At 31.6% G+C, this 139677-nt stretch overlaps 9 protein-coding genes and 3 long non-coding RNA genes across 14 annotated transcripts; 9 read left to right on the top strand and 3 right to left on the bottom strand.

Annotated features, from left to right (window-relative positions):
- Positions 1–20200: 20200 nt before the first annotated feature.
- LOC118056114 (uncharacterized) lies at positions 20201–25425 on the top strand. Its single transcript, XR_004688760.2, has 2 exons — positions 20201–21220; positions 24755–25425. It is a non-coding gene; the product is annotated as an uncharacterized lncRNA (long non-coding RNA).
- A 1877-nt stretch (positions 25426–27302) lies between these two features.
- On the bottom strand, positions 27303–31749 carry LOC118056160 (uncharacterized). Its single transcript, XR_012168153.1, has 2 exons — positions 31448–31749; positions 27303–31145 (listed from the first exon to the last, which is right to left on the bottom strand). It is a non-coding gene; the product is annotated as an uncharacterized lncRNA (long non-coding RNA).
- Positions 31750–37361: 5612 nt separating this feature from the next.
- Positions 37362–39913, top strand: LOC118056161 (protein LURP-one-related 10). Its single transcript, XM_035068283.1, has 3 exons — positions 37362–37640; positions 39298–39528; positions 39770–39913. The coding sequence occupies exons 1-3, from the start codon at positions 37362–37364 to the stop codon at positions 39911–39913; spliced, it is 654 nt and encodes a 217-aa protein (XP_034924174.1).
- A 5355-nt stretch (positions 39914–45268) lies between these two features.
- Positions 45269–48839, bottom strand: LOC118056127 (protein LURP-one-related 15). Its single transcript, XM_035068246.2, has 3 exons — positions 48388–48839; positions 48083–48307; positions 45269–45557 (listed from the first exon to the last, which is right to left on the bottom strand). Exons 1-3 carry the CDS (start codon positions 48664–48666, stop codon positions 45411–45413), a joined length of 651 nt encoding a protein of 216 aa, XP_034924137.1. The 5' UTR covers positions 48667–48839; the 3' UTR covers positions 45269–45410.
- A 5883-nt stretch (positions 48840–54722) lies between these two features.
- On the top strand, positions 54723–63855 carry LOC118056133 (uncharacterized). Its single transcript, XM_073405211.1, has 4 exons — positions 54723–55531; positions 62682–62938; positions 63217–63448; positions 63536–63855. Exons 1-3 carry the CDS (start codon positions 55276–55278, stop codon positions 63256–63258), a joined length of 555 nt encoding a protein of 184 aa, XP_073261312.1. The 5' UTR covers positions 54723–55275; the 3' UTR covers positions 63259–63448; positions 63536–63855.
- A 19162-nt stretch (positions 63856–83017) lies between these two features.
- On the top strand, positions 83018–83485 carry LOC140954700 (uncharacterized). Its single transcript, XM_073405199.1, has 2 exons — positions 83018–83245; positions 83329–83485. Exons 1-2 carry the CDS (start codon positions 83028–83030, stop codon positions 83483–83485), a joined length of 375 nt encoding a protein of 124 aa, XP_073261300.1. The 5' UTR covers positions 83018–83027.
- A 244-nt stretch (positions 83486–83729) lies between these two features.
- On the top strand, positions 83730–84683 carry LOC140954683 (uncharacterized). Its single transcript, XR_012168148.1, has 3 exons — positions 83730–83988; positions 84056–84175; positions 84264–84683. It is a non-coding gene; the product is annotated as an uncharacterized lncRNA (long non-coding RNA).
- Positions 84684–85895: 1212 nt separating this feature from the next.
- Positions 85896–87749, top strand: LOC118056162 (protein LURP-one-related 10-like). Its single transcript, XM_035068285.1, has 3 exons — positions 85896–86174; positions 87304–87393; positions 87606–87749. Exons 1-3 carry the CDS (start codon positions 85896–85898, stop codon positions 87747–87749), a joined length of 513 nt encoding a protein of 170 aa, XP_034924176.1.
- Positions 87750–92172: 4423 nt separating this feature from the next.
- On the bottom strand, positions 92173–95086 carry LOC118056125 (protein LURP-one-related 15). Of its 3 annotated transcripts, none has more exons than XR_012168124.1 (4): positions 94697–95085; positions 94392–94616; positions 93799–94008; positions 92173–92313 (listed from the first exon to the last, which is right to left on the bottom strand). XR_012168124.1 is itself a non-coding variant. In XM_073405098.1 (4 exons), exons 1-3 carry the CDS (start codon positions 94973–94975, stop codon positions 93856–93858), a joined length of 657 nt encoding a protein of 218 aa, XP_073261199.1. In that variant the 5' UTR covers positions 94976–95086; the 3' UTR covers positions 92174–92313; positions 93840–93855. The 3 variants fall into 3 exon arrangements, 2 of the variants coding, with proteins under 2 accessions (XP_073261199.1, XP_034924135.1); XM_073405098.1 differs by having other exon boundaries at positions 92174–92313; positions 93840–94008; positions 94697–95086; XM_035068244.2 differs by lacking the exon at positions 92173–92313 and having other exon boundaries at positions 93359–94008; positions 94697–95084.
- Positions 95087–103236: 8150 nt separating this feature from the next.
- On the top strand, positions 103237–104731 carry LOC140954666 (protein LURP-one-related 15-like). The gene is made up of 3 exons (XM_073405056.1): positions 103237–103826; positions 104105–104336; positions 104424–104731. The coding sequence occupies exons 1-2, from the start codon at positions 103548–103550 to the stop codon at positions 104144–104146; spliced, it is 321 nt and encodes a 106-aa protein (XP_073261157.1). The 5' UTR covers positions 103237–103547; the 3' UTR covers positions 104147–104336; positions 104424–104731.
- Positions 104732–108427: 3696 nt separating this feature from the next.
- Positions 108428–110809, top strand: LOC118056128 (protein LURP-one-related 15). The gene is made up of 3 exons (XM_035068247.2): positions 108428–108962; positions 109083–109307; positions 110523–110809. The coding sequence occupies exons 1-3, from the start codon at positions 108708–108710 to the stop codon at positions 110676–110678; spliced, it is 636 nt and encodes a 211-aa protein (XP_034924138.1). The 5' UTR covers positions 108428–108707; the 3' UTR covers positions 110679–110809.
- Positions 110810–114582: 3773 nt separating this feature from the next.
- Positions 114583–115967, top strand: LOC118056129 (protein LURP-one-related 15). Its single transcript, XM_035068250.2, has 3 exons — positions 114583–115011; positions 115132–115356; positions 115581–115967. Exons 1-3 carry the CDS (start codon positions 114733–114735, stop codon positions 115725–115727), a joined length of 651 nt encoding a protein of 216 aa, XP_034924141.1. The 5' UTR covers positions 114583–114732; the 3' UTR covers positions 115728–115967.
- The last annotated feature ends 23710 nt before the right edge of the window (positions 115968–139677 follow it).

The raw sequence follows: 139677 nt of genomic DNA on the forward strand, positions 1-139677 counted from the left end.
AATATAGAAATGTTCTGTTACCAAAAAGGTGTGAGAGAATCACAATGTTATTAGATAAAATTGAATTTAAAATGTTTTATTTTTTAAAAAGTATTTAAATTCATGATTTGTTTCTATATATTAGGTTGCGTGATTTCTAGTATAAGGCGTTTGAAAATCAAAGAAATATACCAAAAAAAGAGGTCTTTCAGGGAGGAAGACATGACTGTGTGGAGGAATTTCAAACCTCCACTCGTCTAAGAGGCTATATGAGAAGCTTATATCCAACACACGATGTTTGAGCCTTTTATATGACAGTCGCACTCCGATACAAAGAACTAGAATAGGGAGATTTATGATTCAATTACAATGCACATCGACAAATCCATTCCGTTCATTTTGCATATTAAGAGGATGTTAAGATTTTATTGTATTACATACTTTTTTTTGAAATTATTATTTTATATGAAAATATTTAACTAATAATAGCTTCTTTTTGCAAGATGGTTCTTGGACACAATCCAAGACCAATGAAGCTTTTCATTGAAACTTACATGCGAAATAAAGGCTGTTGGAAATGGGTGCAACAACTTGTGGATAACTAACCTTTGAAATTCATGGTAAGTAGGATTTCAATAATTATTTTCTTAAGTTATCATTATTATTTTTTAAATTTGTTGATTATTTTTTTTCTTTCATGAAACATATAACACCTGATTGCAAGAGAGATACAAGGATAATCCTTCGACCCATCCACAACTCGATCTGGATTAATTTGTAGTTGAAAGTTGGATCGTCTAGTGAACTTGATAGAAATTGGGTTTACGATATCTCAAATACTATGATCGAGGATATGTGGACAGACCATAGTGTATTGACCATTGGTTCCTTACAATCAGGTTCAAGCTCTTAATCATCGACTTAATGCTGAGATGACTCAACTTAGGTTTGAGACAATCGAACTTAGGCGATTATACGAGGATTTGTTGTCAACCCTCACTGGTACATTTGGTCTACCTCATCGCCCACATGATCTCGGTGACGATCTGCCTCCACTCCTCCAACTTTTGTCCACTAGATAAATCATATTCAATAATATTTTTTTAAAAATTAATAATAAAATTTGGTTATTTTATTTTATTTTTATTCTTAAAAAAATATTAAATACAATACTAACAGAATTATCGATGGAAATTTGAATCATAGACGGAAAGACTGAATGGACCAAGTCTCTCGGAAAAGTTCTAGAGAGTTGAAAAAAATTATAGGATTTTTCCACTTAAAATTATAGGTGGAATTATTGACAAACTTAATTTCTCTCAGAAAATTCTAGAGAGTTAAAAAAAATTACAAGACTTGCCATTGGCAATATATAAATCTCCTATGAGTTAATTTCATCAATAATATGAATTCAATCACTGATAGAATCACCAATAATTTATTTTGTCAGTAACATGCTATATTCACTGATGGAATTACCGATGCAATGATACCAACAATTATTTTTGGCATAATTTTTCCATCTTTAAATTCATTAATGATTATATTACTTATGGAATAACCAACACAATAGAAATAATTGACAACATGGTTTTTGATGACTAGTTATTGTTCATGATTCTATTGATAAATTTTTTTTTCCTAATAAAATCAATATTTAAAATTCTACAGAGTTGGAAAAAAATTATAGGATTTTTCCACTTAAAATTACAGGTGGAATTATCGACAGACTAAGTCTCTTAGAAAATTCTAGAGAGTTAAAAAAAAATTAAAAGACTTGCCACTAGCATTATATAAATCTCCTATGAGTTAATTTCATCAATAATATGAATTCAATCACTGATAGAATCATCAATAATTTATTTTGTGAGTAACATGCCATATTCACCGTTAAATTACCTATGCAATAATGCCAATAATTATTTTTAGCATGATTCTTCCATCTTTAGAAATTATTGACAATATGGTTTTTGATGACCAGCTACTGTTCATAATTCTGTTGATAAATTTTTTTCTAATAAAATTAATGTTTGAAAATATTAATAGAATTTTTTGTCGGTACTATACCTGTAATGGTTGTGTTTATAGCTAGTAGGACAACAATTCTGCTTGCTTGCCTAATTTGACCATCGTCACCTCACTAACGTGACCCATCAATGGGTAGATAAAGGAAAATCTTGATGTGGAAAGCTGAAGATCCTTGAGTGGGGGTGTTTTGGTCGTTAGTTTTGGAAACAATATATATGCATGGTTTCTTTCACCTTCTTTCAACTTCTAGTCTTGTTGATTTTAACCCTAGCTAGCTATCTCCTATATCTATCAAAACAATTTAGCTTCTAACGACTCAATTATTTGAAGTCTTGAAATAAAAAAGATCAGTATAAATAGTCAAGTTTTCCTCTGCGTGGATCTATACTTGGGAGTTCAATCCAAGGCATTTCTGGATAGAATTCATCTATAGAAGATAGAAGTGATGTGTGTGATGTCATTAATTAATCCATTTGTTATTTCCCTCCAATTGTTAAAGTTTATCCATTCTTTCAATAGGGAAAAAAAACTAATTTTTTGCTTTCTTTATTTTTTTTTTCCTCCAAAAATCCTTATGAGTTGGCCACCGTCGTTTTTCCATGTCTCTTCATTTTTTTTTTTTTTTTTTTTTTTTTTTTTTGTAGTGACTTGTTTCTTTGCTTTATTCATTTGATTTTTTTTTTAATGAATGGTTTCTTCATTGATCAAAATCAATTTAAGCAAATTGCTTATAAGGTTTGTACAATATGCAAACACTACAATACAAACAAAAACAAGAGACAAATCACTACAAATAAAAAAATGAAATTCTTTTTTTTTATAACAAATAAGATTAAAACATCGTTTGGAAACGCATGTTAACCAATGTTTCTAAAAAAATTAAATTTTTTTTTTATATTTTTTTAAAAAATAAAAAATTATTTAATGAAAAATATTTTAAAAAACAACCACATTAACTACATTTCCAAATATATTCTTAAATTTAATTTATAATACTATGATAGACTTTTTTTAATTTGATAGTCCTATAACTGCTCCTCGTTCTCATCTAAATCAATAATATAGCATCATTTTTTTGGAATAAAATATTTTAATAAAATTCAAGGTTTCGCATAATTATGGATATAGGGCAATAATTATACTATATAAACTTTCCTTTGAGCTTTTTGCGAGTCTTCAACCTTCCCTAATCTCATGTAAAGTTGAAATCGCAAAGCACAAATATTTAACTAGGCATGTCGAGGTATAATTATCACAAGAGCAAATTTACTTGTTGGATGAGAACAAAACTGTATTAATTTAGGCATATAAAACCAATACGGTCTTTTAAATCAACAAGAAAGTGCTTTCTGTTTCACTTAGTGGATCGAGCCAAGTGCACTACAACTAAGGGACTTTCCATCGAAAACCATTTAATTTCTAACAAAAGTTATGGTCATCTCAAGAGATATGATAGAAATATGAGAAAGTCTGAGCGCAATTGATAGAGTATTCAAAGGTGTTAACGTGACAAGGTGTGCTCATTATTCATGAATATCGATTGCCTCCAAGACTAGATAAACTTGATTATTTCTCATCAAGATTCGTTTCAAATTGAAACCAGTGATGGAATGGGATTTTAGAATTAAAAAAAGATTTATCCTTCGTTATGTAATTCAAATCTATTGGATCCTCCGATTATAAAAAAGGAAAAAAGAAGAAATTACGGGCAAAATGGTGAGGTCATTTGATTTGAAGACCTAGAACCTACATGAGGACAGAAGACAAAACATTCAAGTCTTGTGGTCTCCGGCTTTCCTGTAGATTCAAAACATGATAATTTGCTTGTCACTCACTTGACTGACAAGCTAATCTCAGCGCGCCAAACAGCCTACTAACCTAAACACAGTGTATTAGTCTTAGATTTCATGAGACCTAGACATTGCACTAGCATGACGGTGGCGACAATATATTTATATATAAGTGTTCTCGCCTTGAAAGCTGTTTGAATAAGTTAGGTGGACGCAAATTTTAGGGCAGACAAGACGTATCGTGTCTCCATTAGCTAGAATCCCCCCATTAATTAGATTAATCTAACAATAGATTTTCATGCTTGAAAAGTGACAATTAGGTTTTGTTTTTTTCTTCTTTTTTTTATATGTTTTGAAGTGTTAGGGTATCTATAAGGTGTGGATTGTACGTAGTATATCACACTAATTTCTAAATCGGGGAAAAAAAAGAAGAAAATACATCTAGTTCATAGAAAAATAAAAATCCACAAACTCCTATTACTCATGAGGCTTCAGGATATATGGAAATTATTACAACATTAGAAGACAAGATCTATTAGCTGTATAACAAGGGATCAAGATCTCCAAGAGTTGATTATGGGATAAAGTGTATCATTAGCATCTTAATCATTAAAATCTGAACTATGATAGTCAACAATCAACAATGGAAGCTCTAGTTTTCAACATGTGAGACAAAAATAAATAAAAATGTGCACACCATATTTGATTATGTAGACCTCACAAGACGTTAACTAAGCCACCCGTGCCCATTAATTATGCGTCTCCCTCCCTCCCTCCCTCGCTCCACTGTATAGGTAAATTAATTATATATAATGGAAACTTTACCTACTTCCATCCTTGTCTCCCTCTTTCCTATTAAAAACTCTTTAACTCAGGGAGAGCACCCACCACTTCGACGGCCACTAAGACCCCTTTATACTTCGTAGTTAGTAAATATATACTTCTTTTAGGGTGTGATGTCAAGTACATAGATTAGCGATTGACATCTCTAAATAAAAAACAAAAAATTCATCTTGTAAAGGTAATTTGATACAATAAAAATATTTTTTATGCATATTTGTGCTGGCTTTTTCAGTCATATCTCTATCAAGTGTTTGAGTGGGAGTGGAATGCCAGGTCAATGGGCTGCATCGCACAAAAGAACAAGGCCATCCAGCCATAAAGTAGAGGATGTGGTTGGTCCAAAATAATAATAAAATCACCATAAGATGTCAATCTTCTTAGATTTGATATGACTATTTGCGAATTTTGCCCTAATATTATTACACTTGATAATCCTTCAGTCTCTCTGGCATTCCTTGTTTGGTTCAACATTACAAGCTCTACTATGTCTTTCTTGCAATGCCATAATTGAAGTAATTAGAATTTATAATTAATAGGAGATATTGGATATAATTCGAGTGGTAAATATTCCCACGACAAAACTAGGGAAGGAAAGGTTTTTTTTTTTTTTTTTTCTTAAAAATATATTTGTGGATTTCTGTAGGTTCGTGCACAAAGCTAATTAATGTATAAAAAGATCCATAGACAAATGGGTTCTAATTAAATAAAGACAAATCAGTCTCAATGACAAACATTATTGCATCTGGCAGCTCATTTCAAGGAGGTTCAAAGTAATATATTCTTTAAGAAATAATAATAATTAAAAAGCAATAATTCCTCAATTTTCTTTTATAGCCTCTCTTGATGTAGACACATCTAAAAAATCGCTTTTCACTTTGGCTATGAGAGTGTACATCATAAAATTATTTAGATCAAAGAAGCACCGAAGAATCAGACAAATATAAATTTGGGTCCTCGTGAAAGTGAACACCAAGAAGTTAATTTCAATTTCAACATGCCTAGTACATTTAATTACCTTAGTGCATTATATTTTTTCAGTATCTAAATTAATTAATTATATATCCTTGTTATTGATTTCTTATAGGCTGCTGGAGATATCCACAATCCTCTTGAAGGGAAAATGGATGTCTACTCAATGCTGTCCATATTTATCTCTTCTCTCTCTCTCTCGTAATCGCCATACAAATGATAGCTCCTGCAGGTCCCAGATGCCATTTCAATTTTTTTGAGGTATTTTCAGGGGACAACAAAGAGTATTTGTTTAACATGTGACACATTGTGTCTCTAACATGACAAATACAATTTGAATTCATGGTTAGGCTAGGAATAATGAATATTAACATGGGTTACATGTGTATGAATACGATTTAGATAAGAAAAATCTTAAAGAGTTAAGATGTGATGCGTGGGAAATATATTCCTATAATATAAAGAAATTTTAATTTTTGTGGATAGTAGATAAAAAAAATTAAAAATCTAAGATATAATAATATATACCCAATTAAATATAAGAATATATGAAACTGTAAAATTAAAAATAAATCATTTTAATTATTTATTATATCTGCTTTGTAATTATAAATAAATTTAGATATTTGAAAAGTAAATTACGTTGATAATTAGTATGATGACTATGAAAGGATCAATATGATAATTTCCGATTTTCCTTTTAAAAGTTCATTTATCGATGCTTACCTCCCTTTTTTAATTTGGTAGTTGTAAAAAAAAAATATTTAATTTGATGATAACATTATCACGTCATAAAAAAATTTCGAAAAAAATAAGATTGTTATATTTACACTTTTTTTTTATTATTCAAAGCACTTCTCATATAAATAAAACAAAAATGTTTTCTATTTTTATCTATTTAAAAAAAAATATTTTCAATTTAATCCAAACAAATGCTATGTACCCCACATTTCTTGCTGCTTGTTTTGCCTATCTAAATTTAACAAATAATTTTATGATGCTCAAAAAATAATTAATAATATTTTATTAGTTACCTTCCAAAGCTAACTTTTAAAAAATAAAAAGATAAAATTAAAAAAAGAACGAAATTCTAAATAGATATATTCTTATTATTTTTTTATGAATTATAAATTTTATATTATCTCTCTTTTTTTTTCTATCTATTTCTTCAAAGTAGACTACAGGAAGTAACTAATAAAATATAGTTAATATTTGTATTTCCTTGCAACATATTTATATTGCATATCCCATTTGGATTTTAAAGTTTTTTTTTTTTTTTAATCTTTTAAGTAATTGTATTTTTTAAAGGACGGAATTATACTCATGAAATGCGTGCAAACTCATATTAGCTAGCACTAGATTACTAGCTCATGTTATGATGTGGGTTAAGATTTTTTTTAATCATAAAAATATTCCAAGCATTGATACCGTATTTCTAAAGGAATAAAACTAATTTAATCAAAAATATAAAATCTGATACATATTTGATGACATATATTTTAATATCAAGACATTAACATATTTAATAGTGTTTTTTAAAATATTGAGGTGATAACATATTAGATCAATCAGCCAAATATGCAACCTAGATCATGAGACAATGATAACTCATAAAAAAAATAAATTGAAAGAAATAATGATGCTCAATTCCCATGCAACCCAATGTTCAAAGACTAAATTCAAAATTCAAACATTCAATTAAAAAAGGTAAAAAAAAAAAAAACTTGAAAGAACCTGAGTCAACCTATTAAACTCACATTTTGAGTCATGTACCCTACTGAATTTAATAACTTTTCTCATTTAGAATCCGTTTAGGAACTGCAAACCACATTCTCTCAAATTTTGAATTTTTTTTGCTAATTTTTTTTTTTATGTTTTCATATTATTTAGATATGTTGATCTCAAAAATAATTTTTTTAAAATAAAAAAAATATTATTTTGATGCATTTCTAAGCAAAAATCACTTTGAACCACAACCACCACCACAATTCAAAATAGACCTTTAGTCACAAGAAAACCAGAAGAGCGAGACTCTTTTTGTATCAAATAAAAAAAATAAAAAGAACAAACATGACAAATGAGTGAGATTGAAAATAAAAAAGAAAAAAAAAACTTTTTTTTTTAAAAGTCAAATAACAATAAGAAACCATTAGATAACAACAAATAATTTTTTTCTTTGCTTGAAGGGATTAGACATGCATAATTTTTTTTTTTAAAAAAATTAACTATTAGGTCAGGCGCATGGGCCAACCCATGCTCCTAGCCTGTCAAAAGAGGTTTGACCTCCTTTTCCTCAATATATCATCCACCTTTTATTTTTTAAAAAGAAAACGATGCAAGTGATGCGCTGTTTGTATTACTAGAATCCAACAATTAGAGAATAATTGAAAAATCAGGGCAAAGTTATTTCTTGCCTTAAAATTTATTTTTCAACCCATTTTGATCCAAAACATCTAAAAACCATCCTAGAGATCTTGATAAAACCTTTTATGGCCTTAAACCAATCCAAAACCTAAAATCAACCCATATTCAAAAAACTATCAGGGCTCAGATCTACCCTTTCAGATGATGGGAAAGCTAAAGAACATCACAATGAAACTCCTTCATTCAATAGAAATTAGTGACAAATATCGACCTTTTTAATGACTAAAATTGATGTTAACAAATATTTTCTCTTTTAACAACGAGATTTGGTGACTTTCTCTCTCCTCTCTAAAATCAAGAACTAAAAAAATAAAAAAAAATAAAGTTTTGGATTATAATTAATTTTTGAAAAACTAAAGGGACTAAGAAATGATCATTTGGAAAGGATGAGGACGATAATGATTTTTTTCTATAATTTTAAAACAACCATCTATCTTCTTTATTTTTTTTTACTTTGATCCTCTATATTTTAATATTCCCTTTTATTAAAAATTTAAGCAACTAGACATCAATTTCACAATAAAAGAACTCAATCAAAGAGAAAAAAAAGGTTCTGGATAAAAAAAAAAAATCACTACTTCAATCATGCATGATGATTGGAGCTAGAATATTTTCCCCCCTCAACTTAATTTCTTTTAATTTTATTGTCTCTTATTTGTGATATAATTTTTTTTTATATATATATATAGAAACAGGAAAGAAGTCTCATTTAGTTGTCTAGTTTTTTAGACATGAGAAGCATCTATGATTTGTGATGCAAACAGAAAAGAAGTCTCATTTTCTTGTCATGTTTTTGAGACATGAGAAGCATCTATGACTTTGATGATGGAAAGTGGACTTGGGGCCATATTGGGAGAGGTGGGTCTTATAAAAAGACAATAATTACAATCATAATGTTTTTAATCAATTTATTTGATATTGTTTGTATTTTTATGCAGAGTTGCTTTAGACTATATAAATATTGTTTGATGAAGGTATATCTTGCTTTTAGTAGAAAATGCATAAAGTTACAATAAGTACAACCATCAAGTTCAAATTTATAACAAAACAGTTTATTACAAGATCCACTTTTTTTTTTTAATAAAATAAAATAAAAATACAATACTCTTAAAAGTATAATAGTTAATTACTAAACAGTAATTCTACTATTAATCTTTTTAACTTTATAACATAACATAATAGTTGAAGTATAACACATCATCCCACTTTAGAAAATTCATGTAATTTCTTCAAACGCTAAAATAAGAATTAATTTATAAAAAAGTAAAGAATAATAATAAATAAAACCCATGATTCTACCTGTAGCCGTCTCCTCGCTAGCTTTATAATGAATTTCCCAAATCTCTTTGAGGAGCTATTCACATTACAAAAAATGGAGAAGCTAAAGGGTAAGGTAAAATCATTGTAGCCACCTACAAAATATTATTTATCAAAATAGTATTTTGTGTGTGTGTTTTGTTTTTAGTTTTTGTTTTTGTGAACATCAATTAATATTAGATTATTTGGAGAATTATGCTAAGTATTTTTTTTAATTTTATTTTTGTTGGGTTATATACCGATTTCATGGATTTAATTTTTTTTTTTTTATATTTCAACTTTTAACATTAGATTTAATAAAAATAGGGTTTTATTTTTATTTTATTATTTTCTATGAATTTAACTTGATCTCATGATCCAAGTTGCAAGTTTAATAAGTTAATCTGGGTTGCTTGGGTTATTTTTCTTCAACCACTTTTATAATTGATTTTCTTTTCGATTTCATCTTTCAATATTTGGTTGGTTGGAAATTGAGCTTCTTAATTTTTTTTATTTCTTTTTACGGGGTTATCCTAGTATCATGACCCAGGTTGCAGGTTAACAATATATATATTTTTTTATCCTTTTAAATTGAGTTTTTTTTTTTTAAATCGGGCTTCATAATGTTTTCTCAATAAACTCTCTATAGGGTTATCTTGATTTTATGACTTGAGTCGTGGGTTAGGAATTGGCCTTCATAATTTTTTTTATTTGTTTTTATAGGATTATCATGGTCTAATGATCAAGGTCAAACATGTGGTAGGTTAACCCAAGTCGATCTAATATATCATTGTTTCAATATTCAAAAACAAATGTCATCTAATATGTCATCGCATTAATATTTTTATGAAAAATATCATCTAATATGCATTTTATTTTAAGTTTATGATTATTATTTTTAGTTATAAAACATATTAACAATACTTAAATAGTTTTTTATGTTAAAAAAACTAATCCGACCCTCAACATAGCGCGTGTCAATAATTGTATTCTAAAGTTTTTAAGTGCAACATATGAGATTTTTAAAAATAAAAGAAGATAGTCATTTAATAATGTGTTGTCTTTTCTATTGTTTAGTTTCTCTATAAAGCTTACCGGTCTTGGTTCCTGCGCTTCGCTATGGGCTCATATTATTATTTTTATACATAAAATGATGTTTAGGTATTGAAATGAGGTTAAAAAATAACATAAAAAACTAGTTATGACAAATATGTAACAACGCAAATTAGGGTTAAATTAACATAAGGTAACAAATGTTTAATTATTATTATTGTTATCATCATCATCATTAACAAACCATTATTATTACTATTACTATTACAATTGTTGTTGTTGTTGTTGTTGTTGTTGTTGTTATGTTACTATCATTATTATTACTATTATCATCAATAATATTATTATTTTCATTACTATTTTTATTTTTATTACCACCACCACTGTTATCATCATCATCGTTACTATTTTCATAAATAACATTACTATTATTTTTTTATTATTATTATTGAAACAATAAAAACCATGAACTTGATTTAAAGGACATAATTGAAAACTATAAAAACTTTGACAAAAAGCCAAGGAAAACAATAAGAAAAAAAAAAGAGGGACCAAACTAAAATCACTATTATTATTATTGAAAAAACCAAAATCATAAACTTGATTTGAAGGATAAAATTGAAATTTATGAAAACTTTGTTAAAAGGGAAAAAAAATACAAAATTAAAAGCAGAAAAACCAAATAAAAAATAATTATATATACAAATTAGAAACCAAGGGTCAAATTAAAAACATATAAAACTTTAATAAAAGGGAAAATGAAAAAAAAATACAAATAAAAACTAAAAGGACTGAATCTGGAATACCAATAATACCGAGGACCAAAATGTATTTATCATGGGTAGGAGAGAGAAATGAATGGAAAAAAAGAAAGGGTCACCAACAATAAACTAGAAATATTTGGACTATACCCGCCACCTAGGATGAAAAAGGAGTCGACAGGGAATCATACTATAAAGAGAAATTCCATTTTTGACCACCGGGAGACACCACATGTGTCACCTAAAAGACATGTCGTCTTCCATTTTTTGGCATGTGCACAACACACACCAACGATGTTTTCTAATTAAAAATATTATTTTAATGATAAATTATGACACGTCCCATGCAAATCAACAATTAACAAAAAAAAATAGAGACAAAAGAGCATGATACCCTGGCCTCAATGCATTAAATTTCTTGGATCCAAGGGTATATTTGTAATTCAACTATATAAAAAAACTGAAAATACCAATATATCATTACCTGAAATATTATTTTTTTGTACTCTTAGGGGGTATTTTTGTTATTTTATTATTTTAAAAAAAATATTGTATAGACAAATACTCTCACACTAACCAATAATGACAAATGACTAGTGTGAAAAATATCAAAATACCTTTTATCAAAGGTATACAATTTCTTTTGCTAAGGCCATAGACATCACTCCACTATACTATTATTGTGAATAATAAAGTGAATATAGAACCACAATGATTCTTCCATGTATTTTAGTATATTTATTATATGTATATAACAAGAGTAATGAATAATTGATTTAATAACAAAGTAGCGATTCTCTAAAACCTCGTGTTATACCTAAAGTTTTTAGATTTTAGATTGAGTCATTCTTTTACAATGTTTAATCACATACCAATAAATTTCTATGGTTGAAATTATTTTTAATAGCCATATAGTTATAATAACCTATGAGAATATGGATATTTAATATTCCTTTCAAAATAACAAGATAACTTGATATGTCTAGAGAATAACAACAAAAAATTTAGAGGATAAAAGAACATATAATCAAAGGAGATGGTGTCTTATCTTATGCATCAAGTTATAACTTCATACATTCTTTTATATATATATAACCGATGGACTCATGGATGATAACAGTCACAAAACTTAACATATATAAATCATAAATTTATACAACAAATTTGTATGAGAAAAAACTATAAAATAAGTAAGCACCCAAACAAAATAGATCAGTTTTGATACCCAAAAGCCTAGGAGCTAGCCTACAAAGCTAAGCAAGCCTAACTTCAACCAAAATTAGATTAAATTGCTTGTTTGAATGCTATAAGTTCATCCAATACCCTACTGCATATGATGACTTACAAAGCTTGCACATGCTATTTTTAGGTCAAAACCAACCTCTAAGATCCACTTCCAAGCCACTGTGAGGTGTTTTGCAATTTTAGTTTTTACTGGATTATTGACATGAGACATGACCCAAGCAGAAAAAATTCAAAACTCGAGTCATTAATTTAATTAGATTTAATTTGATGGGATTTAATAAGATCAGGTAGTTTAAGAATTTGATTTAAATTATAAATAATAATAATACACGAGCCATAAAAACAATATCTGGCAACGATCAACAAAAAAAAATAAAAATGAGCCACCAATATTATGCCTAGAAGAAAAAGAAAAAGAAAAAGAAAAAAAGAATGTTGGAAACCCACTTTCACTCCATTATGAACATCACTCATCACAAAAAGAGCTTGTTGAGACAGTTCAAACCCGACAGCAACATTTTGGATGATGACATAAGAAGAAGTTGTTGCTAGAGTAACGTCCCAGAAAAGTAAATCAAACAAAACAAAATGAATTGAGCATCCGTTTATATTCAATAAATCAATTCTATTTAATTCAAAATAAAATTTATTTTAAAAAATAAATTTAACAAACAATAAAAAATAAAAGACTTGAGGTAACCTACTTAAATAAAAAAAAAATGATAAAACCATAGTCATAGAAAGCATGGAAAAACAAAAATAGAGTTCAATATCTAATTAAATAAATATTAAAGGATGAAATCCAAAAAACATCAGCTTGAAAAATGATTAAAAAGCCTAAGCAATCTTAGAAAAAACTCATGAAGTAGGTTTATTTTTCAAAGCTTGCAACCCGTGAAATTTTAGACATGTGCTTAACTAAAAAGCTTAAATCCAAACCAATTAAATGTTGAAGAGTTAAATCGAGTAAAAAAGATACCGATTTTGAAAATTTTACAAAGCAAAAGAAAATAAAAATACAACACTCAAAATAATGAGCATGAAATATATTAGGAATAATATTTACGAAGGGTGGAATTGCAAAAAAAAAATAAAAATACAACTCCAAAAATTATCTTAGACTAAAAAAAAAAATAATAATTAAAAAAATGGGGACCAAATTTGACAAGGTAAAAAAAATGAATGAGAATAAAATCAAAACAAAATATAATTCAATGAATTTTTTTTTTTTTTAAATCATATCCAAAAGAATATGGCTAAATAAAAAAGAAATAGAAGTTTAGGGGCTAGCTTGAAAAATCAGGTGGTAGGGCGCAAAGACTGAAGAATACAGAGGAAATAAAAAAAAATGATCATCATCGACAAACCAATGTTCTTATTAGTGCACAAACCACATATCCATAAAGGAGACGCCGAGATAAAGCTGAAGCAATCCTGAAATAGCCTTTTCGGTTGTTGGAATCAATTGTACACGTGGTCCAAAGATGGTGGAGCGATTAATGCACTTAGCCATTCTCAACATGCATTAGTCTTTTTTTATTATTTATTTTGATTTCTTAAGAGACTAGATGCCCCTGCCCCACCTAAAAAACAACAAAAAAACCCTACTTACAAAATAAGTAAAATACTCTTTGACCTTAGGCTTTAAAAATAAGTTCAAAGGGTAAGTTGGTCTTAACTGTACTCATAAAAATAAAAAAACAAAAGAAGCCCCTACTGTTAGTTAACTTTTTTCCTAACTCCAAGGATAATATGATAATTTAATTGTACACAATAAAAAAAAAGGATAAAAATATCCCTTCATAGCAAACAAACAAATTCTCTCTTCTAAAGTGAATTCACTATCCTCTTTAGTTTTATTGTATAAATTCATTGTTATCGTCCATAATAAACTGCGTTTAGGTAAACAGTGAATTCACCATCCTTTTTATTTATTTATTTTTTTAATTTCATCCATTTTATTTATTAACACACATTGATTATAGTAATTTTATGTCCTATACTGCATGTCAAATTATTATTTTTTAATGTTAAAAACATAATGCATATTGGATGATATATTTTTTTTAAAAAAATTGAAATGGTAACACACCGAACAACATTTAAAAAAAAACACTAAGAGTACAACATACTAAATTGATTTGAATTAACCCAAACAATTCTGTTAAACTAATTATTTGGATCATAAGATCATGATAAGCTCATAAAAAGCAAACTAAAATAAATTATGAAATCCAATTCTCAATCAATATAATATGGATGTAATAAATTGGAAAACATATGAAATTAAAGAAAGAATGAAAGAAAAGAACAGAGTGAACCTGAGTTCATTTAGCAAACCCGCAACCTAGGTCATACACCTCATCAGTTTAATAACTTTTGATTTTTGATTTTTTTTTCAATTATATGAAAATATGCATTTCCCTCCTTTCAATTCAAATAAAAATATTTTATTTGTTTTTTTTTTTTTAAAAAAAAAACAAACCAAGATTACATCTGGAAATGTTCTCACCCTCAACAATGTACTACATGTTGTTGGCATTAGAAAGAACTTAGTATTTGGTTCATTGTTCTGCAAAAATGATTTTAAAATGATTTTTTAGATTGATAAACCTATACTCATCAAGAGTGATATGTTTATAGGAAAATAGTATTTCTGTGATGACCTTTTTAATTAAAATAAATGTAATGATCTTTTTAAAATAAATGCAATGAGCATTTTAACTACAAATAATAATAATAAAAGGAAGTAGAAGATTGTTTTTTTTCTTATTTGCTTGAATTTTATGATGAGTGGCATGACAAGTTAGGTTGATGTGAATTATAATATTAATATAAAAGTTAATAGATCATAAAATATTATTAAGTATAGATTTTTTAAAAAAATTATAAATGCATGGTTCCTGGATAATTAAAATTCACGTAACATGAAAAACATCTTAATTTAGTAAGGTACGCAATCTAGCTTTAATTCTATAAACATAATGCAACACATGAATAAAAAAGCATACTTGGTATTAAAATTCAGTTTTCCATGGAATTCCAAGCACTTCTCCCTCTAGTAATTTTTTTAGAAACGAATTTGCCTCAAGATTTAAGACAAATACATCATTTTCAAGTTAATTATGACACATGAATGAATGGCATGTTCTGTGGCGAGCAGCCATGGAGGAATATGCTCACGATAGAAACAAGTCTAGATGACCTTGTGGCAAGGATAAGTCCACTCACTGCGATTTAAACGGTCCATTTATTCTTGGTGAGGGCATTCAGTATGTTCCCTTTTCAAGGAATATTTCCTTGGTCGATACACAAACTGTAATTCATGTTATATTAAATTTTTTTTCACCAAAAAAACTTTTAAGTTCGAGCCTCTACTTGAAAAAATAAAATAAAAAACTTTAAACTTTTTTGGCCAATTATTGATACAATTATGCTAGAGTCTTTTGATTAATTTTTTTTTTATGCAATCTAATATTAAATAATAAAATTAAAAAAAAAATAAAAATTGAATCGTGATACAATCATGTATTTAGTTGAAATTCTCCTTTATGCATGTATCCAACACATTTCTACTCGTGTATATATCTATGTATGAAGAAAATGAAATGTCATTTGCATTGTAAACACTTCCATATTCTTCCAACGAGTCACTGTTCCAATTTAAATAGAAGATCATGGTAGGACAAACAGGATCTCTGAACTGAACGTGACTTAAGGTTTGGTTTTATGTCCACATCCAACTAAAGGGATGGGTACTAAAGGGATGGGGTCGGGGTTGAGAGACTGAAGTAGGGCCTGCATTGACAATTCATTATGGAACAAGATGCCTGTGATGAGCTCGGATTTCTTGCCAGCCAGTTATGATATTCGTTGTCCATGGACGATTGGGAGTTCAAATAATGAATATGCAGTCATAAATGGATCCATGGGAGCCATAACTTGACCATTCTACCAACCGATGCTCAATTTAAGTAGCATTTTGAAGAAAACTAATTAAAAGAATATAATTTTATTCTTAATATGTTAGAATTGCAATTAATTACATGTGCAGAATACAAATTTTAAACACAGAGGATATTAACAATCTTACTCCTAGAATCTTGCCATGTCGATTCTTATCCTTATCATATCAACGATCATCACTATCACAGTCTTTATATTTATTGATAAAATTTTCTATTGGTATTTATATTATTATTCCATTAATAATTAATTTACCAATAAAATTACTGATGGAAAAGCTTCGTTAGTGAATTCTTCATCGGTAAGTCCATTGATAATAAAAAATTATTTTACTGATGGAAAAAGCATGCAAAAAAAATTATCCGCTTCATTCTGTTGATATTTTTCTCTGTAAGTCCATATGTAATTCCATCGGTGATTATTTAAAAATATATATTTTTTTAAAAAAATCTATTTTACAAAACTATAAAATAATTAAATTAATATAAATCAACACTCTATAATACTCAAAACACTTGAAAAAAAAAAAAAAAAAAATCAACTTAAACAAATTTGCAACAAAGAAATAAGAAGAAAAAAAAATTCAACCAAACAAATTCATATGAGTTGCAATTACTAAAAATTTTAAAATCCTATAAATAAATCAACTAAAAATTGATCTCATATAGAAAAAAAAAAAAAAACTTCCTACAACAACATTCATACAATTATTAAGAACAAAAAAAAAAAAAAAACAAAATAAAAAAACAAATATAGTGAAAACAAAAACACGAAAAAGAAAAAAATTACCTTAATGTAGTTACAAGTGAAGCTAAGAAGAGAAAAAAAAATCATAAAGTATATTAATTAAAAAAAACTAAGAAGAAAAAAGGAGAAAAATACATACTTGAGAATGAAGGAGAAGAGAAAGAGTTGAGGAGAGAAGAGAAAGAAATGAATATTAATGTTTTTTTACATATGGGGAAGAAGAAGAAGAAGAAGAAGAAGAAGAAAGGAACCTTGTTTGTTGTGAAATTGAGGATTTCATACTTTTTATTGGGGTGTTTTACCGACGAATAACTAAATATTACTACTTCAAGTGGTCAGGATTTTTAATAGGAAATTGGTGTTGCAAATTGGAGTTGAGATGAGAAATGGAATCAATATTATTTCTTGTAATTATAAGATCATCAACATAGATAAGAACCACCAATGTGTCATTGGGTCAAGATGAACAAATAAAGATGAGTCGACATTACTCCTTTTAAAATCAATTTCTTCAAGAACAACACTTAACCTATAAATTGATTTATGAAGCTGACACACTAAGATAGGATCTAAGCTTTGAGGATGACTAGGGGTAATTTCATATAGAGCTTTTCCTCAAGATTCTTATGCAAGAAGGCATTTTTTATAACCATTTGACACATTAACCACTCATTGTTCACAACAATTAATAATAGAACACAAACGATGTTTAGTTTAGCAACAAGAGCAAATGTTTCCTTGTAGTTTACTCGAAACGTTTGAATAAATCCCTAAGGCACAAGATGCACCTTGTGTCTGTTAGTAGATCCATCAGAATAAAACTTTTTTTTTTTATATATATATATACCTATTGACTGCCAACAACTTGTTTTCCTTTGGGAAGTTTGCAATATTCTAGGTTTGATTCTAAACAAGAGCTAGAAGCTCATCATTTATAACATGTTTTTATACATCTTGAGAATTAGGTTCTTGAAAATTTCATGGCCCATAAACACTAGGAATAACATTATAAGCATATGAGAGGTGATGATATATAAGGGAAGTAGAGATAAGATGTTTGGTTGTATAAACACTAGGAATGATAGTAAGAAAAGCATCTTAATTGAAAGAGCATGATTATTAACTAGATTCCTACAAGGTTATTGTAGAGGAATATTATGAGCATCAAATTCAGAATGTCTATAAAACATACTACGCTTATAATCAGCTATAATAGAACTAACATCAAATTTAGTATGTCCATGACTACCATCGGCAATAATAAGACAAAAGGTCCCTTCACTAGTTGATATATTTGTAGTTGATGAAGGGGCATTGCTAATAGTAGGAGGTAAAGCTGAGGGAAAAGCTATGTCTGTAGGAGTTAGACATGGTAGAGGAAAGAAATTTTTGAAGGATGCCTGCTAACTTGAGTTATCATAGTATGGAGTTCTTCAAACCAAACATCTCTTCATATAAAAGATTTTCTAGAATAAGGATGATAACATTTATATCCCTTTTTTTACTAATGAATATCCTAAGAAAATATACTTAACAACCTTTAGATCAAGCTTATAATAATTTAAAGTTTATACATGCACAAAATAAGTGCAACTAAACACTCTTAAATGAGATAAGTTAAGTGATTACTAAATATTTGCATTATCAAGCTTCATAGGTTTGTGACGAAGGATCAACATGTTTAGTGACAGTTTGGGAGTGTGGTTGCGGTTGCTTTTCAAAATTCTTTTCATTCAGAAATATATAAATATATATATATATATATATATATATATATATTATTTTTTAAAAATTATTTTTGATATCAGCTTATCAAAATAATCTAAAAACACCACAAATATATTAATTTAAGTAAAGAAAAAAAATAAAAAAGTTTAAATTTTTTCAAAAATGCTTTTGAAACATAGCCAAGTTTGGACCTTCCACCAATAGCAATTGTCACAACCCTTGACCAAAGAAGATAGTTAAGTTCATTCAACAATATAGAGTCCATACACTAACTAGAATTTGGTTCTCCTTCTAAAATGTTAAAAGGTTTGTTTCCAGCATCAACATCGTTAGATTTAGAAGTTTCTTTAATAAGAATCTTAAACAAAAAATAGAACAATAAGAACCTACTCCAATACCATGAAGATTTTTAGTCTATCACCATCATAATTAATTACATGTACATAATACAAGTTTTAAATAGAAAGGATACTAAAAATCTTATTCCTACAATCTTGGTATATCAATTCATATTCTTATCATATCTACAATCATGTGAATCCATAACAATTAATTTACATATGACACATCACCATATTATAACTATATAAGGTTTCCTTTTCTTTTATTATAGATGGAGATTGACCTAGAAGTTCTACTTTCTTAATCTCTCTTAAATATCATTAATTAAGTGTAGGTTTATTATGTATAAATAGTTATTGTCGCTAGAGAAATTATTACGCGTGATCTTGGATCAGATCATGACTAGATTAGGTTTAATAACTTTAGTATAAAGTTTTTAAAATGACTTTTTTTTTTTCTAAATCCCTCCTAAAAATCCAAACTTAATTATCTAATTCAAACTTCTAGATGATTCAAAACTTTTTAGGTGGGATAAACAAGGTGAGTAAGACATAGTGTTTATTTTCACTTTTTGTTCTCTATGTAGACGAGAGATGGTGATACATTTCTATCTAAATTTATCAATACATAAAAAGTTGAATCATTTAAAATTGCTTAGCATGTGAGCACTAGTGAAGCCGATCACATTGGACTCCTAATGAGTATGGGATCTAAAGCTTATGAATTGATAATATCTTGACAAATTTGTTTAAGTGTGGTGGCCGCTTTCTTGCCTCGGAGGCCAAACAAAGTATAAACTTTAAGATTAGAACATTTGAATAAACAATAGTGACATGCCATTTTGAAATGCACTTCGAACTGTTGTTCAGGTGCCACCAACAAAATAATTGGATTAATCTTTTTAGTTGTCTTGAATAATTAAGAATTGCAAGCCATAGCTAGGGCATTGAAGTAAATCTATTTTACGCTAGTGATGCTGTGGTCCAATGCTATTCATGATTGTTGTGACAAGCTGTGCTTCGAGGTCAATTGGCTTGCAAAGTCACTAGGTCCCACACCCAACTAAGCCTTTTCATTTCTTGCCTCACAACCACCTTGGAACACACATTCATTTACCTCTTCTGTTATAAATTAGTGGACACCGCGTCCTGAAAATTGCAGATAGGTGTCCCAAATTCACCATTTTAAGAAAACTCCACTCCGCCTCTCCCACCCCCTCTCTTTCTCACTCATTTTCTTATGTGAGAGAGGAGGTAGCTAGGTTGAGCTTCTAGCTGAGCTGTATCAGCGATGTGAAGAGAAGGTGTGTGTGAGCAAGATGGAGAAGCAGGGCACGTGCATTACTAACTCATGCACACAGAGTGAGAGAGACATTTCTTGCTCGAGTTATGACTCTTACCTCCTATAGATTTTGTTGGCCTCAGTGAGTTAGTTCTTCATGTGCCTGTCTTCCCCATCATGATCACTACCGCACCTATATTATTAGCTCGTCTGGGCACTTCATATAGGACCGAGAAACTCCTCTTCAGGGACGGAATTCATGCATGTAGGTGAGTCATCTTTAAACCCATGTTAGGTAATTAGCATAATTCTTGTTCTGTGTTTTTGTGGAGAGAGGTTATGGCTCCATAGGCATTGCATACCTAACCATTTCTCCTTTTGTTCTCTTGTGGTCAAAACACTATGCGTAAAAAGCACTCCTCGTATATATCATATGTTTAACGAAGATACACATACAAACAAAAAGAAAATAAGTGGGTGTATAATTAAATATAATATTTGTGAAGATCAAGAAAAACAATTCTTTGAATGTGAGAATAAAGATCAGGAAAAGATCTATCCTCTACGTCTTGTTTTATTGGATATATTGTCATATTGCGAGTTGAAAGTCAGTGAGCGATATATTTCTTCAAAATCGTCATGGTGGATAAAGATAAGCTTTGACTCAATTATTAGTATCATGATCAGAGTTGATTCAAGCTTATTATGATGCCGACAGTTGATTTCCATATCCAGCTGTGAAGAAGTTTGAGCTATCCATCGACAGAGGTAACTCTACAATCAGGATTGATGTTATTTCACAGCCAAAAAATAAAATAAAATAAAATAAAAAATAGATCACAAAAGTATCTGGCACTATCAGCAATTAAGTTAATCCCATGTTTTAAAAGTTATAATTTGTTCCTAATCTATTCTTCTCAATTTTTTTTTCTAGCAACATTTATTCTCTGTATCTTCTCACTTTGCTAGCTCAGTTGTCTTGATCCATGTTATTTACAAGGGATAAAAAATAATAATAATAAGAGCAGTAGGACCAATTAATGGGCCTATATTAGTCTTATGACTGCAAAAATGTCTTTACAAGCCCTTATTGTCAAATTTTCTCCCGAATTTCGTGATGATATTGGTCTTTGAATGCTCTCTTGTTGCGAAACCAACATTTGGGAAAACTAAAAACGAGAAATAATATATCCTATATTTTAGAAGCAAAAATGTCTTTATAAGCCATGCCATCCACTATTATTGCTTAATTTTGTATTGAAATTTTTTTTTTTGTATAATTATAGTGATTTAGAGCAGACAACTTTATGTCATAGACAATAGTTTTTGCTTAATAATTAGTTAATAATATTGTTTTGATATTTTTTAAAAAAATTATTTTTTTCCATGTTTAGAAGAATTAGGGTTTTCTTAATCCATTAGTTATATGACAGAGCAGCTTATCCTTGACTAACAAAACCATTGAATTTGAGGTTTTCTTTTCCAAAGGCTCCACACATTTTTCGTTCGGTCTAATCATTGAATTGACATATTTATTATCTGTTTTTGTTCTATATCACACACGTAAATGCTGATAGGCTTCGTACCTCTCTTTTGTAAATTTTGGAAAAAAAAAAAAAAAAAAAGTCAAGAAAAAAGGCTCGTTGAATTTGAGCCCAAAGTGGTGAAGGAAAAAAAAAACGAGTTAATTACTAGCAAGTTCAACCTAAACTTCCAATGTATTATTGTTTACGAACAGTAGAACCAATCAATGAGCCTTCTTAGTCCCATAATTTGAGTGTTTATGATTATAATTATAATCTTTTATTTCTTATGAAATAACATCTCACCTATTTCTCTCCTTCTGTCTAATAAATCCGGCAAGGAAAACATTTATAATAATTATCTTTCATTGGATTCTATAATTGAATGTAAAAATCATAAATCAATCAATCAAGTAGATTTTTTCTTTACGTGCACTTCTCATAATGTTTCAAAATCTAATATGAAGGTTTTTTTTAGTACTGAGATAAAGAATGAATCGTAGATGATAAAAGATTTGATACTTAGAAAACATATTTTTTTTCATGGGATTAATAAAATCTGTAACTTTTAATAAGGGATTGTAATAAATAAAAAAATATTTTTTTTAATTCCAAGAACAAAAGTGTTTGTTTTTAATTGTGTATAATAAATACTTTGAAAATAAATATAAGTGCTTAGAGAATATAAAACAAATATGAATTATTTACCTAGATGGTTCACAAGGTATATAAATAGTCTATGAACTTTGTCATGTTGCTTGAATAAAGGTGTTGGAATGTCATCTCCTCTTATTAATATTAATAACATAAATATTTTTTACACAATATTAATGAGAGATATATATTTCTTACACAATGTTAATATTGATGGAAATACAATAGGATATTATAAGACTTTTATGTATCCAAAAATGCAGAGAGGTGATCATTATTGACTTTTAATATTTTATTGACATAAGAATAAAAAAACAAATCTTCATGACCTAAGATGGGGCTTAAAAAAATTATCAACACCATATGTATTTGGAGTTGGAAAAATTCCAAGCACAATGGTGTTGTGTCTAATATTTCTCCAGACTTACATGCACTTGAGCTCAATATGTAATTGAACTAAAGGATATTGGGTCTAACATTTTGTCAAACCCACATGTAATTGGGCTCAACATCTAGTTAAATCCAAATGTGTTAAGTCTGGTATTTTGTCAAATGCACATAGACTTAAGCTTCGCACATAATTGAACCGAAAATGTTGAGTCTGGTATTTTTCTAGACCCACATGTATTTTGGTTTAGGTATGCCCGATTAATATCTTATCTCTAACTTTTTTAATCATGGATTTTTAAACAAATATATGTAATGCCTGATACATCAACTTTATATTGATGGATGTGGAATTAAATAATAATAATGTTATGATCTTTTTTTTTTAAATATTTATTTAATGTTTGGAAGGATTAGTGTTGTCTTATTCCATTATTTTATGAACACAATTGTATAACGATAAAAACAAATCATCCTTGGTTATTAAAGTGATTAAATAAAAGGCTTTTGTTCCAAATACTTAACATATTTACCCTTCAGTCTACATGTATTATTATATGTTTTTATTCTATATCATATATACAAAAATGGTGATAGGGGTTCGTACCTCTTTTTGGTAATCCAAACAAAATAAAAAAAGAGTTAAGAAAAAGGGCTTGTTGAATTAGAACCCAAAGTGGTGAAGAAAAAAAAAAGAGATGTTAATTAGAAGAAAAACCAACCTCAAGTAAAATATTATTATTTATCCATCTCATGAATAATTTTAAATAATAAAAACTTTATTTATTTATAATTGACCTTTGTAATTTAGCAAAAATAATTAAATTAGTCTATAAGAAAAGAAAATCCATTTAGTTTAATTTTCTCCATGCATTTAATTTTGTAATTATTTTTTATTTTAATAAATAGAAAGGTAAAAAACATTAGATTGGATGGAAAGTTGATGAGAAAAGAAAGCTTTTTTTTTTTTCTTTCAAAAACATACATTTAAATTAAGCATGGTTAAATGATTATTTAATTATTGTTGATCCTACAAGGAGTAATTAGTTTTTTATATAAACTATAAGGACTAAATTATATTTAACTCTAAAAATTTAGGGTAAATTTTAGTATGCTTTAGATGGTGTCTCAAATTCATCTCAAAAGTTTGGTTTGTATAATTCAATCTCTTGGTTGTGATAATAAGTAGTTTCAGCTTCCCTCAATTTATTTTGTCCATTTCTGTTTGTGGTAACAAGGGATCATAAATTTAAATTTTATTCTTAAAATTTAAAAAATATTCTCATTATCATCTAAAAAATATTATAAACTAAATAAATAATTGAATTAAGATAAAAAATCAATAAAAAAATTGTTTTTTCAGAAAAAAAAAAATGATATCTAAAACTTGAGCTAATAATTAGTTGTTTCTCAAGTAATCTCCATACCCTACCAACTTCAATTTTCATTCACTGATAACAATATCATCCTTTTTTCTTAATTTGTCAATACTAAATGTTAAATGAAAATAAAGATTTAAATGAATCTACGTCTATTTTGTTTTGTTTTCTTTCAGTATATTTTGAGTTATATCGAGGTATAATTTCATCATAAATCCTAGGAGAAAAAAAATAAAATTCACACATATTTTCTAGTATAAAATTGAGGCATTCCTACGAGGAGAAATTAAAATTTACTCTTAAAATTTATTCCACGGAATTTCAATGGTGTGCATGCCATGATGCTTTCTGTTTTCTAGAAAATATGAAGTGGGCCGGGGTGTTGTCTTCCATGATGCTTCCAGCTGAGACTTCATATACAGAAAAGTAGAGAAACAGTACAGTATGAATAATGGGAAAAAAGGTGGTGTCTCTTCTCCACCGAGTCTTGCCGGAAATCATGTGATCGCAGATATACAGGCAAGTAGCCTGGCAACTAAAAGACGTGAGATTTCTTGCTGATCATCAGTTTTCTTCTTTATCTCTGCTCCTTCCATTAACAGGTAGTGGGTGTCTATCAATGTTGCTCTCAGTCTTCACCAATATAAAACCGATTAGAGATGAGTGGAGCAAAGCCATCGAGGCCTGAGTTCCCAAGAAAAGTGGTGTCTTATTATCATGGATATGTAGCATTTTGGTGCCACCATCCAGGGGACAGTGCAAGATAGCAACGGCCACCGCAGATATTGCCTCTAATCCATCCAATTTAGCTCTTTTTTTCCCCTCTCAACCACGTTTGAAAGACAGCGAAATGCCGTTCACAGCATCTTGCCTTCTTATCAAGTTTTTAGAGTGATCGAGATTGCAAGCAACCTTAGAAAATGATGGCTTTTACATGTAAATCTTTCGTTTTCTTCAAGTTGCTTGAGTTATCTTCTTTCCCTCCTTGTTAATGATGGATTTTTATATCTAAAGCAACTCTTTCATTTTATTTTTTGCTGCATATATTACCGTTTTATATTATTTAGAAAGAAAGCTCGGCTACCATACATGGCAGCATTATCATGCTTAAAATATTAATTTGGTCTCTCGGATCGGATTTGAAATGGATCTAATATGAATTTACTCAGTTTTTCCTCACAACGGATAGAAAATTTGGGAACCGTGTATCCGACTAAAGACAGGCTTCAAGCTTTGGAGGCCTGGCTTCACCTTGGTGAAAACAGAAAAAATTGACAATTATGTAATCGTAGCAAGAACACTTGCTCAACGTGGATCAGATTCAAGAAATTAAAATAAGCTTTTTAAGTATATTCCAGCATTTACATGGATATTTATCCGGTGGCTGGATGAACTTCCGTTGAGAGATTACAGAGTGCTAGGGTGGATTCGATCTCTTGGATGGATATATCACCATCATTGAAGGTAGCATTGGTAGCAGTGGAAATAGTTATTAACTAGATTTTTTACTTAGCTATTCAGGTTGAATTAATTTCTTTAAAAAAATATATATATTCAGTTTTGTTAGCACATTTTTAAAAAGAAAAAAAATAAATGAGGTAGAAATTCATCCAATAAAACCTGATTAACTTAACAAATTCAAAGATAGTATGAAATAACCAGGAAAAAAGAAGAAGCATAGTTCGACTAAAAATATTTCAAGACAACATATTTTTAAAAAAATATTGAGATAGCAATATATTAAATTAACTCAAATCAATTCAGATTAACATTTAAAATCCACAACATAATTTATCAAACCGTAATAACCTCATAGAAAATAAATCAAAAAACATATTAAATGTCAATTCTCAATCAACTCAATATTCAAAATTAAAAAAAAAAAAACAAAAAACAAAACTCGAGTAAATCTAGATTAATCTGCAAGCCTTGATCATGTGATTGAGATAAACCAATAAAAAATAAATCAAAACAAATTAAAAAGTTTAATTTTCAATTAATTCAATATTAAAAAATAAAATTAAAAAAAAATCAATTAAAAAAAAAAGATCCAAGTCAATATAGTTTAACCTGTCAAACTCTTAACTTGAATCATGCGATTGTAATAATATCATATAAAACAAACTAATCATGAAACTTAATTTTCAATAAACCTAAATAATAAAGGATGAAATTGAAAAAAAAAATTATTAAAAAAAAACTAGAGCCCATCTAATTAACCCAAAAAAGTCATGAATTCAAATAATAAGATTAAAATAATCTTAAAAAAAACAAACCAAAATAAATATAAAGCTTAATATCAATAAATAGAAGAATAAAATTAAAATTAAAATTAAAAAACATATTGCTCCAATAAACAGTAATTCGTGAATAGAGGAATAGAGATTTCCCCTACTCAATTAGTTCTCATTAATAATACTAGTTGTTATTATTATTACTTTGTTTAAAATCTCATTCTTATGTATTCTCATTTCTTGATCAAACACCTACGCAACAAGAAAACAAAAAATCATTCTCGTTTCCAGTATTCTTTCATTATCACCAAGCGACACCTCAAATTCCTCAATACATAAAGGACGCTAATTTGCTAACTTTACATATTCTTAAGAATCATCATTTCTTAAATCTCTCTCTCTCTCTCTCTCTCTCTCTCTCACACACACACACACACACACACCCATCATCCACCTTCTACTCCAAACAAAAAAAGAAAAGAAAAGAAAAGGTTGATAGAAACACCATTTGTGCTGTGTTGCATCTTTCAGAAATGGACATCGAGCTTTCGCCCATTGACGGAGAGGTCCTTATAACGCCTACAGTCCATTTCAAGAAAGGCAATCCAGAATTGACACATAACGCTCATAGGCACTCCAACGATTTCACCAAGAAAGTAGAAAGTGAATCAACTATTTTTATTTTTAATTTATTCATGGCGGTGGCTTGCATGTACCTCTCCAACCGGAGATGAAAGCTACTGAACTGCTAAACTATTCTTTGCCAAATACATAAATGGAGTTTAAACTTGAGACCCTGCTTTGTGGATCAATGCTTCTCTACCAGCTCATGAGGGAAGTCTTTCTTGCTTGAAATTTATAGTCTGAGCCACAGAAGATCTTGATGGCATGAGTGGAAAACAGAGGGGGCAATAGGGAAGTCTTTCTTCTTCTTCTTCTTCTAGAGTAAATAATTTTAATAAATTTGGTTAACTATCTGTAAACAAAAACACTATCGATATCCATTCATAATATAGTCAAATAAATTGTTTCAACACGATACTAAAAGCCTATTTGATCCCTGATGTGATGAATTGATGTATTATTGGTAAAATCACTTAAATTAAAATTATCGTTTGAAGATATAGCTTAAATTAAACAATTTATTTAATAAATTAAAACATTTTCTTTTAAAAAAATAATGAATTACTTTAAAAAATTGTTTTCTTTGAAAAACATACAAATATCATAAAAAAGCAGAAGCAAAAATAAAAATAAAACAATAATCAAAATATTACTTAGTGTTTTTAGTAAATAGAACTACTAAGTAATTTAATTAAGATGAGATCAATACGAGCTAAGATCTAATATACTTAATATAAACTAATTGATATTGGTTAATTTTAAAACATTTAAGGTTATTAACTATGTAATTGAATATTAGTTAATTATCATGTATAAAACAAAAACAATTAAAGTTATTTAATTTAAAGATATTTAAAGTTATCTTTGATTTTTAAATAAAATAAGCAGCCATTCATCTCAAAAAAATCACTTCCCGCACTTTTTAAAATTAAAGCTATTACACCTTTAAACTATTTTTATAAAAATCACATTTCACTCTCAAAAATCAATGCTCTTATAAAAAATTAGAGTTTCTGATATAATGGCAAAATTGTAATTATAAAGTGTCATTATATATACTGTATAGATATAACATGTATGTGTTTCGGATCGGGTATGGTTTATAAAATATATATTTCTGGATTTTATCCAAATACTAACCAAAACCAATTTTTGCCAAAAAAAAAAAAAAAAACCTGCCTTGTACCATTGCCATCTCTAACTACACCACTATAATTCGAAACACAGAATAATGGCTTTCTATGAGATTGAGTGTACTGGTAAAGCTAACATGAAATATGATAATTTTGTTGCTGACAGTATTTCAGGTGCCAGATTACTAGATTGTCCTTGATCACTGTTCATCTACTACAATGCAACTCTACAAGCTTGGAAAGAAATGGAGCAAATTTTCGTTTCATTTAGACTCTTCCCTGCAACTATGGCAGACTTGCAAGAGATTTGTGAACAATAAACAGATGGTAGAGATGACAGAGTCTGACCCCAGTTGCTTGATATGTTCTTCTATCTTGGAGATCCTCTAATCAAATTCTAGTGCGATGACAGTACAAGAGTTTTGGCCACTTTCAGAAAAAATGGAAAAGCAGCCGTTGTAGGGTTATAGACTTGTTTAAATTCACAATATTTGATGAAGAGAGTACACAAGGAGTGGACGCTGGAAGGATCTATATAGTCTATAATCCAAATGAAAATTCAATCAATGAAAACCAGGAGTTTGGCATGCATTCACTATCCAGATTCAGCAAGTAAATTTAATAATAACAAATGCCTTGTAAACCAAAACCATAAAAGACTTAGATTTGATCATGCAAAATACCCCAATGAAGAATATTGCAGGCACTGGGTGCTGGTTTACCAATTACTCTAGCAAATCATTCGCAGGCCTGCCGTTGGAAACGATGACATGTAAAGAAATGAGATAATAACAAAAGCACGCATCCATAATTGTGTCATTTCATCACCATTAATCAAATCATGGCGTTAATTCCATGGAAAAGAGGATTAGAAAGACGCATTTCAAAAGAAACAGCCTTTTTGGTTTCTAGGATGAACTCATACCTTGGTCTGATCAACCTTGTAGATCGGAAAGGATCCCACTTTTAAGGCTACAATTTCTATTGTAAACGAGTGTTGATGAAGTGTGGCATTGCACAAATTCTGGAGCTAAAAAAGTTGTACAGGTAAAAGAAGCTGATCCAACCAAAAACTGTTGATCCAAACCAGTTGGAACTATTCCAATTTTTAGAATCATGACATGATACAAATAACAAAAAGTCACGTACTGAGTTACCGCCAACAGCTCTCTGCTAAGCTTCTGAGCAACTCAACTCAAGCATTTTGTTGGAGTTATATATTCTATCTATTAAAAGTTATTGTCTCCAATAATTCACCTTAAAGACAAATGTACACGGTGGTGCTGCAAGGGATGAATCAAAAGAAATCAACGAACACATTGTGAGAACAGACCATAGGGTTGAATTTGAAAATTAATAATCAACATTAGTGAAAAAATAGAAAACAAAACACAAAGTATAGAAGCAAGCTGTTGCTTGTTTTAAAGTAGTTGGCCAATCAATGCCAGTGACTCAAGTACTTAGGTTCCATTCAGAACAGTGAAGTTATCGAGAAAAAAAAGGCAAAACAGACTTGGCCAGAACACACCACAATAGTATGAACATACCCATCTTATGCAATGAACACATAAATTGAGAGAATACCTGGAGTTGGATGTTATTCCTTTAACATTTGGTGCATTTCTTGTAATTTCTAAAACCAGGCAAGGGCCAGGAAAGCATACTGGGTAGGCATGATTTTGTGTTCAGAACAGACTAGTTGCATGTTCCCCCACTGAAGGAGACAATGCCTCATTGGTGCTCAAAATACAGATGCCTCCATCCACTACACCAACTTAGCTTCTAAATAGAAACAATGAAGTTGCAACTTGATGCTTCAATCCATACCATGTCATTTGTATTTTTAATTTGTTTGAGAATTCATAATCAGCTAGCTAGTTGAAAGTTATTAGCATCGCGGCACTCCACTGAGGCAACATTACTGAAAATTCAACAAATACAAACTTTATTCTTGGATCCACCGCCCAAGAAGATAAACTCTCCTTAGCCTCAAAATTTTATTCATGAGTTCATCACTGACTTCAACCATTTCTGGGGGAAACAACAGTTCAAGAGGTTTAATCACTCAACAGCAACATTCTCAATGCTTAACTAAATTCGAATAGTGTCTACCATCAACAGCAACATTCTCACAACTTAACTGAGTTTGAATTGTGTCTACCAAACTAAACAATGTAGTCTCTATAAAACCAAGTTTGAATCCAGAGTCAAGGAGAAGCGCTTTCCAATCTCTAACACCCGGAGACATTCTTACTAACCATTTTCTCAAGCAATTCAAGTGTTTTACAACTGAGGTCTCTATGGCATAAACCACAAATTATCTCATCAAATGTGAAACTCTGAGTGCATAAACCCTTATCCAAGCTTAATTTTATCTTATTTCATCTGATTCACAACATGCAAAGCATCCAAACCCATTTTTCCTTTCACTAAAAACCTAATAACATTACTATAATCCACCATTCCAGGACAAAATCCTAACTTTCTCAATTCCTCTAAAAACGCCAAAACCTCGAATTTGGTTGCTTCTTTCTGTTCACAAATACATGACAATAACATAGAACATATCTCTGCATTTACAATAAACCCACCATTCACCATACAACTCAAGATCTCAATAGCAAAACCCGCCCTTCTAATCCTACAGAGAGCAGCAATAAATACCTGAAAAGTCGATTCTTCCATTCGTGTATTCATAACTTGACTGCTCAACAAAATTTCAGGCACCAAGTTTAGACCTTTACTGCTTCTACAAAGAACTGGCATCAAAGTATTGAGTGAGTAAACAGAAGGAACACATCTAAACTTTGGAATTCTACAGAACAACTCAATTGCTTCTTGTTTTTTATCAGTAATTCCATAAAATTCTATAAGATAATCAAAAATAGATTCAGGTGGTTCAAAGTTTTCAACTTTTTCAAGATGTCAAGAACTGAAGAAATGTGATGGAATTTGAGAGGTTTAAAAGAGGTTTTGATAATAAAGTCATAGACTTTAGGGGTTGGTTCAACATTATAGATGCTAAAGGAGTAATTAAGAGAAGAAGGAAGATGGGATTTACAGGGATTTTCTAGCAATGGTGGTATTGTAGCTGACTGTTTAAGAGATTGCATGGCCTGGTGTTGGTTGAAAGCTCTTTGCCATCTTGCCTTGAAAGGTGTGTATGGTCATTTCCTGTGTTTTCTTCGGAAGAAACTAGTACTCATTTTAGAAGTGTATCTGCCATTCTTATTGGGATTCTGAAAGAAGATCATCAGTTTGGGAGATGTGGTTACAGATTTTTTGTTTATGGTATGGTATGGTCACTTCATATTTGTTGAAGTACTTCAGTTCAGTCAGATTCGAGGCTGCTTTCTCGGTGGAAAATCCATTACAGCAAGGTGAAAGAAGGAAATGGGCCATGACACATAGCCCGGTTCATTTCCACGAAAAAAGTCTGGAGGTTGGTTAAAACTATATTTTATTTTAATTATATTTTAAAAACATTGATTAATATATATATATATATATATATATATATATAATTTTACATCAATCCCATTAAAAACATTTTCTTGAAACTTTAATCATAAAAATATATGACTAAATGACCCAATTTATCCGCTACTTTGAATTAACAGTAGACCCGATAATGGAGTTGTGCTTTAATGTTTAAGTAGTATTTAAGAGTGGGGTAGTGGTTATTTTTTAAGTGTTTTTTATTTAGAAATATATTAAAATAATATTTTTTTTATTTTTAAAAAAATATTTTTGATATTAATATATCAAAATAATTTTAAAAATAAAAAAAATTAAATAAAAAAAATTCAAATTTTAATAAAACATTGTTTCAAACATACCAAATATGGACCTGTTTGAGATTGTAATAGCGGTTCAAAGAGTTTTTTCGCTTGGAAATGCATCGATTTTTTTTTTAATTTTTAAAAATTATTTTTGAGATTAACATATCAAAATAATCTAAAAACATAAAAAACAATAATTTTTAATATAAAAATTTTAAATTTTAAATACAGTTTCAATTGTTTTTTTCAAATAAATACTATTGGAATTGATAGAATGACTAAAAATCAAATTCATCATGTGGTTATAATTTCGATTTGAGCTTAGGATTTTTTTCTTTTATGATATTTTGGTATGGTTTGAAATTTAAACTTTCTTCATCTTATTTCTTATTTTAAATCAAACAATTCAATTTAGATCAAAAACATTCAAATGAACTAAAAAGCAAACCAAATTCATTAAGCACTATTCTCTAGTCATGAGATAAGAAAAACCTAATAAAAAACAAACCGAAAAAAAAATATAAAGTCTAATCATCAATCAAACACAATATTAAATGATAAAATTAAAAAAAAAAAATTGAATCAATTAGGTTAACCTGCTTAATCCATGAACCAGGTCATGAGATGTGGACAATCCAATAAAAAAACACTCAATGTTAAAGGACTTGTGACCCGAATCATGAGATTGAGATAACTTCTTATATAAAAAAATAAAAATAGCTTGATTTAACCTAGATTAAAATGTGAAAACTCACGACTCTAATTATAAGACCAAGATATTACTATGAAAAGTAAGTCAAAATAGATTATAAAGCTTAATTTTTAATCTCATAAAAAGAAAAGCAGGGAAAAAGTTTGAAGATCAATTTCTAATAAATCAAATAAGAATACGATAACTCCATAGAAGATAAAATTAAAAGAAAAGTTGGAGCTCAATTTCTAGCAAATAAAATGTTTAAGGATGAAAATTAAGAAAAAAATAATTAAAAAAAGGTAAAAAAAACTCGATACAAACCCACTTGGATCAAGATGCAAAATCTCAAACCTAGTCGTGACACGAGGGTAACCACGTCTGAAAGCAAACTGAATAAAATCATGAAGCTCAATTATTGAACAGTCCAATATTGAAGGACGAAAATGAAAAATATTTAATTAAAAAAACAATAAAAATAAATATAAGTCAACTCAGATGAACTCGTTAACCCTGTGATTAGGGGCACAAGATCAAGATAACCCAATAGAAAGAGAAAAAAACAAGCATACACTAGTGAATCTCCTAAACTTAGTCTAATATCTAAGTCTCACAACTTATGAAATAATTTGCTGAGGTTCAATTGAGAAGCTTAATTCCCAACTAATTTAATTTTAAATGATGAAATCATGAAAAAAAAAATATCAATTTAAAAAACTTGCCAAAGCAAAAAAGATAGCAGTAAAAAGAATACGGATCAAATTTGATAGGAAAAAAAAAACCCAACGAGGATGAAACTATACAAAAATCTAAAAAATAATCTCAAACAAAACAAATAGCAATCAAAAGAATATGAACTAAATTTGAAAGAATAAAAATAAAAGGGGGTGGAATTAAAAAAAAACAATTGTTATTTCATAGATTATTCAAAATAAAAAATAGTAATCAAACTAACATGGACCAAATGTGAAAGGAAAATAAAATTGAAGGGGATGATCTAAAAGTTTAAATGGTGTAGCATGGAATTTGAGGAGAATAGCGAGAAGAATAAAAAAAACGGTGATCAACACTAAATCAGGAGAGTGTTAGGCGCACGCACCGTCCCATCACGAAGGGGTTGTTAAGACCTTTCAAATGTAACCATAACCAATAGTGTTTGGTGACCTAACAAACTCGCACATACTGCATGAATGACGTAGGGGTAGTATGCTCAATGGCTCGTGTTACTCACATGCTAACAAGTTTTTTAATAATATTTATTGTATGGTAAAATATAATAATGCCCTTGAGTAACTTTCACATTAGCAATAAAATCAATATAAAATGACAAAAAAACCTTTGTGAAAGAGTTATATTGATTTTGTCTTTCCGGAAAACAAAATAATTTTACTATTTAAAAAAAGTAAAAGACCATAATGCCCTTAATTGAAAGACATTCTATTTTTTTATTTTAGGGTTAAATTAGTAATTTCTCTATACAAAGATAAAATAAAATTACTAACCCAACCTTGCACAAATTGTTAAAGACAATTACATCACAATGAAAATATTTTCTTGCCCCCAATGCCTATTTTAAAGGTTTTTTGGGCTATGGGCAATTTTATCAAATTACTATTCTAATGAATAGTGATATGGGGTATAGTAAAACATTTTTTTTAAATTTAATTTAATGAGATATTGATATGTATATGCTTGAAACCTCTAATGAAGTGTCTTTGGTATTGTAGTGCAAGATGTTTTTCAATTGAAAATACATAAAAGAAAATAATGTATTTTTTTTTATTTTTTTTTATATATATTTGATATCATCACATCAAAATAATCCAAAAACACCTTAAAAACATTAATTTAACGCCTTTTCAAGCAAAAAATAATTTGTAAAGTAAGTTATAATGCAATAACAAATATTTTCTTCTAACCCTTATGTTTTTATTTGTAAAAAAATACATAATATCAAGAAAAACCAAAAAATAAAAAATATAGTTGAAATCTTATACTTAGATGAACGACATTTAGACTTAAAATAAATAAAATACTAAATGAAGAAAATAAAAAAAAATCAATTAAAGAATCAAGTGAAAAGAAAATCAATGTAATAAATATAATTTAACAAACATATCTAGTTAATTATAATTTAAAAAAGAAAAATAAAAAATTGGTAGACTTCTAGGTATTCTCATGTGACCACAAAGATGCCTCGTAGAAAAAGTAGTTTGGACATTACAGAAAAAACCTAATTCAAAGTAAAAGTGTCTTAGTTAATTTCATAGGTATTAAACCCATTTAGAGGTTGACTTAAAGAAGCCAGGTCCCAGATTATACAGGTCGATTCGGATCAACATGAAAAAATAGAAAAAAAAATACATATGGATATAGGCTATAAGAAAATATAAAACATGAAATGCAATATAGTTATTGCATATCCAAAAGTTAAGAAATAATCCATATAAATATAGACTATATATAGTTATTTCATATCAAAAAATTAAAAAACAGTTCAAGAGTATTGTTTTACAGCGCCCCCAAAGATTCAAACATTTTTATGGTTAGCTGTGCAAAATAGATTATGTACAAGATCCTTTCTTTTTAGCCTACGAGTACTTCTAGTTGATCAATCTTGTAGTTCTTTTGTGTGGATAATCAAAGAAACTTCAGACCATTTGTTAATTTAATGCAAGTTTATTTGGAATTTTTTGTTAAAATTCATTTCTTTGTTGGGGTATCTCTTTACATGTCCTGAAAACTTTCAATGAGCTATTTTTTCAAAGGCATACAATGAGCAAGTGCAAATTTAAAAGGAAAACATGGAAGGTGTTAGGAGTATTTGGCTAACTAGGAATAATTTGGTTTTCAAGGAAATTTAACTAGATTATAAAGCGTGTTTTACTTTAACATTGCATTGATTGTTGGTCTAGTTGTATTGATTACCAAAAGTTCAGATAGTATCCAGAGTTGGACGAACAACAATAGTTAGTGGATAGGAGTTCTACATATTGACAATATTTAGATTCTTAGTGGCTGACCATTTGTATTGATTACCAGAAGTTCAGACAGTATCCAGAGTTGGACGAACAACAATAATTAGTGGATAGGAGTTCTACATATTGACAATATTTAGATTCTTAGTGGCTGACCATTTAACAATTACTTGAGTATTTTTTATTTTTTTTTTTTCAACTTTTACATTGTTTTTAGCAATCTTTATGTTCTTTAACAATAACTTCTTGTTGTTCTACTTTGGCCATCCTCTAAATGGCTATTTTAATATATTCCTCGATTATCAAAAAATAACCTGGGTTTTGGGTTGACTCAGCGGGTCATCTAGATTTGACCAAGCCAATTGTATCTTTAGGTTTTTTGTGGTTTAAGACTAGGCCAAAATCCTGGGTCGTCGAGGACTTATATTAATCTATCAGGTTGGGTCAAGTTTCATAATTATATTTAATTTGATGTTTTAATTTTAATAAAAGAACTGATTTAAGACTAAGGATGCATTTAGCATTAGATTATATATATAAAACGTTAAAGGGATGATATTTAAAGAAGAAGTTTTAAGGTTGTAAAAAGTCTTAAGAATTAAATTGTTGAAGATGTTCGGTGATAGTTAAGAAAACTATGGATTATAATGAGAACCCACTTCGTAATTTAGATTTATAAAAAATACTAATGAGTCTCTCACTTTAAAATGGATAAATTAAAAATTAAGAATACAATAATAAATGATGAAAGATGGTCTCATGCTTAGATAAATAATAATAAAAAAGTGAGATCCCTATTGCATTTAATTGGAGGGTAAGTTTTACCTCCAATCACAATTTAATATTTCTAATCAATTCATAGTTTTCTTGTTTAGAATTTATCGTAAACACTTAAGAAAACATCACCATATAAAATAAAAATTATTTGTTGTATTTATTTAATATTCTTTATTTTTATTTGAATATTTAACTTTTTTTTTTTTTTACACAACTGAAAAATAAATGATCAAGTCTAATAAAAGTATTAAGATTAAGCTTATCTAGCATTTTCCCGTAAACTATATTATAAAACATTTTTGTTATAGAGAAAATATATAAAACTTTTAATGCATTGTATAACCAGCAATTTCAATAAATTTATAGCATTGAAATGGTAAAGTGTAACAGTTATGATACACTGACCATAACAATAAATTAAGTTAAGGAGTTTATCATTTTCTATCAAAATTAACGCACTAAATAGAAAAATCACAGCAAGACCCAATTTGGGTAAAAAGAAAAAAGGGATATATATATTCATCAATACTTAGAAAACTTTTTTTTGTATATTTAGGAAGGAACAGCACCTGTTACCAGCTGTGATACAAATATATTTTGTTGTCAATCCCTCCCTATAAGACCTTGTCCACCACATTTATATATAGGCATCCATAAGTATATATCTCCTAATTTACACACTCTATAAATATAAAATACCACACGATTCACCATACTGCTTATACCACCTTGTTTGAGTGCATGATCATGGCTACCGGGCAACATCCCGAGCCAGCTCCAGGGGAAATGGCAGCTAATGCGGCACTTGAGAGCCCAGTGATGGTGATAGGGCAAGAGTTCGTGACGCAGCACCCCGTAGACCTAGAAATGATGCAGAAAACATTCAGTCTTGGAATGAATGATTGTAAGGTTACTGATGAAGATGGAAATCTCATTTTCCAAGTCAGAAGCAAGATCGCAACAGTTCGTGATATACGATATTTACAAGACGCATATGGTAACATTCTTGTTTCTCTTAAACATAAGGTAGGCTTGTTTGTTCTCTCGATCGGTTCTGCTATTTGATTTTTAGATTGTTTGTTGTTTTTGGGTGCTGAAATACACACACACACTGGGACTAAAACATAAATTAAAAAAGAGAGAAAATTTGGCTATATAAAGTATTTAAAATTAAAAAAATTGATTAAGACTTGGTATAATGAAATTATTAAGAAAATAATAGTCAATTAGGTGTTGGATTCTAATATGCATGCAGACATATGCACATTTAAAAAAAAAAATTAATTTTGAAATCTAATTAATACTCAACAAAGTATCTAAAATGTAAACAAAAGATTGAATGTTCATGTAACTAAAATATTTAATTAGTTTTATTAGTAATTAGAAATTATTATTAATAATTCGAATGCCATTCTTAATACAAAAATCCGTGTATCTTGCATAGAGACACTCTTTAAATCTAACTAATCAAAAGATTGAGAATTCGATAAACATTTTCTCGTAAATATTTTTAGGAATTTATTTAAAATAATAATGTACCAACACACACTTATGATGACTTTATTAACTAAAACCCCCTTTTAGATAGGTTATGTGGTCATGATAGTTTGTGTGAAAGAATTATTTTAATATAATAATTTAAAATAATAAGTGAAGTTTTAAAATATAATTTATATTATTTATTTAATAATTTGTATCCAAAGTCGTTTGAAAAAACTTATGAATATGGCATGTATATTCGAAGATCAATACCCATATATGTTGTAGAATAGTGTTTTTTTCTTTAATTGTTTTTTAAAAAATACCATATAATCTCGATAAATTAATATCCTCAAATAAATAATATTCTTTTACATGCATCAATTTTAAATTTAAATAATATTTTAATTAAATAATTTCTTGATTGTAATTTTTTTTATGGCCACAAGGGCATTAGTTTATAAAACATTATTTGTACAAAAAATATATAGTACATGAGTAAAGATATTTAGGGTATAAAATACTCCAAACTTAATTGGAGTTTTTTTTACATGTTTCTTTCTATTGCATCATCTGAAAATATTATGAATTTGTTCTTTTAGAATCTCTGTTAAAATATTATTAGTCACACTGTTGAATAATATGGTAAAGAAAACAAAAAAAAACAGGAATATAAATAAAAAAGAAAGCAAACAACATGGTATAGTATAGAAGTTTAATTAGGGATCCTCTCACACAAATCTATAATTAAACATAAATATTATTATAGCTAAATAAATAACTGATACTTTTTAAATTAAGCCTCTCTCGAGCTATTTAATGAATGCTTACAGCATTATTAAACTTGATTCAATTAATTTAATTTGAGTTTTATATTGAATTAAATAAAAATTGATTATTTAAATTCTAAATGAAACTTGTTTTGATTTTTAAAAAAATCAATAAAGACATTGTTGTTAATATTTTTTTTAAAAATAAATCTTAAATAAAATCATTTTGATTTAATTTGAATTAACTTAAACTGGTTAACTTTATAAGTTCATAAACTAGGTTAAGTTTTATAATTACATGCTAAATCTTCGGCATTCTACATAGGATGCGGGGTTTTCTCGTTCAATATTCTTTGTTTCCATTAATGTTATTGATAATTTCATTTACTATCCATATTAGGGGATTAATTATGCATTTCGTCTTATATTTCTAGCTAATGACTGCACATGGAAGGTGGGAGGTTTTCAGAGGAGAAAGCATAGAGCAGAAAGATTTACTTTTCTCAGTCAAGCAGTCATCACTATTCCAATTAGTTTCGAGCAAGTTACATGTATTCCTCCCTTCTAACACGACAGAAAGCGTTCCTGATTTTAGGATCGAGGGAGCTTTTATCGATAGTTCATGCACTATATATCTTGGAAATTCCAACACCATTGTTGCACAAGTAAGCTCGAAACCTGTTTTTATTTTGGAGCACTCAAGTGCTTTAATAATTATTCTTGAAATTCTTTAATAATAATTCTTATATTATTAGTCGACATGTAAACTGGTTGAATATTTATATCAATAAAAAAAATAAATTAAAAAAATATATTCTTGAAATGCTTTTCCCCACCCTCTCTTGTCAGAATGAGATAGGAAGATGTATTCGAAAATACTTCTAATGTGTTGCTTATTAAATTCAGATGCATCAGCAACACAATCTCAAATCCACGATAAGGTGGAAAGACGATTTTCAAGTAACGGTGAGCCCAAATGTTGATTATGCTTTTATAATAGTTCTTGTGGTAATTCTTGATGCGACCGAGGATAATGATGACAAAACTTAAATTCAAATTTCATTTTACATCAATTTTCTTATACAGGATGATGATAAGATGTTTTTGTTAATTTATTGCTCTAGAAACATTGATATATATGATTTTTTTTATTAGATGTTCTTTTAGGCGTGTCTTTCAATATTCTCGACTTAATTGATAATTTGAAATAAAGTTTTTGATATATAAAGCTATTTCAAAAAAAAAAAAAAAAAATTCTTAATCACTATAAACCATGTTATATATTAGCTAGCCATTTCTATATTACAAGAGAGTGGGTAAAAGTATAGTTTTGAAACCCGGGCCAGCTCGGCGGGCCAGCCAGGGACCCGGTCGATCAGGGGCTGAAACCGGACCGAGTTGAAGAAAAAATAGAAAAAATCATGAACCGGTTTGACTCGGCTGACTTGGCGGGTTGACCCGATAACCTGACAAAATCTGGTTGCACTCTATTAACTTTTTTATATACTAAAATGACGTCGTTTTAATTTTTTTTAATAGGGATTGACCTGGACGACCCAGTGACCCGATCAAAACCTGAAACTTAGACCAGGTTGAGTTTAAAAATTATGGGTAAAAAAGAAAAAAGTAAAAGAAAATATTCTTATTCCTATATGGAAGTGATAAAATCACGTTTAATTGATTGATTTGATTCCAAAATAATATTTCAATATATATATAGACACACACACAAAACATCAAAATAGTTTTAAAATTCTCAACTATAAAAATTAGAAGTACATATTGTTTATTTTTATTATTTTCAATTTAAGCAAGATAAGTTTTTTTTTCTATTTCAAAAAATTATATCTAATAAACATATTTAATTAATTTTTACTAAAAAATATATCATGAATAAATAAAAATGCTACAGATGGAAAAGTAGTTCATACAAACTTTGAGTTCCTGTCCGTACTTTCAAAACACAATCAATTAAGTATTTTTGTTAATACTTGTTAGTGGCATGGTTTTTTAAGTATATGTTTTGCATAAATAGATGTGGACTTTAGTCGGACACGTCATTAATTTTTTTTTTTTAAAGTTGTTATCTATAAAATAAATTTCAGTCTTGATTAGCATGTTAAAGTACTTTGAAGAAAGCTTCGTTTGTAACTTGACTAAAATTATATTTGTTAACCATTACGTTATTTCTTTCATATTTTATTAGAATTTGAACTAAGTATAAAATCTAATATTGCCAAGTTAGTAAAAAATTAATGAAAATTATATGTATTTAATATTTTTATTAAATTTAAATTGTCAAATGAACATAATTCAAAATATGTTAAAAAAGTGAAAAAGGCTTGCTATATTTTCTTACAACGTAATCCACGTCAACTTCAAATAAATATGGGATTAAATAGAAATATATATTGGGAATATATTTTAATTAAATAAATTATAGGTAAATAAAAAATTAATCTAAAACAATCCGTAGTTTTTCTACTAAAAAAACCCTTGATTTTTTTAGATATAATTCTTGATTTATGATGGCTAATTAAAGATTGATAATAATAAGAATTAATTCTTATTTAAGAGAAAAGTCAAAGCATAAAAAAGAGAAGAAAAACACTAAAAATAAAGTGAGAAATAATGTGTAAAATCTGAAAAATTCAAGTTAGAAATTCTTCCTTCACCCCCTCCCCTTATAGTAAATTTTAAAAGTTAAAAAGATCAAGAAACTCATAATCGGTATTATAGAAAGCTTTAAATAAAAAAATATAAAGTTAAAGATGCTGGTATGATGAAACTCATGGTCAGTAAATTTCTAGATTTCAAGATGGTTTATTCAAGAAACGTAATAAAACAAGATCAAAAGTTTTAGCTAATCTTACATGATATACATGTTGAATGTATGTCTTTAAACGAGTCTTTCTAAGTGGTTGCAACCATTGAAAAATTATCATCATCTTGAAAAGACTTCAAGAACTATATTAAGTATAAGCGTAATGAAATAAGAATTAAAGACTTCATTTTAAGGTTGGGGATAAAAGATGAAAATAAATTATCCAAAATGAGAATCAACTATTCTAGTACCCTAAAAGCAAATGTTGTAAAACAAGTAGTAAAATCCCACAACAAAAATCAAAAGAAGCTTGTTGTGAAAGGTAAAAGAATTGCCAAGAAGATCAATGACAAGTGCTTTATTTGCAACAAGATTGGGCATGGAACCAAATATTGTATAAATAAGGGTAAATAAGGAATCCCTACAAAAAGGATTGCTTAAGCCAATATCAATAAGGTTGATCACCTTACTAATAAAGTTTCAAAACTTAAATTATCTTGTGTTGTTTCCAAAGCCAACCTCATTAACAATTTTGAGTAGTGGTAGGTTGACACTAGTTCTACAAGATATGTATGTGGTGAGAAGAGAATGTTTTCCACTTACAAAAAAAGTGGATGGAGAAAACATATACATGAGAAACTCATCAACCTCTGAGGTACTGAGTGTTGGATAGGGTATACTAAAGTTGATCTCTGTAATGCTTCTCACCCTCAACAATGTATTGGATGTTGCTGGTATTAGAAAGATTTTAATGCATGGGTCATTATTATGCAAAAATGATTTTAAAATGGCTTTTTAGAGTTATAAATTTATACTTTTTAAAAGTAGTATGTTTGTAGAAAAGATTTTAATGTATTGCATGTTGCTGGTATTAGAAAGATTTTAATGCATGACTCATTATTATGCAAAAATGATTTTAAAATGGCTTTTTAGAGTTATAAATTTATACTTTTTAAGAGTGGTATGTTTGTAGAAAAGCAGTATATGTGGATATTTAAAAGAAAGATGAAAGTTTATTGCACTATTGATAAATATAAAGTTAGACTTGTTGTTAAATGTTTTAGAAAACAAGTAGATATGAATTATTTTGACACATTTTCACCCATGTCAAAAATAACTTTTATACGAATGTTAATAGCCATTGCAGTTATTAATAAGTTTGAAATACATCAAATAAATGTAAAAATAGCTTTTTTAAATGATGACCTAAAAGGTTTACATGGAATATAAGCCAAGAGTTTTGTCATCAATAAATATGAAAACAAAGTCTGTAAGCTTGTTAAATTATTATATGATTTGAATCAAGCATTTATACAATGTCAAGAAAAGTTTGACAATGTTATGTTATCAAATGAATTCAAAATCAATAAAGTAGATAAATGTGTTTATGTGAGAAACAGAAATAAAAGTTACGTTATTGTATGTCTATATGTGGATGATATGTTAGTTTTAGGCAGCAATGATCACATGATTAAGTATACTAGAAAAATGTTAACTAACAAGCTTGATATGAAAGATTTAAGTGTTGCAAATATCATATTAAGAATAAAAAGTTCTAAGAAATATAATGGATTTATATTGTCCCTATTTTATTATATTGAGAAAATTCTTAAGAAATTCTCTAAAGATTACAATAACACTATAAAAATATCAATTGATATAAGTGTACATCTGTCCAAAAATAGAAAAAAGAGAATAGACCAATTGAAATATTTTCAAATAATTAGAAATCTAATGTATGTTATGAATTGCATAATGTATGATATCACTTGCTTAATTAATAAATTGAGTAAATTTAATTTTTTATCCTTATTTCTTAAGGTTTTATGTTTGGATTCAAGATTCCATTTTGTTCACATTTCAGTTTTTAAGTTTGAAAAAACAGAGAAGGTCGCTAAAAAATAAGGGATGAGAGACGAAGCGGAACAATTGCCCATAATTCCACCACCCAAATAGCTATTACTGGTTTCTTGGTTTCCATTTACCATGATAAGTTCCATTATAGTGTTCTTAACCCTTTATCTTGGTAGAAAAATGTTGGTCAAGCCTCTAGAATGTTTCTTGTTTTTTTTTTTTCTTTTTCCTTTTTAGAAGATTAAAGGCTACTTTGAAGTTATTATTGAAGTTGCTAGAATGTTTTTTAGGTTTTTTTTTTTGGTAAGAAAATGACTGAAAATCAAGTTTTGTTTATGTTAGATGGGTCAAAGGTTGCCACAAGGCTTCACACGATGCTTATCTTATTGAATTCAGTCAAGTTCATGATCAAGACTTTGAATTTTTCTTGTTTCTAGAAAACACATTAACAATGCATAAACATTCTATTTTTTATTAAAAAAAAAATTATGTTGACCCAGAACCAACTTTCTATTTAACATAAACTAAAAAAGTGTAAATTCATTGTTCATCTTCTCTCAAAGCATTAAAATAGTAAAATAATGAATTAATAGTTTATTTTCAATATAATTTTATTAAAAATTAAATTTATAATTTATTTTGATTTATTTTATGTATAGATTATCATGTCTTAATAACAACACTCCAACCAAGCAACTCCAACCGAATAATGTTTTTAGCGCCCAAGCCAATTCAACAGCTAAAAAGTGTATTATGCATGCATTTAATTAATTGGTATATCATCAATATGTCTAAATACAAATAATAAGACTCGAACTTAACAACTCTTAAAATTCTCCTTCCTATCATCAAAATTAATCCAATAACTAAATAATATAAAACGTGGGAATGAATCTATATGGAAAGATTTCAAGAGTTTGAGGTATCTTTATAAAAGATAAGTTGAAAGCCAAAAAGAAAAGAAAAGGTAATAGCATAAAATAAGCTGATAAAGTTTATGCCAATATATGTTGAAGTGGAGAGTGGATTATTGAGACATATCATCAAACCAACACAGAATACAGCCATGCTAATTAAGAATAATCATTTTTGGTTTAGTTTGGTTTTTATTTTAAAAAAAAACTAAATCAATTTTTTTTTAAAAAAATCAAAATTGAACCACAACCGGTTCAAATCAACTAATTTCAGTTCTGTTTGGTTTTTTAGAAAAAAAACCGGTTCAAACCGGTTTGGCTTGGTTTTTTCGATTTGGCTCGATTTTGACTTGGTTTTTTTGGTTTGGCTCGGTTTTTTTGGTTTGGCTCAATTTGTTTTCTGTTTTTTTTTGTTTGGGTTCGATTCAGTTCAGTTTTTTTTAATTTTAGGCTTATAAAACTGAAATCGAACCGGTTGATTTTTTCAAAATTTTAATCGATTTTTTTTTACAATTCAGTTATTTTTTCCGGTTTAATCAATTTTTCAGTTTTTTTTCCTCACCCCTAATGCCAATATATCCTTGTGGGTCTCAATTTCTCTGCTTAGAAAGTTGTCTCTTCAAAAAAAAAAATAAAAAAAAAAATCATTAATTTCAAACTAATTAAGTTATTAATTATTGGGTTTTTCATATTGAGAATATTCCAAACAAATTTGAAGTTCATCGAAAGATCATTTATTTCAAATTTATCTACTAATTTTTGAGTTTGATTAGAATTCAAAATATATCCTATAAATGATTATAAAACCTAACAAACATAATATATTTTACACTTTATTTGATACACGACATACATTTTACATTAGAAAAAAGCCATAAGACATTATTGTCTTTATTTTAACAAACAAGAGCTATTAAACTTGGAAATTTCTCTCGTAATAAAATAAAAGTTGTATTTAATCTTCGCCACTGCGATCTGCATTGATCTCATCAAGAATCACCACAAGAGCTGTTATAAAGGCATAATCAACATTAGGATACACAGTCACTCCAAAACTGTCTGTATCCAAAATAGTACTTGCGAGAGAATGTTTTCTATGCATCTGCATTTACGTGAAAAAAACAATATTAGTATGAGCTCTTCTGAAGATAAATTTCATGATTAAAATAGGATATATTAACCAATTAGAAGCCTTTCAATTTGCAATAAATAAAGGGTAGGGCAACAAGTTCCAACTTAACCAAAATGTAAAACTCGAATATTTTAAGTGCGGGTGTGAATAAAAGAAATTCTCAAACAATATTATTGTTCTTAGTAATCGTTGAACTATGTTATGAAAGTACAAAAAGGTAAATTGAAAAACATAAAATAGTATATCTAATGTGAAGATATTTCAAAAAACTTGTAGGGTGCGCTTTTTTAAAACCTTACCCATCATGTTAGAATGTAATATGAGTCTAGGTCAGCATTCAATAAAAATAAAGGATAATTCATCTAGTATAATCTTTTTAAAAACTCAGATAACCCGTGACTCTGTTAATCAAAGTAAAACTCAATCATAACTAGTCGATCTTTTTCTTTTTTAGGTTTTTTTAAACTAATATCATTTTTATTTCTTTTATAAAACAAAAAAATTTAATTGATCTCAAGATCTATAAATTTGCCCGAGTCAAGTTTACTAAATTATAGCATCATAAATAAAATAACAATAATTGTAATTAAAAGTCTATTGGATGCAAACCACTATATTTAATGTTTCTTAGCAATGGTCTTTTGATACTATTTAAAGCTATAATTATTGAATTAACAAAAAATAATTCCCCTTAAAAAGTTACCAATCACTAAGACACAAAACACTATTCATCATATAGTATAAGTATAAAATTACCCTTGATTAAAAAAAAAAACATTGAGTTAAGCATTAAGAGTTATGTAGTCTTTTAATAGTGACACAATTATTTTTTTTATAAATTTTATGAAGTTAGACAGGTCATTTCTATTTTATGTACATTAAAATTATTAATTTAACGCTATAATAATAATAAAAAATATATAATGCTTATTATTAAAGGCTTTTTATCTTTTTAATTTTTTTAAAACAGTATAATTATTTTAATATCCTTGATAACAAAATTAACATATCTCTCTTATAAGGATGTTTTTATTTTTTTTTGTCATTTCACATTAGTTTTATTATAAATTCCAATGCTATTCAAGGGCATTGTTTTTATTTTAAACCTCTTTTTTTTAGAATTTTACTTTATTATTGTTTATGATATGCCTTCTATGAGATTAGTTTTAGGTTCATTACCAAAGTTACTAATTTAAAAGCTTAACTTGAGTTGATTTTTTTCTTCTAGATTCTTTTTTCAAATCAATATATTTCAATTTCATCCTTTAATATTTAATTTATTTGAAATTTATCTTTCTACCCTTTTTTGTTTCCTTTACTTTCACTGGTTATGTTGATCCTATTCATATGATCACGGGATTTTGGGGTTAACCCGGGTTAACTCATATAATTTTTTATTGCTATGAGGTTAGTCTCGAGTTCACAACTAGAGTCGTCAGTTTTAAAAGTTAACATGAATTAATGTTTTTTTGTCTATATTTTAAATTGGATTATTTTAATTTTATTGTTCAACATTTGATTTATTGAAAATTATTTTTCATAATTTCTTCCCTTTCCTTTGTATTAGGTTCTGATCATTTTTTGGGTTGTTTTTTTCTAAACAATTATCCTTCATGGTTTTTTTCCTATGAAATTCGATCATTATTTTATTTATTGCTATTTTTTTGACAAGTTTTTAAAATTGGTGTATTTTTCATGATTTCACCATTTAAAATTAAATTTGTTAGCAATTATGCTTTTTTTGGTTGAACTCGGTTAAAGGATTTTATGATTTTCATGATTGTGAGTTTATGGGTGAACTTGGGTTGCCTCATATTTGTTTTTCATTGTTTTGTTAAAATACTTTATTGATTTTCATTATTTAATATTAAATTGTTTGATAATTGAGTTTTACGATTTTATTTAATCTGTTTTGAACATGGTCACTCTAATATCACCACTAGGTTAAAGATCTTGCAACTTTATTTGGGTGGGCTCGAATAGTGTTTTTCCAACCTTTTCCAAAATTTAAATTTTTTGTAATTTTCATTTTTCATTATTTTCCTTATTAGATATTGAACTTCATCTGTTTCCTTTTTTTTTTTTTAGAGGTATGGAATTGATCTTTAATTTTTTTATATATATATATATTTTTATATAAGATTATCTCATCTCATGTGAATGTTCATAAAATTTAGAAGTTATTCCAGTTTAACTTATTATTTTTTTTTAATTTTATCTTTAGTATTCACTTCTTTTATCATCCAAGTTAGCTTAAAACTATTTTTCTTAACTTTTTTAATTATTATTTTTTTGTTTGTTTATTTATTATTGTTATATTTTTTAAAATTATTAATTTAACCAATAACTCGAATCTTAAATTTCTTTTCTTGTCATTATATTTTTTTTTTATAATTTGGTTTTGTTCCACCAGCCACAAATCTAGTTAAACAATAATTACCTATTAAATAGTTGTTGACTTAAGACTAAAAACTGAATGAGAGCGTCCAACTTACTTGTGCAAGCATGGTATTGGAATCTCCAAGAAGTATAGAGCAGGAACTCTCGCTGTAGCCTCCTTTGACCTTGAAATCAGGGACCTCTCCTTTGTTATTACCCAAGAATACGTCTAACTCGGTCTTGAATTGGAACAGCTTTGATTTCTTGGCTGTGAAAAGCAAGTCTTTCTCCTCCTTGCTTTCTCCTCTAAAAGCTTCCCACCTTCGATGCATGGTCATTATCTGGAGAAAAGGATAACACGCAGCAAGCCATATCATTGAAGAAGAAGAAGAAAACAAATGAAATGATCAATTAAGCATACCTTCTGCCTGAGATTGACAAGGGTGTTCCCAGCAGCATCTTTCAGAAAACGACGATCATGCAAGCTTAAGAGTTTACTCTTGACTTGGAAGATGAGGGTGCCGTTAATGTCAGACACCTTAAAATCATTTTCTCCAAGACTCCATAGCTTTGTGGAGACGGCAAGTTCAACAGGGTACTGTGCCAGGTACTGTGGCCCTATTACCACCACTGGATGCTCCACTGGCGGGTATGTTCTCATAGCAGGAACGGGGTTGCTTGGTGCTTGCCCAGTAGCCATAATCACAAAAACACAATATTACTTGAAGAATTAAACAGAGAAAAATAGTTAAATTTCTATATTATGCAGGTCTTGATGGTTTTAGAAGTAGTCTTTGAGGGGAATGGTGGATGTGTTTTATAGTGCCACTTAACATATGGCATGCCGTGTCTTTAAATAAAAAAAGGGGCAGTCTTTCTTTCAAAATTACAACAATAAGAAAGGCCTCTTCTTTTATAGCAGTGGAGCTGGCAGACACGGTTTTATGAGTTTTTTTCTTGTGAACAAATGATGGCACCTAGGACAGTTTGCTGTCTTCATCTCTATTTTGTGGTTTCTTACAATTTCAATCCTTAAATATTTCTTCATTTCTATTTCATCCTTTAATGCTTCAAATTGTCTTTTTAAATTTATTTTATAGGGGATTTTTTCGCTTTAAATTTATGTGCTTCGTCTCTCATATCCAGTTTTCTGGGAACTACAATTACATCCCACAAAATATTAAAAAGAAAGGACCAATATTACCGTGTGAAACAATGAAAGGATGAATTTAGATTTTATTTGACACGGAGATAAGGTAATCCCAAAAGCCAATATATCGTCGCCATGTGCAGAGATGGGGACAGAAAGTGGGGAGAGAACGAGTAGAAGACTTCAAAAAAACGAGGAGTAAAGAGGGGGGAAGAGTCATAGATTGAAAGGACGTGCATTAGCGAAAATGGTGTGGAGTGGACATTGGGTTTTCTGGGTGGAGCATTTAATGATCCTTCTCTTCTTGCTTTTCGATATTTCTTTTGTTTTGTTTTGTTTTTTGGAAAAATGAATTGTGCTCTTGAAATTCACTGAAAAAGATTACATCCCGTTCATGAACTCACCATCGGTGTTGAATTCGGAGCTCGCATGGTCACCATCCATGGCGTATGTACTTCCCTCTCTTTTTCTTTTTTCTTTTTTCATTCCCATACTCTCAGTTCTTGGAAATGTCCATGGATGCTTTTGTGCAAAACGTGGACTTTGAAAAAACAACGGACGTGAGGTATGCGTCAGAGGACAGTCATCGTGATTAATTAAAATTTACAATCAAGAATCAACTATTAAGTTTAAAATATACCTGAAAAAAACTTTAAAAAGTAAATATATTAAAATGATTATATTTTTATATATTTTTTTAATACCAGTATTTTAAGATTATTGAAAAATATTTAGAAAAATAAATTTAATATTTTTTCAAATTAAATATATTTTCCTTATATTAATTCCAAACGAGATTGTAGTAAAAATGTTTGAAAAAGCATCGTAACCATATTATCAAATACACAGTAACCAAATCTAAAATGTACATAGCTCAGTTGCCTTGTTTGAAACCGTTGACATTGGCTTCTAAATAAAAAATCCATCTCCTTCCTTGATTGTGTTTACGGGCCATATGCCTGTATATTTTAAAAGGTCAACACAAGAGAGAAAAAGGCGTGTAGAGAAATGAAAAAAAATTGTGATGATGTACTAAAATGTAAATAGCTCAGTTGCCTTGATTAAACCTTGTTTTTTGTTTTTTGTTTTTTTTTTAAAGTAAGGGGTAAGGTCTTTGTATATAAAATATGCCAGAACTTAATTTATCGAATGTGTTGTTGATTCTTTTTCTCGGATTAGAAGAAGGGTGGAAATCCCAGGATAATTAATCGAAGAACATGTATTTAGTAGTGTGAACCATACTGAAAAAGATTTCTAAGCATGTAAAGGAAACCATGAAGAAATTCATACTTAGAAAATACTAGGTGAAAGGAATCTATTGGAAGAATCCATGCAGAAGGAGCTCGTACTTTAAATGTTTTTCTAAGAGGCCAAGGAGAGTGAATCCATAGAAAAGGAACTTATACTTGAAAAAATTATGAGAGGCAAAAAAGGATTCTGTTAAGGAGAAGTCATATTTAGAAAACATTTTTATGTCCATGTTTAGAAAATTTTTTAAGGGATCGAGAGGAATCCATGAAGGAAAAGCCATGTTTAGAAAAATTTCTAAAAAAGTGAGGTTTCATGTTTATACTTGAAAAGATTTCTAAAAGGTTAGAAAAACTATGAAGGAGAAGCCATGCTTAGATGACAATTCTAAAAGGCCAGGGTTTCATGCTCAAACTTGAAAAAAATAAAATTCTAAGAGGCTAGGGGAACCATAATATAAGTCTATACTAAGAAATTAAGAGGTTGAGGGTAACTCTTGAGAGTTGTTTCATATAATATCTTAAATGATCGTTGTTTTTTTGAATGATGCAGCTAGTAACACCCTTGTCTATCTCAAGCAAAATGTATGTTTAATTGAAACTCTTTTTTCCTTATTTATATTTTTTGTTTTTTTTTTTATTAATAAAAATATATTTTTTTTATGAGAAACATAGATTTTTTTTTAAATAAGAAAATAATTTTAAAATAAAGTTTTAATAAAAAAAAAAATGAATCATAGTTTTTACACAAATGTGTCCAAAAAATATAAGAATAGTCAACCGGAAATGACTGTATTATCCCCCAACATCAACTCACCTCATTTTTCTTTAAAGAGCAAAATCATAATGTTACCATAGCTATGAATAGTTTTTTTGTGTTTGAGGCACGTTTTTAATGTAAATTATTTTGAAAGTAAATGGTCGGTTGCCTTGTTTGAAACTATAGACATTGGCTGCTAAATAGAAAAACCCATCTCCTTGGTCAGGTCACCATGGAAAAGGGATAGCTTAATAATTAATTAACACCATATTGCAACGGGAAGCCGTCCACCACTGCAACTGGAAGTGGATCAGACACGGTTTGCAATATACTGTCATTATCTTTCTTTATCCATTTTGAAATGCAAAAGTTGCTCCCAGTTGCCTTATTTACGAATAAAACAGTGTTGCCATTGTTGATTTGCTTCTTGAAATGATTTGCAGCTGACTGTTTTAGCAAAAAGAGAAAGTAGTTAAAAGCATAAGCTCGTACCAATAATTGTTGGGGGCAAAAGGTGACAAGTGGATATGTATATATGGTTATATTTTATATTCATTGCTCACATTCTGAAATGCAAAAGATGCTCCAAGTTGCATCATTTACGAATAAATTAAATTGTGTTGCCATTGTTGATTTGTTTCTTGAAATGATGCCCAGTTGACTGTTTTTTTTTTTTTTTTTAAAGACACGACATGCCATATAGGCTAACTAGCCTTGGTACCCGCGCTATGCCGCGGGTCTTTTTTTTTTTTATAAAAATATATAAAAAAAAAAACAAAAATTTAAAAAATCATAGGTTTTTTTGCAAGGCCATACCCAAGAATTTTGGGTTTGGCTGCAACGCCTGGCCTAAAAGTAATATTTAAAATATTAATAATAAAATTAAACTTGCATGACTCAAGTTTAAGTGAGCCTAATTGCAACACCGGACTCAAGAATTTTGGATGGGGGTCTGGCTATAAGGTCGTGTTATAAAAGTGTGATAATTAAATAGATTAATTAAAAAAACAAAGAAAAAAAAATCAACTGAAAGGAAAAAACTAATGAAGAAATAGAAAAAAAAATGAATTAATTGGGTTAACCCTTTAAAGGGTTAACCCAATTAATTTAATTTCTTTTTCTTTTTCTTCATTAGTTTTTCTCTTTCAGTTGATTTTTTTTCTTTGTTTTTTTAATTAATCTATTTAATTATCACACTTTTATGACACGACCTTATAGCCAGACCCGCATCCAATATTCCTGGGTCCGGTGTTACAGTGAGGCTCACTTAAACTTGGGTCATGCAAGTTTAATTTTATTATTAATATTATAAATATTACTCTTAGGTCAGGCGTTGCAGCCAAACCCAATATTCTTGAGTTTGGCTGCAACACCTGACCTAAAAAATAATATTTATAATATTAATAATAACATTAAACTTGCATGACCCAAGTTTAAGTGGGGGTGACTGCAATACCAGATCCAGTAGTCTTGCATGTAGGTCTGGCTGCAAGGTCGTGTCATATAAGTGTGATAATTAAATAGATTGATTAAAAAGAAAAAAAATAAAAAAAAGAACTAACAGGAAAAAAAAAACTAATGAAGAAAAAGAAAAAAAATGAATTAACTGGATTAACCCGTCAAATCTGGAATTCGCATCATGAAAGTTTGATAACTAAATAAATGAAAAAATTAACGGGTTTACCTAAAGTTAACTGGGTCAACCCATCAAATCAAGTTAACCCGTCAAGCCAGGATACATGTTATGAAAGTCTGATAATTAAATAGAAAAAATTTAATACCAACAAACTAAATAAAACAAAAAAAAATTCATTAAAAAAACAAAAAAAATTAAAAAAAAAATAAGACAGTTAAATAATATAATATAATAATAATAATATATTAATAATGAGTAAAGTGAGGCGTGAAAAAAAAAACACTTTCATTCACTGATGCTTAGGAATAATATAATATAATATAATATAATATTAATAATGAGTATAGTGAGGCGTGAAAAAAAAAATATAAAAAAAACACTTTCATTCATTGATGTATAGGGGGCGTGGGAAAGTTATAGTACTTTCCCCACGCGTTTTAGAGTTCTACAAGTTATATATAAAAAAACATATTCTAGTAAAAACAAAATTAATAAATAGTCTAGGCTAGATATAATTATTTTTGGTTTAGTTTAGTTTTTTAGAATAAAAATCTATTTAAATCGGTTTGACTCGTTTTTTTAATATGACTTGTTTTTTGCTATGTTTTTTCAGTTTGACTTGATTTAAAATAAAATATATTTTAAAAAATAATTACTATTACAATCTTAAATACTATAAATTTAAATGCTTTACTTTATGTTCCGAAATCCCTATAAATTATTCGATATATAGGTGTCATTTGAGCCACGAGACTCGGCTGGCATTCAAGTTGCAAGTGGATTAATCTTTAGTCTTTGGCTTTCGAATACAATTATAAGTACTTATAATCGTACTTCATGTTTGTAAACCAATACACAAAGTTAGCTTGTTGATCATTGTCTATTTAAAACACCAATTTTATCTTTAAGAACTTCAAATATTAAACGGTGCATTTTACGTCAATAATGAGAATATATTTTCTTATACTTCATGTTTTATATATCAATAGCAACTCACTTCAAAACTACTTTAAAACATTAATTTAATTTTCTTTAAGAACTTAAAATGTTAAAGGGTGCATTTGACGTCAATAATAATGTTTTATAAAGAATACAAAAACCCACTTCAAAATTATTTTAAAAAATATATTTTTTTCCAATCAAATACTAAACAAACACCATAGAATTCTCCAAGAACTAATATTATTTAGAAACACAAAGGTAACCCAGGGATTAAAGAATAATTTTCTAAAACCTAGGAAGTAATATATATAATATGATTGCCAAGAAGAAGAAGAACCGGTAGAATTGGCAGCAGAGGGAGTCGGGACTTTGCATGCTAACATGGATAACATCATTTTATATAATTAATAACACGTTAATCTAATAAGATTAAAACTAAGCAGTCAGACATTATTTTAATATTTTATTTTTGTTTATGCTGATATTTTACATTTTACTACACTAAAAAAACAGAAAAGTGGTTTAAGGCATGGCATTTCCATTGATCCCTTTCTGTTGGATAGTGACGGGTTAACTTGAGAAAGTGACGGGTTTGCCTCTTCATGATTATAAACGTAACGTAGTCATGAATTGCTTGAAAAGTGGGGAGCAAAAGGCAGACTCCAGTTTCCTTTCGAGCCTTTTGAATCATAAAAGTAAGAGGAACTGCCACCACTGCCATCAATCTCGCAAGATGGATCGCTAGTGCGTAGCCCCTACCAAGGAAAATGTTAAAAAGCCAGCAATCCATGCCGTGCTTTCTGTGGGCAAAAATGCTGATTTTCCTCTGCAAGTTGGCATTCTTCGGTCACTTTCTTGTGGCAACAGTCTACCACTGCCATCAATCTCGCAAGATGGATCGCTAGTGCCTAGTGCCTACCAAGAAAAATGTTAAAAAGCCAGCAATCCACACCGTGCTTTCTTGTGGCAAAAATGCTGATTTTCCAGGCAAGTTGGCATTCTTCGGTCACTTTCTTGTTGCAGCAGTTTCTAGCCCTCGCATATATATATACTTGCCATCCCATTTTCCTTTCAACAAATCAGCGACAATCTAAAAAAAAGAAGAAGTTGTTTTTCAATCTTGGAAGTCCAGCTTCTCATCACAGCAAATCATCAGTTTTCTCAAATGAGTCTCATCAAGAATCACAAACCTTGTCCAGTGATTGAAGTTGCATATTCCTCACCCTTTCTCTCCGCCTATTCCCTTCTCTCTGCGGCTTCTTTGTCATTGTCCTCCACATCTCCACCATCAAATGGCATGCAGCTCACATGATCAGCACCTCTCTAACAACAATATTTCATGCATCAGTTTACGGATTCCTACTCTTCCACTCTCGTTCCTCTTCCTACAGGTGCGGGCAGCATGCTATTATAAGGGATCCTCCCACTGCACTGGAAACTTAAAGAGATATTTAGCACTGGTGTTGTGCTTGGAGGTTACTTGGCCCTGATGACAGTATTGTTCTTCTGGATTATGAAAGACACAGACTTCTTCTCAGCTTGTGTTTCCCTTTATTCAGATTTTATATATTTATATGATTTTCGTAAGACAGGATAAGTTTTATGCAAGATCACTGAGAGATAGCAAATATGAAATGATGGCGGCCTTGCACTTGCAAGTGAGTATTGTGAGCCAGGCCCTCATTTTCGTCAGACGATCCCGCAGCTGGTCTTTCGTTGAACGTCCTGGACTTCTTCTTGTCAGTGCGTTTGTAGTCGCTCAGCTGGTAAAGATTCATTTTATCCGCCAATCGCTACTCCATTCCATCCTTTACAAAGTACAGGTCCCAGGTTTGCGCTTTCCTTTGAACATGAGCTCTTAGATAGATATCAGCATAGCTTCGTAATTAAACTCCTCGCACATCTTCTCTGAAAGCGAGAGCCTGAGATGCATTGCTTGCGTCTTCATTGGGTCTTACGTACTTAAAAACAAAAAATGGAATGACCAACATACTGTAATGGTCTAGTTTCATCGCCCAACGACCAATATTTTCTGAGCAATATTTGTATACCATAACAGCTACCTTCTTCATTATACAAACATATATAATTACAAAGACGATATGTTATCTTATATTGCGGCATGCAATGAAAAAACATATCTGCAAACTTTATAAAAAAACAACAAAAGAAGTTCACAAAGCATGGCAAAAGCATAAGATTTGGTATGTAGAAATACAATTGGCGCGATGCTATTTTTTGCAAAACTAATTATCATGCACAGCTATCAGACAAAGAAACACACAGAACCCAGAATGTGGTGCAGAATATCAAATCATATGCGTTAGGACTTGATGAAACAAAGATAGTATGCAGAATCACACAAAGCAGAAAGAAAAAAGAAAAGAGAGAAGCCACTCTTTTGAACAACATGGCAACTAAGAGGAAAATATTCTAACCTTGAAGTCCAAACTCTCTCCTGAAAGAAGACGATATGATAAAGGGAACAACGAACTGCAAAGGAAAGCATAACAAATCATGGCCCCCGCATACTGAACAAACAAAAGTTGCAGGGAACAAACAAAAGTTGCAGGAAAACATACCTTCAAATATTATGAGAGAGGCGGGAGCTGAGAGAACTGGCTCGCTAGAAACACCATTTCAAAAGAGCATCATCCCATGCAATCAAACAATTAGAAAGCAGACTAACCAGAATAGAAATGCCAATGAAAACTGAACAGGAAATAATGAAAACGGAGGCAAGAATACGTGTATAATGATGCCAACGCCACATCCATTTAATGCACCATCAAAGAAGATCAAACAGCTTGACTTTATTCTAAATGAAGCCTGAAAGCATTTAATGCACCATTAAAAAAACACCGGCTGATTTGACATTGTCCAAATGAAACCTGAAGACGTAAGTTAATTATTCTAAAGGTGATCAATTTTTCAAAGCATTTAAGACACTGGTATTATGATCTAACGTTTTTTCAAACTTCTGCAGCAACAATATATGCCTTGACAGGGCAAAAGCATAAGATTTGGTATGTAGAAATACAATTGGCGCGAAGCTATTTTTTGCAAAACTAATTATCATGCACAGCTGTCAGACAAAGAAACACACAGAACCCAGAATGTGGTGTAGAATATCAAATCATATGCGTTAGGACTTGATGAAACGAAGATAGTATGCAGAATCACACAAAGCAGAAAGAAAAAAGAAAAGAGAGAAGCCACTCTTTTGAACAACATGGCAACGAAGAGGAAAATATTCTAACCTTGAAGTCCAAATTCTCTCCTGAAAGAAGACGATATGATAAAGGGAACAACGAACTGCAAAGGAAAGCATAACAAATCATGGCCCCCGCATACTGAACAAACAAAAGTTGCAGGGAACAAACAAAAGTTGCAGGAAAACATACCTTCAAATATTATGAGAGAGGCGGGAGCTGAGAGAACTGGCTCGCTAGAAACACCATTTCAAAAGAGCATCATCCCATGCAATCAAACAATTAGAAAGCAGACTAACCAGAATAGAAATGCCAATGAAAACTGAACAGGAAATAATGAAAACGGAGGCAAGAATACGTGTATAATGATGCCAACGCCACATCCATTTAATGCACCATCAAAGAAGATCAAACAGCTTGACTTTATTCTAAATGAAGCCTGAAAGCATTTAATGCACCATTAAAAAAACACCGGCTGATTTGACATTGTCCAAATGAAACCTGAAGACGTAAGTTAATTATTCTAAAGGTGATCAATTTTTCAAAGCATTTAAGACACTGGTATTATGATCTAACGTTTTTTCAAACTTCTGCAGCAACAATATATGCCTTGACAGGGCAAAAGCATAAGATTTGGTATGTAGAAATACAATTGGCGCGATGCTATTTTTTGCAAAACTAATTATCATGCACAGCTGTCAGACAAAGAAACACACAGAACCCAGAATGTGGTGTAGAATATCAAATCATATGCGTTAGGACTTGATGAAACGAAGATAGTATGCAGAATCACACAAAGCAGAAAGAAAAAAGAAAAGAGAGAAGCCACTCTTTTGAACAACATGGCAACGAAGAGGAAAATATTCTAACCTTGAAGTCCAAATTCTCTCCTGAAAGAAGACGATATGATAAAGGGAACAACGAACTGCAAAGGAAAGCATAACAAATCATGGCCCCCGCATACTGAACAAACAAAAGTTGCAGGGAACAAACAAAAGTTGCAGGAAAAACATACCTTCAAATATTATGAGAGAGGCGGGAGCTGAGAGAACTGGCTCGCTAGAAACACCATTTCAAAAGAGCATCATCCCATGCAATCAAACAATTAGAAAGCAGACTAACCAGAATAGAAATGCCAATGAAAAACTGAACAGGAAATAATGAAAACGGAGGCAAGAATACGTGTATAATGATGCCAACGCCACATCCATTTAATGCACCATCAAAGAAGATCAAACAGCTTGACTTTATTCTAAATGAAGCCTGAAAGCATTTAATGCACCATTAAAAAAACACCGGCTGATTTGACATTGTCCAAATGAAACCTGAAGACGTAAGTTAATTATTCTAAAGGTGATCAATTTTTCAAAGCATTTAAGACACTGGTATTATGATCTAACGTTTTTTCAAACTTCTGCAGCAACAATATATGCCTTGACAGGGCAAAAGCATAAGATTTGGTATGTAGAAATACAATTGGCGCGAAGCTATTTTTTGCAAAACTAATTATCATGCACAGCTGTCAGACAAAGAAACACACAGAACCCAGAATGTGGTGCAGAATATCAAATCATATGCGTTAGGACTTGATGAAACGAAGATAGTATGCAGAATCACACAAAGCAGAAAGAAAAAAGAAAAGAGAGAAGCCACTCTTTTGAACAACATGGCAACGAAGAGGAAAATATTCTAACCTTGAAGTCCAAACTCTCTCCTGAAAGAAGACGATATGATAAAGGGAACAACGAACTGCAAAGGAAAGCATAACAAATCATGGCCCCCGCATACTGAACAAACAAAAGTTGCAGGGAACAAACAAAAGTTGCAGGAAAACATACCTTCAAATATTATGAGAGAGGCGGGAGCTGAGAGAACTGGCTCGCTAGAAACACCATTTCAAAAGAGCATCATCCCATGCAATCAAACAATTAGAAAGCAGACTAACCAGAATAGAAATGCCAATGAAAACTGAACAGGAAATAATGAAAACGGAGGCAAGAATACGTGTATAATGATGCCAACGCCACATCCATTTAATGCACCATCAAAGAAGATCAAACAGCTTGACTTTATTCTAAATGAAGCCTGAAAGCATTTAATGCACCATTAAAAAAACACCGGCTGATTTGACATTGTCCAAATGAAACCTGAAGACGTAAGTTAATTATTCTAAAGGTGATCAATTTTTCAAAGCATTTAAGACACTGGTATTATGATCTAACGTTTTTTCAAACTTCTGCAGCAACAATATATGCCTTGACAGGGCAAAAGCATAAGATTTGGTATGTAGAAATACAATTGGCGCGAAGCTATTTTTTTGCAAAACTAATTATCATGCACAGCTGTCAGACAAAGAAACACACAGAACCCAGAATGTGGTGCAGAATATCAAATCATATGCGTTAGGACTTGATGAAACGAAGATAGTATGCAGAATCACACAAAGCAGAAAGAAAAAAGAAAAGAGAGAAGCCACTCTTTTGAACAACATGGCAACTAAGAGGAAAATATTCTAACCTTGAAGTCCAAACTCTCTCCTGAAAGAAGACGATATGATAAAGGGAACAACGAACTGCAAAGGAAAGCATAACAAATCATGGCCCCCGCATACTGAACAAACAAAAGTTGCAGGGAACAAACAAAAGTTGCAGGAAAACATACCTTCAAATATTATGAGAGAGGCGGGAGCTGAGAGAACTGGCTCGCTAGAAACACCATTTCAAAAGAGCATCATCCCATGCAATCAAACAATTAGAAAGCAGACTAACCAGAATAGAAATGCCAATGAAAACTGAACAGGAAATAATGAAAACGGAGGCAAGAATACGTGTATAATGATGCCAACGCCACATCCATTTAATGCACCATCAAAGAAGATCAAACAGCTTGACTTTATTCTAAATGAAGCCTGAAAGCATTTAATGCACCATTAAAAAAACACCGGCTGATTTGACATTGTCCAAATGAAACCTGAAGACGTAAGTTAATTATTCTAAAGGTGATCAATTTTTCAAAGCATTTAAGACACTGGTATTATGATCTAATGTTTTTTCAAACTTCTGCAGCAACAATATATGCCTTGACAGGGCAAAAGCATAAGATTTGGTATGTAGAAATACAATTGGCGCGATGCTATTTTTTGCAAAACTAATTATCATGCACAGCTGTCAGACAAAGAAACACACAGAACCCAGAATGTGGTGCAGAATATCAAATCATATGCGTTAGGACTTGATGAAACGAAGATAGTATGCAGAATCACACAAAGCAGAAAGAAAAAAGAAAAGAGAGAAGCCACTCTTTTGAACAACATGGCAACTAAGAGGAAAATATTCTAACCTTGAAGTCCAAACTCTCTCCTGAAAGAAGACGATATGATAAAGGGAACAACGAACTGCAAAGGAAAGCATAACAAATCATGGCCCCCGCATACTGAACAAACAAAAGTTGCAGGGAACAAACAAAAGTTGCAGGAAAACATACCTTCAAATATTATGAGAGAGGCGCGAGCTGAGAGAACTGGCTCGCTAGAAACACCATTTCAAAAGAGCATCATCCCATGCAATCAAACAATTAGAAAGCAGACTAACCAGAATAGAAATGCCAATGAAAACTGAACAGGAAATAATGAAAACGGAGGCAAGAATACGTGTATAATGATGCCAACGCCACATCCATTTAATGCACCATCAAAGAAGATCAAACAGCTTGACTTTATTCTAAATGAAGCCTGAAAGCATTTAATGCACCATTAAAAAAACACCGGCTGATTTGACATTGTCCAAATGAAACCTGAAGACGTAAGTTAATTATTCTAAAGGTGATCAATTTTTCAAAGCATTTAAGACACTGGTATTATGATCTAACGTTTTTTCAAAACTTCTGCAGCAACAATATATGCCTTGACAGGGCAAAAGCATAAGATTTGGTATGTAGAAATACAATTGGCGCGAAGCTATTTTTTGCAAAACTAATTATCATGCACAGCTGTCAGACAAAAGAAACACACAGAACCCAGAATGTGGTGCAGAATATCAAATCATATGCGTTAGGACTTGATGAAACGAAGATAGTATGCAGAATCACACAAAGCAGAAAGAAAAAAAGAAAAGAGAGAAGCCACTCTTTTGAACAACATGGCAACGAAGAGGAAAATATTCTAACCTTGAAGTCCAAACTCTCTCCTGAAAGAAGACGATATGATAAAGGGAACAACGAACTGCAAAGGAAAGCATAACAAATCATGGCCCCCGCATACTGAACAAACAAAAGTTGCAGGGAACAAACAAAAGTTGCAGGAAAACATACCTTCAAATATTATGAGAGAGGCGGGAGCTGAGAGAACTGGCTCGCTAGAAACACCATTTCAAAAGAGCATCATCCCATGCAATCAAACAATTAGAAAGCAGACTAACCAGAATAGAAATGCCAATGAAAACTGAACAGGAAATAATGAAAACGGAGGCAAGAATACGTGTATAATGATGCCAACGCCACATCCATTTAATGCACCATCAAAGAAGATCAAACAGCTTGACTTTATTCTAAATGAAGCCTGAAAGCATTTAATGCACCATTAAAAAAAACACCGGCTGATTTGACATTGTCCAAATGAAACCTGAAGACGTAAGTTAATTATTCTAAAGGTGATCAATTTTTCAAAAGCATTTAAGACACTGGTATTATGATCTAATGTTTTTTCAAAACTTCTGCAGCAACAATATATGCCTTGACAGGGCAAAAGCATAAGATTTGGTATGTAGAAATACAATTGGCGCGATGCTATTTTTTGCAAAACTAATTATCATGCACAGCTGTCAGACAAAGAAACACACAGAACCCAGAATGTGGTGCAGAATATCAAATCATATGCGTTAGGACTTGATGAAACGAAGATAGTATGCAGAATCACACAAAGCAGAAAGAAAAAAGAAAAGAGAGAAGCCACTCTTTTGAACAACATGGCAACTAAGAGGAAAATATTCTAACCTTGAAGTCCAAACTCTCTCCTGAAAGAAGACGATATGATAAAGGGAACAACGAACTGCAAAGGAAAGCATAACAAATCATGGCCCCCGCATACTGAACAAACAAAAGTTGCAGGGAACAAACAAAAGTTGCAGGAAAACATACCTTCAAATATTATGAGAGAGGCGGGAGCTGAGAGAACTGGCTCGCTAGAAACACCATTTCAAAAGAGCATCATCCCATGCAATCAAACAATTAGAAAGCAGACTAACCAGAATAGAAATGCCAATGAAAACTGAACAGGAAATAATGAAAACGGAGGCAAGAATACGTGTATAATGATGCCAACGCCACATCCATTTAATGCACCATCAAAGAAGATCAAACAGCTTGACTTTATTCTAAATGAAGCCTGAAAGCATTTAATGCACCATTAAAAAAACACCGGCTGATTTGACATTGTCCAAATGAAACCTGAAGACGTAAGTTAATTATTCTAAAGGTGATCAATTTTTCAAAGCATTTAAGACACTGGTATTATGATCTAACGTTTTTTCAAACTTCTGCAGCAACAATATATGCCTTGACAGGGAAAACTGTGGGGAAAGCTACAGTTCTTTCCCCACGCGTTTTAGAGTTCTTTAATTGGCACTATAAAATACATCCACCATTCCTCTCAAACACTACTTCTAGAACCACCATCAAGACCTGCATAATATAGAGATTAGCTGTATCTCTTTCTGTTTATTTCTTCGAGTAATATTTTGTTTCTGTGATTATGGCTGCTGGGCAAGCACCAGGCAACCCCCTTCCCGCTGTGAGAACATACCCGCCGGTGGAGCATCCAGTGGTGGTAATAGGGCCACAGTACCTGGCACAGTACCCTGTTGAACTCGGCGTCTCTACAAAGCTATGGACTCTTGGAGAGAATGATTTTAAGGTGTCTGACATTAATGGCACCCTCATCTTCCAAGTCAAGAGTAAACTCTTAAGCTTGCATGATCGTCGTTTTCTGAAAGATGCAGCCGGTAACACCCTTGTCAATCTCAGGCAGAAGGTATGTTTAACTGCTCTTTGTCATTTGCTTCCTTCTTTTTCAATCTAACCATCACAACAATGATAAATTCTAAATTTGGTTGCCTTTTACACGAGATTAGATATGATTCATTTAATATAAACATCGAGGATTATTATTATTTTTTAAATGTAATTTAACTGGGAAGGACCACGCATAAAATAACAATGATGAAAGTTGAATACAGTCAAATGACGTTACTATCATTACTGTCCATATATCAATGAGATGGCTTACTGCGTGTTTACCATTTTCTCCAGATAAGGACCATGCATGATGCATCGGAGGTGGGAAGCTTTTAGAGGAGAAAGCAAGGAGGAGAAAGATTTGCTTTTCACAGCCAAGAAATCAAAGTTATTCCAATTCAAAACTGAGTTAGACATATTCTTGGCTAACAACAAAGGAGAGGTCCCTGATTTCAAGGTCAAGGGAGGGTACAGAGAGAGTTCCTGCTCTATACTTGTTGGAGATTCCAATACCATGCTTGCACAAGTAAGTTCGATGCTAGCTCTCATTCATTTTAGAGTCCTATCTTTGCAGGTTTTCGTACTAATATTTTTAAATCTTACATAAATGCAGATGCATAGATTACATTCTCTCACGACAATGATCTTGGATACAGATAGTTTTGGAGTGACTGTTTATCCTAATGTTGATTATGCCTTCATAGTAGCTCTTGTGGTGATTCTCGATGAGATCAATGCGGACCGTAGTGGCGAAGATTAAATACAGCTTTTGTTTTATTTCAAGAGATGTTTTCAAGTTTTATTGCTTTTTTATTGTAAGAATAAATACAATGCATTCTTTATTGCTTTTTCGTAATGTAAAGTGTATGCTTTGTGGATGACATAAAGTGTAAAATATATAATGTTTGTTAAGTTTTATAATCATTTATTTAATGTGTTTTGAATTCTGATCAAACTCAAAAACAAATAACACATAACTTGAGATAAATGATCATTATATAAACTTAGCTCTATAACTTTAGTAAAATTTATTTGTATAAATTTGTTTGGATCAGCGCTTGCAAAAGTTGGTGCTTGATTCGGTAAAAAGAATGCAATTTTGTTATTAAAGAAATATTGAAACTTCAAGGATCAAATATATAAACACATGAGGTGAAGATTTTAAAAATTTGATCCTCAAAGTTTCTTTATTTTTATTTCTTTTGTCCATTTAGAACTTTAGTTTTTTTATCCAAAACTTCATTTTGTTCATCTTTTAAAATTCTATGTTTAAGAGATAAAAGAGAATATCACCAAAAAAAGATTGACACTTTTTTTATAGCCCTTAGTGATTTTTTTCCCCTTGAATTTTATTTGGTGGCTTTCTGGCACAAGTCTATTTTTATTATTGTATGATTATAAAAAATAAATTTTGAAAAATAGAGTTATTAAACCCGTTTGAGTTCAAAACTCTAACTATGATTTTTACTGTTTAACCCAATTTGACTCAGGTCAATTCAAAACATTATTATTTCAATATTTTTTTTAAAAAAATAAAGTTGAAACAATGTTATCTTGAAATTTTTTTTTTTCAATCAAACTAGGTTTTTATTAGGTCGTAATTGGGTTCACCAAGTTGATTGGCAAGCAACAGTAGAACCAATCAATGAGCCTTCTTAGTCCCATAATTTCAGTGTTTATGATTATAATTATAATCTTTTATTTCTTATGAAATAACATCTCACCTATTTCTCTCCTTCTGTCAAATAAATCCGGCAAGGAAAACATTTATAATAATTATCTTTCATTGGATTCTATAATTGAATGTAAAAATCATAAATCAATCAATCAAGTAGATTTTTTCTTTACGTGAACTTCTCATAATGTTTCAAAATCTAATATGAAGGTTTTTTTTAGTACTGAGATAAAGAATGAATCGTAGATGATAAAAGATTTGATACTTGGAAAACATATTTTTTTCATGGGATTAATAAAATCTTAAACTTTTAATAAGGGATTGCAATAAATAAAAGAATAATTTTTTTAATTCCAAGAATAAAAGTGTTTGTTCTTAATTGTGTATAATAAATACTTTGAAAATAAATATAAGTGTTTAGAGAATATAAAACAAATATGAATTATTTACCTAGATGGTTCACAAGGTATACAGATAGTCTCTGAACATTGTCATGTTGCTTGAATAAAGGTGTTGGAATGTCATCTCCTCCTATTAGTATTAATAACATAAATATCTTTTACACAATATTAATGAGGGATATATATCTCTTACACAATGTTAATATTGATGGAAATACAATAGGATATTATAAGACTTTTATGTATCCAAAGATGCAAAGAGATAATCATTCTTGACTTTTAATATTTTATGTTAAAGGACATAAAAATAAAAAAACAAATCTTCATGACCCAAGATGAGGCTTAAAAAAATTATCAACACCATATTTATTTGGAGTTGGAAAAATTCCAAGCACAATGGTGTAGTGTCTAATATTTCTCCAGACTCACATGCACTTGGGTTCAATATGTAATTGAACCAAAGGATATTGGGTTTAATATTTTGTCAAACCTACATGTAATTGGGCTTGACATGTAGTTAAATCCAAATGTGTTAAGTTTGGCATTTTGTCAAATGCACATAGACTTAGGCTTCGCACATAACTGAACCGAAAATATTGAGTTTGGTATTTTTCTAGACCCACATGTATTTTGGCTTAGTACATAGTTAAAGTCAAGGATGTTGAATTTGGCACCTCGCTAGACCCACATGTTATTGAAATCAATTTGTAGTTGAATTCAAGAATATTAGGTTTGGCACCTCATCAAACCCATATGAAATTGAGCTCAGTATGTAGTTGAACCCAATAGTATTGGGTCTGATATCTCACCAGACACGCATGAACTTGGTCTCAACGCGTGGTTAAACTTAAAGATATTAGATCTGAAAGTATCCTAAATATATATTATCTGAGCTTGACATTCTGCTTAGTTTAGGTATGCCCGATTAATATCTTATCTCTAACTTTTTTAATCATGGATTTTTAAACAAATATATGTAATGTGTGATACATCAACTTTATATTGATGGATGTGGAATTAAATAATAATAATGTTACGATTTAAAAAAAAAAAAATGTTGTTTTAATGTTTGGAAGGATTAGTGTTGTCTTATTCCATTATTTATATGAACACAATTGTATAACGATAAAAACAAATCATCCTTGGTTATTAAAATAATTAAATAAAAGGCTTTTGTTCCAAATACTTAACATATTTACCCTTCAGTCTACATGTATTATTATATGTTTTTATTCTATATCATATATACAAAAATGGTGATAGGGGTTCGTACCTCTTTTTGGTAATCCAAACAAAATAAAAAAAGAGTTAAGAAAAAGGGCTTGTTGAATTAGAACCCAAAGTGGTGAAGAAAAAAAAAGAGAGATGTTAATTAGAAGAAAAACCAACCTCAAGTAAAATATTATTATTTATCCATATCATGAATAATTTTTAATAATAAAAACTTTATTTATTTATAATTGACCTTTGTAATTTAGCAAAAATAATTAAATTAGTCTATAAGAAAAAGAAAAGAAAATTCATTTAGTTTAATTTTCTCCATGCATTTAATTTTGTAATTATTTTTTATTTTAATAAATAGAAAGGTAAAAAAAAAACATTAGATTGGATGGGAAGTTGATGAGAAAAAGAAAGCTTTTTTTTTTTTTTTCAAAAAACATACATTTAAATTAAGGATGGTTAAATGATTATTTAATTATTGTTGATCCTACAAGGAGTAATTAGTTTTTTATATAAACTATAAGGACTAAATTATATTTTAACTCTAAAAATTTAGGGTAAATTTTAGTATGCTTTAGATGGTGTCTCAAATTCATCTCGAAAGTTTGGTTTGTATAATTCAATCTCCTTGGTTGTGATAATAAGTAGTTTCAGCTGCCCTCAATTTATTTTGTCCATTTCTGTTTGTGGTAACAAGGGATCATAAATTTAAATTTTATTCTTAAAATTTAAAAAATATTCTCATTATCATCTAAAAAATATTATAAACTAAATAAATAATTGAATTAAGATAAAAAAATCAATAAAAAAGTTGTTTTTTCAGAAAAACAAAAATGATATCTAAAACTTGAGCTAATAATTAGTTGTTTCTCAAGTAATCTCCATACCCTACCAACTTCAATTTTCATTCACTGATAACAATAGCATCCCTTTTTCTTAATTTGTCAATACTAAATGTTAAATGAAAATAAAGATTTAAATGAATCTATGTCTATTTTGTTTTGTTTTCTTTCAGTATATTTTGAGTTATATCGAGGTATAATTTCATCATAAATCCTAGGAGAAAAAATAAAATTCACACATATTTTCTAGTATAAATTTGAGACATTCCTACGAGGAGAAATTAAAATTTACTCTTAAAATGGTATGCATGCCATGATGCTTTCTGTTTTCTAGAAAATATGAAGTGGGACGGGGTGTTGTCTTCCATGATGCTTCCAGCTGATACTTCATATACAGAAAAGTAGAGAAACAGTACAGTATGAATAATGGGAAAAAAGGTGGTGTCTCTTCTCCACCGAGTCTTGCCGGAAATCATGTGATCGCAGATATACAGTCAAGTAGCCTGGCAACTAAAAGACGTGAGATTTCTTGCTGATCATCAGTTTTCTTCTTTATCTCTGCTCCTTCCATTAACAGGTAGTGGGTGTCTATCAATGTTGCTCTCAGTCTTCACCAATATAAAACCGATTAGAGATGAGTGGAGCAAAGCCATCGAGGCCTGAGTTCCCAAGAAAAGTGGTGTCTTATTATCATGGATATGTAGCATTTTGGTGCCACCATCCAGGGGACAGTGCAAGATAGCAACGGCCACCGCAGATATTGCCTCTAATCCATCCAATTTAGCTCCCCCCCAACCACAGTTATAATGCAATAACAAATATTTTCTTCTAACCCTTATGTTTTTTATTTATAAAAAAAATACATAATATCAAGAAAAACCAAAAAATAAAAAATATAGTTGAAATCTTATACTTAGATGAACGACATTTAGACTTGTTGTTACTCAATTTTGAACCCCACGTGCTGGATACGGTGTATACTTCTTTTGAACAGAGTGTAGGAGTTTTGCTCATATTCGCCAGAAGATTGACAAAAGCATAGAAAGAAATATTTTGTTTTTTTTGAAACCTTGTTTGAGCTGTTTTCTGCTCCTTTTTATCCTTCCCCTTTACTACCAAAATCATTAGGTTTTCTTAGGTTGATCAAGAGTCTTCATAATGCTAAATTCGTTCTTTTTTATCTGATCTTTAAGGTTGAATAAATCCCTCAGAATTTGCACTAAAAAATGGTTCTGTTGCTGTCGCAATTTTTTTGTTCCAAATTAGGCTCTGATTCTAACTCAGTTTCGTACGATATCTGACCATTCTAGGTATATTCTGTCACTCATTACATGTTGAAAAATTGACATACACCTTTATTAGGTCCTAGGGATCATTGTTCTTAGAGCAGATTCTCAGTCAGATTTGGATGCTCAGTATTGTCAGATCAAGAACCTTTTTGACCAACTAGATTACTACCAGTTTCTGTTACGTAAAAAGATTTTATCTCACTTTGACTCCTTCATCAAAGTTGTAGTCCTAGACGTGTAGATGAATTTGAGCTTTAGAATCACTTGATTTTGATATCAGAAGCTCAAGATATTCCCGTTTGAATATATAGTGTGAAAGTAGGGATTCCTGGTGCGAGAAGGATCCTGACCTGATTTTTGCACTGAAAACTCTATTTCCATCACAAATTATGATGATTTGTTCTTAGTTCATACTCTCAGTCATATCAGGATTCTCGACATTGTCAGTTTCTAAATCAGATCAGGAGACCCTTTTTGATCAACCAGATTACTGCCAAATTCTGTTCTTTAAAATGATTTTATCTCCCTTCAACTCCTTCATCAAAGTTGTAGTCCTGGATGCGTAGATAAATTTGGGCTTTTGAATCACTTGATTTCGATATCAGAAGCTCGAGATATCCTCATTTGAATATCTAGTGTGAAAGCAGGGATTCCTGTTGCAAGAATGATTTTTTTTGCCCAAGTTCGCGGGACTGATTCGAAGGATTTTTTTGACCAAGGACTGAATCGAAAAGTGCTAAAATGAGGGATTGAATTGAAGAAGGATATTGAAAGCTGGAGAGGGGGGTTGGATCATCATAAATGACAGAATTTTTTACCACACCGAATAAGGAAAATAAGACTTTACAGTATGCACCCTTACCCATCTAATTTTTTTCCTTTTTTCCTCTGTAAATTTCCTGCTGGTTTCCATGTTTGTCTTGCTGAATGGAGAGCTGCAGACCACATTTTTATTGATTCATTTTAAAGGAAATAGTTGGTGCCTCATGGTCCCAGCTATGGAAGGAAAGAAAGGAGTTGTACCACCCTTTGATCAATGGAAATTAAGTGCTAAAAATCAGAATAGGAATAAGAATATTTCAGTTTCCTTTTTGTGTTTTTTTACTGCACATCAGCAGGGATTTGCATCCTAGAATTAATGCATTGAATCTTTCCTAAATAGAGATATGTTAGACTATATATAAACCCCTCGAATGACCTAGCAAGGAGGGCGGCAGAAAGAGAGCAGAAAAATAGCAAAAAAAGGGAGCAGAAAAATAAGAGAAAAAGATAACGGGAGAGAGGATAGGAAAAGAAAGACAAGAAAAATGCAAGAGAGAGGCAGTAGAAAAAAAATGCAGAAAAATAGAGAGAGTTTCTTTCTTGCATTCTTGAGTTACTGTGAGGAAAGAGGAGAAAAAAAGACAAGACGGAGAGGGAGCTTTGCTGCTAAGCCTTGACAGCAACGTTCGTTTGGTTTATATTTAGCTGCTGCAGTAAAACATTTTAGTGAGACCTGCAGTGCTTTGAAAAAAGGAGAGGCGTGAGTCGGGTTTTGCTCTAAACTCTGTCAGCAACGTTCGTTTGGTTTATATTTCAGCTGCTGCAGTAAAACATTTTAGTGAGACCTGCAGGTACTTGTTTTTTATGTTTAAAAAACTGTTTTGTCTTCTGGCTTTGCACCTTCGTTTTCTATCTTAGCAACAAATTTGCATGCTTGCCCACTGTTCCTCCCATGTCTTTGAGTTAAGAATTTTTTTTATTTATGTTAGAGCTGTGTTTGTTTTGCTCTCTTATTGAGAGGAATTTTAAACTTTAAGGGTCTTCATTATTCCTTCATTTCTTTGTCCGAGTGCTCTCTGTTAGAACGTTGCATAGGAATAGTTGGCTTATAGGCGCAATTTGGGTTTTTAACATAGACAGAAAAATGAGTCAGGGGTTTTGCTATAGGATTGGGTTCAAAGGGTTGTTTTTTTTTTTTTTTTTTTTTTTTTTTTTTTCTGTCGAAAATAATAGGTCATGCTATGTTTAGGCTCCAAGTGATTTGATGGATCAAATTCTATTTGATGAGTTTTGGCTTTAGAGGGCTTTTCTTTTTTTTTATTTTTCTCCAGCTTTATTTTAACTGAAATGTTTAAGGCTTATGATTTTTTTTGAAATATTTGTGATGACTTGTTGTCTTTATTTGTGATTACCGTGATGCTTATGTTTCGATCAAATAAAAAATGTTTTCTTGTGTGTTGCATACGGCCAGTACCCTAACATGTTTTGAACGCTCTTTTTTATACAAAAAATATTGGAAGTTTCGAAAATATGTTTTCGCATGGATTTCTAAAACACAACAAAAATTATTTTCTTGCATTTCTGGATTTTACAACATGTTTGTAAGACTCCAAAGGGTATTGGCCAATATTCCAAAAAATATAAAAATCTTATTTTGGGGGGAATTCATCTATTATTCACCGCTAATGTTTGGATAAAGAAATCTTTAAAGGACGAATATCCAAAATATTTTTGGGAATAATTTGTTATTATTCACTGTTAATATTTGGATAAAGAAGCCCGGAGTGGTAAATATCCAAAATAAATTTCTAGGAATAATAAATCCGCACACATCTTTGAAAGAAGCCTTGATTATAATCGAGGACATTTCAATTTTTTACTCCACGGTTTACGAGCCGTGAAAGTTTAAAACACTAAGACAAAAGAAATAGATTTTTAAAGCACTCTAGATTCCTAAATTTTTGTCCCTCCTCCTTGTGATTTACGAGTCGCAAACTCTTGAAATACCAAGGGAAAAATGAGCTTGTAAAGCACATGGAATCTCCTTGGATTTCTATCTTAATAAATTTAGTTAGAATCAAACCGAGAAAAACTGATGGGATTAGAAAACACCAACACCATAGCAATTATAAAAGCAAACCAAACACCAAACAGCTTACCTTAGGTAGGGCGTATTAGGGGTGCTAATACCTTCCCTTTACGCAACCAGTCCCTTGCCTTAGAATCTCTGAAAGACCAGTTAGGTTTCCTAGTGACCATAATACTAGGTGGAAATTTAACTAGATTGTAAAGCGTGTTTTACTTTAACATTGCATTAATTGTCGGTCTGGTTGCATTGATTACCAGAAGTTCAGACGGTATCTGGAGTTGGACGAACAACAATAGTTAGTGGATAGGAGCTCTATAGATTGACAATATTTAGATTCTTAGTGGCTGACTATTTAACAATTACTTGAGTATTTTTTATGTTTTTTTTTCCCAACTTTTACATTGTTTTTAGCAATCTTTATGTTCTTTAACAATAACTTCTTGTTGCTCTACTTTGGCCATCCTCTAAATGGCTATTTTAATATATTCCTCGATTATCAAAAAATAACCTGGGTTTTGGGTTGACTCGGCGGGTCATCTAGATTTGACCAAGCCAATTGTATAGAAAGAATATGAAAATATTGTAGAAGACTGGCTCAACCTTTAACAATTGATTCTATGTATTTATAGTCATTACACAAAGCCTTGTAAATCTGCAATTAGTTATACAATAGCATATCACTTGCCTACTTTATAGCCTAAACGTTAGCTAAGAAATATATTCAAAATCCTTGATTATAGCTGTGCAATCTGTTACAATATCTATCAATATCTTGTATTCTATCATGCCCCCGCAAGTTGATGGGGAGGATGCCACAACAACTTGTCATGAAAGAAGCAAAATGTAGCCGAGGATAATCCTTTGGTAAAGAGATCAGCAAGTTGATTTATTGAGCGGACAAAGGAGATTTGAAGGAAACCAGTGGAGACATGTTCACGTATGAAATGATAAGAAAGCTCAACGTGTTTGGTGCGGGCATGGAAAACAGGATTATGGGCCAATTGAGTAGCACCCATGTTGTCAGAGTAGAGTGTGCAAGGCAAGGAAGTGTAAAAACCAATGTCCCGAAGAACATAATAAATCCACAAGAGATCTGCAGAAGCATGAGTAAGAGCTTTATATTCAGATTTTGTGCTAGAGAGTGCAACGATTAATTATTTCTTGGCATTCCAGGAGATTAAATGAGAGCCAAGAAAAACATAATGGCCCATGGTGGAGTGACGAGTATTAGGACATCCTACCCAATCGACATCAACAAAGCAGGATAAAGTGGGAGACGAGTTGGTGGAGAAGCAGATAGCAGAACCAATTGTACCTTTTAGGTATCGCAGAATTCGTTTAACAGCTTGGAGATGAGCATCACGTGGAGAATGCATGAATTGGCAGACTTGTTGAACATAATAAGATATATCCGGTCATGTAAATGTGAGGTATTGAAGAGCTCCCACAAGACGACGATATTCATGAGGATCAGATAATAAAAGGCCATCAGACATGGAAAGTTTGTGTCCAGAGACGACAGGAGTAGATTGAGGTTTACAGTCAAGCATGTTGACAGACTTAATTATAGACAACAGATACTTAGTTTGCGTGAGTCGAAGATGAGTGGGGGTACGATGAACTTCAAGACCAAGGAAATAATGAAGGTTACCAAGATCTTTCATATGGAAGCGTTGAGAGAGCTTAGTGACAAAGTGATTAATAAGAGAATCTATAGAACCTATAATAATAATATCGTCAACGTAGACAAGCAACAACACTATACCAGTAGATGAATGATACGTAAAAAGAGAATGAGCAGCCTTGCTAGATTTAAAGCCAAGAGAAATTAAGGCATTACTAAAACTTTGGAACCACACACGCGGTGCTTGACGTAAACCATAAATGGAGCGGTGAAGTTTGCAGACATGGTTAGGAAAAGAAGAGTGGATAAAACCAGGAGGTTGAGACATAAAAACCTCTTCAGTTAAAGCACCATGTAGAAAAGCGTTTTTAACGTCAAGCTGTCGAATACTCCATTGACAAGAGATACCAATTGAGAGAAGTAGACGAACTATTGTAGCTTTAGCAACTGGACTGAAAGTGTTTGTAAAATCAACACCCTGCTCTTGATGGAAGCCTTTAGTGACAAGACGCACTTTATAGCGTTCAATGGAACCATCAGCACGTTTTTTGATCTTGTAAACCCAACGGCAGCCGACAACATTCATAGAGGATGTACAAGGCACTAAAGACCACGTTTGATTATCAAGGAGTGCACGATACTCATCTGTCATTATAGAAATCCAATGTGAATCAAGGCTGGCAGCTTTGAAAGATGAAGGTTCACGAGGGATGGAGGAGATAAGTAGTGCAATATATGTTTGAGGCAAGGGATAATTACTGGCACAAAGAGCACGAGGCTTACTAATGCCAGACTTTGCACGAATAGTCATAGGATGTTGATTGGAAATTAGCGGAACTGGGGCAGAGGCAGGCAATGGAATTGCAGACTGATCCAGTGGAGCACAAATGGTGGAAGTAGTGAGGGGCAAAACAACAACAGGTGAGCAAGCTGGCGGTGCCATGTGGAATAGGAAGTAGCCTTAGTAGTGTGAGCAACAAAGGTTGCATTATTGCAGGAAAATGTGCGAAGAGAAGTTGAGAGTGCATGAGTTGGGATTGGATAGAGATTGTCTTTAACTGGCCCCTTCAAAAGTATCACCCCGGTTGCCAAATCCTTTATAACATAGCCCCATGGAAAACAAGCAAACACACAGTTGTTATCTTTTGTGAGTTTAGCGATGGAGACAAGATTTTCCTTTAATTATGGAACCACTAGTATATCATTCAAAGAAAGTGAATTGTTACCTAGATTGATTGAAGAGTTACCAATATGTGAAATACAGAGAGAGTCACCATTACCAACATACACACCTGAGGGGCCATTTAAAGGAAGAGGTTGTTGCACCAGGTCAGCATGAGATGCCATGTGATTTGTGGCACCTGTATCTCCAAGCCAGAGAGGCGATACATAATCAGGAGAATTCTTTGCTGGTGATGGAGAATCAGAGACATGAATACCAACAAATGGAGTAGATAAATTATCAGTGTTGTGTGAATCAGGACGAATATAACGATAAGTGCAATTGGATGCAGAATGACCCTCTTGTTTGCATATTTGACAGCGACCACGATAACGTGATCTGCTAAATTGAGAACGATTCCCAGCATTGTATCCAGTACTGAACCGAGGTTTACCATGATGCAAACTGTTACTGAAAGACTTGTTAGAGAAATCAACAGGGGGTGGAGAGGGATGAGTAGGATACTGACCAAGTATGCTTGCAGATGAACCGCCAAAATGTTGTGAAAAAGGACCTTGTTTTGGTCGATTTGGACGACGAAAATTACCATGATTAGTATTGCGGAAGGATTGATGATGCTGTTGGGCAGTCAAAGCATGATGTGAGAGTGAAGCCAACGGTGGAGTTGCATGTCCACGAATACGTTCAAGCTCTTGTTCATGAACAAGAAGTCATGCACGAAGCTCTGTGAAGGAGATTGGAGTATGGCGATTGGCTATGCCTTGAGCAAATGGCTGATATTCTAGTGTATGAGGAAGATCACGTAGGGTTCTTTTAACTAGCTCACTGTCCGGAACAGATTGATTGATAGCAGCAAGTTGATCTATTATACCTTTAATTTTGGCAAGATAAGCTTCAATGGACATATCATTTTTGTATGTATCAAGAAGAGTGTCATGCAAAATATCAGCCCGAGATAGAGTCTGCTGATGAAAGAGTGTTTCAAGTGTGTCCCAAACATCTTTCGCGACATTTTTACCTAGGACCTCCGCGCAAGTGGTTGAAGATAGCGTATTCTTAATACCTCCTACAACAAGCTGATCTATCTTGAACCAGCAAGCATATTCTGGATTTGGAGAGGCAGTGCCATCAATAAGGATGGTCTTTGAAGGAGGCGAGTCAATGCCATCAATATGACTATAGAGGTCATTGCAGATAAGGAGAGGAGTGATTTGGTCACGCCAAAGCAAATAATTATCAGCATTGAGATGAGTAGAAAAATTGTTTGTTAACACAGCAAGAGAGATGGGAAGATTGGAGGAGACAATAGAGACAGGGGAAGAAGATGTAGGAGTCATTGTTTGAGAAGAGAATTTGAATACGTAGTCTTGCTCTGATACCAAGAAAGAATACGAAAATATTGTAGAAGAATGGCTCAACCTTTAACAGTTGATTCTATGTATTTATAGTCATTATACAAAGCCCTGTAAATCTGCAATTAGTTATACAATAGCATATCACTTGCCTACTTTATAGCCTAAACGTTAGCTAAGAAATATATTCAAAAGCCTTGATTATAGTTATGCAATCTGTTACAATATCTTGTATTCTATCATGTATCTTTAGGTTTTTTATAGTTTAAGACCAGGCCAAAATCTTGGGTCGTCTGGGACCTATATTAATCTATCAGGTTAGGTCAAGTTTCATAATTATATTTAATTTGATGTTTTAATTTTAACAAAAAAATTGATTTAAGATTAAGGATGCATTTAGATTATATATATATATATATATATATATATATATATATAATATAAACGTTAAAGGGATAATATTTAAAGAAGTTTTAAGGTTGTAAAAAGTCTTAAGAATTAAATTGTTGAAGATGTTTAGTAATAGTTAAGAAAACTATGGATTATAATGAGAACCCACTTCGTAATTTAGATTTATAAAAAATACTAATGAGTCTCTCACTTTAAAATGGATAAATTAAAAATTAAGAATATAATAATAAATGATGAAAGATGGGCCTATGCTTAGATAAATAATAATAAAAAGTGAGATCCCTATTGCATTTAATTGGAGGGTAAGTTTTACCTCCAATCACAATTTAATATTTCTAATCAATTCATATTTTTCTTGTTTAGAATTTATCGTAAACACTTGAAAAAACATCACCATATAAGATAAAAATTATTTGTTGTATTTATTTAATATTCTTTATTTTGTATTTGAATATTTAACTTTTATTATTTTTTTAACACAACTCAACAATAAATGATCAAGTCTAATAAAGTTATTAAGATTAAGCTTATCCACTACTAGAAATTCGCTAAATACCAACGGAATCCCCGACAGAAATATTTCGTCGGTATTTTTCGGTTGAAATTACTGACGGAATATTTCCGTCCGTAATTCGGTCGGTAATTACCGATGGTTATATTCCGTCGGTAATTAACGACCGAATTACGGACGGAAATATTCCGAATTAATGAAAAAAGGGCGGGTACCTGTGGCGGGTGATTTTTCCGACAGAATCACCGACGGATTCAAACCCTAGGACCCGTACGGGTGACGCGACCGGTTCACCGTCAAAAATACTGACGGAATCACCGACGGATTTGAAAGCTAGATCCGTATGTGTGACATGACCGGTACACCGTCAAAAAATACCGACGGAATCACCGAGGGATTTGAAAGTGCGGTGACATGTCGATTCTCCGTGACAATTAGCAACGGATTCATCGACGGATCCACCAACGGTGTTATTCTGTCGGTGAGTCCGTCGGAAAAAGTGAATTTATGGCTCCCTGCCGACACTCTCCTCCCCCATTTCTCCTTCTTCTTCCTAATCCTAAGTCTCCCCATCAGCAAATAACCAGCCCCCCCGCCCCCAAACAAAAATCTTTCTCATCTCAGCAGTTGTATTTCTTGAAGTTTTGTGGTCACAGCATCTGTTTTCTGATTTACCGACGGATTTTATTAATTTTTGTAAGTAATTCTATCTTTTTAAATTTTAACATTTAAATGTCAATTTTATTGTTTTTTTTAGTATATGTATTTTTATTAGTAGATGTACATGTTTTATTGTTATTTCTCAAACAAACTTGTAGTTTATGAATGTATAATTTTATATCTGTTATGGTTTATTTTAGATTTTGTAAGATTGTATTTGTTTGTAAATTGTTAAAACTTTGTGGAATTACCGAATTACATGTTATGTTTTGAAATAATTAATAACTTGCTTAATGAGTCCTTTTTAAGTTTTATCGATGGTATTGTAGAGTGGTAATTTTTGTTAATATATATATTAATTTGTATGGACGTCGATAAATGATAATGAATATTTAATATTTATGAGAAGTTGTGATTGGTTTGTTGGATAATTTCGAGGTAAAGTAATATATTTACAAGTTTATTTACCTAACTCAGTTAATTAATATATACATGATGTCATCATAATTTTATAGAGGTTCGATAGAAGTCATGGATGATCGTTCATGGATGTATCTAGATTCACCTCAAGGATTGCGGAGGATGGATTATTGTAACGGGTTTCAGGGTTTTATTAATTTCGCAACATCTATTCCCAGAAATTTTACTGGAAGCGGTATTAGGTGTCCATGCAGGAAGTGTCAAAATAAAAAGTATCTGCATCCAGATGTTGTAATGATGCATCTTCTACACAAAGGGTTTGTGGAGGATTACCAGTGTTGGTATGCACATGAAGAGGTATTTGTTAGTAATAGGAGAATGAGAGAAATGGTTGTTGGGTCAACTTCTAGTGGTAGCAACTTGCATGAAGAGGCAAATGACAACACTAATCCTTACAGAAACATGGTTATGGATGCAATGAGAATGAATCAAGGTAATGTCAGTCAATGTCCAATCGTAGAAGAAGAACCTAATGCAGAGGCAACTAGGTTTTTTGATTTGTTGAAAGATTCTGACGAACCATTATAGGATGGCTGCACAAACCACAGTAAATTATCGGTCGTGGAACAAGTGTTTACCATCAAGTCAGATCACGGGTTGAGTGAGGCCGGGTATGATAAGATTATTGATTGGGCAAGAAGCATTTTACCTAAAGGGAACAGGCTCAAAGAGAACTTCTTTGCTGCGAAGTCCATGATGAAACCCCTCGGGTTAGGATACCAGAAAATTGACATGTGCCCTAACTTCTGCATGTTATACTAGCTTGAAAATGCTGAGATGACCGAGTGCATGACATGTGGGCATTCGCGTTACAAACCCAGAACTGGCAGGGGAAAGACTCTACTGGCGTATAAAAAACTTAGATATTTCCCGATCACACCTAGACTGCAAAGGTTATTCATGTCACGAAGGACTACTGAGCACATGACATGGCACCAAACACATGATGAGGTTGATGGTGTGATGGTGCATCCTTCAGACGGCGAAGCGTGGAAACGCTTTAACAGTGTGCATCCTGACTTTTCAGCTGAATCAAGGAATATGCGTCTTGGGTTGTGTACAGACGGATTCAACCCATTTGGGTCATTTGCTGCTCCTTATTTTTGTTGGCCAGTCATACTCACAGTTTATAACTTGCCACCGGGAATGTGTATGAGGCCGAAGTTCATGTTTTTATCTACTGTCATACCCGGTCCAAGTAGCCCGGGGCGAAATATAGATGTTTGTCTTCGACCATTAATTGATGAGCTGGCGCAGTTGTGGTCCTCCGGAGCTCTGACTTATGATATATCAAGGAAACAAAATTTTCTTATGAGGGCGGCTTTGATGTGGACTATCAATGATTTTCCAGCTTATGGAATGCTTTCTGGTTGGAGCACACATGGGAAGCTCGCATGTCCATATTGCATGGAAAACAACAAGGCATTCACGCTAGCAAACAGAGGTAAAGCTTTTTTTTTTTACTGTCACCGTCGCTTCTTGCCACTTAATCACAGATTCAGAAAGAACAGAAAAGATTTCTTTATTGGCAGAGTTGAAAAAGATGTTGCATCCCCGCGTCTTTCTGGTGAAGAATTGCATCATGTTGTATCAGAGTACGGTGACATTGTGTTTGGCCTTCAATTAGGTAAGCAAAAGTTAGGTAAAGCGAAGTATCTTTTGGGAGCTTCTTTATTGGAAGACCAATCTTCTCTGCCATAACCTTGACGTCATGCACATCGAAAAGAACATGTTTGAGAATATTTTCAACACTGTCATGGATGTGAAGGGGAAGACAAAGGACAACATCAAGACTAGATTGGATATAGCTTTATACTGTAACCGTAAAAATATGGAGTTGGTTTATGAGGAGTCACGGGTTGCAAAACCAAGGGCAAGCTTCGTGTTAGAAAAAAATGCACAGCTGCTAGTCTACAAATGGCTTAAGAGTCTGCGTTTTCCGGATGGACATGCATCGAACATATCAAGGCTTGTTAACTTGGAGGACTGCAAATTGTATGGAATGAAGAGTCATGATTGCCACGTGTTTATGCAAACACTCATCCCATTAGCTTTTCGTGATTTGTTGCCAAAGGGAATATGGGATGCACTGACGGAGATCAGTCATTTCTTCAGAGATATATGCTCCAGCAAGTTGAATGTTGAGCACATTGAGAGGCTTCAAACGAATATTATCGAGACACTATGCAAACTTGAGATGAAATTCCCTCTTTCATTTTTTGACTCAATAGAGCATCTCCCTATACATTTACCGTTCGAGGTAAAAGCTAGAGGACCGGTCCAGTATAGATGGATGTACCCATTCGAACGGTGAGATATTACAGTTGCAATGGAATTCATATCTAAAAGTTTTTTCTATGTTTTTCTTAATTAGAAATACTTGAATTGTAATTCAATGCAGGTACTTGTTTAATCTCAAGAAAAAGGTTAAGAACAAGGCGCATGTTGAGGCTTCGATATGTGAGGCCTATATTGTTGAAGAGATATCAACATTTATCTCGTACTATTTCAAACCTCATCTGAGAACAAGAATCAATCACGTTCCATGGCATGACGATGGCGGTGAAGTGCCTTCTAGTGGGAACTTGTCAATATTCTCCAAAACTGGACGACCCACACCTAAAAATGCTGTATGAGGAAGATATTTGTTGGAAATAGAATTCAAACAAGCACACAACTATGTTCTATTTAACTATGATGAGCTGAGACCATTTATCTAGTAAGTTTATATATGTGTTTTGTCAGTAAAATATTGGTAATTATATATTGTGAAATCATACACTCATTATCACTTGCAGGCAACATCGACAATATTTGCTCTCTAATAACTCGCAGCTGACCGACTCTCAAATCTTTCAATTACAAGATGAACAATTTGCCACATGGTTCAGAACACATGTAACCACTATCAAAAACTCATTCTAACTTGCAAAATTATTGTACGTATGCATGCCATTATGAGATTCTCGTTCATTTACCGTTTATTGATGTACATTACATGTATATATACAAGGTTTATCAAATGGGAAGAAGTGCATCTAAGTCATTGTCTTCACTAAGCCTCGGGCCTGAAAGAAAAGTTAAGTGCTACAACGGGTATTTTGTCAATGGATACGTTTTCCATATTGAAGAATACGGGCAAGGAAGAAAGACATACAACTGCGGTGTTTGTGTTAAAGGATCCACAAGTAGTGAGTTAGAAGTTGATTACTATGGTAGATTAGAAGAGGTGGTCGAACTACAATATCATAGCGAGCAGAATACAATATTTTTATTTAAATGCTATTGGTATGACACGATGGACAGAGGAATCAGAGTTGATCTACACCATGGTTTGGTCGAAATCAACTCAAAAGCTAGACTCCGCAACATAAACGATGTCTTTGTTTTCACAAAGCAATGTCAACAAGTTTATTACACATACACCCCTTCATTTAGAAAGGATCGATCAAGAGTTGATTGGTTGTCCGTTTTAAAAACGAAACCACGGGGTTGTGTCGAGGTTGTTCAGGATGAGAATGAAGAAACAAGTGTGCGGGATAAAGTCTTTCAAGTTAGTGAGTTGGTTGAACCATATCGAGTTGCTCCTTCGATTGAATTGGAAGAAAATTCAAATTTTTGTGTTTCCGATAATAGTCTTGTTGATGTTGACGTAGAGGAGCTGAACGTTGTTTTGAGCTCTAGCGAACAAGCAAATGTCGATGAAGAAGATGATATCCATATTGAAGATTGCGATGAAGGTGATGACTATTCAACTGATGACGAAGAAGAAGATAATTCTGACTAACTATCGAAACGAAGCCCTGTGTAAAACCCTTTTCTTCATGTAATTTACATTATGGATGGTATATTTTGTAACATGATATATATATATATATTGTTTAAGCACTGTTGCTATTGTTTTGTGCGATAGATAGTTTATCATTGATTTTTTTGCAGGAAGGTAAATAAAAAATACAAACACAACACCTTTGTACATTGCACATTCACCGACGGAAAGCCGTTCGTCGGCATCTTACAGAGAGTTCGAAAATAATTACACCAAAATGCCACAATCACCGACATCCATACCGACGGACTTCAGTCTGTCGGCATCTCACAGAGAGTTCGAAAATAATTACATCAAAATGCCACAATCACCGATGTCTATACTGACAGACTGAAGTCCGTCGGCATCTCACAGAGAGTTCAAAAATAATTACACCAAAATGCCATAATCACCGACGTCCATACCGACGGACTTCAATCCGTCGGCATCTCACAAAGAGTTCGAAAATAATTACACCAAAATGCCACAATCACCGACGTCCATACCGACGGACTTATCCGTCGGTAAGTTGTCGGTGGCAAATTTTACGGACAAAAATACCGATGGAATTCGCGAATTCCAAAGGGTGTGAATTAAATGCACCTCTGACCATGTCAAATTACCGACGGACTGCAAAAATTTTGGAGCACAATTAAAAAATTCGGTGCGAAATTCAAAAATTACCGACGGATTGTTTAACTGTTACCAACGGATTTAAAAAATTAATAATATTTTTTTAATATCAGTCGGTAAATCCGTCGGTAAATCTGCCAAATGACCTATAACTTCCAGCGCCCACCGCTTCCCCTCATTTTTTCTTCTCCTCCGTTTTTCTTCTCCTCCGCTGCGCTGTGATTTCCAGTTTTTTGCTCTCAATCCTTCACCTTGAATCTCTTGCAAGATTTGAATAAAGGTATGTGGTGTTTTCTATTTTATTTTATTTTCTTTTATTTTAGTTGTAGTTGTTTTTATTTTTGTTATTTTGTTGTTTTGTTGTATTTTTTTGTAAAGTAGATAAAGTTTTGAATTGGACATATTATTAAGGTATGTATATTTCGTTCCTTTTCTTGATGTAGGTTTTTTTTTGAATTTTTTGAATATTTTTTATTGTTGTGTTGTTATAATTGGTATAAGTTAATTTATTGGATGTTTGTTGTTAAAGTTGAATCTAACTTAGAATTAGTAATTGACTATGTTAGAATAATTAGTAATTTTACTCTATTATTGCATGATTTGTATTTAATTATTTCCATTGATTTTAATTGTTAGTCTATATTTTTTTTAATTTATTGAATATAATTTATTGTTGTATTGCCATATATAATTATTGATTAATTTGTTGAATTAATATTGTAAATGTTGAATTTACCTTAGAATAATTTTATTGTTGTATTGCCATAATGAATATTTAATAATTTGTTGAATTAATATTGTTAATGTTGAATTTATCTTAGATTTAGTAATTGAATATGTTGGAAGAATTATTAATTTAACTCTAACTTGATGATTTGTGTTTAATTGTTTCTATTTATTTTGAATTTATGTTTTGTTGTATTGACATAATTATTGAATAATTTGTTGAATTGTAATTGTTAATGTAGAATTTACCTTAGGATTAATAATTGAATATGTTGGAATAATTAGTATAGATTGGGTCAATTGGTTGTGGCTATTGTTAATATTTGCAGGTTTGTGGATTTGGGTAGTATCCAAGTATAGGGGAGGTGTTGCCGATTTTTTTTTAACATTTCAATTGAATTATATAATTATTTATATAAAATTGGTTAGATGTAGAGAATGAAAACCAGAGCTTCTCATGCGGTCGCAGCTAGTTCATCTAGCAGCGACGAAGACATTTCCTTAGGTGCCTCTGAAGAAGAGGCACCTACACCACTTGCGTTGTCAGCTGATGCTGCCTCTTCCAGCGATGTTTCACGTCGCAGAAGCGGCGTGTCTTCGCTGCGGAATCGATGGACCCGCAAGTATGAGGCACAATGGAAGGACGATCTTTCAATGTAAGTTTGTTAAGGTTTTAATTTTTTAAAAAAAAAAAACAAATTTATGAAGTCACTATTTAATTAATTTCAATTCTTTTCAGGTTCACAAACATTAAGGCCGCCCGAGTAATATCATCGGCGTTTAAAGCGTCAATGGAGATTCCATTGTTTCAATGGAATCAGATATCCAGGCATCCTGAATGGATGCCTCAAATCAATGCATGGTTTTCCAGATTTGAGGTTCGTGTTAATATATAATTTTCAGCTTATTTCTAATAAATTCTTAATATAATTGTAAATAAATTATTAACATTTTTAAAAATTATTTTTTATACACAGAATTGATTCTGCTGGGACGAGGAACATAACAATGTTGTCAGGAGGGTGTGGGAAAATCACGCGGCAACTAGGTAACATCGAAAACAATACAACTTTTTTTTACAAAAAAATTATGTTTCGAAATGTAATTTTTTATTGCGTTAAGTAGGTTGTGTGATTTTTGGTACGAAGCCCAAAAAAAGGCAAAAAAAACTGTGAGGGATAGGGGGTTCCAAGGCTGGAACGATGTTGCGGTTTAGAGGGATTTCAAACCGATATACATCCCGGAGGATATATGGCCGCACTATCTTGAGCACGTGACGTCGGAACGGTTCACACGACGCTCACAGTCCAGTGCTGGGAACCGGAATCAGCCAATTCATGGCTCGGTCACAACGCACACCGACGGCTCCATTCCGTTTGCTGCTCATGCGAAACTGATGGTAAGATTAATTTAAATGAAATATATCGTTCAATTAATTTGTTGTTAATAAATTTTGTTCATTATAGGCTACGTCTCTTGGACGTGAGCCGAGCCCTATGGAGCTGTTTGTGGAGACGCACGTGCGGAGTCAAGATCGCCAAAAGGGGGTGCAACAGTTCGTTGATAGCCGCGCTCAACATTTTATGGTATGTTTATTCATCCATTTTATTTTGTAAGTTATTATTATGTTTATTGAATTGAATATGATGATTACTTTTTATTTTTTATTTTCAGGACACCTATAATAATCGGTTGAGGGAGACATACGGGGACGACCCTTCGACCCATCCGGAATTCGATCCGGATTTGTGGATGGAGGCTGGATCGTCAGGTGGACCCGATAAGAATCGGGTTTACGGGCTCTCCAACACTAGGGCCGACACCTTGTGGACGACCCGTACTGCTTCAACCGTCGGGAGCTCCCAATCAGTATCGAGCTCCAAATCTAAGGAGTTTGTGGCCTTGTAGCAAAGGTGCGACCACCTATCAGAGGCATACACACAAGTCAAACAACAATACACAACAGAATCTGCACAACAAAGAGCGGCCTATGAAGAGCTTCGTCAAATGGTCATAAACATGTCACAAGGTGGAACATGTGCACCCAATCCAAGTTGGCCGCATAACAGTCAGCCTCCTCCTCCTCCTGATCCTCCTCAACCTCCTTTATATTAATTTTTTATAAATATTATTTACATTTAAAATTTCATTTAATGTTTTTTTGAACAATTTCATTTTGTAATGAATATTATTTATCTTTCATTTTTTGTTTTTGATGCTTAATATAATTTTTATTTGCATAATTAGTTTTTATTACCATTAATTTATATCATTTTATATTATGTATTCTAAATAATTATTAAAAAAAAAATTATTACAAAGGGATTTATCGACGAAAAACATCTGTTGGCATTAGACAGTAGCAGTGACCATGACCGACAAATTTTCAGACGGAGAAATTCGGTCGGTGTTTTCATGACTCACTAACAGATTCACCGACGGATTAATTCCGTCGGTATTATAACTTACCGACGCATTTACAGACGGTACATTCTGTCGGTATTCCAACAATTCACCGACTACTTTACCGACGGAATGTAATCGTCGGTGAATTGTATATCACCGACGGAATAACAATCCGTCGGTATTTTTGAAGTGGGAACTTTTTTTTTTGGTGCGCAAATTCCGTCTGTAAAATTATCGGTAAATGGTTTTTTTGTTTTGTCGACCGATATAGTGACGGAATGGGGAATCACCGCCGAAAGGTAAGCCGACGGACTTATTCCGTCGGCAATTTATTCGGTAAAAGTTTTTCCGATGTACTCTCAATAATATACCGACGGAATATTTCCGTCGGTAAAACTGTGAATTCTAGTTGTGATCTAGCATTTTCTCGTAAACTATATTATAAAACATTTTTGTTATAGAGAAAATATATAAAACTTTTAATGCATTGTATAACCAGCAATTTCAATAAATTTATAGCATTGAAATGGTAAAGTGTAACAGTTATGATACGCTGACCATAACAATAAATTAAGTTAAGGAGTTTATCATTTTCTATCAAAATTAACACACTAAATACAAAAATCACAGCAAGACCCAATTTGGGTAAGAAGAAAAAAGGGATATATATATTCATCAATACTTAGAAAACTTTTTTTTGTATATTTAGGAAGGAACAGCACCTGTTACCAGCTGTGATACAAATATATTTTGTTGTCAATCCCTCACTATAAGAGCTTGTCCACCACATTTATATATAGGCATCCATAATTATATATCTCCTAATTTACACACACTATAAATATAAAATACCACACGATTCACCATACTACTTATACCACCTTGTTTGAGTGCCTGATCATGGCTACCGGGCAACATCCCGACCCAGCTCCAGGGGAAATGGCAGCTAATGCGGCACTTGAGAGCCCAGTGATGGTGATAGGGCAAGAGTTCGTGACGCAGCACCCCGTAGACCTAGAAATGATGCAGAAAACATTCAGTCTTGGAATGAATGATTGTAAGGTTACTGATGAAGATGGAAATCTCATTTTCCAAGTCAAAAGCAAGATCGCAACAGTTCGTGATATACGATACTTGCAAGACGCATATGGTAACATTTTTGTTTCTCTTAAACATAAGGTAGGCTTCTTTGTTCTCTCGATCGGTTCTGCTATTTGATTTTTAGATTGTTTGTTGTTTTTGGGTGCTGAAATATAAATAAAAAAAGAGCAAGTTTGGCTATAGACAATATTTTTTAAAAAAATTGATTAAGACTTGGTATAATGAAATTATTAAGAAAATAATAGTCAATTAGGTTTTGGATTCTAATATGCATGCAGACATATGCACATTTAAAAAAAAATTATTTGTACAAAATATATATAGTGCATGGGTAAAGATATTTAGGGTATAAAATATATACTCCAAACTTAATTGGAGTTTTTTGTTTTTTTCACATGTTTCTTTCTATTGCATCATCTGAAAATATTATGAATTTGGTCTTTTAGAATCTCTGTTAAAATATTATTAGTCACACTGTTGAATAATATGGTAAAGAAAACATAAAAACAGAAATATAAATAAAAAAGAAAGTAAACAGTATGGTGTAGTATAGAAGTTTAAGGGATCCTCTCACACAAATCTATAATTAAACATAAAGATTATTATAGCTAAATAAACCACTGATACTTTTGAAATTAAACCTCTCTCGAGCTATTTAATAAATGTTAACCAGCATTATTATTAAATTTAACTCAACTCAATTTGATTTGAGTTTTATACCAAACTAAATAAGAGTTAACCATTTAATACTTAAACAAGACTTGGTTTGATTTAAAAATAAATCTAAAAAGACATTGTTGTTAATATTTTTTTAAAATAAATCTTAAAATAAAATTATTTTAAATTAATTTGAATCAATTCAGGTTGATTAACTTAACCTGTAACTTAAATCTTGGACAAGTTCATTGATATGATTGAGTTTTATAACTAAATGATGAATCTGTCATTCTGTATAGGATGTGGAGTTTTCTCGTTCAATATTCTTTGTTTCCATTAATGTTGTTGATAATTTCATTTACTATCCAAATTAGGGAATTAATTATGCATTTCGTCTTATATTTCTAGCTAATGACTGCACATGGAAGGTGGGAGGTTTTCAGAGGAGAAAGCATAGAGCAGAAAGATTTACTTTTCTCAGTCAAGCAGTCATCAGTATTCCAATTAGTTTCGAGCAAGTTACATGTATTCCTACCTTCTAACACGACAGAAAAGCGTTCCTGATTTTAGGATCGAAGGAGCTTTTATCGATAGTTCATGCACTATATATCTTGGAAATTCCAACACCATTGTTGCACAGGTAAGCTCGAAACCAATTTTGATTTTGGAGCACTTAAGTGCTTTAATAATTATTTTTAAAATTCTTTAATAATAATTCTTACACTATTTAAATTGGTTAAATATCCACATTAATTAAAAAACAATTCTTGAAAATGCCCCCCCCCCCCCTGTCAGAATGAGATAAGAAGATGTATTCGAAAATATTTCTAATGTGTTGCTTATTAAATGCAGATGCATCAGCAGCACAATCTTAAATCCACGATAAGGTGGAAAGACGATTTTCAAGTGACGGTGTGCCCGAATGTTGATTATGCTTTTATAATAGTTCTTGTGGTAATTCTTGATGCGACCGAGGATAATGATGACAAAACTTAAATTCAAATTTCATTTTACATCAATTTTCTTATACAGAATGATGTTAAGGTGTTTTTGTTTATTGCTCTAGAAACATTGATTTATATGATTTTTTTTTATTATTATATGCTCTTTAAGGTGTGTCTTTCAATATTCTTGATTTAATTGATAATTTGAGATAAATTTTTTCATATATAGAGCTATTTCAAAAAAAAAAAAAATTCTTAATCACTATAAACCATGTTATATATTAACTAGCCATTTCTATATTACAAGAGAGTGGGTAAAAGTATAGTTTTGAAATTTGGGCCGGTTTGGCGGGTCGACCAGGAACTTGGCCGATCTGGAGCTGGAATCGGGTCGGGTTAAAGAAAAATAGGGAAAGTCATGACTCGGTGTGACCCTGCTTACCTGGCGGGTTGACTCGGTGACCCAGCGAAACCCGATTGTATTCCATTAACTTTTTTTTGTACTAAAATGATGTTGTTTTAATTTTTTTTAATAGAGATTGATCCGAGCAACCCGGTGACCTAGTCAAAACCCGAAACCTGGGCCTTGAACTAAGCCAAGTTTAAAAACTATGGGTAAGAGAGAAAAAAGTAAAAGAAAATATTCTTATTCCTAGATGGAAGTGATAAAATCACGTTTAATTGATTCCAAAATAATATTTCAATATATATATACATAAAACATCAAAATAGTTGTTTTAAAATTCTCAACTATAAAAATTAGAAGTACATATTGTTTATTTTTATTATTTTCAATTTAAGCAAGATAAGTTTTTTTTCCTTCTATTTCAAAAAAATTATATCTAATAAACGTATTTAATTAATTTTTTACTAAAAAATATATCATGAATAAATAAAAATGCTACAGATGGAAAAGGAGTTCATACAAACTTTGAGTTCCTGTCGGTACTTTCAAAACACAACCAATTAAGTATTTTTGTCAATACTTGTTAGTAAAACGTTGGCATGGTTTTTTAAGTATATGTTTTGCATAAATAGATGTGGACTTTAGTCGGACACGTCATTATTTTTTTTAAAAAAAGTTGTTATCTATAGAATAAATTTGAGTCTTGATTAGCATGTTAAAAAGTGCTTTGAAGAAAGCTTCGTTTGTAACTTGACTAAAATTATATTTTTTAACCATTACGTTATTTCTTTCATATTTTATTAGAATTTGAAACTAAGTATAAAATCTAATATTTCCAAGTTAGTAAAAAATTAATGAAAATTATATCTATTTAATATTTTTATTAAATTTAAATTTTCAAATGAACATAATTCAAAATATGTTAAAAAAGTGAAAAAAGCTTTCTATATTTTCTTACAACGTAATCCACGTCAACTTCAAATAAATATGAGATTAAATAGAAATGATATGTTGGGAATTTATTTTAATTAAATAAATTATAGGTGAATAAAAAATTAATCTAAAACAATCCTTGGTTTTTTTTTACTAAACAAACCCTTGATTTTTCTAGATTTAATTCTTGATTTATGATGGTTAATTAAAGATTGATAATGGTGAGAATTAATTCTTATTTAAGAAAAAAATCAAAGCATAAAAAGAAGAAGAAAAACACTAAAAATGAGATGAGAAATAATGTTAAAATCTAAAAATTTCAAGTTATAAACTTTTCGCTCACCCCCCCTTATAGTGAATTTTGAAAGTTAAAAAGTTCAAGAAACTCATAATCAGTATTATAGGAAGCTTTAGATAAAAAGTATGAAGTTGAAGATGCTAGTATGATGAAACTCATAGACAATAAATTTCTAGATTTCAAGATGGTTCATTCAAGAAACGTAATAAGACAAGTTCAAAAGTTTTAACTAATCTTACATGATATACATGTTGAAGGTATGTCTCTAAATGAGTCCTTTTAAGTGGTTTCAACCATTGAAAAATTGTCATTATCTTTGAAAGACTTCAAAAACTATCTCAAGTATAAGCGCAATGAAATAAGAATCAAAGACTTCATTTTAAGGTTGATGATAAAAGATGACAATAAATTATCCAAAAGGAGAATCAACTCTTTTAGTGCCCTAAAAGAAAATGTTGTGAAACAAGTGGTACAATCCCACAACAAAAATCAAAAGAAGCTTGTTGTAAAAGGTAAAAGAATTGCCAAGAAGATCAATGATAAGTGCTTTATTTGCAACAAGACTGGGCATGTAACCAAATATTGTATAAATAAGGGTAAATAAGGAATCCCTACAAAAAGAATTGTTCAAGCCAATATCACTGAAGTTGAAAACCTCACTAATGAAGTTTCAAAAATTAACTTATCTTGTGTTGTTTCCAAAGCCAACCTCATTAACAATCTTGAGTAGTGGTGGGTTGATACTAATTCTACAAGATATGTATGTGGTGAGAAGAGAATGTTTTCCACTTACAAAAAAAATGAATGGAGAAAACATATACATGAGAAACTCATCAACCTCTGAGGCACTGAGTGTTTGATAGGTTATACTGAAGTTGATCTCTGTAATGCTTCTCACCCTCAACAATATATTGCATGTTGTTGGTATTAGGAAGATTTTAATGCATGGCTTATTATTATGCTTTTTAAAATGGATTTTTAGAGTTATAAATTTATATTTTTTAAGAATGGTATGTTTGTAGAAAAGCAGTATATGTGGATATTTAAAAAAAATAAAAGTTTATTGCACTATTGATAAATATAAAGTTAAATTTATTGTTAAATGTTTTAAAAAACAAGCAGGTATGAATTATTTCGACACATTTTCACCTATGTCAAAAATAACTTTCATACGAATGTTAATAGCCATTGCAGCTATTAATAAGTTTGAAATACATTAAATGAATATAAAAATAGCTTTTTTAAATCATGACCTAGAAGGTTTACATGGAATATAAGCCAAGAGTTTTGTTGTCAATAAATAAGAAAAGAAAGTCTGTAAGCTTGTTAAATCATTATATGATTTGAATCAAGCACTTATATAATGTCAAGAAAAGTTTAACTAGGTTATGTTGTCAAATGAATTTAAAATCAATGAAGTAAATAAATGCATTTATGTGAGAAACACAAATAAAAGTTATGTCATTGTATGTCTTTATGTAGATGATATACTAGCTTTAGGCAACAATGATCACATGATTAAGTCTACTAGAAAAATGTTAACTAACAAGCTTGACATAAAAGACTTAAGTGTTGCAAATATCATATTAAAAATAAAAAGTTTTAAGAAATATAATGGATTTATATTATCCCTATTTTATTATGTTGAGAAAATTCTCAAAAAATTCTCTAAAGATTACATTAAGTGGTATATCATCAATATGTCTAAATACACATAATAAGACTCGAACTTAACAACTCTTAAAATTCTCCTTCCTATCATCAAAATTAATCCAATAACTAAATAATATAAAATTAACGTGGGAATGAATCTATATGGAAAGATTTCAAGAGTTTGAGGTATCTTTATAAAAGTTAAGTTGAAAGCCAAAACGAAAAGAAAAGGTAATAGCATAAAATAAGCTGATAAAGTTTATGCTAATATATGTTGAAGTGGAGAGTGGATTATTGAGACATATCATCAAACCAACACAGGATACAGCCTTGCTAATTAGAGGTAATCATTTTTAATTTGATTCGGTTTTTATCAAATAAAAAAATATCAAATTGAAAATTTTTTTTAAACCAAAACCGGTTTAAACTAACCGCTTTCGGTTCGGTTTGATTTTTTAGAAAAAAAAACCAGTTCAAACTGATTTAACTTGGTTTTTTTAAAAAAACCAAGTTAAACCGGTTTGAACTGGTTTTTTTAGTTTGGCTCGATTTTGGTTTGTTTTTTTTTTCCAGTTTGACTCAGTTTTTTTCTCTTTTTTTTCGGTTTAGGTTTCGTTCATTTTTTTTTTTTTGTTTTAGGCTTATAAAACCGAAACTAAACCGGTTGGTTTTTTCAAAATTTTAATCGGTTTTTTTTCACGGTTCGTTTTTTTATTTTTATTTTTTTTCCAATTTTCTTGATTTAATTAGTTTTTCAGTTTTTTTGCTCACTTCTAATGCCAATCTATCCTTGTGGGTCTCTATTTCTCTGCTTACAAAGTTGTCTCTTCAAAAAAAAAAAATATATATATATATATATATATATATATCATTAATTTCAAAGTAATTAAGTTATTAATTATTGGGTTTTGCATCTTGAGAATATTCCAAACAAATTTGAAGTTCATCGAAAGATCATTTATTTCAAATTTACCTACTAATTTTTGAGTTTGATTAGAATTCAAAATATATCTATAAATGATTATAAAACTTAACAAACATAATATATTTTACACTTTATTTCATACACAACATCCATTTTACATTAGACAAAAGCCATAGACATACATTGCATTTATTTTAACAAAACAAGAGCCATTAAACTTGGACATTTCTCTCGGAATAAAATAAAAGTTGTATTTAATCTTCGCCACTGCGATCTGCATTGATCTCATCAAGAATCACCACAAGAGCTGTTATAAAGGCATAATCAACATTAGGATACACAGTCACCCCAAAACTGTCTGTATCCAAAATAGTACTTGCGAGAGAATGTTTTCTATGCATCTGCATTTACGTGAAAAAAACAATATTAGTATGAACTCTTCTGAAGATAAATTTCTTGATTAAAATAGGATATATTAACAAATTTGAAGCCTTTCAATTTGCAATAAACAAAGGGTAGGGCAACAAGTTCCAAATTAACCAAAATGTAAGACTCGAATATTATAAGTGCGGGTGTGAATAAAAGAAATTCTCAAACAATATTATTGTTCTTATTAATCGGTTAACTATGTTATGAAAGTACAAAAAGGTAAATTGAAAAACGTAAAATAGTATATCTAATGTGAAAATATTTCTAAAAACTTGTATGGTGCACTATTTTAAAACCTTAACCATCAAGTTAAGAGGTCTACATCGGCCAGGATTTAATAAAAATAAAAAGATAATTAATTTAGTATAATCTTTTTAAAAACTTAGACAACCCCTGACGCTGCTAGTCAAAGTAAAACTCAGTCATAACTAATTAATCTTTTTCTTTTTAGTTTTTTTTTTCAAACTAATATTATTTTTATTTTTTTATGAAACAAAAAAATTTAATTGACCTTGAGATCTATAAATTTCCCCGAGTCAAGTTTACAAAATTATAGTATCATAAATAAAATAACAATAATTGAAATTAAAAATCCATTGGATGCAAACCACTATATTTAATGTTTCTTAGCAATGGTCTTTGATACTATTTAAAACTATAATTATTGAATTAACAAAAAATAATTCTCCTTGAAAAGTTACCAATTACTAAAACTCAAAATACTATTCATTATATAGTATAAGTATAAAATTACCCTTGAAAAAAAAAAGCATTGAATTAGGCATTAAGGATCATGTAGTCTTTTCACAATGACATAATTGTCTTTTATAAATTTTATAAAGTTAGACAGACCATTTCTATTTTGTGCACATTAAAATTATTAATTTAACCCTATAATAAAAAATATATAATGCCTATTATTAAGGGGTTTTTTTTTTATCTTTTTAATTTTTTTTAAAAGAGTGTAATTATTTTAATATCCTTGATAACAAAATCAACATCTCTCTTATAAGGGTGTTTTTTTTTTTGTCATTTCACATTAGTTTTATTATAAATTCCAATGCTATTCAAGGGCATTGTTGTCATTTACATTAATTAAATGTAATTAAAAAAAAAAATATTGGCATATGTTAATGACCCCACATTGTTTGGGTAACGTGTATGAGGTCATCTGGCTACCAAACACTATATTTTGAAATGGCATGTAAAAGGTCTTAATTACTTTGAACTTCACGTCCGCAATTTATTTTCTTCTTCACATTTGATTATTGTCCTTTTAATTATTACTGTTTTATATTTTAAATAAGCCATGGAATTACAAATGTTTTTTTTTTTTCATTTCACCCTCGTTTTATTTTGTTATTTTTTAAATTTGTTTCTTATTTTTTTATTATAATTTTTATTTTATTTTTAATAAGCTATAAAATTATGAAGAGAAATTTATGTCGGTGACTAACGATATAAATGCCGACAAACAGTGTCTGTCGGTGACTTTTACCGATGGAGTGTGTTTTTTATGCTGACGGAGCCATTTCATCGACAACACCGTTAAGGCATTTAATGGCCGCGTCATTCGCATTCATCCCGTAGAGAATCACCACCACAAGAGCCACTATGAAGGCATAATCAACATTAGGCATGATCGCGAGAATGTGTCTTCCATGCACCTGCGTTCACATAATAAGAGAAATACTGGCATGAGATATTAATTATGAAGACAACTTTCTTGATTAAAACAATAATCGGTTTTAATGTAAATGATGTCATGACATCTGGGGTATTTCTACGACAGCCTCAGCCACAGACATATAACTATATTAAAATGATGGATATATTATCAAGGTTTTGATTTAATTTAGTATTGTTCAAAACTTTTTACTTCATATAAAAATCATTATGTATTTGTAATTTTTTTATTATTAATTCATGTACAATAAATCCCAGTAAATAATCCTAGCTCCACCCTGCATATAGTTCTGTATGAGAAGATGATGTTGGTTAAATTTATTACATATTGTCATATTTCATAAATAAGTTTTGTTAATGTTACTTGTGCAAGCATGGTATTGGAATCTCCAAGAAGTATAGAGCAGGAACTCTCGCTGTAGCCTTCTTTGACCTTGAAATCAGGGACCTCTCCTTTGTTATTACCCAAGAATACGTCTAAGTCAGTCTTGAATTGGAACAGCTTTGATTTCTTGGCTGTGAAAAGCAAGTCTTTCTCCTCCTTGCTTTCCCCTCTAAAAGCTTCCCAACTTCGATGCATGGTCATTATCTGGAGAAAAGGATAACACGCAGCAAGCCATATCATTGAAGATGAAGAAGAAAACAAATGAAATGATCAATTAAGCATACCTTCTGCCTGAGATTGACAAGGGTGTTCCCAGCAGCATCTTTCAGAAAACGACGAACAGGCATGCTTAAGAGTTTACTCTTGACTTGGAAGATGAGGGTGCCATTAATGTCAGACACCTTAAAATCATTCTCTCCAAGACTCCATAGCTCTGGGGAGACGGCGAGTTCAACAGGGTACTGTGCCAGGTACTGTGGCCCTATTACCACCACTGGATGCTCCACCGGCGGGTATGTTCTCATAGCAGGAACGGGGTTGCTTGGTGCTTGCCCAGTAGCCATAATCACAAAAACACAATAGTACTTGAAGAATTAAACAGAGAAAAATAGCTAAATTTCTATATCATGCAGGTCTTGATGGTTTTATTAGTTAGTCTTTGAGGGGAACGGTGGATGTCTTTTATAGTGCCAATTAACAAGGGGCATGTCGTGTCTTTAAATAAAAAAAAAATGGGCAGTCTTTCTTTCAAAATTACAACAATAAGAATGGCCTCTTCTTTTAGCAGTGGAGCCGGCAGACACGGTTTTATGAGTTTTTTTCTTGTGAACAAATAATGGCACCTAGGACAGTTTGTTGTCTTCATCCCTATTTTGTGGTTTCTTACAATTTCAATCCTTAAATATTTCTTCATTTCTATTTCATCCTTTAATGCTTCAAATTGTCTTTTTAAATTTATTTTATAGGGGATGTTTTCGCTTTAAATTTATGTGCTTCACCTCTCATATCCGGTTTTCTGGGAACTATAATTACATCCCACAAAATATTAAAAAGAAAGGACCAATATTACCGTGTGAAACAATGAAAGGATGAATTTAGATTTTATTTGACACGGAGATAAGGTAATCCCAAAAGCCAATATATCGTCGCCATGTCTGCAACCTTATCTCTACAGCAGAGATGGGGACAGAAAGTGGGGAGAGAACGAGTTGAAGACTTCAGAAAAACGAGTCATAGAGTGAAAGGACGTGCAGTAGTGAAAGGTGCATTAGCGAAAATGGTGTGGAGTAGACATTGGGTTTTCTGGGTGGAGCATTAGCGAAAATAATATATAGAGCCTTGAAGTTGACTATTGTGCTAAATCTAAAATGTACATAGCTCAGTTGCCTTGTTTGAAACCGTTGACATTGGCTTCTAAATAAAAAATCCATCTCCTTCCTTGATTGTGTTTACGGCCATATGCCTGTATCTTTTAAAAGGTCAACACAAGAGAGAAAAAGGCGTGTAGAGAAATGAAAAAAAATTGTGATGATGTACTAAAATGTAAATAGCTCAGTTGCCTTGATTGAACCTTGTTTTTTTTTTTTTTATATATATAAAGTAAGGGGTAAGGTCTTTGTGTATAAAATACGCCAGAACTTAATTTATCGGATGTGTTGTTGATTCTTTTTCTCGGATTAGAAGAAGGGTGGAAATCCCAGGATAATTAATCGAAGAACATGTATTTAGTAGTGTGAACCATACTGAAAAAGATTTCTAAGCATGTAAAGGAAACCATGAAGAAATTCATACTTAGGTTCCGTTTGTTTGCAGGAAAGTTGTTTCATTTTGGAAAGTGAATTCCGGGAAAAGTGAATTCCTAGAAAGTGAATTCCGAGAAAGTATTTTTCGATATTTGACAGTGTTATGGAAAATGAACTGGAAAACACTTTCCAGTGTTTGTTTATGTTATGGAAAATGAACTGGAAAATAATTTATTAATGAATTAATTTTTTTTCAGGTTTATCTAATATATATAAAATATTTAATATAAATATTTAATCACTTACAATAAAAAAATTAAATCTAAAAAATATAATAATGAATTTTTATTATTATTATATGCTATATTCATATATAGCTTATTTTATAGAATATAACTATATATGTCATATCATATTATATAGAAATAAGCCTATAAAATATTTTTTAAGTAAAACCTAATAATATATTTTTTTCAATTTTAAAAGCTTAAAATAAGTATTTTTTTTCATATGAAGAAAGCCAAATTAGTTTTTTTTTTTTTTTTTCATATGACAATATTTGCTTGGGAGCATTTTATGATGTTGCAGTGCCACCTGCATACTATGCTCATCTTGCTGCATTTCGAGCTTGTTTCTATATGGAACCAGAGACATCAGACAGTGAATCAATTGCAAATGGCATGGCTGGTGGACGTGGAGGTGTTGGTGCGGGTCCCCGAAGGAAAGATTTGTTTCAAGTGAAAAAGAAAAGTGTTTTCCAAGAATAAAAAGCGGAAAACACTTTCCTGATGTTAAAGTTAACATTTTCCTTTGACCAGAATTTGATTTCCTTTGACTCACTTTCCATGTATTTACAAAACATGGAAAAGTGAGGAAAATGGTTTCCAGGAAAGTAAATTCCTAGAAACAAACGGGCCCTTAGAAAATACTAGGTGAAAGGAATCTATTGGAAGAATCCATGTAGAAGGAGCTCGTACTTTAAATGTTTTTCTAAGAGGCCAAGGAGAGTGAATCCATAGAAAAGGAACTTATACTTAGGTTCTGTTTGTTTGCAGGAAAGTGGTTTCCTTTTGGAAAGTGAATTCCGAGGAAAGTGAATTCCGGAAAAGTATTTTCCGATGTTTGGTAGTGTTATGGAAAATGAACTGGAAAACACTTTCCAGTGTTTGGTTGTATTATGGAAAATGAACTGGAAAATAATTTAGCAATGAATTAAATTTTTTTTCAAGTTTATCTAATATATATAAAATATTTAATCACTTACAATAAAAAAAAATGAAATCTAAAAAGTATAATGATGAATTTTTTTTATTATATCCTATATTCATACATAGCTTATTTTATAAAATATAACTATATATATCATATCATATCATATTATAGAGAAATAAGCTTGTTAAATATTTTTTACGTAAAACCTTTTAATATATATTTTTCAATTTTAAAAGCTTAAAATAAGTTTTTTTTTCCATATGAAGAAAGCCAAATTAGTTTATGGTAAGAGTTATATATTTGGGTTTTTTTTTTTTGTATAAAGAATTTTTTAAAAGATAAATACATACAAAAATATTTTTATGGATTTTTTGGATAAATATTTTTTTTATACGGGTAGAGGCAATTATCTCTTTAATATCCCTTTAATATATATCAAATAAACATCAAGATATAAATACAAATATCTAACATCAAACATAGTCATGCATAAATATTAAGTTTTCATGTCATATACATACATATTAGTTGAAATTACAAACATAAACATGCTAGACCGAATTAAACAAGTAAACATACTCGTTAAATAACAAATATAGTCTGAACCCAAATTTTAAACATAGTCAAACCATCTTAGCAATCAGGCCTGTAGCAGTGTTGGTTCACAAAATTTTGAACCCAAATTTTTCTCAAATTAGCATTTTTTGCCATAAATGCTTTTGCCAACATTTCATTTTGGACCAAATGATCAAATGCATCCCCAAGAGTGATCTCATCAAAGCCTTCAATTTTCATCACTTCCGTATACAGCGCATTAACATCAAGTTGATTTTTGCTGAGGCTTTGAATTCCAAATGCTACATCTCCAATCTGTTTAGACAACTTTTCAATACCATCATCTTCGTACATGCGATTTCTCTTCCTATGTTGCCTCTTTTGTGTACTAGAGGTAGAAGTTTCTTTTCCCTTATAACTTTCTTCATATTCACCTTCATTTTCAATTGAAATTGATTGCTCTTCAGTGTTCTCTTCCAAGTTAACATCAACATATGATTTGGCATAATTTCCGGTTGCCATGTCTTTTCCAACAACAATTGCCATTGCCTTGTACATATCAAGTTTTTTGTTGAGAAACTTGTCATGATTGAGATGTGCCTATTCATAAAGTTTAGAATATATAATTTTTTAGTTCATTGTATAACATTTTAGAAACAAAAGTAAACAAAAAAATTACAAAGAGTATAATATTTATCATACCTTCACTTCTTCATCATATACATCTTTCGAAACTGTAATCATCTTCAAACAATCATCCCAGCCAAAGCCACTTTTATTTTTAAGTTTGGTTATTATTCTCCATTCTTTTTTCACGGTCTTGAGATGATTGTCCACATGTTTAGGCTCACATTGGACGTTGAACTTTTGACATATTTCTATAGCCACCTTAACAAAAGATTTTGCTTTGAATGTAGAAGAAGGTTTGCTTCCTTTAAGTGCCTCCTCAGCTAATATTTCAAGCAACATGTGAGACATAGGCTTAGACCATGTGAAGTGCTTGCCCTTTAATTTTTCATTCTGCGTGGAACTCATTTCTACAAAAAAAGAAATTACAAATTTATACAAAATAAAATCATAAAATATTTAGATTTAATAACTTTCATATAAAAACTAAAATTAATAATTAAAAGAGAAATTGTAGTAAAGTCAACATCTACTCGAAATACATAACAAAGATAATACAAACTCAAGCAAGACATAAAAAAAAAAAACACATATAATTAACACTCAATTACTAGTTTCTTTGAGTGTTATAGTCATTCCACATGGTTGATGCAATCATTTCTCTTTTTGTTATCCACTCCCTATTCTCTTCCCTTTCCTCCCGTTGATTTAAGTTGATTGTTCGTCTAATTGGTTCACTATCCGAACATATTTCTTCCATAATAAAGTCATAAGGATCAACCCCCATTATATGATTATGAATAATACAACATGCAAGCACAACATCTACTTGTGTTTCATAGGACCAAAAAGATTTTCCATCAATTGATCTAAAACGACTCTTCAAAATACCAAACCCTCGCTCAATAGTTGTTCTCAATGAAGAGTGTCGAAGATTAAATAGCTCCTTTTCATTTTCTAGTGCGCGTTCTGTAAACTCATTCAAGTGATATCGAACTCCACGAAAAGAAGAAATGATTCCTTTTCGAATACCGTAACCAGCATCACCAAGATAATATTTCCCTACAAATTAAAAAAAATAAAATGTATTACTATCTTTATGTAATAAGATGTTTTATATGTTTATTGCATATAATAAAATACTTTATTATATACCTTCTGGAATTTTTAGACCACTAGGTCTTGATAATGCATCACCTAAAACCCGTGAATCATGTGCACTTCCTTCCCAACCAGCTAAAACATATATAAACTTCAAATCAAAAGTTATAGCTGCTAAAACATTTTGTGTTGTTCCTTCTTTTCAACCTCGAAACTTTCCTTGAATCTCAATAGGAACATTTGCAGGAACATGGGTACCATCAATTGCTCCCACACAATCCTATATAGACATGAAAAAATGATTTATAAACTTTTCTTCTAGATGTAATTAATTAATGTATAAAAATATTGGTATTGTTATCATACCTTAAAATAAGGATAGAATCTTTGATTGTTCATTATCTCCGCTGGAACTGTATCCTCTGGATCTTTAATAAGGTGTTTGTATAACTTAAGAATTGCTTTTAAAACAATTCTAAAGTAACGATAGATAGTTTCAACATACCTATAGTATATACCACTAATAAAACAAAATCTTTGGTTTTGTCCTACAATTTATAAGAACACAATTACTTTCTCCCTAATCGACACATTTTGAGTTGATCGTAATAGGTCATGACTTGTGAGAACATCACACAATCTATAGAAGACAACAGGTTTCATACAAATTTGTTCAACGCAATGTCTATCACCTCGATTCAAAATGCTGTCAATATAGAATTCTCGTTGAGCAATTGCATTTATACGTGGTTCTCGTGGTATATTAATTCTATTTCTTTCTTGTTCAATAATAGCTACCCCTGTAGCTATCACAGTTACAGCTGCTCCCATACATGCTGCATGAATTATCTTACTATCCATAACATGAAAGTGAAGTTTTCTGATAACGAAACCTAAAAAATTAGGGAAATAAATATTAAAAAAAGCATATAAAATACTTACAAAATTAATGCAATAAATTACCGGCATAGTCACACAAATTTATCCATATATAACAAATACAATCAAACACTAATCATAAATTAATCAAATCAAAATAAAACACAAATTCCCCATTAACATCCCCAATTACACTGTTTCATTCCCATTTTCCCTATAATTTTGTCATAACCGTTTCTTCCATTATTCTCCATTAGCATTGAACTATTTCATTGTTCCCATTCCCCTCCCATTCCCCTCTCCTCTCTCGGTTCAGTTCCCCCAATTCCCCTCTCATCTCTCGGTTCAATTCTCCTCTCCTCTCTCGGTTCAGTTCACCGAAATCACCGAAATCCCCTCTCATTTTTGTTCCCATTCCCCTCCAATTCCCCTCTCCTCTCTCGGTTTAGTTCCCCCAATTCCCCTCTCATCTCTCGGTTCAGTTCCCCTCTCCTCTCTCGGTTCAGTTCACCGAAATCCCCTCTCATTTCTGTTCCTATTCCCCTCCAATTCCCCTCTCCTCTCTCGGTTTAGTTCCCCCAATTCCCCTCTCATCTCTCGGTTCAGTTCACCGAAATCCCCTCTCATTTATGTTCCCATTTTGTTTGCAAAGTTCACCAAAATCACTGTTAAAAGAGAGCAACGGTTCACTGTCTCGCACAGAAATCTCCCCCCCGTTTGGTCTCCCAGTAGCGGATTGATCGCCCCCCCATCTCTCAGTAGCAGATTGATCGCCCCCCCCCCCCCCGTTTTGTCTCTCGGTCTCTTAGCAGTAGCAGAAATTGCCCCCCTAACATAAATGATCGCCCCCCCCATTCGTTTTGATGTTATGGAAATTGATCGCCCTCCCTCACAGAAATCAATCGCCCCCCCCCCCCCCGTTTTGGCCTCTCTGTCAACAGAAATCAATCGCCCCCCCCTGTTGTGGCCTCTCTCTGTTCACAGTTATCTCCCCCCTGGTTTGTCTCTCTGTTTGGTTAGGGAGCTGCCGAATTTTTCCTCCTTCATGAAGAAGACAACAGTAACAGTGGTAGTAAAATGTGTTTTTTTTTTGGGTTGCTTGATTAGTTGAATGTGACGAGATTGATGAGAAGAGTTATGGAAAAAAATATGACAGTAGCAGTAGCAGAATATCAAAGATTTATCCCTTTATTTTTTCATATCTACGCAGAAGAAAAACATAAAGGAGAAATGAAAGAGGAAAAAAAATACCTGATATTTTTGGTCCAGAGAAATACTCTTGTTCCTGCTCAGCTTCCCAATTGATTTCGAAGGAAAAGAGACTGTGTGATTTTTGAAGAAAAAGTTTCAAAGCTGTGTATTCTCGTTGAACAGTTGAGGGTGTGTAGAAAAAAGGAAAGTGTTTTCCTTTCTTTAACAGAAGGAAAACACTTTCCTTTGGCAACATTATTATTTTAGGTTGGCTGGAATTCATTTTCCTTTGACCATTTTCCCTTGTTGTCGCCAAACATAGGGAAAGCAGGAAAGTGAATTCCAGGAATTCATTTTCCTGCAATCAAACACGGTCTTAAAAAAATTATGAGAGGCAAAAAAGGATTCTGTTAAGGAGAAGTCATATTTAGAAAACATTTTTATGTCCATGTTTAGAAATTTTTTAAAGGATCGAGAGGAATCCATGAAGGAAAAGCCATGTTTAGAAAAATTTCTAAAAAAGTGAGGTTTCATGTTTATACTTGAAAAGATTTCTAAAAGGTTAGAAAAACTATGAAGGAGAAGCCATGCTTAGATGACAATTCTAAAAGGCCAGGGTTTCATGCTCAAACTTAGAAGAAAAAAAAAATTCTAAGAGGCTAGGGGAACCATAATATAAGTCTATACTAAGAAATTAAGAGGTTGAGGGTAACTCTTGAGAGTTGTTTCATATAATATCTTAAATGATCGTTGTTTTTTTGAATGATGCAGCTAGTAACACCCTTGTCTATCTCAAGCAAAATGTATGTTTAATTGAAACTCTTTTTCCTTATTTATATTTTTTGTTTTTTTTTTTATTAATAAAAATATATTTTTTTTATGAGAAACATAGATTTTTTTTTAAATAAGAAAATAATTTTAAAATAAAGTTTTAATAAAAAAAAAAATGAATCATAGTTTTTACACAAATGTGTCAAAAAAAATATAAGAATAGTCAACCGGAAATGACTGTATTATCCCCCAACATCAACTCACCTCATTTTTCTTTAAAGAGCAAAATCATAATGTTACCATAGCTATGAATAGTTTTTTTTGTCTTTGAGGCACGTTTTTAATGTAAATTATTTTGAAAGTAAATGGTCGGTTGCCTTGTTTGAAACTATAGACATTGGCTGCTAAATAGAAAAACCCATCTCCTTGGTCAGGTCACCATGGAAAAGGGATAGCTTAATAATTAATTAACACCATATTGCAACGGGAAGCCGTCCACCACTGCAACTGGAAGTGGATCAGACACGGTTTGCAATATACTGTCATTATCTTTCTTTATCCATTTTGAAATGCAAAAGTTGCTTCCAGTTGCCTCTTATTTACGAATAAAACAGTGTTGCCATTGTTGATTTGCTTCTTGAAATGATTCGCAGCTGACTGTTTTAGCAAAAAGAGAAAGTAGTTAAAAGCATAAGCTCGTACCAATAATTGTTGGGGGCAAAAGGTGACAAGTAGTGGATATGTATATATGGTTATATTTTATATTCATTGCTCACATTCTGAAATGCAAAAGAAGCTCCAAGTTGCATCATTTACGAATAAATTAAATTGTGTTGCCATTGTTGATTTGTTTCTTGAAATGATGCCCAGTTGACTGTTTTTTTTTAATTTTTATTTAAAGACACGACATGCCATATAGGCTAATCGGCACTATAAAATACATCCACCATTCCTCTCAAACACTACTTCTATAACCACCATCAAGACCTGCATAATATAGAGAATAGCTGTATCTCTTTCTGTTTATTTCTTCGAGTAATATTTTGTTTCTGTGATTATGGCTGCTGGGCAAGCACCAGGCAACCCCCTTCCCGCTGTGAGAACATACCCGCCGGTGGAGCATCCAGTGGTGGTAATAGGGCCACAGTACCTGGCACAGTACCCTGTTGAACTCGCCGTCTCTACAAAGCTATGGACTCTTGGAGAGAATGATTTTAAGGTGTCTGACATTAATGGCACCCTCATCTTCCAAGTCAAGAGTAAACTCTTAAGCTTGCATGATCGTCGTTTTCTGAAAGATGCAGCCGGTAACACCCTTGTCAATCTCAGGCAGAAGGTATGTTTAACTGCTCTTTGTCATTTGCTTCCTTCTTTTTCAATCTAACCATCACAACAACAATAAATTCTAAATTTGGTTGCCTTTTACATGAGATTAGATATGATTCATTTAATATAAACATCGAGGATTATTATTATTTTTTAAATGTAATTTAACTGGCAAGGACCACGCATAAAATAACAATGATGAAAGTTGGATACAGTCAAATGACGTTACTATCATTACTGTCCATATATCAATGAGATGGCTTACTGCGTGTTTACCATTTTCTCCAGATAAGGACCATGCATGATGCATCGGAGGTGGGAAGCTTTTAGAGGAGAAAGCAAGGAGGAGAAAGATTTGCTTTTCACAGCCAAGAAATCAAAGTTATTCCAATTCAAAACTGAGTTAGACATATTCTTGGCTAACAACAAAGGAGAGGTCCCTGATTTCAAGGTCAAGGGAGGGTACAGAGAGAGTTCCTGCTCTATACTTGTTGGAGATTCCAATACCATGCTTGCACAAGTAAGTTCGATGCTAGCTCTCATTCATTTTAGAGTCCTATCTTTGCAGGTTTTCGTACTAATATTTTTAAATCTTACATTAATGCAGATGCATAGATTACATTCTCTCACGACAATGATCTTGGATACAGATAGTTTTGGAGTGACTGTTTATCCTAATGTTGATTATGCCTTCATAGTAGCTCTTGTGGTGATTCTCGATGAGATCAATGCGGACCGTAGTGGCGAAGATTAAATACAGCTTTTGTTTTATTTCAAGAGATGTTTTCAAGTTTTATTGCTTTTTTATTGTAAGAAAAAATACAATGCATTCTTTATTGCTTTTTCCTAATGTAAAGTGTATGCTTTGTGGATGACATAAAGTGTAAAATATATAATGTTTGTTAAGTTTTATAATCATTTATTTAATGTGTTTTGAATTCTGATCAAACTCAAAAACAAATAACACATAACTTGAGATAAATGATCATTATATAAACTTAGCTCTATAACTTTAGTAAAATTTATTTGTATAAATTTGTTTGGATCAGCGCTTGCAAAAGTTGGTGCTTGATTCGGTAAAAAGAATGCAATTTTGTTATTAAAGAAATATTGAAACTTCAAGGATCAAATATATAAACACATGAGGTGAAGATTTAAAAAATTTGATCCTCAAAGTTTCTTTATTTTTATATCTTTTGTCCATTTAGAACTTTAGTTTTTTATCCTAAACTTCATTTTGTTCATCTTTTAAAATTCCATGTTTAAGTGATAAAAGAGAGTATCACCAAAAAAAGATTATGACACTGTTTTTATAGCCCTTCATGATTTTTTTCCCCTTGAATTTTATTTGGTGGCTTTCTGGCACAAGTCTATTTTTATTATTGTATGATTAAAAAAAATAAATTTTAAAAAATAGAGTTATTAAACCCGTTTGAGTTCAAAACTCTAACTACGAATTTTACTGTTTAACCCAATTTGACTCAGGTCAATTCAAAACATTATTATCTCAATATTTTTTTAAAAAAAATAAAGTTGAACCAATGTTATCTTGGAAAAACATTTTTTTTCAATCAAACTAGGTCTTTGCTAGGTCGTAATTGGGTTCACCAAGTTAATCGTGTCACATCAAACCAACTTTCACCTGTTTTGTGGAATGAAATTCATGAGAATTTATCACCATCGATTCCTTTAATACTTGGAACTCATCCTAACTCCATAACCCTGGATCAAACCAAAACCACACAAATTCAAAATAACCAAAATATTGTAAATTCATTTGTTCAAACTCAACGGAATCATAACATGACAACTAGATCCATGAATCAAATAATTAAACCCAAACAACTTCATACAGTGACAAAATATCATCTTCCACACACCTTTAAACCAACATGTGTGTGCCAAGCTATATCTCAATCTTAGCGGCGTAATGCTATGTCAAATGACCTCACTACCATCTTGAAGCATAGAGCTTGGGACTTGGTTCTGCCACCTTCAAATTGCACCCATGTAGGTTGTAGATGGGTGTTTAAAGTGAAGAGAAAATCTAATGGTTATATGGATAGATTGAAATATTGTCTTGTTGCAAAAGGTAATAATCAATGCCCCGGACTTGACGATAAAGAAACATGCAATGCAATAGTTAAACATGTCACCATTAGATCAGTTTTAACTATTGTTGTCATGAATGGGAGAGAGTTGAGGCAAATAGATGTTAACAATGTTTTTTTACATAGAAATTTAACTAAACTATTTATATGATGGATTCCATGCCCTGAGTATCATGAAATCAGTTGAAAAGTTGGCAAAAAATCATTTATGCCCTTGTTTCTTTTGTTCTCCTCCGTCTGCCTCCCTATTCCCCTCTTTTTCTCCACCTCCAGCAACACCACCACCTTTGGTCACCATACACGATCTTCCATGAACCACCACGAACCCTTCTAGCAACCCTCTTCCTCCGGGCAAACAAGGTTGCTATGTTTTTTTTTTTTTTCACTTCAAAACCCCTCCATTTATGATTTTCTCGCATGTTTTTCTATTAATTTTATAAAATATCAGGCTGTATATTTACACTATAAAATACAGATTTAATATTAAAAAACCTAGTTTTCTCTGAAATGCTTCTTAAAAAAATTTGAAGATTAAAAAAAATCTTAAGAATTTTTAAATTAATTTCCTCTTTCAAAATAATAAAAAAATATTTTGTTTTCATATATATGGTCAAATCCAAAAAGTTTTTTAAGCATATTGTTTTTTTTTTAAAAAAAACATCTTTCTCATGTTTTGAAATGCAAAAATGGATACCGTAATTAGTTTATGATTATCCCTTAGAGTTTGACCAAAATATCAAAAATCCTTCACCAATCATTTTGTTCATTTTATATTCAGAGTGTTAGGGTTTAGCTGTAAACTTTAATATTCAGGGATGTATAACTATACAATAGAGTATACCCTCTGCTATTAAAGATACAAAGTGAAAAATAAATACAATGCTAAAATTTGAACTTTTGAATAGTTATGATTTAGCCTGATAAGATAGAGACCTCTTCACAAAGAAAGATCTGTCTTGAACGTTAGATATAACCAACAAACATGAACATGACTTATAATAACAATTAATTAATAATTCAATTTATCTTAAATAGGGTGATGCAGCGCGTCATTTGACGTTCCCCACGACACCTTACATATAACAAATGCTACAGTTTATTTTAACAATCACAACAATATGCAAATCTCCTCAAATATTCTTAATGTGAGTGCATCCTTAGGCTTTTTCTGTAAAGAAGCCTAAATCACCTTTCAACGATGCATTAATAAGCAACATGTGTGGCACGAAAATTGATTACCATCAAGCATTAATTCTATAAAAGACAAATTAAGATCCCCAACTTCAGTAGTACTACAATAATAAAATATTGATGGTGTTCCCAAATTTGATCATATACTAAAAAATAAGGTTATTTGTTGTTTACCTAGTGGTTAATCATATAATGAAAATCAAGAATTTGTATAGATTTCCCCTCATCTTATCTCTTGTAAATCTTCTATCCTCATGTATTTGAATTTATAATAAACAATATCTTGTGCAAACCTTATAAATAGGAGTTTTACTTATAAAATAAGGAAAGCAATTTAAGTAGAGCATTTTTTAGAGCTGTATATCATACCCCGAGGGTGCTTGTTTAAGCCTATAGATGGATTTTCTTAATATACACACATTATTAGGCTTAAACATGTCTTTAAAACAAAGCATAGACTATGGTTAATCTTCCTTCTATTTCTCGTTGTTTTTTTTTATCTATTTTTCCACTTTTAGCCTTCTTCCAGTCCTCTATTTTCTTTTGTGCTTCTGCTCTCCCTTTTCTTTTTTGTCACTCTATGTTTTCCTTTCCTCACCCTATGTTTTCTTTCTCATCCCTCTGTTTTTCTTCCTCTCTCTCTGTTTCCTTCTTTCCTAAAAGGAGTTTACAAAAACTATAAAAGTTTTGAAACAACTTCTAACGGCAAAAGAGGAAGGCTTTCTTCGGGTTGTCAGAGGCAAAGAACAAGGCAGGGACTACCCGTCGGTTTGTACTTCATTTTTACAAGCAAGATCTGCAGGTATAAGCCAATTTCTTCTTCTTTGTTATATTCAAACTAGGCATTTGTTGATTGTTCTGTTCCAAACCTGTTTCTCCTTTTGCTCTGAATATTCGGTTTCTTTGTGGACAAAGGTTATATGCTCGCCTACTAATCTTTCATGGCTTTGAGTTTAGCTTATTGTTTATGTTAAAGAGGTGTTTCTTTACTCATTCCCCTACCATGAGAAACCATGAGCTTCAAAAACCCTCAACATTTTTTTTCTTTATTCAGGTACCTCCCTGGTTTTAAGATTCTGTATAGGAGGAGCTGTGCTCCTAAATGTAGTTTGTCCAGAGGATTAAGAAAACACGAAGAAAGTTTCTTTTTACTTGAAGTAACGTTGGCATGTTCTTGGGACATTCACGTTTGTTCTTCCCTTTCTGTTCGCTGGAGCATGTGTTGATGGAGCTAAGGCACAGCTTGGATATGTTGAGACCGACCCTTCTGGTCGTTATGGACGTGTAAGTCAATTGCTTGCTTAATTTTCTTGGTCGAATACACGCCATAAGATTTTTCCCGATCCAACCAAAGACTCCGCCTCCCCCCTCCCTCGCTGCCAAAAAAAACTAATATGTCTTTGTTTTCGCGCAAAAATGAACTTTCAAAGTAGGACAGGGCCTTTTTTTGTTTTATTTAAGGACATGATATAGGGCTAAGTGGCACTATAAAATACGTACATCAACCATCATCAAGCTTTGCATAATATAGAAATTTAGCTATTTTTCTTTCTGTTTATTTCTTCGAGTAATATTTTGTTTCTGTGATTATGGCTACTGGGCAAGCACCAGGCAACCCCGTTCCAGCTATGAGAACATACCCGCCTGTGGAGCATCCGGTGGTGGTAATAGGGTCACAGTACCTAGCACAGTACCCTGTTGAACTCGCCGTCAACAGTGATTTTAAGGTGTCTGACATTAATGGCACCCTCATCTTACAGGTCAAGAGTAAACTATTAAGCCTACATGATCGTCGTTTTCTGAAAGATGCAGCCGGAAACACCCTTGTCAATCTCAGGCAGAAGGTATGTTTAATTGCTCTCTGTCATTTGTTCTCTTCTTTTTCAAGCTAACCATCACAACAACGATAAGAGTCAATCCGATATCAATTTCTTACCGCGTGTTTAATTTATCATTTTCTCCAGATAAGGACCATGCATGGGAGGTGGGAGGCTTTTAGAGGAGAAAGCAAGGAGAAGAGTGATTTGCTTTTCACAGCCAAGCAATCAAAGCTGTTCCAATCCAAGACTGAGTTAGACGTATTCTTGGGTAATAACAAAGGAGAGGTCCCTGATTTCAAGGTCAAAGAAGGCTACAGCGAGAGTTCCTGCTCTATACTTATTGGAGATTCCAATACCATGCTTGCACAGGTAACATTAACAAAACTTATTTCTGAAATATGACAATCTTGAATAAATTTAACCTAGTGGCGGAGCTACAGAGGGGCAATTGCGTGCTTTTTTTTTTTTTTTTTTTTCAAAATATTTTTTATATTAAAATATTTATATAATAGCTTTACAGGGTTAATTTTCTTTATTAGCTACAAATTAATCCAAGTTTTTTTTTTTTTTACTATTATCCCTACTCTCTTTTTTCTATAAAATTTATCTTCAAGCCCTAAACTATTAATTAATTAAGCAAGTAACCTCTTATATTTTATACTTTAGGAAAGTTTCTTTCATTTTTTTTTTATTTGTTTCATTATCTAATTTTAGTTTTATTTCTTTATAATTAGTTATTGAAATTATTGGGGTTTATAATAATTTATGGGTTTGTTGAATTAATATGTGTATGGGTAATATTATATGCTAACGGATATGAATTGAAATGAGTTTTGATGAATTGATAAGTATTTTGTTATGAATTTCATATAAAAAATGATGGTAATGAATTTACTAGTGATTAAAAATGAAATACAGGACAACTCAAAAAATTAGGGACATAATAGATAAATTAAAAAGAAAACATTTAATATTTATGTTTAATCCACTTGTACAAAACAACAAGTCAACAAGAACAACATCAATTTATGACAATCCTTTTAAGCTATGATTTTATATGTTATGTATCATATGTCAGCATAGAATTGTTGCCAAGAATTTTTCTAGTCCTTGAAAGATTTAGAAAAGGATAAATGAAAACTTATTGTATATATTAAGAAAGATATTTTTAATGAGATTAAAAATAAAATCATTATGAAACACTTTTAAAATATAGAATCTCGAAGAGAACAATTATAATGTAATTTTTTTTATTTTAAAAGTATTCTTAAATTAATTTTACTTAACTTAAGTTGCTACATATATTTCAAATTATTTTTTTTATATAACACATGTCAATATAGTATATAATATCAAATATTTATTAGTAATTTATCTCTTTATTTAAAAAATCTTGATTCCGCCACTAAATTTTAACCACATCATCTTCTCATATAGAACTATATGTGTGTGGCTGAGGCTGCCGAAGAAATACCCCAGATTTCATTGCATCATTTACATTAAAACCGATTATTGTTTTAATGAAGAAAGTTGTCTTCATAATTAATATCTCTTGCCGGTATTTTTCTTATTATGGGAACGCAGGTGCATGGAGGACACACTATCGCTATTATGCCTAATGTTGATTATGCCTTCATAGTGGCTCTTGTGGTGGTGATTCTCGACGGGATCAATGCGGATGATGATGTTGGGGACGCCTTCATTGACGGTTTTGTCGGTGGAACTGTTGGGTCGGTATAATGTATAGGCAGTAAATATTTTGCAAATCTCTATAAAATATCAACGGTCTTTGGCAGTTGGTGTAGATATTGGTGATAGTGGCATATATAGTAAATATTTTTCAATTCTATGTAAAATACCTACGGACTACATCCATTTGAAAATCCGTGGGTTGTGATTTAAAAAAATAAAAAATTATTTAGAATAAATAATATAAAATTATGTAAATTAATAGTAAAAAAAATCAATTATACAAATAAAATTGTAGGAAACATTAAAAATATAAAAATAAAGTTAAATAATATTTATCCAAATAATCATTACAAATTTAATGTGTTTCCAAAAAAAAAATTAAACTAGAACAATGGTGGAGGAGGAGGAGGAGGTTGGTTGTTACCGGGACCAAACAACAAAAAAGAGGGTGCACATGTATCACTCATCTTGATCTAATGTCCATGATCATTTGGCGGAGTTGTTCATAATCTGCCGAGAGTCCCTCCTATTGTTGTTTCAACCCCATGAACTCCTCAGAATGGGTGCTCGACGCTGATTGGGAGCTCCCAATAATTGAGACACTACGGGCCGCCCACAAGTTCTCAACCATAGTGTTGGAGAGCTCGTACACCTAATTTTTATCAGGTCCACCAGACGGTCCTACCTTTAGCCACAAATGCGAATCGAAATCCAAATGGGTCGAAGGATCGTCCCCATATCTCTCCCTCAATCGGCTATTAGAGGTCTCTTGAAAATTAAAAAAGAAATCATCATTTTCAATTCAAGAAAATAATAACTTACTTAAAAAAAATGATTGAACGAACATACCATGAAATGTTGAGCGCAGTTGTCCACGAACTGTTGCACTCCTTTTTGGTGATCTATACTTCGCACGTGCATCTCTACAACCAGCTCCATTTGGCTCGACTCACGTTCAAGAGACGTAGCATGTAAGAAAAAAACTATTGCAAGTTAAATATATTTATAAGTAACAACAAATTAATTATTGATATATTTTATTTAAATTAATTTTACCATTCATTTCGCATGTGCACTGAATGGAACGGAGCTGCGGTGTGTGTAGTCACCGAACCATGAATTTGCCAGTTTCGGTTGTCAAAACCAGACTGTGAGCATCGTGTGAACCACTCAGACGTCACGTGCTCAATATATTGCGGCCATATATCTCTCGGGATGTATTGTGGTTTGAAATCTCTCCAAACCGCCACGTCATTCCAGCCTTGTAAACCGTTACCTCTCGTATATTTTTTGGCTTTTTTTGTGTCATACCAAAAATCATAGAACCTACTTGCATGGTGACAAATTAGATTTTAAAATATAAAATTATAAAATATAAAATTGTATTGTTTTCAATGTTACTTAGTTGTCACGTGACTCTCTCACACCCTCCTTAAAACATTGTCACGCGCACTACCCCGCTCGAATTTGTACTGTGCATAAATAATTTATTTAAAATAAAAATAGTACCAAATATAAAATTATAAAATATTAAAAATAAGTTGGAAATTAGAAGTTAACACCAACCTGAAATCTTTGAAACTATGCATCGATATAAGGTCTCTAATCAGGATGTCTGGAAAGCTGACTCCATTGAAATAATGGAATCTCCATTGATGATTTAAACGTCGATGTTATTACTCGAGCGGCCTCAATGTTTGTGAACCTGAAAATAAATAAAAATAATAAAATAATAATTAGTTGTTCATAAATTATGTTATAAGTATAAAAAAACTAAAACCGAAACAAACTTATATTGAAAGGTCATCCTTCCAATGTGTCTATTATTTGCGGGTGAATTGACCCCGTTATGAAGGCATACTGCCTCTGCGGTGTGAAATCGCGTTGGAAGAGGCAACATCACGAGTGGCCGCAGGTGCCTCTTCTTGATCAGTACCTAAGGATAAATCATTCTCTTTGCTAGAAAAACTAGTTGCAACTATATGCTGACAACGTGTTGTTGATTTCTTTCAACGCATTTACACAAATTTATACTTATAATTGTCATAACCCAAATTTTGAACAAATAATAAAATGAGGTTAAGACAACAAATTTTAAAGTTTAGGGATAAAATTATCAGATTTGAGAATAATTTGGTCAGAAATTGAAGAATTAATAAGTTGGGAAATTTATTTAAAATTTTGATTAGTTTAATTAATGAAATTAGAAGAATTAATAAGTTTGGGGACTTAATTAAACTTTGATTTAATTAATTAAATAAATTCAGGGACTTAATTGAAATTTATCCAAAAAAGGGCAAAATTGAAAGAATTAATTAAAAAATGAATTTGAAAAATAACCCAAAATAACTTGTAACATAAGATAGTGTTTATTATATTAAAAAAAAGCTATGGAGTGTAGAATATGAAACTTAGTCGGAGTTGTACTTATATTATTTGGTTGATGAAAGACAAGGTAAGATAAAATATAAAAAGAGCTTGTTTTATTATCATTATCAAACTTACAATGTTTGAAACAATAAATAAAAATCAATATTTCTACTTTAATTTATAATAAGTATAAAAATTTTTTATCTAACTTAAAATGATAATATCTCTACTCATCAAAATTAGGTTAATATTTTTTGTAATTATTATCGAAAAAAATAATCATTTTTAAAATAATAGTATAGTTAAATTATGTTTTCTCAATCATTAAACAAAAATTAAGTGTTAAATATTTCTTAACTTTGAAGTGGTTCAACCAAGTATTAGAATATTTATTTCTTAAAAAAAAATATGTTCGAAGAAATATCAGACAAGTTTCAAATGAATAATTGCAATTCAATAAGAGCACCAATTGAGTTTGGTTTGAACTAAATAGAAATTAATCAAATTATGAAGGAATAGGACACGTGGAGACATGGAGGGGGGATAGCTTAATAATTAATTAACGCCCCTTTGCATCTGGACGTGGAGCCATGGGAAACGGATAGGATCGGACACGGTTTGCAATATATTGTCATTATCTTTCTTTGTCCACGTGGAGCCAGACAAAGCTCACCATTCTGAAATGCAAACGATGCTCAAGTTGCAGTATTTCCGAATAAAAATAAAACCGTGTTGCCATTGTTTATTTGTTTCTTGAAACTATTTTACAGTCGACACTTTTTATTTTTGGTCTATTTTCTTTTTTCAAAAAAAAAACAAGTGGATTTAATTATTTTTAATCATTCAAATAACATTCTCAATCTAATAATTTAAATTGTTAAGCAAGATCATAAAATATAATTTATATTATTTTTTAACAGATCCTCTCAAGTAAAAGTCATTTGAGTTTAAAACTTGTATAGACCCTCATTATTTTATATTTATTTTTTATCAAATAAATTAGGATGATAAAATTCGAACTCGTGACCGTTTAGTCATCAAAGCTCTGATACCATATCAAAAAACCATCTCAACCCAATAACTTAAATTATTAAGTGAGATCTCAATATATGATTTATATTATTTTTTTAACATGATCTTATATTTATATTATTTCTATATTTATCCACTTGAAATACTAACCAAGACGTTAATTAAAAAAATAAATTGTGTCTTGAATATATTTTTACTCGTTGAAAAATTTTTATATTGTTCAGAAAATAGTTAGTGATTTTTTATTAGTTATTTTTTAAATTTATTTTAAAAAAATACAACTAAGAAAAAAAAACTCTAAATAAAAATATTCTTATCTCTTTTAATAAATTATTAATTATATCTTTTTTTTTATCTATATCCATTTCTTTTTTTATAATAAATATCTAATAAAATATCTTTAATTTTCACCATGAGATATTTCCCGATCCACCCAAACACTCCACCTGCCCGCCTCCCTCGCTGTCTTTTGTTATGGTTGTACCGTACGCGCAGAATTGAACTTGCGAAGAAGGACAGAGCCTTTTTATTTATTTATTTAAAGACACGGCATGCCATATGTTAACTGGCACTATAAAATACGAACACCATTCCTCTGAAAGACTAGTTCTGTCACCCACCATCAAGACCTGCATAATATAGAAATTTAGCAATTTTTCTTTCTGTTTATTTCTTCAAGTAATATTTTGTTTCTGTGATTATGGCTACTGGGCACGCACCAGGCAACCCCATTCCAGCTGTGAGAAAATACCCGCCGGTGGAGCATCCAGTGGTGGTAATAGGGCCACAGTACCTGACACAGTACCCTGTTGAGCTCGCCGTGTCTACAAAGCTATGGACTCTTGGAGAGAATGATTTTAAGGTGTCTGACATTAATGGCACCCTCATCTTCCAGATCAAGAGTAAAAAATTAAGCCTACATGATCGTCGTTTTCTGAAAGATGCAGCTGGTAACACCCTTGTGAATCTCAGGCAGAAGGTATGTTTAATTGCTCTCTGTCATTTGTTCTCTTCTTTTTCAATCTAACCATCACAACAACGATATGATTCAATCTGATATCGATTTCTTACCGCGTGTTTAATTTATCATTTTCTCCAGATAAGGACCATGCATCGGAGGTGGGAGGCTTTTAGAGGAGAAAGCAAGGAGGAGAAAGATTTGCTTTTCACAGCCAAGAAATCAAAGTTGTTCCAATTCAAGACTGACTTAGACGTGTTCTTGGCTAACAACAAAGGAGACGTCCCTGATTTCAAGGTCAAAGGAGGCTACAGAGAGAGTTCCTGCTCTGTATTTCTTGGAGATTCCAATACCATGCTGGCACAGGTAACATTAACAAAACTTATTTCTGAAATATGACAATATTGAATAAATTTAACCAGATTCATCTTCTCACATAGAACTATATGCCTGTGGCTGAGGATGTCGTAGAAACACCCCACATTTCATTATATCATTTACATTAAAACCTATTATTGTTTTAATCAAGAAAGTTGTCTTCATAATTAATAGCTCATCCCAGTATATATTGTCTTGTTATGTGAACGCAGATGCATAGAAGACACACTCTCGCGAGTACTATTTTGGAGACAGATCGTTTTGGAGTGACTGTGTATCCTAATGTTGATTATGCCTTCATAGTAGCTCTTGTGGTGATTCTCGACGAGATCAATGCGGATCGTAGTGGAGAAGATTAAATACAACTCTTGGAGTGGTTCTTGATGATATCAATTAATGCAGATCGTAGTGGCGAAGACTGAATATAATATAATTTTTTTGTTTTATTACGAGTGAAGTTCTCAAGTTTAATTGTTCTTTCATTGTAAAATTAAATGCAATTCATGTTTTATTGCTTTTCCTTAATGTAAAAATGTTTGCCTTGTGGGTGAAATAAAGAGTAAATAGAATGAAACAACTTGCAAGTTTTTTCACTTTAATACACGGGAAGTTAAATAGAACGAAACAACAGTCCCTCAACTTGTAAGTTTTTTCACTTTAACCCTTAAATCGTTTAATTAGCATTGTAATCTACCTAATAAATTTAGTTTTTAACCCTTGAATCCAACGGATCTTCCTGAAGTATTAAATGCTAATAGATAAGAGAATTGTGTTGTGAAATTGAAGTCCTTCAAGTTTAGAATTAGTTCAGTGTGATTTTTAAACTCCAAAGCCTTTGTTTGAAGCTCTTCTCAAGTCCAAATCTGACCGTCATATGAAAACAAAGTGAACTATTAATTAATTCCATAAAATATTTCTTCATTTATTTTTTGCAATTGGTACTTGATTATTTAGCCCTTGGAGTGTTTGGGATAAAGATGTGATGAGGTGTGATTGATTTTTTTTAAGTATAACTTTTTAAAAACATAAATCATACATCACTGAAAGCAAAAAAATATATGTTTTTTTTTTTTTTATGTGATTTTCATTTAAACAAAAAACCCAACCACATTATCACACCTTTATTCCAAACATACCCTAATATCCATCGGTTATTATGTCTGTGTACAATTAATTTTTATTTAATAATAACTCTCCTTAAGTTAAGAATTAAGAATTGATGAACAAAATTGTGATACATGGACTAGATATATTTTTATCCCACAATCTTTCACGTGTCGAGATTTTATAGGTCAATCCATAATATCTAACAGATGGATGAAGTATATGTATATCGAAATTCCTTTTTACTTCGAGGACCCAATAAAACATTTTGTAATTAGCAGAGGGATGAAGTATATCGAAATTCCTTTTTATTTGAGGACAAGGATACCCTCCAATTAGATTATGCATCAAATTAAACTTAAACCTTACTTAATTTAGACTATTTAAATCTTATTTATCACAGATTTAATGATAATATAGACGGCATGATAAGTTTAACACATTGATTTTTAGGGTTTTGACTGGTAATAAATTCTTTTATCATTCATTCATTCACGTCGCCTTCAAAAAAGAACATTTGCTTCAAATAATTAACCTAGAATCCAAAAAATAACATTGTGAAATAAGATTTGCATGCACAAAACGAAATTAGCAGCTTAATTAGTTGACATAGTAAATTAAATTACTAGTTTATTACTATCATAGTTAGATTTTAAAAAACAACCCGAGTTAACTTTTTAAACCCTTGATCCAAATCATGAGGACTGGATCACTACACAGAGAAAAATTATAAAGCTAAATTACAAACCAACTTAATGTTAAAGGGTAAAATTTAAAAAAAGAACCCAAGAAAAAAATAACAGTCAAAATAATGATTAAAATTGATATAAAAACAAAATGAAATGACATCTGTTAATTTTAGCTGGGATAGCACGAATCCCAAATAAAGAAAAGAGTAAAGAGGGAGAGAAGGAAAAAATATCAATGTTGTCTAACCGATGGATAGAACATGATGTGCCACTTCAGATAACACAATGGATGAGCATTTTTTGCCACTAAAGGAGGGCGCATGTACTGCTTGAACGCAGCAGGTCTCCTCCACGGGCTGGCACATGCGGTGCACATGCCAGCCTAGTTAGTTTGCCCATCCACCCTAATCCAATATCATTTTTTAGTTTTGATTTTGGTTGCTTAAAATTTAATTGTTTTACATCAATGAAATTTTATTTTTCTTATCAAAGCGAGCATTAAACGAGTATCAAAACCCCATATATAGGCAAAAGCAACAAACTACAAAGTAAGTGCTTCTCACTTGTAAATCATGTGATGAGTTCTAATAGATTTTTCTCAAAATCTTGTCATAACAATGGATTAGAAACTTAACTTGATCGGATTTCAAACATTTTAAGCAAACTGATTTATGTTTAGATTTGAATAATATTAAATGATAATGGAGAGAATAAACCATTTGAGATGCGAACTAATTTTAAAAATATCCTAGCTTATATCAAGTTAAGAAAAATGTTAAATATTAAAAATAAATCCCAGAAAATCATATGCTATTATATGATACAATGATGGATCCTGTTAATAATCGAACGTCACATATTTTATATTTAACCTTATTCTAGTGTAATATTAACAATCACAAGTCCTTTTCTTTTCAAATAGTATATCGTCACTTCCGATTCCTCTCCACTATTTAAATTACTAGGTTTGTTTGTTTTTTTTTTTGGGTTAAAATCTAATAAATCGGTTCTTTATTTGTTGTTTAGCTTAGTAATTCTTATTTTATTTTGTTTCAGAGGTGGTTGCATTGTTTAGCTAAAACAGTAGCTAAATAAACCACCACTTGAAAGTTGAGGGGTTAAGTCTCTATTTAGGATTGCAGCCTAGGTTGATAAAAAAATAAAAAATAAATATTTAAAATTAACTTTTTTATATTTTTATATCATTCTGTTTTAATATATTAATATAAAAAATAATTGTTATAGACAAAACATCCCGAGTGACAATCGGCTACAAATTAAGGAAGGCTAACACATCATCACTTGCTAAGTAATGAGATTAGTATATATAAATCATGGATTACAAAATCAAATGTTTATTAGGAAATGTTTGATAATACAATTTAAAAATTCCCACTGGTCAGGAAGGGGTCAATAATTCCATGAAGGAATACTAATAGAAACATAAGACATGATGTTCTTTCCTGCCTCCATCATTGCCATTAAGTAGTAAGAGTAGTATTGTCTGAAAAGAAACAAAGGTTATATAAAAACTTGGTCCACGCTTACTTAGTGATGACTGATTATGTAGGTTAGTTTTCTATTGCTTAGTGATAGTGTGAGAAGATGTAATATTTAAATAGGTGGGCCTTTAAATATATTTGTTGTTCATTGACTTTACAAATATCCCACTCGAACACAATGTTGTGTATAAATAATTTATTTAAAATAAAAATAGTATGAAATATAAAATTAAAAAAATAATTTATTAAAGATATGATGGAAATTAGAAGTTAACACCTACCTATAATCTTCGAAATCCTACATCGATATAAGGTTTCCAATCAGGATGTTTGGAAAGTTGACTCCATTAAAATAATAGAATCTATATCAATGATTTAAACGCCGCTGTTATTACCCGGGCGGTCTCAATATTTGTGAACATGAAAATAAATAAAAAATAATAAAATACTAATTAGTTGTTCATAAATTATGTTATAAGTATAAAAAAACTAAAACAGAAACAAACTTACATTGAAAGGTTATTCTTCCCATGTGCCTGATACTTACAGGTGAATTGACCCCGCTGTGAAGGCACTCCGCCTCTGCGCTGTAAAACTGCGCTGGAAGAGACAACATCGCGAGTGGGTGCAGGTGCCTTTACTTGATCGCCGCCTAAGGATAAGTACTCATCGTTGCTAGAAAAACTAGCCGCAACCATTTATTGATGATGTGTTGTTGATTTCATTCTATGCATTTACACAAATTTATACGAATAATTACATAATTAAATTCAATTATTTTAAAAAAATTCAACAACACCTCCCCTATGCTAGAGACTACCCAAAGTTTTCAAACCTGCAAATATTGACAATAGCCACAGACCAATTGACTCCATTGAAAAATCTTATATATAACCTAGCATCTATACAAATTTAACAATAAAATAAAGCAAAAAAAAGTAACATTTAATTTTATATATTCAACTAATATCCATAGAAATTCATCAATAATAATTGAAATTAATGGAAGTAATCAAACACATATCAAGCAATAATAGAGTAAAATTGAGATAAAATAATTAAATTTAATCATATATTTTCAATTACTATTTACAAGTAAATTCAAGAATAACAATTAAAATTCAACAAGATAATCAATTATTATGGAAATAAAAACAATAAAATAGGCAACAAATTAAAAAAAAAAAAACTATAGGCTTTAGGAATGAAAAATGCTTATCTTAATAGTGTATTTATTTCTAGACTTTATCTACATATAATACAAAAAAAAAAAAACAAAAATATATTGTTATTTTTATATTTTTTTTATTTTGATGTGATGATATCAAAAATAAATTTTTTAAAAAAATTATTATTTTAATATATTTAAAAATTAAAACTATTTAAAAAACAATTATTATCTCAGACAAAATATCCCGAGCGACAATCTCAATACAAGGGGCTACAAAGGAAGCCTAACACATCATCACTTGCTAATTAATGAGATTAGTATATATAAATCATAGATGACAAAATCAAATGTTTATTAGGAAATGTTTGCTAATACAATTTAAAAATTCCCACTGGTCAGGAAGGGGTCAATAATTCCATGAAGGAATACTAATAGAAACATAAGACATGATGTTCTTTCCTGCCTCCATCATTGCCATTAACTAGTAAGAGTAGTCTTATTGTCCGAAAAGAAACAAAGGTTATATAAGAACTTGGTCCACGCTTACTCTCTATAATGTAAATTAAAATATTACTCTAAATTGTGTCTTAGATTTCCTCTCATCCACTAAAAAAACACAAGGAAATCAGCGCCTATGCGCAGGCTTAAGGTGAACATGGGTTTAGGTAAAATTATAAATGGAATGTTTTTAAAATAATACTTTTTTTTTTTAATTTTTAAAAATTATTTTTGACATCCACACATCAAAATGATTTAAAAATATCAAAAAAATATTAATTTGAAGCAAATAAAAAAAATTAAATCTTTTTAAAAACAATTTTAAAACACAAAAACAAGTGGCTATTATCTCTCTCTACCCTCTAGCCTCGCCTCTACCCCTACCTTCAAATTATCCGAATAAAATTATAAAATGAACTCAAAAAGGGCATTAAAATAAAAAGAAAAGATTTGCTCTCTACATTAAAAATTGAATGAAAAGTAGCAAAAGCCATGGCCAGATTCTCACTCTTCTATTCTTATGTGCAAACCCATGTAATTTACTGTGTATTTGAAAGTTGAAAATATTTATTTAAAATGATTTTTATCTAAATTAATGTAGTTTTTTATGATTTTAACATTTTTTATATTTTAACAATAATTCTTTCATATTCGCCTTTTAGGCATGCTATTACCGTTACCAAATTAAGTTGTAGCTCTGTTTTTTTAAAGTGGTTTTAAAAAAAAATTAAATTAATAATTTTTAAGTGTTATTATGTAATGTATTTTAGGGGGGAAATCATTTTTAAAAATATTTGGTGCATAATATTTTCTAAAAGTATTTTTTATCTAAAGAATATATTAAAATAATTTTTTTATTATTTTTATTTTTAACATCAGCACATCAAAATAACTTTAAAAGTATACCTTATGAAAGCGATAAGGACGAATATGAGAATATGGGTTTCGGAGGGCTAGACTAACCCAACCCATAGGGGCGTATGAGGATATATCAAAATAATTTTTTTATTTTTAATATCAACACATTAAAATAATTGAAAAACACTAAAAAATATAAATTTTATATTTTTTCAAGTAAAAACTACTTTTAAAATGCATCAAAAAATAGAAGTTAACGCACTATTAAACAGTCACTTAATTAGAAACCATTCTATCATTATTAGGGTCTATTTGAAAGTTTGATAAAGATTGTTTTTCAAAATATTTTTTACTCGAAAAGACATTAAAATAATATATTTTTTATTTTTTAAAATTTATTTTTAATATTGACGCATTAAAACGATAAAAAAACAAAAAAAATCAAAAATTTTCAAAAGAATAGTTTGAGCGCACTCTCAAACACATCCTTAGATCTCGTTTGGGACTGCGTTTGCATTAGAGTTTCAAAAAATTTAAAAACATTTTTACTTAAAATTAATTTTTTTTAATGTTTTTTAGTCTTTTTGATGTGTAGATGTCCATAATTGTTTTTAAATAAAAAATTATTTTGATTAATATTCAAGAAAAAATGTATTTTTAAGTGGGTTTTGTGATATTAGTATATATGTAGTGTTGGTTGATGATTTTTTTATTTCTTTTTTATCAGCCAGCCAAGGATGTAGTGAAAGCTTTGAAAAAAAGGTTGCAGCACAAGAGCCCTAGAGTCCAACTACTTGCTTTGACGGTACTTTTTTTTTTCCCCTTGAATTTAGTAATTTTTCTATTTTTTCATAATTTTTCATTTCCTTTATTTTTTTTTTGTATTTGAACACTAGAGCTTGTTTGTGAGAATTCATCTATTTATTTTTGCACCACTACATGCATTTGAATTATGTATTTGGGATTCGTGGAAGCTGTTGTTTATAAAGTTCTTTTTTTTTTTTTGGTGTTTTTGGAGTTAAATTATCATGTTATTTTTTTTTTGTAATCATTGTAGAAAAGATAATCATTTCTTAAAAAACTTTAGTATAGTTTAAATTATGTTTTACTCAATCATTAAACAAATATTAATTGTTAAATATTTCTTAACTTTGAAGTGGTTCAATCATGTGTCAAGATATTTATTTAAAAAAAAAATTCAAGAAATCTTAGACAAGTTCCAAATGAATAATCGCAATTCAATGAGTGCACTAATTAAGTTTGGTTTGAAACTAAATAGAAATCATGAAGGAAAGAAGGTTAAAGACACCTTTTTACAAAAAAATTATAAGAAGTTAATTAAGATATAATGCATGCAATAAGTCTTAGTAATAGATACATGGATAATCCATCATTTTTTTATGGCTAAAAGGACATTTCAATCCATAAAAGTTATTATAAGTATGGATCGTTTTATATGAAATCAGAAATGTCTGATTTGTAGATATGTTTTTAAGCTTGGTTCAGGAGCTATTTCATGGTCAAGTAATATGATTGAAAAAATTATTGAAGAACTTTACCTGAAGAGACAAGAGCCTACAGTAATTTTTTGTGATAATTAATTAATAATTACACTCTAAAATAAATATAGTTCTACATAGTCATTTATTGTAAAATTAAGTGAAGAATAAGTTGCTGATATGTTCACCGCGACTCTAAAATTGAAGTTGTTTGTGAAACACATAGGATTACTTGGTATTTGAACTCAGGAACTCAAGTGAATTGTTGAAAAAAAACAAACTATGGTTGTTCCCGTGCGGCTGGGCTATGCTTTTTTTTAACTTGAATTTGTTTTTGCTTCAAATTATATTTTTATGTTTTTATATTATTTTAATGTATTAATATTAAAAATAAGTTTAAAAAATTATTATTTTAATATATTTCTAAATAAAAAATGCTTTAAAAAAATAATAACCACCACTATATCAAACATTATAAAAAAAAGAAGTCACTGTAACGTTTTGATGTGTTCCAAGTTGAAAAATAATAACCACCACAATGCTCCAAGTTGCAGTATTTACGACTAAAAATCAAGCTGTGTTGCCATTGTTTATTTGTTTCTTGAAATCATTTTGCAGTTGACTTTTTTTGTTTGGTCTATTTAAAAAAAAAAAAAACAAATGGATATGTCACTTTTGATTATTGTTTTCAGAAAAAACAATAGTGAAAATGAAATCCTCATGTGCCTCTTATTTTAAAATGAAAAAGAAAATTGCCCTAAAAATATTTTAAAAATAGATTTATTTTTAAAATATAATTAATTCCTTGAATACACGCCATAAGATTTTTCCCGATCCACCCAAAGACTCCACCTCCCCCCTCCCTCGCTGCCAAATACACGTCATAAGATTTTTAAAATATAGGGCCGTTTTTTTGTTTTATTTAAGGACATGATATAGGGCTAATTGGCACAATAAAATACGTGCATTATTCATCCCAAAGACTACTTCTATAACCATCATCAAGGCTTGCATAATATAGAAATTTAGCTATTTTTCTTTCAGTTTATTTCTTCGAGTAATATTTTGTTTCTGTGATTATGGCTACTGGGAAAGAACCAGGCAACCCCGTTCCAGCTATGAGAACATACCCGCCGGTGGAACATCCAGTGGTGGTAATAGGGCCACAGTACCTGGCACAGTACCCTGTTGAACTCTTCGTCAACAGTTATTTTAAGGTGTCTGACATTAATGGCACCCTCATCTTCCAGGTCAACAGTAAACTATTAAGCCTGCATGATCGTAGTTTTCTGAAAGATGCAGCCGGAAACACCTATGTCAATCTCAGGCAGAAGGTATGTTTAATTGCTCTCTCTCTTTTGTTCTCTTCTTTTTCAATCTAACCATCACAACAACGATAAGAGTCAATCCGATATCAATTTCTTACCGCGTGTTTAATTTATCATTTTCTCCAGATAAGGACCATGCATCAGAGGTGGGAGGCTTTTAGAGGAGAAAGCTAGGAGGAGAATGATTTGATTTTCACAGCCAAGAAATCAAAGCTGTTCCAATTCAAGACTGAGTTAGACGTATTCTTGGGTAATAACAAAGGAGAGGTCCCTGATTTCAAGGTCAAAGAAGGCTACAGCAAGAGTTCCCGCTCTATACTTCTTGGAGATTCCTATACCATGCTTGCACAGCACAGTTAACATTAACAAAACTTATTTCTGAAATATGACAATACTGAATAAATTTAACCAACATCATCTTCTCATATAGAACTATATTTCTGTGGCTGAGGCTGTCGTAGAAATACCCCAGATTTCATTACATCATTTACATTAAAACCAATTATTGTTTTAATCAAGAAAGTTGTCTTCATAATATCTCATGCCAATATCTTTCTTATTATGTGAACGCAGGTGCATAGAAGACACACTCTCGCGATTATGCCTAATGTTGATTATGCCTTCATAGTGGCTCTTGTGGTGGTGATTCTCGACGAGATCAAAGCGGATGGTTATTCGGACGCGGCCATTAACGGTATTATAAATGGATTTGTTTCGTCGGTGTAAAAAACACACTCCATCAGTAAAAGTTAATGACAGAAACTGTTTGTCGGTATTTAGATCATCGGTAATTTCTCTTTTTGTTGCTAATTCTGTCGGTAAAAAAAAATAAACACCGACAATCGTACAGACGGAAAAGGCGCACCAAAAAAAATTCCACTAGAAATATATTGCTGGAATAATTTAGTCTGTATTTCCAGCGGTAACTCACAGACGAAAAAGTTTTGTCGGTGAATATAGCATAGGCAGTAAATATTTTGCAACTCTCTGTAAAATACCGATGGTCTTTGGCCATTGGTGTAGACGTCGATGATATTGGCATATGCAGTAAATATTTTTCAACTCTTTGTAAAATACCAATTATGCAAATAAAATTGTATAAATTATATAGCAATTAACTCTATGTAAAATACCAATTATGCAAATAAAATTGTATGAAAAAATAAAAATATAAAAAATAAAATTAAAAATGTATGAAAAATAAAATTGATAGAGAAATCTGTTGGTGGCAGTGGCAGCGACTGGGACTACGGACGGTGGCTGGGAAACCAGGTGGCAGCTGCTGTGATGGTGGTTCTGTGGCGGTTCTTCTTCTTTATTATGTGTTCCTCCCTCTGTCTATCTCTATTTTTTGCTTCTTTTGTTTCTCACGGTGCAGGTGCTGTTATCGACGACTGGGAGGACGGTGATAGCTGGCGGTGGCTCTGGTGGTGGCGCTGTTGTGCTGCTCCTCCTTCTATGTAAAGATATTAGCCCATGTTTCTTCTCTTTTGTTTTTTTTGTTTTCCTTCTCTATTCGGTTCCATTTCCTCCCTCTCTATCACTGCTTTTCTCCTCTTCCTTTTTCTTCTATTTTGCCCGAGCTTCTCTCCTCTTAAAAACAAACTCTCCCCTCTGTTTTATGTTCTTCCCCCTCTGTTTTATGTTCTTCCCTCATTCTTTAAAATTTGGCCCCCCTTTTGGTTTCCTCCCCTCTGGTTTTTATAGGCAAGCAGAGAGAGAGTCCCCACTTCCTTGTTCCATCATGGCGCAGGAGGGAAACAGGGTTACCTTACCTCTGCAGGGTAACGTGGCCAGCCGTTTGCAGGGCATGAAGCCCTTTTCTTGGCAAGGTATGGTTGTGTGGGTATGGGTTTTGGCAGGGTTTTATGCAAGTGGGAGGGAGAGAAAGTGAGCGAGAAAAATATTTTAAAAGCCTTCTTCTCCCCTATCTCTAAACGGCACCGTGTTCCTTCTCTGTTTTTTTTTTTTTTGTTTTTGAGAAAATGGAATGTAATTAGGGAGAACCCAAAAATGGGTTATGACAGTTGCCCCCCTCTTTACAATGCTTACGAAGCAAAGACTTTGCGTAGTAAGCTTGTAAAGAAAAAAAAAATGGTCTCATCATCTTGGGCGACTTGCCCATATATGCTCACAGTGGTCTATTTTCAGGGGCGACCAGTCCACACAATCACACTGGTCTATTTTCAGGGGCGATTAACCCACACAATCACACTGGTCTATTTTCAAGGGCGATTAATCCACACACGCTCACAATGGTCTATTTTCACAGGCAACCTACCTACACACGCTCACAGTGGTCTATTTTCACGGGTGACCTGCCCACATACTCATACTGGTCTACTTTCATGGGCAACCTGCCCATACACACTCACACTAGTCTTGGTCTATTTTCACGAGCAATTGTAATGGGTGACCTACCCAGATAAAAAAACATGGAGAATTGGTCGCGTTGTAATAGGTGGCCTACCCAAGGAAAAAGAAAAGAGTGGTCTCATTGTAATGGGTGACCTACCTAAGTGGAAGAATGGCCTCATTGTAATGAGTGACCTACCTAAATAAAAAAAAAAATGGAGAATTGGTCGCGTTGTAATGGGTGACCTACCCAAAATTGGGAAAAGAAAGAGTGGTCGTGTTGTAATGGTGACCTATCCAAGTGAAGGAATGGTCTCATTGTAATGGGTGACCTACCCAAATAAAAAACATGAAGAATGGTCGAGTTGTAATGGGTGACCTACCCAGAAAAACGTTCGTCTTATTGTAATGGGTGACCTACCCAAGTGAAAGAATAGCCTCATTGTAATGGGTGACCTTTGGCGAGGGCCCAAAGACGCACTCGAAAGGAGGTAGGTTTAGAAAACGCACTACCTAAGAGATGATGGCTCAAAGGCACACTCGAAATGAGATAGGTTTAGAAAACGCACTACTTGAGAAATGGTGGCTCAAAGGCGCACACAAAAGGAAGTGAGGGCACAAAGGCGCACTTGAAATGAGGTAGGGTTAGAAAATGCACTACCCAAAAGGTGATGATGAAACACCGATCTGACAATGTTGAAAACAATGCATTATGATTGACACGACCAAAAGCTTGATGTCTTCTCCCAAGTGCAGGAGTGTCAAAGTAATAAATAACCCGGCAAGACTGGGGTCGAACCACAGAGAGGTTAATTGTATAAATTATAAATAATAATACAACAACAATAACAATAATAATAACAATAATAGTAGTAGTAGTAGTAATAATAATAATAATAATAATAATAATAATAATATTCAGTACGTGGCGTTGTTATACCTGAGAATGATCTAAAAGATCGGGTCACAGGTTTCCAGCCTATATATTGATTTGATGAAAATATCAAAGAGATATATTATATAATATAAACAGATTTCTAACGTGAATGAACAAGGCAAGACCAACAATGTCAGGATCCTTGATCAAATACAGAGCATACTTAATGTACATAAAATATAACAATAATGTAAATAATAATAGTAGTAGTAGTAGTAATACTAATAATAATAATAATAAAAGAGGAAGAGGAAGAAATTAATGAGAACTTTGAGATGGAAGATTAATGTAAGGATTAAACAGTGATAAAAACAAATGTCAAGGTTAGAGGATCCACTAATGGTACTTCAAACAAGTATAGTATAAACTCTTATTACTCAATTGGAAACCACACATAAAGGAGGTTCCAATCAGATTATAAATTGTTAACATGATTACATTAGTTATCTTATTCGAATAAAGCTAATACTTGTACATGGTGGTAGGCATTCATGATTATAACTTATGTTAACAGCAAATCAAGTTCCTTTCATAACTTAGGTGTCAGTTATACCATACAGTATGGGCTATGAAAGTGCCAAGTATTTGTTGTACCAAGTGCTATACAACATAAATCTAGATTAACCATTTAACAAGCAAAGTATTAAAAGTGAACAAGATAACAAATATAAAACATGTTAGTATCCAACATTAAGGTCCATGCTAAGTTTATATTATACTTATTCTTACACCATTAGTGTACCCTTTTCACCTTGAAATAATTAACTTAGCTAAACATAATAAAAGAAAGAAACATAAATGAACAAGACAAGAACATAAATGAGAAAGAAGTTAACTAAGTAAAGGAAAGGAAATGAAGTGCATAAACTTGATATTAATGAAAGCAAAACATAAGCAATACAAAGAGAGAAAGCAAGAGCATGATCTTGATCTAGAAACCAAGATGCCTAAATGCATGGAAAATGCCTTCTTTTATAGGCTAAAATTTGGAACTATTGATTTGTTGACTAATTGATGAGTGGGTGGCCACATCTTGACTTGGTGACAATCCTTATCTTCTTGTCTGAACAAAATGTCATCGTTGACATCATAATTTGAACAGAATCCTCATGAAGCTTCTAGGAAATTGTCTCATCTTTCCAACAAAAAAAAGATGAGGTCATTTGGACTTCTAGAACTCGAGATATGGGTTGAACACTAAACAGTGTCTAGGCTACAGGACAGATTCGGACTTCTTCGTTGTTGCTACAATTTGGACTTGAAAACGGCCTTCTTAGATCTTAATGTCCACATGAAAGTTGTAGGCCTATGTCTTACCTTTCCATCCATATAAAATGGACCTAAATCCAAGATCTATAGCTCCAGATATGATTCAATTACCAAACAGTGTTCTAGTTTGGACTGCATTGGCATCCATTTTCTAAGTTTAGCCATCTCTTTGTCCTTTCAATTTCAATATTTAAACTTATCAATCAATCCTTTCATTTATGTGATAGGCCTGCATTTAAGATGAACATTTACCATAAATTAAAGGTATCTTATATTATTAGATATGTTATTATAAAACATGTTTTAGTTAATGAGTTATTAATACTTCAAGTGCAAAATGATGATATAAAACCTTGATAAAAATGCACTTTTAAGTACTAATCAATGATCAATATGCATGTATACTTACCTGAGAAATATAGATCCCCATTTCTTCATGGTGTCTTTCTTTTCTCAAAAGTTGGAGTGTTGGTAGTAAACTTCGATGACTTTTTCGCTCTTGCTTACTCGAGTCATATCTTCTGATCTTGACCTCTAGGAAGGGCTTGATATCATCATACTTCTTTGTCCTCCACCCTTTATCTTAAGGGTTGCTAATTTTGACCGATATTTTTCTTAGAAATGGAATTATGGAGCTAGCCCTACCAGGAGTTTTTGATTGCCCCCCAGCTTGATCATGCCCCCAGGTGTTCAATTCGCGTTTGGGGATGAGGATATGTGAAGGAAGGTTTGGCAAGAAGTTTTTTTCATGTAGAATTTTTGAAATTTCAAAGCTATTCCAGACACATAAATCATTTTAACATCGATTCAAAGCAAACTCATTCTAAAGAAATTCAAGTGATTCCTATGGAGAGGTTTTCATAAGTGATGAAAACTTTTTGTTTTGCTTTTGGTGAAAAATATGAAGTGACATTTGGTTGGTCACAAAGGTTTCAGATTTTATTTTAGGGTTATTGAGAATCGAATCGGTTCAAAGCATTTATTTTATTTGCATGAATAATGATTTGACCCGCATGAGAAAGCATTGCCTACCGATCCAGATTGCTTGCCTTTGATTAGAAAGGGCTTGATTAGGCACGTAATGTAGGCTTAGGCTCTTAGTTATGAAGAAAAGGATATTTTGCAGGCTCAAAAGGTGTTTAAGGGATTTTAAGACTAAAGATCACTTGTGCTTGTTTCCTGACCTTTTTCTTTTGAATTTCTTTCCAAAATGGTTTTTCATGCCCCCTAGTGTCGGGTTTGGGCTCTTTCTCTTTGTTTTCTTCATTTTGTTGGTTGAGCATAATCACCTCAGTTGTTTTTATGAGAAGCTCAAATCCTTTGGATCTTTTGGATTTTTTTTCATCATGCCCTAGCTTTGCGTGGGCAGCTTTGATGATTGAGAATTTTCTTTCACGCCCCCTAGTATTGTTTGGACGCTTTCAAACGTTGGGGTTTTTTCTATGTCTCTCGCACTTGCCCCCTAGTGTGGGGTGTTTAGTCAAGGTTATTTCCAAAAAACATTACTAGGCTCAAAAGGGGACTACAAAGGATATATTTTAGTCTTGTGAGAGGATTATCAAAGATGACCTTTCTTCATCTCAAATGCATGCATTTAGGATCAGTAAGCCTTGCTTTCATGCGAATATGCAAAGTGATTTCTCATTATTTATTCAAATAAAACTCAGCTCTAGAGTCATTTCATGGTGTTTTTGTTTTTGTTTTTTTTTTTTTTCAGGTTTTCTCGGAGTATGGTTACCTTTCTAAGGAATCATTTGAATTTCCAGAACTTGTTTGTTTGAACAAAACCAATATGATTTCTGTTTTGTACTAAACTTTGAATTCCCAAAAAACCTTGTGAACATGTGAGATCATGCATTGTTTTGGGAAGAAAAGGTAAAACATTCGTGGTTTCGTGAGTAAAAATTATACTCAGTGTGTTATTTGCACGAAATAACAACAAAAATAAAGACATGTCACGAACACAAGAAAATACATGATCTTATTAATAAGAAGGCTCTTTTAACAAAGAAAGTCTTGTGGCATTATGAGCCAAATTACCAGCAAGATTGGAACAGGTTACAAAAATGATCAAACAAAAGGCAATAATAGGGCAGGCTTCATCCTTCCATTTTAATAAATCTCCTCTTAGGCTAGCCTTCCCACAACAGCTCTTGTAGAGGTCTCATTGACGGTGGGGACAAAAATTATGGTCAAAATTTGAGTCCTTCAAAATTGAGGCTGCCTTTTTTCGCACCCTGTCTTGACCATCGGTGCTTTCTGAGCATTCTGCTTCTAGTGCCTTTACTGATCCACCGCTCAAGCATGATTAGGTAGAGGGTTTGTGTTCACATTAGGAGCGTCTTCCAATGCTATCCACCCTGCCTTGATTAATTGTAAAAGCTTTCTCTTGAAGGCGTTGCAAGTATGGATGATATGTTCAGCAACACCAGCATGGTATTCGTAAGTGAGCTCTGGCTTGTACCAGTTAGGGTAAGGTGGCTGCACAAGTGTTAAAGGTTCAGGAGCTACCTTCCCGATGCTTACTAGCTTCTGGTACATCTCATTTAAGGGTAGCGGTAATGAAGGTAGTTGTTCTTGGACCCTTTGGTAATTTCCAATTTGGCTTTTGGCTTGAAAGTTTTGGGGCTCAGGTTTTTTGATGTCGGCAACTTGGGATGGAGTATGATAGTTTTGGGATGAGGTTTTCCTACCCTTATAGTCATCTCCAATATGGTTGACCTTTTTCCTTTCGAAGCCTCTTTACTCAGTGGGTACAGAAATTCTACCACTCTTGACGCCTTGCTCTATACGTTCACACACTACCATAATATTAGTGAATTGCTGGGCTAAACTACCCATCACATACTCATAATATGGTGCTTTGAGTGTGTTGGCAAATAAAATGACCATCTCCTTATCCAAAAGTGGAGGGTGGACTTGAGCAGCTGATTCTCGTCATCTTTGAGCATATTCTCTTATGCTTTCTTTATCCATTTTCTTTAGATTGGACAAGCTGGTTCTGTCGGGAGCAATGTCCATGTTGTACTTATATTGCTTGATAAAAGCATCCACCAAGTCTTTCCATCTCCGGATCTTTGTGTTGTCCAATCTCATGTACCAGCTCAATGTTGCCCCACTTAAGCTATCTTGAAAAAAGTACATCAATAGTTTTTCATCATGTACTACTTCTGTCATTTTATTGCAATAGGATTTGAGATGAGTCATGGGGCATTATGTTCCACTATATTTGATGAACTCAGGAACACGAAACTTTTTTGGGACAATCACATTTGGGACCAGACACATCTCTGCTACCCATACTGGATCATATAAGTCTACCCCCTCAATTACTCTGATTCTGGCTTCCAGTGCCTCCATCTTATCTTGATCAATGCTATCAGATGACTTGGCCTTATGGGACTTGTTAGCAAATGCATCCATGACTACAAGGGCTGGTGCAGGTGTTGCTGACTGCACAAATATTGGATTATGGTGAGGCTCTTGACCATGTTCACTCATTCTTTCTTCGAGCTGAGCTATTGTTGGAATCTGATTAAAGGTGACCAGTCGGTTAGAAGGACCTTCACCAGAGGTATTTCTTAGTGTTTACTTGAGTAAGCTAGTGAGGCGAGCCACACTTGTCTTCAGAGACTCCAACTTTTCTTGAAAATAGGCATCACGATGAGCGCGCTTATCATCTTCCATGTTTCTCGCTTGACGTCGGGTGTTGTAAACTCTTTGGGACCTATATTTCAACCTAATGCTTGTATGTATGTTATTTACAATGAATGGATGTATGTGTATGATGCAAATGTATGTATATGCGTATTAGGGAGTTCATACTCTAAGTATAGGTTTGGGCCATTACATGATGGGTGGTTTTCTACCTAGTCTCAAAAGGGTCTCTTGTTGTCCTAGTGATCACTCTCGTAAAGACAATTTGGGGGCTCAGTAGGTAGTGGGATGGCATATGCATCAATCATTACCAGTCTATGCACTCAATGAAGAGTTAGGGTTTGCACAAACTTAAACCTTGACTAAAAGTCGTAAGATAAGCTGCTAGTCCCCCACTTAACCTAAAGCTTTTCATTATAAATTCCTTAAAAATATGAATGATGCATGAATCAATTTTATACAGTGCATGAAAAAATATGTGCAAAATTAAAGCGTATGAGAAACTGAGGAAATGCATATTAACAATAACACCCAAACCAAACAATATAATACAATTATCAGACAAAAACAAAGCTTAGTCCACAAGGTCCCTAGTGGAGTTGCCATTCTGTCGCACATGTGCGGCGTCACGACGATCGTCCTCCACACTCATGTGTGGTTCTATCTGAAAAATATAAGGAAACAAGGAATTCTTGTCTCTTATCAGTGGAAAAATGGAATGGGAGTCACCACCTAGTATTTTGGTCACTAAAAACCCTAACTGGTCTTAGAGATCGGGTACGGAGACTGGTTGCGTAAAGGGAAGGTATTAGCACCCCAAATACGCCCCACCTAAGGTAAGCTGCATTGTTTAATTGTCTGATAAATGCTAAGGTTTCATTGTATTTCTAATTATTGGTATGTCTACGGTTTAAGAAAAGTCCTTCTTGGTAAGGAGGTCCTTATCTTATCGGGTAAAGCCTAACCGTTCTAATGTCTATAAAAGAACTATTATTTTAATATCGGGAATACGTTTTACGTGTAAATTCATAATCCTTGATATAAAAAGAAAACAAAATAATTTTTTGGATTTTTTTGAAATATTGGCCAAGTTCTCGTGACTTTAATAAACTGGTTATTAAAGCCAAAATGCATGCTAAAACATTTTTTTTTTTTTTAGTTTTCTTTATTGTATGACAATACAACATGATTTTTTTTTTTAGCTTTGAGAGACTTGGTCGTATGCATGAAAACAAAAATATTTTTTTTTTGAAAATCGAGTATTTTAATACCGAATTTGTATGTTTACAATATAAAAATACAGATCGATATTAATCAAAATGGCATAGAAAAATACACTAGAAAATCACACATTTTTAAAAATGATTTTTGAATATATATATTTTTGTCAACAGGGTCGACCCGACCCAAAAAGAGGCTGTGCCAAAATCAACCTAAAAAATGAAATCGGGCCAGGACCGGCCCAAAAAAGAACCTACTTGTGGCTGGACTCAACCCTGCCACGTGGGCTAGGCTGATGTTCCCGCCCAAAAAAACCAGCAGCTAATTATTTTCCACTTTGTTGTAGAACGTGAATTGCTCACGTTCTGCATGCAATAGTGAACACAGCAGAGGAGCCAGAAAAGGGGAGGAGATCACTTGGAGTGAGGGAGCGTGGTTGCTGTCTCCGGTGGTGGTGGTGGCGGGTCACGGCTGAGGACGGTGGTTGTTCCTCTTCTCCTGCGTGCTTCCTTTTCACGCCTCTGTGTTTCCTTTCTCTTCTCCTCTTCGTCTACCTCAGCTTCCCCCTGTTTTTTTGTTCTTCTTTTATTATCTGCTGGTGGCAGTGGCGGTGGCAGAGACTGGAACTGCTGACGGTGGCTAGGAAATTAGGTGGCAGCTGTTGTGATGGTGGTTCTGTGGCGGTTCTTCTTCTCTATTATGTGTTCCTCCCTTTATCTATCTTTGTTTTTTGCTTTTTCTTCCATTTCTCACGGTGCAGGTGCTGTTATCAACGATTGGGAGGATGGTGGCAACTGGCGATGGCTCTGGTGGTGGCGCTAATGTGCTGATCCTCCTTCTATGTAAAGATATCAGCCCCTATGTCTTCTCTTTTGTTGTTTTTTTTTGTTTGTTTCCCTTCTCTATTCAGTTCCGTTTCCTCCCTCTCTGTCACTGCTCTTCTCCTCTCTTCTTCCCCCCTTCTCTTCCTTTTTCTTCTGTTTTGCCCGAGCTTCTCTCCTCTTAAAATTTATTTTTAACATTGGCGCATTAAAATGATAAAAAAAACTAAATTAAACAAAACTAAATTTTTCAAAAGCATGGTTTGAGCGCAGTCTCAAACACATCCTTGGACCTCGTTAGGGACTAGGTTTGCATTAGAGTTTCAACAAAATTTAAATTTTTATTTGCTTAAAATTATATATATATATATATATATATATATATTTAGTCATTTCGATGTGTTGATGTATATAATTTTTTTTAAATAAAAAATTATTATTTAAAAAAATAATTGTTACAACACTTAGAAACACCCCTTAACCATATATATATATATATAAGAAAGAAAGAAAACGAAATTTCCGGGAAGAGAAGGGCTGGAAAAAAAGGGGAAAGAGAAAAATCAGCGAGTCAAAATAAAACAAAATGCAAAGAAAAGTCAAGGAGAGGTGAGGTGAGAGATCCTCGAGATCAATGCGGATCGTAGTGGCGAAGATTAAATACAACTCTTGGAGTGGTTCTTGATTACATCAATTAATGCAGATCGCAGGGGCGAAGACTGTTTTATTACGAGTGATGCTCTCAAGTTTAATTGTTCTTTCATTGTAAAATTAAATGCAATTCATGTTTTATTGCTTTAGTTTTCCTCAATGTAAAAATGTTTGCCTTGTGGGTGACATAAAGAGTAAAATACATTATTTATTTTTGTTAGTTTTTATACTGTGTTTTGAATTCTGATCAAACTTTATGATTTGGAATAAATGATCATTCAATAAAACTTAATTAGTTGAATAACTTAAGTAAAATTTGTTAATTTGGAGTATTTAATTGCAAGAGGATAAATGAATTGGATCATCTGATTCTCAAGATGAAAAACTCAATATTAATATCTTAATTATTTCAAAATGAAATCTCTATTTTTATTATTATTGACTTTAAAGTTAAGCATTGAAATTAAACTTCCTTTTCATTAAAATTGTAGATATAATTTAATTTGATATCAATTTATTATCGGGTGTTTAATTTATCATTTTCTTCGTACGTATATGGTCCATGCATCGAAGATGGGAGGCTTTTAGAGGAGAAAGATTTTTATTATTACCTTTTAGAGAAACAACTTTGCAAATAGAAAAATAGAGACTCGTTGACCATATATTAATCACCGGCTTTAAAGAAACAACAGTCCAAAAATTGAACATGAAATTAAGCTCTTAATAATATTCTTGTGTGAATGAATGACTTGTTGATTGTGTTATAAACAATAGATTTATTGTCATGAGAAGACACGACTCATTTTATCAACGATATTGTTTGGTTTTGCCAACACCATTAAAATTAAAATTAAGGCATGATTTTCCACACATTATGTTATACACAATAGACTTGAAGGAATTAATTAGTGGGTTGGAAAAACGTCTTTTGCTCTAATAATTTCTTCAATTGTATATAGTCTTACATTATTATTATTATCAGAAAGTGATATATACTTCTTCTGTTATCCTTCAAGTTTTCAATTGAAAAGGAGGGTCGTAAAAATATTTAATTTTAATAAATATACAATTAACTTTGGATGTGGATAATTAAAAATCAAAAGAATACACTACAACATTTAACAGTTTTACCGACGGAATTTTTTCGTCGGCGCAAGACACATAGTCCATCGGTAATTAATTTACTAACGAAATCACCAATGGAAATACTCCGTCTGTAAATCTTTCATCGGTAATTTTTTGTCCGTTGGTAAATTTGTTGGTAATAAAAAAATATTATTACTGACGGATTTACTGACGGAACATTTGTGTAAAAAATAAATTACCTCCTTCATTCCATCGGTATATCCCTCGGTAATAATATTTTTTTATTACCAACTGATTTACCGAGGGTAATTCCGTCGGTAATTATTTAAAAAAATTCATTTCATAAAATTATAAAATAATTAAATTAACATAAATCAACACTCTATAATATATACTCAAGATGCTTGGAAAAAAGAATAAGAAAATCAACTCAAACAAATTTGCAATAAATAAATAAAAAGAAGAAATAAATTCAACTAAAAAAATTCATATGAAAAAAATGAAGTTGCAATTGCTAAAAATTTAAAAATCCTATAAATAAATCAACTAAAAATTGATCTCATATGAAAAAAAATCTCACAACAACATTTATACAATTATTAAGAACAAAAACAATTAAAAATAAAATAAAAAACAAATATAGTGAAAAAAATTATAAAAAAAAAGAAAAAAGAAAAATCTTACCTTAATGTAGTTGCAAGTGAAGCTAAGGAGAGAAAACAAATTTTGTAAAGCATATTAAATATAAAAAAACTAAGAGGATAAAAGAAGAAAGAAAAGGAAGACCTGAGCATGGAGGAGAAGAGAAGGAGATGAAGAGAGAAAAGATGAGTGACACGACCAAAAGCTTGATGTCTTCTCCCAAGTGCAGGAGTGTCGAAGTAATAAATAACCCGGCAAGACCGGGGTCGAACCACAGAGAGGTTAATTGTATAAATTATAAATAACAAGACAACAACAACAATAACAACAACAACAACAACAATAGTAATAATAATAATACTCAGTACGTGGCATTGTTACACCTGAGAATGATCTAAAAGATCGGGTCACAGGTTTCCAGCCTATATACTGAGTTTATGAAAAGATCAAAGAGATATATTATATAATATAAACAGAATGTAAATAATAATAATAATAACAATAATAATAATAGTAGTAGTAGTAGTAGTAGTAGTAGTAGTAAAAGAAGAAGAAGATGAAGAAATTAATGAGAACTTTGAGATGAAAGATTAATGTAAGGATTAAACAACGATAAAAATAAATGTCAAGGTTAGAGGATCCACTAATGGTTGTTGTAACCCAATTTTGGGTCCCCATAAAAAAATAATAAATACAAAAATAAAAAATAAAAAATAAAATAAAATAAAAAAAAGCTTAAAACAGTGCCGTTTTGAACAGCACTGTTCCCCTTCCTTCCCCACCGAGCATACAGTAGGAAAAAAGGGAAAAGAATGCATATTTAATGACGCCGGTCCCTCAAGCCCACCGACCGTCGGTCCCTCTAGCCCACCGACCGAAGACATTGGCCGACCACCTACCGCACCGCCGAAACTGAGGGAGGCACGCCTGGACAGCCGCACCCGACCAGCCGCCGTATGACCCGTTCCTTGGCTCCACAATGAAAAAAACATGCTCACGGGCTCTATAAATAGAGGAGGAACAGCAGAAGAAAGAGGGGGAAGAGAAGAGGAAGGAGGACGGAGAGAGAGGGAACATAAGAGGTAACAGAAGGGAGAATAGAGTGAGAAGAGAGGAGAGAAGGCAGAGAAGAAGAAGGGAAGAAGCAGAGAAGAAAACGGGAAAAAACAGAGGAGAGAGAGAGAAGGAAAACCGCCGGCCACCGCGAACCGCCAGCGCCGCCGCCGCCACCCCTGCTGCATCAGCTGCTGCCAGCATCAACACAACTCCAGGTAACGTCCTACCTTTCCCGTCGTTTTTTTTTGCTTCAGTTCATGCAGAACGTTTACATTCTGCAGAATTAATTAGCTAGTTACTGTGCTGCACAGTAACTGGCTAATTAATTCACATTACTGTGCATTTGCTAATTAATTCTTTGGTCACTGTGTGTACAGTACCCCGGTTACTATGTGCACAGTGACCAGCCCATGCATTTGGGCCAGGTTCGGCCCAGCCCATGTATTTGGGCCTGACCCGGCCCATTTCAAAGAAAAAAAATCAAAAATATTTGTTTCAGCATTTTATAATTTTTCCGCGTAGTTTTTATGTCATTTTGATTAATATTGGGTGGTATTTTATGTTGTTAAAAATACAAAAATCTGATATTAAAATACCCGGTTTTCATCAAAAAACTTCCAAAAATACAAAAAAATTGAAAAAAAAGAAAAAATGTTTTTGTGCATACGGCCAAGTGTCTCAAAGCTAAAAATTCATATTGTATTTTTTTCATACACAAAAAAAAATGTTTTAGCATGCATTTTGGCTTTAATAACCAGTTTATTAAAGTCAAGAGAATATTGGCCAATATTTCAAAAACAACAAAAATTTTTGTTTGGCTCTTAGTATACGGGGTATGACTTTACACATAATGCATATTCCGGATATTTAATTCTTTTTGTTTTTTTTTGGACAATAGAACCTGGGGTATGACATTACATGTAATGCGTATTCCGAACAATAAAAAACCACAACACGACCTTAGATTTTATCAGACATTAAAACAATGCAGCTTACCTTAGGTAGGGTGTAGTTGGGGTGCTAATACCTTCCCTTTACGCAACCAGTCTCCGTACCCAATCTCTAAAGACCAGTTAAGGTTCCTAGTAACCAGAATACTAGGTGGCGACTCCCAGTCCATTTTTAGCTTAGAGACAAAGAACTCCTTGTCTCACCATATTTTCCATGCCAAATAGACAACATACCACACCCTCATGAAGGGTTGGTAGTGGACGATCGCCGCGCCGCCGCACACGTGCGACAGAATGGCGACTCCGCTGGGGACCTTGTGGACTAAGCATTGTTTTGTCTAGTTTTGTTCTTTGGATTCATTGTGTTTTATTTTGAAGATGAATTTCCCTTAGTTATTTGCTCATATGCTTTAAATTTGTACATATTTGTTCATGCATTATAGATTGTGTCATGCATCATTTATATGAGAGTTTGTACTGAAACTTTAAGTTAAGTGGGGGACTAGCAGCTTACCTTACGACTTTTAGTCAAGGTTTAAGTTTGTGTAAACCCCAACTCTTCGCTGAGTGCTTAGACTGGTAACAGTTGGTACACGTGCCATCTCATTACCTACAAGCCCCATATTGCCTCCACGAGGGCGATCACTGGACAGCACGAGACCCTTTTTTTAGAGACTGAATAGCCAACCTACCCATGTTCACATAATAAAACTTATCCTTAGTTGTATGTGTTATCATTGTTGCATCCGAGCAAGCCCTTCTTGAAGCATCTTGAACTCCAGACTTATGGGTGACACAATGACCGTCGCTCAGAAAATTTTCATTGTAGAGTTTGTGCAAGAATCAAGATTCTTGTTTCATCATACAAGAGTTACGACCATATGTCACCCCTCGAAGGGCGAGTTCGTCATATAGATTACATGTTCATACATTTAACATGCATACATGTCAGATTGAAATATAGGTCCCTAAAAAGTCTACAACAACCCGACTTCGAGCGAGAAACATGGAAGAT

Source organism: Populus alba, chromosome 16 (genome assembly GCF_005239225.2).
Source record: "Populus alba chromosome 16, ASM523922v2, whole genome shotgun sequence".
Lineage (NCBI taxonomy): Eukaryota > Viridiplantae > Streptophyta > Magnoliopsida > Malpighiales > Salicaceae > Populus > Populus alba.

Excerpts from the sequence above, each read along its gene's own strand:
- LOC118056161 (XM_035068283.1), top strand. The coding sequence starts at position 37,362 with ATGGCTACCGGGCAACATCCCGAGCCAGCTCCAGGGGAAATGGCAGCT. Across the intron at positions 37,641-39,297 it reads TTGTTTCTCTTAAACATAAG|CTAATGACTGCACATGGAAG; the intron begins GTAGGCTTGTTT and ends TTATATTTCTAG. Across the intron at positions 39,529-39,769 it reads CCAACACCATTGTTGCACAA|ATGCATCAGCAACACAATCT; the intron begins GTAAGCTCGAAA and ends TATTAAATTCAG.
- LOC118056127 (XM_035068246.2), bottom strand. The coding sequence starts at position 48,666 with ATGGCTACTGGGCAAGCACCAAGCAACCCCGTTCCTGCTATGAGAACA. Across the intron at positions 48,308-48,387 it reads TTGTCAATCTCAGGCAGAAG|ATAATGACCATGCATCGAAG; the intron begins GTATGCTTAATT and ends CCTTTTCTCCAG. Across the intron at positions 45,558-48,082 it reads CCAATACCATGCTTGCACAA|ATGCATAGAAAACATTCTCT; the intron begins GTAAGTTGGACG and ends ACGTAAATGCAG.
- LOC118056133 (XM_073405211.1), top strand. The coding sequence starts at position 55,276 with ATGATTTTCGTAAGACAGGATAAGTTTTATGCAAGATCACTGAGAGAT. Across the intron at positions 55,532-62,681 it reads TTACAAAGTACAGGTCCCAG|GCAACCCCCTTCCCGCTGTG; the intron begins GTTTGCGCTTTC and ends GGCAAGCACCAG. Across the intron at positions 62,939-63,216 it reads TTGTCAATCTCAGGCAGAAG|ATAAGGACCATGCATGATGC; the intron begins GTATGTTTAACT and ends CATTTTCTCCAG.
- LOC140954700 (XM_073405199.1), top strand. The coding sequence starts at position 83,028 with ATGAAAACCAGAGCTTCTCATGCGGTCGCAGCTAGTTCATCTAGCAGC. Across the intron at positions 83,246-83,328 it reads TGGAAGGACGATCTTTCAAT|GTTCACAAACATTAAGGCCG; the intron begins GTAAGTTTGTTA and ends AATTCTTTTCAG.
- LOC118056162 (XM_035068285.1), top strand. The coding sequence starts at position 85,896 with ATGGCTACCGGGCAACATCCCGACCCAGCTCCAGGGGAAATGGCAGCT. Across the intron at positions 86,175-87,303 it reads TTGTTTCTCTTAAACATAAG|AAAAGCGTTCCTGATTTTAG; the intron begins GTAGGCTTCTTT and ends CTAACACGACAG. Across the intron at positions 87,394-87,605 it reads CCAACACCATTGTTGCACAG|ATGCATCAGCAGCACAATCT; the intron begins GTAAGCTCGAAA and ends TATTAAATGCAG.
- LOC118056125 (XM_073405098.1), bottom strand. The coding sequence starts at position 94,975 with ATGGCTACTGGGCAAGCACCAAGCAACCCCGTTCCTGCTATGAGAACA. Across the intron at positions 94,617-94,696 it reads TTGTCAATCTCAGGCAGAAG|ATAATGACCATGCATCGAAG; the intron begins GTATGCTTAATT and ends CCTTTTCTCCAG. Across the intron at positions 94,009-94,391 it reads CCAATACCATGCTTGCACAA|GTGCATGGAAGACACATTCT; the intron begins GTAACATTAACA and ends ATGTGAACGCAG.
- LOC140954666 (XM_073405056.1), top strand. The coding sequence starts at position 103,548 with ATGGCTGCTGGGCAAGCACCAGGCAACCCCCTTCCCGCTGTGAGAACA. Across the intron at positions 103,827-104,104 it reads TTGTCAATCTCAGGCAGAAG|ATAAGGACCATGCATGATGC; the intron begins GTATGTTTAACT and ends CATTTTCTCCAG.
- LOC118056128 (XM_035068247.2), top strand. The coding sequence starts at position 108,708 with ATGGCTACTGGGCAAGCACCAGGCAACCCCGTTCCAGCTATGAGAACA. Across the intron at positions 108,963-109,082 it reads TTGTCAATCTCAGGCAGAAG|ATAAGGACCATGCATGGGAG; the intron begins GTATGTTTAATT and ends CATTTTCTCCAG. Across the intron at positions 109,308-110,522 it reads CCAATACCATGCTTGCACAG|GTGCATGGAGGACACACTAT; the intron begins GTAACATTAACA and ends ATGGGAACGCAG.
- LOC118056129 (XM_035068250.2), top strand. The coding sequence starts at position 114,733 with ATGGCTACTGGGCACGCACCAGGCAACCCCATTCCAGCTGTGAGAAAA. Across the intron at positions 115,012-115,131 it reads TTGTGAATCTCAGGCAGAAG|ATAAGGACCATGCATCGGAG; the intron begins GTATGTTTAATT and ends CATTTTCTCCAG. Across the intron at positions 115,357-115,580 it reads CCAATACCATGCTGGCACAG|ATGCATAGAAGACACACTCT; the intron begins GTAACATTAACA and ends ATGTGAACGCAG.